The following is a 142,352-nucleotide window of genomic DNA, read 5'->3' on the forward strand; positions in this document are numbered from 1 at the left end:
AAAAAAAAAGAAATTTGTTCTGCCAGATACCCTAAATCATCTCTCTCAAATTCAAAGTTCCACAGATTCCTAGAGTAGGGGCAAAATGCCACCACTCTCTTTGCTGAAACATAGCAAGAGTGACCTTTACTCCAGTTCCCAATAAGTTCCTCACCTCCATGTAAAAATTCCTCAGCCTGGACTTCATTGTCCATATCACTTTCAGCATTTTGGTCACAGCCATTCCACAAGTTTCTAGGGAGTTTCAAACTTTTTCATATCTTCCTGTCTTCTGAGTCCTCCAAACTGTCCCAATCTCTGCCCATTACCCAGTTCCAAAGTTGCTTCCACATTTTCAGGTATCTTTACAGCAGTGCCCCACTGTCCTGGTAGCAATTTTCTGTATTACTCTGTTTTCACACTGCTATAAAGAACCACCTGAGACTGGTAATTTATAAAGAGAAGAAGTTTAATTGACTCACAATTTCACATTGCTGGGGAGGCCTCAGGAAACTTACAATCATGGTGGAAGATGAAGGAGAAGCAAGGCATGTCCTACATGGTAGCAGTAGAGAGTGAAAAATGAGGGGAGAACCCATCAGCCCTCATGAGAACTCACTCACTATCATGAGAACAGCATGGGGAAACCGTCCCCATGATCTACTCATTTCCCACCGGGCCCCACCAATTCAAGATGAGATTTCAGTGTGGACACAGAGTCAAGAGCCGAGCCATATCAGTAGCTGAGTCCATGGGTTGAGGCAAGAAAATTCATAAAGGCTCTGAAATCACCTGTTATCCTGATGAGCAGGGATTTTCAATCCAAATGTCAGGAACAACATAGAAAGGACAAAGGAACCAATCTACAGTGCCCACTGGCCACAATGTGGCCATCTGAATATCAAATATTTTCTTTTAGCAAGACTTTGAAAGATAGCACGTTTAATAATGAGCTTAAAAGAAAAAAAAGGTAACATTAACATATTTAAAGCCAACTTGGGCAAGGGGCGAATACAATTAAATATGTTTTATTTTTATTGATTTTATCAAGTAGGAAAATATGGTAGCCTGAATAACCCCCCAAACCTATCAGTTTCTAATCCCTGGAATTTGTGAATGGTACTTTATATGGCAAAGGCTTTACAGCATAATTAAGTCAAGAATTTTGTGTTGAGGAGATTATCCTGGATCATGTTGATGGAACCTAAATGCCATCACATGTATTCTTATAACACAGAACCAGGGGGGAGATTTGAAATAGACGATGAGGAGAAGGCAGTGTAATCACAGAGACCAAGATTAGACTGATGTGGCCACAAAGCAAGGAACACCAGCAACCACCAGAGGCTGGAAGAGGCAAGGGATAGATTCTTCCCAAGAGCATCCAGAGAAAGTGTGGCCCTGCTGACACCTGGATTTCAGTCCAGTGAAGCAGATTTCAGACTGCTGACCTCCAGAGCTGTGAGAGAATAAATGTATGTTGTTTCAAGCTACCAGTAGCTTGTATGGTAATTTATTATAGCAGCCACAGGAAGCTAATTCAGGAAGTATTAATACAAAATGGGTGTTTTGTTGCTACTACTGATGTCTGTTTTTAAAGTATGCAACTTTTTCTGTGTAAGTTAAAGGAAGGAGTAATAATATTAGGAGCTAATGCTAAATGTACCAAATAATAGCTGATAAAACAAGAATGTGGGGACAGGAAGAGTGGCTATTTTTGTAATCTCAGCACTTTGGGAGGCCAAGGCAGGAGGATCACTTGAGCCCAGACTGGGCAACATGGCGAGACCTCATCTATACAAAAAATAAAAATAATAATAAAATTAGCTAGGCATGGTGGCATGTGCCTGTAGCCCCAGCTACTGAGGAGGCTGAGGTGGGAGGATTGCTTGAGCCCAGGAAAACGAGGCTGTACTGAGCCATAATCACACCACTGAATTCCAGCCTGTGTGACAGAGTGAGACCTTGTTTTAATCTAAAAGAAAAAGAAAATAACAAGAAACACCAGAAAAAAAAAAATAGAATGTGAAGAGTACAAGGTTTAGGAGTATGTTGTTCAACAGGGATGAGTAAGCCAAGTCCTTACAAAGGAGAGCCTGCTAGCCAGACTCAATACTCCTGACAAAGATCCTCTCCCTCACCAAGCTAGCCAGGCTCTGCTGAGCTCTCTTCTCAACTAGACCTCAACCTTGACCTATAAAGACTTGAACAAAACAGTTACTTCATTTCTAAGAACTCAAGTCTACATCCCTAGGATAACCCGAGCCTTCCTCAAAGTCCGGTCTGAAAAAAACTAAGGTTGACAAAAGAATTTACTGTTTAAGTTGATGCCTGAAAATAGGGGCCCTGTCTCCCAGTCTCTGTGGAAGCTAGGAGCCTAACTTCAGTAAGCACCAGTTAACAAACCCAGGTGGGTTTCACATGGACCAACCCCTTCTTACTTCTTTTTGCAATTTTTAACTTCTCTACTCTATGGACCCCCTGCTCACTCCCCGTCCCTAGTCCTGTATTCTCCCTTTTAAATGGCCAGTCACCCTTGTACAAAGAGAAGTCATGTTCAGTTCATACTTTACTCGTTCCCTATTGCAATCATATGTTACTAATTAAAATGTGTGCTGACCCTTTTATAGCGATGTGAGCATATGGTCCCAGATACTCAGGGCGCTGAGGTGTGAAGATCACTTGAGTCTAAGAGTTCAATATGAAGCCAGGAAACATAACAATACACGCTTCCCATCCCCATCTCTATACTAAACAAACAAACAAATAAATAAATATGTTCTTACAACTTAACTAGTGTCCAGCTCTGTTTCTCTTTGAAACCCCCACCCCTCCTGGGAATCGGATCTTCCAAGGCCCCTACTGATTATTACAAAATACTCAGGAGAGTTCCAGGGCATTTAACACTGCTAACAGATCAGGTCTCCACATCATATTGATCAGGCTTTGAGCTACACCATGCTGACCTAGTGAGATGCCAAATTAGGGGGAAACAATGTGTTATAATAAACAACAACAAAAAACACTATGAAAAACTAAAATCTTATTTATGAAAAGGGAGCAAAGGGGTAGCTACAAACCACCTGGAACCACACACCTATGTCAGGGTCCAACATGAACTCAGTGCTCAGTCACCCAGACCCCAGGGCCATGGCTGGAGGGTGCTGTTTCTACTTTAAAAGATCTATAAGATTTACAGACTTATGAAGAGTAAAAAGAGTAAAATTCCTGAGACCTGATAGAGGCAAACCCTAAGAAAAAGCGGGGCTAACAGGAAGACGAGAAGTGTAAGGTAATGGATATGCTTTGGTCAAGGATAGGCCGAGGGAAACATCCAGAGTGACTCAGCGAGTTTGGAGTGCAGGTGTATAACTCCACTTGTTATCACAGCTATGTACCCATCACACAGGAAAGCCATCATCTGACTCTCAGCCACTATTGTCTGTCACAGGTATAATTGTCCTGCTGACACTGTACAAGCTCGCTTGCACTCGTGCCCCAAGAAAGAGAGAGTCAGAGCGGTTCATCTTTGCAAACGGACAGGCGGAGCCAGGGCACAGCTTAGTTCACTCCAGCCCAGAGAGAGAAAGAGTGAAGCTGCTGACCCTGAAGGGAGAGCTGGCCACGCAGCTGTGTGTGGGATCTGCCGGATTAAGCAGCCGAGACAGGGCGAACAGTGTGAGAGAGCTACTGTGAGTAAGCTGCTGATGTGAGAGCTGCTGAGTAAAACTACCTTTCACCTGCCTGTGGCCCCCGAGTGTTCTTGCGGCTATCTGCTCATCCACCCTCTCCCTTCGGACCTCAGCATGAGTGGAACCGGACCCCAAGCATAACATTTGACAGAGTCATGAACCTGACAAGGGACCATATGCTCGCACCACTGTGCCAGGGTCAGTACAAATTTTAATTGGTAACATATGATTGCAATAGAGAAGGAGTAAAGTGTGAACTGAACATGACTTCTCTTTGCACAAAGGTGACTGGCCAGTCTCAGCTGGTCTGGTTACAAAGGTAAATTTTCACTGCAAGCATCTTATTTCTTAAAGGTAAGCAGAGTTAGGGGAGCGTAGAAATTCAGCTATGACATGTAGGCATTCCACCAGGTAACATCAATGCAGGCTGGGCTTTGGAATCATGTAAAACTGTGTGTGTTGTCTCTGTGTGCAAAGGGGATTAAAGTATTTAACTAGAAACTAATACATTTGGCTTTGGATTCTAATTAAATTTTTAGAGGTGTGTATACATTTGGGGAATTGTAATTTGTTAAATTCACATGCAGATATTTAGAGGATCATTGATGGTTTACTAAGATCAGTGAAACGGCGATGAAATAGCACCTGGGAGATCTCAGGAATTACAAAATCATCACCAGTGATAAACTCCAGAGGCTGTAAGGTGTGACACACAGTTCTACTTCTTCCTTCTCAGAAGGAGAGAGAGGACAGGTGGAAGGGAGACTCCACAGTCCTGCGGGGAACAGATGGAGAGGGGAGGCTTGTCCATTCTCAGCACCACGCCAAGCAATGGCTCTTGTAGCTGGGTGGACAGAGACCCAGAACCAGAATCATTCTCTCCCCGGGGTAGGGCAGGAGGTGTGGAACACTGGTTTTATTTCTCTGTCTGGGCAAAGCCAGTGGGGAGAGAGTCACAGGTCCCAGGTGCTGTCCCTCCTTCTTGCCACTGACTTGAATCTCCACTTGGCAACTTCTCGAAGATGTGCTCTTCCCAGGGCAGGAAAAAGAAAAGCACCACATCAGTGTTCAAAGGTCAAGCAGTGGAGTGGAGACGGGGCCAGGGGTTCTGGGCAGCGCTGAGTGAGGGGCAGCAATGACACCAGAAAGCCTGCCTAACTCTATTGCCTGGTGGCAGTGAGCTCAGCCTCTGACAATGCCCCTTTCCAATGCCTGCAAGCAGAAGTGACTCCTGCCCACCCCCAGCCCTTTACTAAGAGCAATTAGGACAGTCCCGCATCTCTCTCACAAAGGGGTGGTCTAAGGAAGACCTGGCTGTTCCCCACCACGCCAAACTCCAGGCCCCACACCCTGGATGCCACTCGGTGGCTTGCTGTGAACCACTCTCTAGTAATTTACAGGCGCTCTGGAAAACCTGAAGAAAGGCATTGTCCCCGCAGGCTCAGGCTCTGCCTCACTATCCGGCCTTGGAACTGCCACTGGTCCACTCTGGACCTCAGACTCTTCATTTATACAATGAAGTCATGCTCCCAATTATCCCCACAACCTTTACATTTCTAGCTCCTCAGAGAGTAGGGGATACACCCATTCTGAGATGTCACTCCTCATTCAGAAGTCACATGGGGAGCCCCAGGAATAAGAATGCACAGCCCGCAACTTTAAAGGGCTGACAGTTTAACAAGGACGCAGAGACATAATGTATAGTAATAGATACAGATCCTTGTACATTTGTTCACACTCATAGAATGCACAGCGCCAGGCTGAAACTCAAGGTAGACGACGGACTTTGGGTGAAAATGATGATACAATGTAAGGAATGCATCATGACGCATGTGTGGGGGGCATATGGGAAACCTCTGTACCTTCCTCTCAAGTTTTCCATGAGCCTAAAACTGCTCTAAAAACAAATTAGTCCTTGTCCAGGCACAGTGGCATGTGCCTGTAGTTCCAGCTACTCAGGAGGCTGAAGAGGGAGGATCCCTTGAGCCCAGGAGTTTGCGGCCAGGCTGGGCAACAGAGTGAGGTCCGATCTCAAAAAAAAAAAAAAGTCTTTAATTTTAAATAAATTATCGTAATTCGGCCAGGCATGGTGGCTCATGCCTGTAATCCCAGCACTTTGGGAGGCCCAGGCGGGCAGATCACGAGGTCACAAGATCTAGACCATCCTGGCTAACACAGTTAAACTGCATCTCTACTAAAAATACAAAAAAAAAAAAAATAACTGGGCATGGTGGCAGGCGCCTGTAGTCCCAGCTACTCAGGAGACTCAGGCAGGAGAATGGTGTTAACTTGGGAGGCGGAGCTTGCAATGAGCAGAGACTGTGCACCACTGCACTCCAGCCTGGGCGACAGAGCGAGGCTCTGTCTCAAAAAAAAGAAAGAAAAGAAAACTGCTAAAAGAGTAGGTTTCCAGCGTTCTCACCACAAATAGTAAGTGTATGAGGTAATGGATATATTAATTAGCTTGATTTAGTCTTTCCACAGGGTCTACATATATCAATCTGTTGTACTCTGAGAGACTTTCTCAGGTTATGCTTCAGCTGTCACTGTGGACTTCCAATTTCAGGGTTTCCTGGGGGGATGGGCTGCCCTCTTCTACCTCCAGGTAAGACTGATCCAGGCCAGCATGTAGCAGTGCTCCATGAGGCGGACACACCAGAGACACACAGGGACCCTGGAAGCAGAGGGCGTCAGTTCTCAGCTCAGCCCCCTGACCACTGCCTGGGGCACACGCCTCACCGAGTCAGGCGACTGCATCTGCAGCTGCCTTATGCACCCTTTGCTGGCAGCTTGTTCCAAGTAAACAAGAGAGAAAAAAAAAGTTAATCCTGTCTGTACATACGTGATAGCTGCATTCTTGGAAAATTCAGTCCAAAAGCTATGTTGCCAAATGCCTTGCCTTTGTATGTAAAACTGGTTTAGATTCTAAGCCCCAATCATTATAACTTCTGTCCACCTAGACGTTCTACAGTCTATGAGAGATTGGGACAATCTTTTGTTGTTCAAGACCATCCCCAAAGTTACAGGAGGTCTAATGTCCCTATTTCCTGCCCATGAAATGGCACGAATCACCACTGCCACCAATAATAATTGTTATCATGCTAAAACACCCCCATAAATCAGCAAAACACTTCCCAGGGAATTGCACCTCCCTGTTGACAATGGCTACCTGATGTTAAAGGATTTCGTTAATGAAAAGGTTAGTATTGACAGAAATAAAAAAGAACGCATCCATCAGCTCTGATTGGTGGATGAGACGGGAGCTAATAGCCACAGATCTCCAAAAGAACATGTCAATAATTGTATAATCGTGTCTTGGTGTATCAGTCACATGGATTAGATTGTGTTGCAGTAGAAACCTTCACACCCTAAGTTCCAGTGGCCTAACAGTGTCTCCCCCACACACCATGCCTGATGGGCACTGACAGAAGCAGGCTGCTCATCCTTCCATCTCAGCACCTCTACCTGGTAGAGCTTTACCTTCCCATATGACTTCATTTTCACACTGCAGTAGAAAGAGGATGAGGTGAACCTCCTAAAGTGGCTTCTGAAGCTTTCCCTGAAACGTGACAAATGTCACTTCTTACCAAAGCGAGTGTCAAATTCATTTTGCGACACACAGAGGGTGGGGAAGTGCAATCCAACACACGTTCAGGAGGGAAAGAAATAAATATTTAGTGACTAGCTCCAATGACTGCTCTTATGGATTCGAACTCATTGCCCGCTTACTAACTGTGCAACATGCGTGTATTGCTTGGCCTTTCAAATCTGTTTCCTCATCAGTAATCACAGCAAAAATTATAGTAGCTGCTGCTTACCACTCCCTTATTGTGTGTACTAAACATTGGACATTTCACTGGATTGACAGAAAACTTACAGGGTAAATGAGGAAAAGAATATATTTTAATGGCAATGTCATGAAAACCAAACAAGATAATCTATGCAACAATAGCTGGTGCTTTAATAATTACAACCAAGTTCAGCTCTGTGAAAGGTACGGTAAGAGGTGGGGAAGAATAGGCCAGGAGGCTCAGGAGAAGATGTCAAGGACGTAGACATAACCTTCAAGAAGGATATGGGCATTTGGGAAGATAAGACATGAGTGCAGAAAACTGTAAGATATTCTTCTTGCTGTGGCAACTCTGAGGAAGAATAAAAACAGGTTTTGAGAAAGCAGAAAAGGAAGACTAGGGGACACCAAGCTAGGGTGAAGAATAAGCTGAGGTATAAAGACAGATTGAGATTCCAGGGTCCGGGGGAGGGACCCCTACGTCACATGCAGTGAGGGCCTGGAGAAGAGTTTCTGACAGTTCTCAGTTATGCTGTGCTATCTGGAGTTATCCTCCTAATGGATCTGGGTTTTCCACATACTTGTAATCAGCTCCAGCTGGCACCAACATTAACACTTGTCTAATCCAATCCCCTCTTTTTCAGATAAGAAATCTGAGGCTCAGCAAAGATACAAAATCTGGCTGAAACTGAATGACAATTGATCTGGATTTCCTAATTCTCTCTAATGCCTGTTGCCCTCACCTTCACCAACTGCCATCCATGACCACTGTCCCATCTCCCCAGTTCTGAGATGAATATCCAGGAGTGTGCTCTTCTATCCACGCAGGGTCCAGGAGAAGATATTAATATATCCAGAGAGTCACTGACCCTCCCTGGGGAACATTATACCCTCCTGCCTCATTGATGTCAGACTTGGTCAAATGGCTTGCTGCAATCAGTGCAACGTGAGCAGCAGTGGTGTGTGTTCCTCTGCAGCAGATGTGAGGAACAGTGCGTGGTTTGCCGTGCTCCCTTTTCATTCCGCATGACAACTAGTGATGCTTCATACTGAGTCTTCTCCATCAGCTGGGTCCCAGGTTAAGACGACACAGAGCAGAAATGCAGCTTACTCAGATAACATAAACAAGAAGTAAGTATTTAAGGTTTTAGCTTCTGCACCGTGGGTCACTTGTGATGGCACCGTTACCTAGCCTATCCCGACTGATAAATGTGACACAGCTGTTGTCTCTCACTTGCTATCGGCACTGTTGGCTAAAGACCGTGAAGGTTCTATGCCACCGCATGTACCTTACACATAAGTGAAAGGTATGTTTCTACTCTCTAAATCCTCAAGATGTGCAACACAGACCAGGAGTGCAAAAAGTTGAAACACAAAGGTGGAATACAACTGAGCAGGTGCATTCATCGACGTGGGGCACATTCAAATGGCCTAATCCTCTGGGCTGTTGATGGATAATTTTCTTCAGAAGGGTCTTTTGAGAAAGGTTAGAATAGTGAAGGGTGGCGCATCCAATTTTCTCTGTCTAAAGAAAATGGCAGGAAAGAAGAGAAGCCTGGGCAGGGGCAAAGCTGTTCCTTAATCACTGTCATCCCAGGCAAGAAGTTTTATTGCTACCCTACCCTTAATAATATATGGATAGACAGGGGTCAAAGAGATGAAGAGGTGAGGGTGTCAGTCATCCAGTCCCCAGCCTGGGATCACCCACCACTTTCACTACCCCTAGCAGCCAGCCACCCAGGATAACAGGGCCTCGTGGAGTGTCTGTGGGTTCGTGCTCATGTTGACCAGGGACAGATGGTGTTTGCATCTCTTTCAAGGACAGACCTGTGTTATGCAAAGGTGAAGGAGGAAATAAAGACTCTGCAAACATACTCAATCCTCACTTATGACACCCATTTTTATAGCTGGCAGCCGACCAGTTCATCAAAATTCTGCCCTTCCTGGACATGTAAAATGGGTGCAAAATAACAGGTCAAAGCTCAAGTGGCCAGGAAGCAACCTGGATGGGAGAGAATCAGGCTGAGTACAGAGCAGTGTCCATGGTAGAGCCCATGCTAGAAAATCATGGGCTGAGTATGGAGCGGTGTCCGTGGTAGAGCCCATCCTAGAGAATCAGGCTGAGCATGGAGCGGTGCCCGTGGTAGAGCCCCTCCTAGAGAATCAGGCTGAGCATGGAGCGGTGCCCGTGGTAGAGCCCATCCTAGAGAATCAGGCTGAGCATGGAGCGGTGTCCGTGGTAGAGCCCCTCCTAGAGAATCAGGCTGAGCATGGAGCGGTGCCCGTGGTAGAGCCCATCCTAGAGAATCAGGCTGAGCATGGAGCGGTGCCCGTGGTAGAGCCCATCCTAGAGAATCAGGCTGAGCATGGAGCGGTGCCTGTGGTAGAGCCCATCCTAGAGAATCAGGCTGAGCATGGAGCGGTGTCTGTGATAGAGCCCATTCTAGAGAAAGGCACCAGCTGCGCAGCTCCTCATCAGACTTCAGGTTCCTCATGGACCCATCAATATCTGCTATGCTCCTGGTAAGAACTTGTGCATAAGGAAAGTATGACGCTTAGAGTTTTCTTATGCAGATTCTAAAGCCAAAGTGCCTGAGCTCCAAGCAGCTGCAACAGGATGTGGCATGACAGGTTCTGAATAAGTTTCAGCTGCTGCTGCTACAATGCTCCTACCCATCACTTCCATGGAGCTTGTAGCCAGAAAGCACTGACCTGTTAGGGATAGTCCAAACCTGAGACTTGAAAAATGAGTGAAATTTAGATGGGGCTACAGCCTTCTGGTCTATGGAACTCCCACTTCCAGGAGCCCAGAGGGAAAAGAAAAAGGCAGATGTTGTGTGTGGAGAAGCCACCAGACCAAGCACGAGGATCTCAAACCTGAGTCCCAGCTTTTTTTTGGTTTGGCTCAAGAGGTAGGAACTGAACAGCCACAACTTGGAGGACCAGGGGTGAGGTGTCATCCTGAGGCCTATACTTGCTTAGCCAGAAATGAGGGAGTGTCAAAAATTACAACACATTAGTTTGAAGATCTCAACTGGCTATTAATTGCAATTCTAATTTTATTTCATTTTATTGAGACAGGGTCTCACTCTGTTGCCCAGGCTGGAATGCAGTGGTGCAATTATGGCTCACTGCAGCCTTGAATTCCGTGGGCTCAAGTAATTCTCCCACCTCAGTCTCCTGAGTAGCTGGGATTACAGGTGTGCACCACCACACCCGGCTAATATTGTTGTTGCTGTTGTACAGATAGGTTCTTGCTATGTTGCTCAGCTGGTCTCAAACTCCTGGCCTCAAGCAATCCTCCCACCACACCCTCCCAAAGTCCTAGAATTATAGGCATGAGCTGCTCCCCCAACGTATTTGCAATTCTAAAATAGGCAACACCTCATTCTATAAAATGGAATGAATGTTCCCATGACCTGAGCAGGGGAGATTGGCTTTGTTGATGAAAAGAGTTCAACTCTGTAAAATATTTGAAAAGATTTATTCTGAGCCAAATATAAGAAATATAACCCATGACACAGCCGCAGGGAGTCCTGAGAACATTTGCCCAAGGTGGTTGGGCTACAAGTCGACGTTATATGTTTTAGGAAGACGTACGACACCAATCGATACATGTAAGATGTACATTGGTTTAGTCTGGAAAGGTGGAAAACTCAAAGTGGGACAGGAGGTGGGGTTGGGGGAGAAGTGTGGGGGAAGGAGTAGGTCATAGGTGGATTCAAAGATTTCTGATTGGCAATTGGTTGAAAAGTTAAGTTGTTTAAAGAACTGGAATCAATAGGAAGGACTGTCTGGGTTAAGATATGGGGTTATGATCCCGGCATATGGCTCACGCTTATAATTCCAGCACTTTGAGAGGCTGAGGTAGCAGATCACAAGGTCAGGAGTTCAAGACCAGCTTGGCTAACATGGTGAAACCCCATCTCTACTAAAGATACAAAAAATTAGCCAGGCATGGTGGTACACACCTGTAATCCCAGCTACTTGGGAGGCTGAGGCAGGAGAATCACTTGAACCTGGGAGGTGGAGGCTGCAGTGAGCCAAGATCACACCACCGCACTCCAGCCTGGGGAACAAGGCAAGACACCATCTCAAAAAAAACAGAGACGAAAAGTTTTGGGGGGCGGAGCAAGATGGCCTAATAGGAACAGCTCCAGTCTCCAGCTCCCAGCGCAAGCAATACAGAAGACAGGTGATTTCTGCATTTTCAACAGAGGTACTGGGTTCATCTCAATAGGGAGTGCCGGACAATCGGTGCTGGTCGGCTGCTGCAGCCCGACCAGCGAGAGCTGAAGCAGAGCGAGGCATCGCCTCACCTGGAAAGCCCAAGGGGGAAGGGAATCTCTTTTCCTAGCCAGGGGAACTGAGACACACAACACCTGGAAAATCGGGTAACTCCCACCCCAATACTGCACTTTACCAAGGGTCTTAGCAAACGGGCACACCAGGAGATTATATCCCACACCTGGCCTGGAGGGTCCCATGCCCACGGAGCCTCCCTCATTGCTAACACAGCAGTCTGCGAGGCTGGGGGAGGGGCGCCCGCCATTGCTGAGGCTTAAGTAGGTAAACAAAGCCTCTGGGAAGCTCGAACTCAGTGGAGCTCACAGCAGCTCAAGGAGGCCTGCCTGTCTCTGTAGACTCCACCTCTGGGGACAGGGCACAGCTAAACAACAACAACAACAACAACAACAAAAAAGGAGCAGAAACCTCTGCAGATGCAAACGACTCTGTCTGACAGCTTTGAAGAGAGCAGTGGATCTCCCAACATGGAGGCTGAGATCTGAGAAAGGACAGACTGGAAACAGAGGACAGAAAGGAAAGGACAGAAAGGAAACAACAGGTGCTGGAGAGGATGTGGAGAAATAGGAACACTTTTACACTGTTAGTGGGATTGTAAACTAGTTTAACCATTATGGAAAATATTCCATAATGTTTGAGGATCCTTGAGGGGATTCCTCAAGGATCTAGAACTAGAAGTACCATATGACCCAGCCATCCCATTACTGGGTATTTACCCAAAGGATTATAAATCATGCTGCTATAAAGACACATGCACACGTATGTCTATTGCGGCACTATTCACAATAGCAAAGACCTGGAATCAACCCAAATGTCCATCAGTGACAGACTGGATTAAGAAAATGTGGCACATATACACCATGGAATACTATGCAGCCATAAAAAAGGATGAGTTTGTGTCCTTTGTAGGGACATGGATGCAGCTGGAAACCATCATTCTCAGCAAACTATCGCAAGAACAGAAAACCAAACACCGCATGTTTTCACTCATAGGTGGGAACTGAACAATGAGGTCACTTGGACTCGGGAAGGGGAACATCACACACCAGGGCCTATCATGGGGAGGGGGGAGGGATTAGGGATTGCATTGGGAGTTATACCTGATGTAAATGACGAGTTGATGGGTGCAGCACCTAACACGGCACAAGTATACATATGTAACAAACCTGCACGTTATGCACATGTACCCTAGAACTTAAAGTATAATAATTAAAAAAAAAAAAAAGAGACAAGGGGTTATGAAGACCAAGGTTTTTATCATGCAGATAAAATCTCCAGGTAGCAGATTCTCAACAGAATATAGATTTTCCGTACAAAATAGCTATACAGGGCCTTTTCAAAATATGTCAAAGATACATAAATAATTTGATGTCTTTCAGGGCCTGCTGTTACGTTGATATGTTATTGCTATAAAGAGCTACTATGTCAGTCTTCAGATCTCTGTTTAATGTTAATGCTGTTCAGTTATGCCTGAATTCCAAAGGGAGTATGTTATAGTGAGGCATGTCCAACCCCCGCCTCCCATGATGGCCTGAACTAGTTTTTCAGGTTAACTTCTGAATGCCCTTGTCCAAGAGGAGGGGTCTGTTCAGTAGACTGGGGGCTTAGAATTTTATTTTTGGCTTACAGCTTTATAAATGGAAAAGGGATCCGGAAAGCAGAAGAGAGAACTAAAAGAGCATTGGTCATTTCCAAGTTACTTCCCTTGTAAAAGTTAAAGCAAAGGGTACTCTTATCATGTTAGCTAAAATTGGCTGGTTTGAGGATCTATTATCTCTCTCTCTTGATTTCCTGGCAAGTCAGATCAACAGCTTAGTTTGAGGTTGGGATTGAGGACCTTTAGCATGAGTGACTCTACTTCGGTTTGGTCTTTTGGGCTCAGTGGCGGGGGCTTAGTCTAAACCAATGGCCTCCTATAAATTTTACTCAATGGGAGTTAAATAAAGGGAATGTGTGTTAAAGAGAACATGTGGTATGGCTCCAGTATCTCTGTCAACCCCAAGGCCTAGAGGGCAGCAGGGCCTCCCACTGGGCAAGGCGGGAGATCAATAAAGGGTACTCAGACTGGATGGGCCTCTTCTGGTTAAAGAATGCCCCACGGGCAACAGTTTGTGTTGGGTCCTGAAACCTGAAAGAGAGATTTAGATAGCCTTTTCTGAGCAATCTGCATGCCCTTTTATCTTAGTTCATTTATTGGTGCCATGTGTTTAGCAGAACAAATGGCTCCAAGACCTATCCTTCCTTAGTACAGCTGATTTACAGAGGAGTTATTGGGAATTAGCTGTCTAGAGCCATAGCTGTCGATATCAGCCATCACTATGAATTAAAATCATATGCGGATCTTTAAACATATATCCATGTCCAGTTTATCCTCACAGATTCTGATCTAAACTGCCAGGAGAGGAGCCTTAGCAACTTTATTATTTAAGTTGGGCCTGGAATGCTGAATGCATCGGTAAAATGGCAGATGTATAAGAAGTGCTTAGAAACGTGCCGAGCATTCTGTGGTCCAGCAGGGATCCCTGAAGGTGACTCTGCCCTTTCAGGACAGCCACCGTCCTTGCGACCTCCCGGGAAATGGCTCCTCAGGGGAACCAAGATCCATGCCCTGCACCTCGCCCAACTCAGCAAGATGGAAACTCTACTCTGGAGTAGACTGTTACAGCCAGGAACACAGGGCTTCCTCTCCCCAGTGCTCCCAGTCCAGGGGCAAATTTCTGTCAACCTACATTGACAAAGAGGGAGACTCTCTAACAAAAATGATGTTTATTTAGGAATAGAATTGCAATGGGAATATATGTGTCATAGAAAACTATATGTGTATTCAGGGAGGTAACAGAAGACAGTGGTTTTTAAAGGAAAAGTGAGGAGGATTACATAATTGTTTTGAGCTAACTGTCCTTGGCTACCAGAATCAAATAATAAAGGTGGTGCCAGTCTGAGGTTGGACAAGCAGTTGCTGGGCAGACGTCCACGCAGAATTATATTTTTGTGTAAGGTTGTGATGGCCTTTGTGCAAGGCTGTGGTTTTGCAGAGCCTTTTGTAATAGTTCTTGTCAGCCATTTTTGTATGAGAACCCTCTGTTCACAGCCTTTTCTGGTTCTTTTTGTCAGAGCTTTCCACACAAGGGACTTGTTTTGATTCTGATAACTTTCACACCTTCCGGAGTAGGAAGTTAGCATGTCTCACCCTACCCCCAGCTTCTTCCCACTGAGGATAATAAATTCCAGGTGAGTATGGCTGACAGGTGAAGACTCCCTTCTTCCTTGCCACTCCTAGTCATGGGATAGAGAGGCTCGACCTTGAGAATACTGCACATACTGCAAACACTGAGGCCCCAGTCACCATTACCCTAGTTCACTGGAAGCAGTCCCATGCCAATAAAAGCCAATCTGAGAAATTCTAGGGCTGCTGCACACTGTTCTACTAAGTGTTCAGCTCGTAAAGTAAAGGTGTCACTCAGGAGACACCTGGTCTCCAGAGCCATGGCTCAGAGATTTTTACCCAGGGGCAGAAGCAGGCTATAGAACAGAGAGCTCCAGCTTTGTTTCTTTGAGTAGAAAACTCAAGGAACAAATCTCACTTGTAACTGAGTGTGAAGTTCAAGTCTAAGAGTCCTCTAAATATAGGGGGAATAAGGCAGTGCAGGTTGTGGTGAAAGGCAATTGGGAAGCAGTTAGTAGATTCATTGACGATTGCTATGGACTGAATGCTTGTGTTCCCCCAAAATTGGTATGTTGAAATTATAACTCCCACCGTGATGATATTAGGAGATGGGGCCTTCAGGAGGTCATTAGATCCTGAGGGTGGAGCCCTCATGAATGGGATTAGTGACCTTATAAAAGGGCCTCAGAGAGCTCTCTCACCTTCTTTCCACCATGTGAAGATATAATGAGAAGTCAACAGTCTGCAACCTGAAGAGGGCCTTCACCAGAACCTGACCATGCTGGCATCCTGATCTTGGACTTTCAGTGTCCAGAACTGTGAAAAATAAATTTCTTTTGTCTATAAGCCACCTAGTTTATAATATTTTGTAATAGCACACCAAGCTGACTAAGACAGAAATATAGGCTGAACTGCAGGCCAGCTAGTTTGCCAGAGAGAAACAAGAGACAAGACAGCTACAAAGAGCCCTCCTGGAGTCAGAACATATTTCAGTTTCAGTAACTCTGGCAACTGTCCCTTCAAAGGAGCCTGAATTTGATTAGCTAAGCCTATAAGGCAATGTATGCCCAGAGCATTGTTAAAAACAGCTGAGTAATCAGCCTCCAATTAGGGAGCTTAACAGCTGAGTAAGGTCAGGAACAGAGAGTGAAAAAGCAATCTGCCAAAACCACTGTGGTCGCACAGTGACTGTGGGCATACCAAAGGTTGTGTGCTACAAGGGGCAACATTAGAGGCTTCCCACTGCAGGGGATGGGGAAGAATGAGGGTGGTGGTGGGAGAACAGGCTTCCTGAAAATAATCCAGCTAATCACTACACAAATAAGCAGGAAATAACCATAATAAGCCCACCAGAGGTGGCGGGCATACCCGGAGTTGCTTGAATACGTGATCCAAAATGTCCAGCTTCCAGCAAAAGTTATGAGACATGCAAAGAAACAGAAAATATGGCCCATAAACTAAAGAAAATCAGGAAACAGAAACTGCCTATATGAACAATATGTTAGTCAGGATTGTCCAGGGAAACAGAATCAACAGGATGTTTAGAGACAGAGAGAGAGAGAGAGAGGTTCATTTCAAAGGATTTCTTCATGCAGTTGTGGAGGCTTGGCAAGTTCAAATATGCAGGGTAGGCTGGCAGGGCTGAAAACCCAGGGAAGACTTGTAATTTGAGTCCAAAGCAGTCTTCTGGCAAAATTCTTCCTTCTTCCAAGGAGGTTAGTCTTTTTCTATAAAGGCTTTCAACTGATTTGAGGAGGCCCACCCATATCATAATGGGTCATCTGCTGTACTCAGTCTACAGATTTAAATATTAATCTCATCCAGTATATAACCTCACAGAAATTTCTAGAATAATATTTGACAAAATATTTGGATACTGTGTGGCCTAAGTTGACACATAAAATTCACCTTCACACGTGACCAGATGTCAGATTTAACAAAGTCTTCATGGCTCACACCTGTAATCCCAACACTTTGGGAGGCTGAGGAAGGCAGATCACATGTCGGGAGTTCGAGAACAGCCTGACCAATATGGAGAAACCCCATCTCTACTAAAAATACAAAATTTAGCCAGGCATGGTGGTGCATGCCTGTAATCCCACCTACTCAGGAGGCTGAGGCAGAAGAATCGCTTGAACCCAGGAGGCAGAGGTTGTGGTAGGCCGAGATCATGCCACTGTACTCCAGCTTGGGAAAAAAGAGTGAAACTTCGTCTCAAAAAAAGAAAAAAAAAATCTTCAAAGTAGTTCAAAGAACTAACGGAAATTTGATTAAACAACTAAAGGAAGGTATGATGATAATGTCACATTAGATTGAGAATATCAATAGATATAAATTATGTTTAAGTGTAAATTCTGGAGTTGAAAAGAACAATAGCTGAAATAAAAAATTTAGCAGAGGAGTTCAACAGTAGACTTGAATTTGCAGAAGAAAGAACAAACTTGAAGATTGATTGATAGAGATTTTACAATCTTAGTAACTGGCAGAATAAAGGATTAAAAAAATGAACAGAGCAACAGGGGGGAAGTACCAAAAAAAAAAAAAGAGAGAGAGATAGAGAAGGAAGAGAAAGAAGCAGCAACAACTATTCAAAGAAATAATGACTAAAAACTTCCCACATTTATTGAAAAACATTATATATAAAGGAAACTCTCTCAACAAACTGTCTCTTCCTTGGGTTTCCAGACTGCTGGTCTACCCTACACATGTTGGACTTTGGAATATCATTACACATTTTTTTTAAAATCAATAGTTTGGAGCTCTTTGCAGAACGTCTATGGTGGGTAGCCTGCAAAAACTTTGCCCTAAGATTTCCTCTAACCTTAATTGGTAGATGTTAGAAAATGTTACTTAAATACTATGAGAAGTTTTCTGCATCAGCAAACCTGAAACTTCTAAGTTCCTTGTTCTGTGACAGCTGCTATCATGGTTGCTTCAGCTGAAATGAGTAAAGAAACTCTCACCGAGTAGTCCCCTTCTCCTGTCAAGTCGGCACTGTTCAAGTTGGTGAGAGGACCTTTCTCACTGCCTTTTCCCAGAATTTCTCTGTAAGCTAATGACGAGGTATCTAAGCAGCAGTCTCGCTTGTAAAGCAATGGGCATAGAAGTTCACTACATGTGACTGGCTTTGAGGGCAGAGAGCTTGCTGGGGAAGATGAGACAAGGAGTCTTCTGTGGGGGGGGGGGCATATGTTAAGTTCTACATCGTACACCCCAGGAGTAGCCAAAGTATCAGAAGTTGCATGTCAGAGTCTGGAGTTTCACTGATGAGTGGCTCTGCTTTACTGATACCAGGGTGCCATTGCTTCTAAACCCTCTCAGCTTACTGATCAAGGAGATGTATGAGTGTGTATTAACACTATGTATACACATATTTATAAATATTTTTATATGTAAATCTCTATCCATATTAAGCTAAACATTAATTCATACCACTGTCTCCAATTTTAATCCATTAACATGTGAGTACTTCTAGCCTCCTCCCCTTCCTTATCTGTAACCTCCCACAGAGAAACCTGGCTTTCACTATCTGCCATCCATTTACTTAATTGTTGAATTCTAGCATACATGTATAGCAGTATCAGAATTGTTACCTCCATGGGAAACAACTTTATTTACCAGAGTTCAGTGCTTACGAACAATTTCTTTTGCCTTTTGTCTTACAGATTCTACTAATTTCCAAAGTTGCTTAGGGGTCAGGTGCAGTGACTCACGCCTGTAATCTCAGTACTCTGAGAGGCCAGGGCAGGAGGATCACTTGAGCCCAGGAATTTGAGACCAGCTTCAGCCACTTGGTGAAACCCCATCTCTACAAAAAAATACAAGAAAAATTAGCCAGACATGCTGGCACATGCCTGTTATCCCAGCCACTCAAAAGGCTGAGATGGGAGAATTTGTTGAGCCCGGCCGGATGCGGTAGCTCACACCTGTAATCTCAGCACTTTGGAAGGCCAAGGTGGGTGAATCATGAGGTCAAGAGATCGAGACCATCCTGGCCAACATGGTGAAACTCTACTAAAAATACAAAAATTATCTGGGCGTGGTGGTGGGCACCTGTAATCCCAGCTACTTGGGAGGCTGAGGCAGGAGAACTGCTTGAAGCCGGGATGCGGAGGTTGCAGTGAACCAAGATCGCACCACTGCACTCCAGCCTGGTGACAAAGCAAGACTTCATCTCAAAAAAAAAAGGAACTTGTTGAGCCCAGGAGGTTGAGGCTGCAGTGAGCTGAGATTGCACCACTGCACTCCAACGAGTGCAGACCCTTTCTCAAAAAAAGCAAAGAATGAGACCCTTCTCAAAAATGAGACCCTTTCTCAAAAAAAGCAAAACAAAAAATAGCTTAGATAGGTCCGCATCTTAATCCTCCAGCCCCTTGAGTGAGGTTACCTCATAAAACATTTAGATTACTTTGTCACAGTGTTCATTTCTTCTTGTGATTCTCCCCACCTCATAAATGATTTTTAAATTTAGCATACATTAAGGTAATTCTTTGTGCTCTAAAACTCTATAGAATTTGACAAATACTTAATGTTTTGTGTTCACCATTACATGACCACACAGAAGTTTCACTGCCCTATAAATTTTCCTGTGCCTCACCTATTTAACCTTCACTTCCTTCCCCAAAACCTCTGGCACCTACTAAAGTGTTTAAGGTCTTTTAAGTTTTGTCTTTCTCAGAATGTCATATAATTGGAAGCATATATTACACAGCTTTTTTCTGGCTAGCTTCTTTCACTTCATAATATGCATTTAAGATTCTTTTATTTTCATAATTTGATATCTCATTTCTTGGTATTGATAAGAAGCTATTTCATTGTATGGATGCAACAAAGTTTGTTTATCTGTTCACCTATTGAAAGATGTCTTCCTTGCTCCTAGTTGTGGGTGATTATGAATCAATCTGTTGCAAATATTCACATGCAGGTTTTTGAGTGGACATAAATTTTCACATCAGTTCGGTAAGTATTTAGGAGCGGGACTGCTGGATTACATGGTAAGATTATGTTTAGTTTTGCAAGAAAGTGTCAAATTATCTCCCAGAGTGGCTGTACCATTTTACATTCCCACTACCTATGAATGTGAGTTTATTTTGCTCTGCATACTTGCCACCAGTCAGTATTGTCAGTTATTTGCATTTTGAACATTCTAATAAGTGTATAGTGGTATCTCACTGCCATTTTAATTTTCAATTCCCTACTGACTTATCATGCTGAACACCTTTTCATATTTTTATTTTTCATCTGTGTATCTTTTTGTAAGGTGTCTGTTCAAATCTTTTGCCCATTTTTAAACTGGGTTGTTTTCTTGTTGAGTTGTAAGAGCTCTTTGTATATTTTAAATACAAGTTCTCTGTATATTTTGGTATTATCAGATATCTATTGTTCAAATTTTTCTCACAATCTGTGGTTTATCTTTCCTTCCTTTGAAGCATGTCTTTAGCAGATCAGAGGTTTTCAATTTTAGCAAGTCCAACTTGTTAATTTTTTATTCCACGGATAGTGCTATTGAAAAACACATCATCAAACCCAAAGTCATGTAGATTTTCTCCTGTTTTTTTTCAAGAAGCTTTATAGTTTGGCACTTTACGTGTATGGCTATTTTAAGTTAACATTTGTATAACGTGTAATGTCTCTGTCTAGGTTCATTTTTTTGCATATAGTTGTTCAATTTATCCAGCACTTTTTACTGAAGGCTATCTTCTCTCCATGAAATTGTCTTTGCCCCTTTATCAAAGTTCAGTTGACTATATTTATGTGGATCTATTTCTCTTCTCTATATTCTATTTCACTGATCTGTGTGACTATCTTCAATTAATAATATGCTGTCTTGATTACTATAGCTGTATCATAAGATTTGAAATTGGGTAGTGTCATTCCTCCAAATTTGTTCTTCTTTAATATTGCATTGGCTACTCTAGATCTTCTGCTTTTTCATGTAAAGTTTAGAATTAGTTTGTTGCTATCTACAATAACCTTCTGGGATTTTGATTGGGACTGCATTGAAAAAAGCCAGGGACGGCCGGGCGCGGTGGCTCAAGCCTGTAATCCCAGCACTTTGGGAGGCCGAGGCGGGCAGATCACGAGGTCAGGAGATCGAGACCATCCTGGCTAACACGGTGAAACCCCGTCTCTACTAAAAATACAAAAACTAGCCGGGCGACGTGGCGGGCGCCTGTAGTCCCAGCTACTCAGGAGGCTGAGGCAGGAGAATGGCGTAAACCCGGGAGGCGGAACTTGCAGTGCGCTGAGATCTGGCCACTGCACTCCAGCCTGGGCGACAGAGCGAGACTCCGCCTCAAAAAAAAAAAAAAAAAGAAAAAAGCCAGGGACAATCTGTGTTTCATTTTTAAAATTATTTTTAGTTATGGTAAAATACACATTACACCAAATTGACCATCTTAGCTATTTTTAAGTGTTCGGTAAGTGGTGTTAAATATATTTTCATTAGCATGCAACCAAACTACAGAACATTTTTATTTTGTGAAACTGAAATTTTATACCCACTAAACAAGACTTTCTCATTTCACCTTTTTTCCCTGGTAACCATCATTCTACTTTCTGCCTCTGTGAATTTGTCTTCTAGATATCTCATGTCAGTTGAATCATACAGTATTTGTCTTTTGTGACTGGCACATTTCACTTAGCATAATTTCTTCAAGTTAGTCATTGACTTCTTATGTTAGTCTTGTATCCCATGACCTTGCAATGCTAACTTACTTCCATAAATTGGTTTGCTTTGTTTGGTTTGTCAATTCTTTGAGATTTTCTACATAGAAAACTGTATCTTCTGCAAATAGTTTAATTTTTTCCTTTCTAATCTGTAACTTTTTTCTCATTCTTGTGTTATTGCACTAGCTAAGATTTCCAATAGAGTGTTGAATAGGAGTGGTAATAGAGGACAACCCTGCTTTGTTTCCAAGCTCAGAAGAGCATGCAGTTTTCATCATTCTGTGTAACGTTAGCTGTATGTTTTCTGCAGCAATTCTATGTTAAAGAAGTTTTACTAATTCATAATTTGCTGAGAATTTTTATCATAAAGGGGTGTTTGATTTTGTCAAACTTTTTTTCTGAATCAGTATAATCATACAGTTTTTCTTCTTTAGTCTGCTGACGTGCTAAATTATATTGCTCAATTTAGAAAGCTGAATCAGTCGGCCGGGCATGGTGGCTCACGCCTATAATCCCAGCACTTTGGGAGGCCGAGATGGGCAGATCACCTGAGGTCAGGAGTTCGAGGCCAGCTTCAACATGGAGAAACCCCGTCTCTACTAAAAATACAAAATTAGCCTGGCGTGGTGGTGCATGCCTGTAATCCCAGCTACTTGGGAGGCTGAGGCAGGAGAATTGCTTGAACCTGGGAGGCGGAGGTTGCGGTGAGCCGAGATCACGCCATTGCACTCTAGCCTGGGCAACAAGAGCGAAACTCTGTCTCAAAAAAAAAAAAAAAAAAAGAAGAAGAAAGAAAGTTGAATCAGTCTTATATACCTGAAATAAATTCCACTTGGTCATGGTGTAAAATATTTTTACATACTGTTTGCTTTGATTTGCTAATATTTTATTGATAATTTTTACATTTATGCTCATGAAAAATATTGGTCCATTGTTTTCCTTTCTTTGGTGCCTTTATCTGATTTTGGTTAGGATAATGCTGGCCTCATAGAACATGCTAGGAAGTGTTCCACTGCTTCCATGTTATGGAAGAAATTGTGGAAAACTAGTATCAGTTATTCCTTCAATGTTTGCTATAATTTACCAGTGAAACCACCTGGACCTGATGTTTTCTTTTTTGGAAGGTTAATAATTAATGATTTAATTTAATATATAGAACTGTTCAGCTGACCTATTTCTTCCTTGTGAATTTTGGCAATTTGTATTTTTCAAGGAATTAGTCCTTTCATCAAAATCATCCAATTTGTGAGCATGGATTTATTCATATTATCTTTTTATTATCATTCTAATGTCCAAGGCATGATGAACACTCTTTATTTATAAAATTGATAATTTGTCTCCTCTCCGTTTTTCTTGGTTAGACTGAATTATTAATTTTACCAGTCTTTTCAAAGAACCAGCTTTTGATTTTAATTTTTCTCTATTGTTTCTTGTCTTCAAATTCATTCATTTATGCTCTAATTTTTATTATCCCTTTTCTTCTGCTTCCTTTAGGCTCAATTTGTTTGTCTATCTCTAGTTTCCTGAGGTGGAACACTGGGTTATTGATTTTAGCTCATTTTCTTTTCTAATATATGCATGTTACTAAAAATTTCCCTCTATGCACTCTTGCTGCATCCCACACATTTTGACAAGCGGCATTTTCATTTTCATTTGTCCTAAATATTTAAAAATTTTTCTTCAGACTTCTTGATTCATTGTTTATTTAGAACAGTTTTTGTTTCATTTCTGAATATATTATAATTTTCCAGCTTTCTGTTATTGATTTCTGGTTTAATCCCATTATGGTCAGAAAACATACTTTGTATGATTTCTATTAATTTTGTCAAGATACTATTTTTATTATGGTAAAAAAAAAGTGGATAACATAAAATTTACTATCTTAAGCATTTTTAGGCATACCATTATGGGTTTTTTTGTTTTTTGGTTTGTTTTTGTTTTTGTTTCTGAGACAGGGTCTTGCTCTGTCACCCAAGCTGTAGGGCAGTGGCATGATCTCGGCTCACTGCAACCTCCACCTCCCAGGTTCAAGCGATTCTCCTGCCTCAGCCTCCCTCTATGGGTCCTGCCTAGAGCTTGAGCTGACTCACAGCATCTGGTTTCCTGTTGTTGGATATTAAACACTGTTGGAGCCAACAGAGGGTGGGACGTGTCTGAAACAAGACTCATAGTGAGCTTCCTGACATCAGAGTCATAAACCTCTGGCCGGCAGTCAGCTGAAGGATTCAGGTAGCACTGGGAATGGCCACTTCACCCAGGAACTTGGAGATAGGTCAAGATAAGGAAGGCTGTAAATCTAACTCGGGCTCAGTTAGAGTCCTGGCACGTATGAGTATCATTTGTGCTACCAGCTCGGTCACCTGCCGAGGCTTTCCTCTTATCTCTGATGTCCCTCCCTCCAGCATGAATTTTCACGCCTCTCTTCTCTGCTGCTTCACTTTTTTCACTTTCTCCAATTCTTTTGGGTTTGTCTAGCTGCAGTTTTCTCTCATTCTCATCATTTATGGTTCCAGGTCAATTTTCCTGTCATTCTTATTCTGCCTTTATCTCTGTCACATCCTCTCTGAATGTGTTGTTAAATATATATGTGTGTGTATATATATATATATATATTTTTTTTTTTTTTGGAGACGGAGTCTTGCTGTGTCGCCCAGGCTGGAGTGCAGTGGCGTGATCTCAGCTCACTGCAACCTCTGCCTCCCGGGTTCATGCCATTCTCCTCCCTCAGCCTCCTGAGTAACTGGGACTACAGGCGCCCACCACCATGCCCAGTTAATTTTTTGTATTTTAGTAGAGAAGGGGTTTCGCCGTGTTTTCCAGGCTGGTTGCCAACTCCTGAGCTCAGGCAATCCGCCCGCCTCAGCCTCCCAAAGTGCTGGGATTACAGGCGTGAGCCACTGCACCTGGCCCTAAATATATTTTTAACCAACTCAGAAAAAAATTAAAAAGTATATCACAGGTGGCAGGTGAACTAAATACTTGGTTCACTTTCTTTAACCTTGGGTTTTTTTTTGTTAGTGTTATGAAGACGTAGCTCCCCTCTGCCTAAGGGAGACCATCCTAAGGCCTCATGCCCTTTTCTGTTAACAGTCCCTTCCAGTGGGGCAGCCATGGTAGCTATTGCCAAATGCAACTGTTTGAAGGGAGAGGATTGTAACCTGAGGCTTCTGAAATTCTACCCAAAGTGAGAGTGGGGATCTGGTAAAGGGGTGAAGATCAGTTTGAGACAGGTCAGATGTGAGTACAGCAGGAACTGTTATATTCCCACCCTGGGCTGCAGAGGCAGGTGGGCTCCTGGCCACTCTTTGCAAGTTGACTGGGAGGCTGAAACCATAGCAACACTGAGGTTAGCACAGAAGGGACGTGACATTAAGCAACATCCTCGCCTTCTTCCCTAAACCGCAGCAGCCCCTGAGAACCTGTACAGCTCCATGAGCCTCCTCCAGCCTTCATTCCTGCCCCAGGCCCCCAGTCCCTTAAGACCTCCTGCTGGAAAAAAGCAGGCCCTGGCACAACTTAGATTTCCTTGTGTCGATGAGAAGAGGATCCAGCCCTTCTGCATGTTATTGCAGAAATCAAAAAGAGAGAGGAAACAGGACGGGGTGGCCTAGAAGGAGCATGTAAGATGAAGCAGCAGCTGAGGAAGAAGGCAGCCCTGCTCCTCCACTCTATCCTAGACCAAGAAGGTTCCTCTTTTCTAAATGCAGAAGAAACTCATTTTGACACTCCCTTTCTCCTATGTTTGAATAAATCAACAAGTTTATCTGCACTGTGCAGCAAAAGCCACCTGCCTGCCTGGAGAAGGAGAAACTACTGCCCAGCACTCTGAGCTCTTCGACCTCCGTGGATGATCATCATCTCACACCCAAGCAGAAACATCCAACAGCCTTCTGCTGCCTCCAGCCTGGGTCCTAACCAACTCTGGACTTGCTCAGGTTTCTCATGCTCCAACTCCTAACCCTCTCTGCAAACACATGCACCATTTCACATCATCCATCAAAACTCCTCGCATGGCCCAGCCTCCACTGCCCGCTGTATAATTTTAGTGCTTTAGATAGCCTTAGAGATTATCTACTGAGGCTGGCCACACTTTTGGCAGATTGGAACAGTGAGGCCCAGAGGAGGTGAGTGAACTTTCCCTGTGCACACAACCCCTTGTGGCAGGGGCAGGCCAAGGACAACCCTCTCTGAATAGTGTGGTCGATGTTTTTAACACCTAAGCTCTCAAATGAACTAATGTTTACTGAGTACCTAGAATGAGGGTGACCATATATCCTAGATCACCCAAGCCAGTCCCAGGTTACACTTGTCCCCTTTCACACTCAGCTGTCCCAGTTTAGACTATACATCACGTGCATATGTCTATTGTGTTATGTGTTGAGTGAGATGGAGTCAGGGATGATACTGACCCCTTCTTCTGAGGACTCAGGACCAACAAGAGACATGTCTACAACATCGAGCCCATTCTTCAGTAAGTCAAAAGAGCCATGGGGAACTTGAGAGTAATAAGGATTAACTAAGCTAAGACTGCGCTAGAGAGCTGCCTGTGGTTGAATCCCAGCTTATGTGGACTTTTGACCACATGATCTGGTCCTCAAACCACAGGCAGCAGTTTGACAGGTTGAGACTTGTGCCAAGGGTAGCACAAGCAGAAGTAAGTCAGTAGACAGCTGTTCAGTGAAAATTTCCACATTCCAGGTCCTGAGAACACCAAGATGGGTGAGACACAGGCCCTGGGAGTTCAAGACAGATTTGGGAAGAATGAGGACTGGAGCTAGGGGCCACCTCTCCAGTCTGAGACCAAGGGGTTGCTTCAGAGCTTCGGAGAGCAATGCCCGGCTGTAACCTCCCAGATTTCTCCTTGACTGCAGCCCTCATTAGTTATCTACTTATTTTTAGAAATAGGTTCTCCCTCTGTCACCCAGGCTGGAATAGTGGTGTGATCATAGCTCACTGCAGCCTCAAACTCCTGGGCTCAGGAGATCCTCCCACCAGCCTCAGGAGCAGCTAGGACTACAGGTGCACACTACCACGCCTGGCTAATTTTTTTACTTTTTGTAGAGTCGGGTTCTCACTATGATGTTGAGGCTGGCCTCAAACTTGGGCCTCAAGTGATCCTCCTACCTTGGCCTCCCAAAGCATTGGGATTACAGCTGTGAACCATCATTCCTGGCCTGGTTATCTATTTTTCACTGCCCTGCACCACCTGTGCACACTTGCATTCCTTACCTGGAAGACCCACCATAGCATTATAGTTTATAGTGTTCCCAACAAGACCTACCACAGTGTTTGTACACTGAAAGATCCTGGTGAACATTTCTTAGTAAACTACACATATCCATTTGCCAACCAGTGTATGGTCTCCTGGTTCCCTTATCCCAGGGCATGAGCAACGTGGTGCAGCCTGGGGCTCAAGAATGGTGAGCAGGCATGGGTGGAGAAATGTATAAAGAGGCTGTGGAAAGGGAGAGGGAAAAGACACTAGGGAGGCCAAGGAAGGAAGTGAGCTCGGAGGAGAACAGGGGGCATCTGCAAATATGGAACATCTTACCTCAAAAGACCAGCTGCGGCGGCAGACTCGAGCCAGCTCTCACACACAGTAGGCGAGTCCGAGGACACATGGGAACGCAAGAGGCCCCTGAGAAGTACACATGGGGCCCCATTCTGATGTATACACACCCCCACCCTTCTATGTGCAGGTTTTCAGGCCCTTCTGCAAAGTGCCCATGAGGCTGACCACGCAGGCTTGGAGGGTCAACACGCAGTGCGCGCCGAGAAATGCAGAGCAAGGCTCTGCGCACTTTCTGGCAGCTGCTGCCCCCTGCCGACATAGCAAGACCTTGACAGCCCAGGAAGGCCACCTGCCGCTCTTTCTGCCAGGCGGAGTAGGATCCTCTACAGGTGGGTTCATTCCACACCCCATAAACACGTGCAACTACAATATGTCAATTTTAAAAGATGTCTAAAGGCTGGGAGCATAACCAGGCATGGTGGCTCATGCCTGTAATCCCAGCAATGTGGGAGGCCGAGGTAGGTGGATGGTTTGAGCCCAGGAATTTAAGACCACCTGGGCAACACAGGGAAACCCCGCCTCCAAAAGAATACAAAAATTAGCTGGGCATGGTGAGAGGGACATACCTGCAGTCCCAGCTACTTGGTAGGCTGAGGTGGGAGGATCTCCTGAGCCAGGAAGGTCGGGGTTGCAGTGAGTCAAGATCACATCACTGCACTCCAGCCTGGGCTAGAACAAGTGTCACACACACACACACACACACACACAGGCAAAGAACAGGGGTTCACACCTCTAATCCCAGCACTTTAGGAGGTCAAGGTGGGAGGACTGCTTAAGTCCAAGAGCTCAAAACCATTTTGGGCAACATTGCAATACGTCTCTACAGAAAAAAAAAAAAAAATAAGTTAAAAATTAGCGGGGTATGGTGGTGTACATCTGTGGTCGTAGCTACTAGGGAAACTGAGGCAGAAAGATTGCTTGAGCCCAGGAGTTCCATGCCACAGTGAGTTATGATTGCACCACTGCACTCCAGTCTGAGCAACAGTGCAAAACCCTGTCTCATAATAAAATAAAAATTAAAAATTAAATTTTTAAAAAGGCAGTGGGGTTGTCATGCTTGTCAAAAATCACATCCAGACAAGGAGGGAAACACAACTCTTTTATAGAGGCAAGACGGGATGAAGCCTCCCTAAGTTAAGCGCCCTGAGGCTGTAAAGAGGTGCTGAGGAGAATCGCTGCACCTCAGATCCACTGATGCAGCACGTGCCACATGTGCCTCCGTGCTCCCATTTTATAGGCGATAAAATTGCAGGGTCACGAAATGTGAGAATTCCCACAGAGATGTGACCCTGGGATTGTACATCACCAGGTCCTGACCTCCTAACTGCTGTGCTGATTAACTCACCTGATACAGCTGTGGGCTAAGAGAAGGGGCAAGAAGCCAAAGCACGTTTCCTGAGCATCTGTTGGTGCAGGGCCTGTGTCAGGTATTGGATAGACTGAGGCCCCAGCCCCACACTTAAGGAAGATGAAGATCAGAACAATTCATTACCAACCAGCCAACATGACGTGTGACAAGACACTGTACAGGAATGGGGCATGAGGCCCTACGTCCCCCACACCTTGACCATCTCTTCCCCACCTTAAACAAACTTTCTCGACCCTCTTTGCTGGGAGAAGGAGCTAAGAAACAGTACTCCCACTTCTCAGCTCTTCTTCTCGGCAAAACTTCCTCGGAGATGACTACCTCCACTTCCCCACCTCCTGTTCCTGTGAGCTCAAGGGCTCAAGTGTTTGGACTCTAGAATCCAAGCGCCTAGAGCAGCTGCCTCTGTCACCTTCAGCAAGGCTGAGTACCGCACTATGCCTTATTTTCTCACTGTGGAAAGGAAATCATAGTGTTTATCTGTTCCATAACAGTGTTGTGGAGATTAACTAGGGGTGTTCCTGGTACGTGAAATGCACTGGGTGAGTACAAGCTACTATGACGAGGGTGGGAGGAAGGTGGCGCTGTGGCTTCTGTTTTCTTCTCCTTAGAGGTAGTACCATTGGCCGGGCACGGTGGCTCAAGCCTGTAATCCCAGTACTTTGGGAGGCCGAGACGGGCGGATCACGAGGTCAGGAGATCGAGGCCATCCTGGCTAATACAGTGAAACTCTGTCTCTACTTAAAAATACAAAAAACTAGCCGGGCGACCAGGCGGGCGCCTGTAGTCCCAGCTACTCGGGAGGCTGAGGCAGGAGAATGGCGTAAACCCGGGAGGCGGAGCTTGCAGTGAGCTGAGATCCGGCCACTGCACTCCAGCCTGGGTGGCAGAGCAAGACTCCGTCTCAAAAAAAAAAAAAAAAAAAAAAGAAGTAGTACCATTGGCTGTAACCTTCCTGGTCTCTCTTCCCGCCTGCCTTATCTTGTAGGTGATTTTGCAAGGAGAAACAGCATGTGCATGGCACAGCCCTTCTTTTCTGGGGCTCTTCTGCACCAGGAGCCTCACAGGTCCTGCCTGCCAGACTGGGTAGGGAAGTTCAGCACCGTGTGCCATCTCAGAAAGCCCCTCATTAGGACTATACATTATCACAGACTGAAAATTTGCTGAGAGTAGATTTTAGGTGGTTTTACAACAAAAAAGGGGGAAGGTAACTGTGCAAAATGATTGATGTGTCGACTCGATACCTATTTCATTACGTACATCAAAATACCATGGTGTACATCTCCTATACATACAATTAAAAAAATTTAAAGCCCACTCACCCAAAACCATACGCCATGCATTTTCCTAGCAGCTTCTCTAGTAATAAAATATTATGACACCCATCTGCCAAGTCAGGGAAGGCAGGCTCAAACTCTGGACAGCACTCATTCGAGGGCTCAGTGACTGCTCAGTACACGGTGGCCCAGATGGCCCCCTGGATGTCGTCCACGGCCACCAGGGTCACTGCTCTGATGGTGTGCCTCCAATTCTTGGCCTTCATCCTGCCCCCTGACCTCCATGGTTTCCGGTCTTCCTCCCTGCCAGCACCTTCTTCTTCCCTTGGCTGACCTCTTCTCAACAAAACTCCAAACACTGGTACACCCCAAGTGCAGCTCTGGCTAAACAAAGCCTTTTGCTCTTCTTGAAAGCTCCTGGAGTTCACATCCCTATCCGATCTCCCACCTGAGTTCAAGTGCCCTCAAACCCCTCCCACCCCCAGCCAGTCAAACCCTGACTTGGAAGTCACCTTTTATCTAGGTTTTAATTTCAGAGAAACAATGGATAATTCATAATGTCAGTGCATCCTAAACACTGCAGTGGACAAAAATACCACCTACTTGAAATTTAAGTGGATACACTGTATTGACAAATCTGGCATCACTACTTTTGTCCCTCCTCTGCCTTCATGCTCACATCCAGACATATCTAAGATCTCACCCCTCTGGCACTCTCATCTCTTAGCTCAGAGCCCACTCCACCCTGCAGGCCCCTTTCTACCAAACCCTATCCTGGCACCCTTCACCTCACACAGCATGGCCCCACAAGGCACCAACTCCTCCCTTGCTTGTCTACACTTGCCCTGTACATGACCACCCTGGCCATGGGGCCTCGCACGTCCCCAAGAGCATGCATAGCGCGGCTCACTCAATCTGGTCCTTCACCTCCCCTCCCCGACCACACCATCTAAAGAGCCCGCCGCCTCACCCTGCTCTTCCCTCCCCCAACCCTTGCCTCATCTTTGCACCTTTTCTCTTCCTCCAGCAAGGACAGTAGATGTTAACTGTTACATAAACTACTTTATTTAAATAAAACCAGTGAAGACCCTTTCCCCCTTACACACCAGCACATGCACGCACGCACACCCACACCCTCCCTCCCTTTCTGCTCTCTGCCCATGGCCACCTCAAACCCCGAGGTTCTCATCGTGACCAACCTCCCTTGACCTGTAGACCCCGTGTGGAGTCCAGATGCCCACTCATCCCGGCCGCTGGCAGAACATGGGCCTAGACAAGAGCTCTCCACTATCCTGGGGTGGGTCAAAAGGAAGGACCGGTTCTCCCGAGGCACCCAGATCTGGTGTGGCTTCCCCACAAACTGGGAGCACCGTCCCAGGCAGCTGGAGCTGCTCCCCGCCGAGGGCAGGACGTTTCACCCCAAGCCAACCCCTCCCTGTAACAAAGGAAGTTAAGAGGGTTGGCAGCCAAGCTTGAGTGTGCCCCGAGGGATCCTGCGGTAGGTACTGAGTTTGGGTAAGAGCAAGGGACAGCAATTGAGCACCAAATTCCCTAACCCCGCCCTGCAGGAGGGTGCTGAGTCAGTTCAGCATCCTCTATCCAGAAAAAGTAAACACAACTGTGCAGCAAGTGAGGGTGGGAACGACAGGGGCCTCCGCCTTCAGGACCTCATGACTTCACCCCCACCACGGGCCGTCTTAGGGACCCACTAGCACCTTGGCAATGTTAAGGACCCAGCCCAGCCAAACACCACACACCACAGGGGCCAGTCTGGAGTGCGTGATGTTCCCTGTGCTGACGGCAGGGTTGGCTTTCTCTCCCTGACACCAGCTTTCTGCAGGTCCTGTAAGTTCTGCTTTGGGGCACACATTGCAGAGCGCCTCGGGTCATGAAACGGAACGCTGAAGGGAAAGGCGGTGTCTTCCACAGGTGCACAGCACGTCTCACAGGTCACACACGCACGGGCTGGCACAGGACGGGGGTGCAGGGCTCAGCGGCATATTGACGGTGCCCTCCAGAGTCGCCTTGGGAAGGCGGTGGGGCCAGAAAACCAACGGGAGGGTGCCTGTCCATCCCCTCTGACCGGAGTGCGCAGGCCCAGCACCCATTTTCTCTGATGAGCTTCCCCGTGCCTTCCAGACCAAGTTCCCTGAGGGAAAAAGCCAAACAGATGGAAAGAGAGGGAGGAGAAAGGGAAAGCAAAGGGTCAGCGCCCTGCAGATCGTGATGAGCCAGCAGGAGGGGCAGGCAGAGCGCCGAGGGCAAGCCTTCCGCATGGGTAAGGCAAAGACAGCTGCCTGCTGAAGGGAAGGGGGAGGCTGTGAGAACGCCAGGGCAGGCACAGAGGACTCGAACACAGCTGGCCTCTCCAGGGAAGCACTGGAGAAGGGGACCTCCGGGAAGCCAAGGCCCCAGAGGAGAGGGCGTGAGAAGCCTGTGGGCCCCGACCGGCCCAGGATAGCAGATTCAAGCCAGGAACCCCGGTCCCTCGACTACAGGCTGACACTGCGCTGGTGCCGACCCCCACGAACTCCGCCGTCGCTGCCCCGGCGCCCTCCACTCCGGGTTCCCAGCTCTTGGCCGTCCAGACTGACGTGGTCCGAGAGGCCTCGCAAGTGCTCCACGGAGTCGCACTTCTGCAGGTCCGAAGCCACCGTGCGCAGGCTCAGCAGACTCAGGGTGTCGGTGTCGGCGGCGGGGCCGGGCCCCAGGCTGCTGCCCTCCTCTAGCCCCGCACCCTCGGCCCCCTCAATCCCGCTGTCTCCGTCCTCTATGTCCTCAGGTCCTGCTTCAGCGCCCACGGGGGAGGAGCGCCGAGGGCCCAGCGGGTGGGGAGGCAGACCCCCGCGGCGCCGCGCGTGAATCTGCTCGCTGATCTGCTCCAGGTTGCGAAGGGCCACTGAGTAGCGCGTCTTGGCCTGAGCTACCTGCTGCTCCAGTTCTGTTACCTTGGCCTTGTGCTCCTGCAGAGGGCAGAACTGAGTCAGGCGACCCGTGGCGCACCGCTCCACCTTACCCAGCACTCTGCACTGAGGTCTGAGGGCCTGCTCTCCCCGAGTACCTGGACAGCTGGCTCCGCACCCACCACAGACCCACAACACCCTTCCCAGCTCCACTGGCTCTCTGGGCTGTTCTTCCCAGCAATCCTGCTCCTGACCTGAGCCCCACCTTCCAGAGCCTTCCTCTCTGGCCTTCCTCTCCACCAGCTCCTGCTCCTCATCCTCTCCCCACTGTTCCCCTTCACCCCATGGCTGGTTCTTCTTCCCCATCCCTGGGTTTCCACCAGTTCTTTTCCTCGTCTACCTCCCTTCTTCCAACTACGTTCGCACCATCACCAGCCCCCATCCCTGCCTCCCACTCCTGCAAGGTCATCTGGAACATGTGTGCCTCCACCCTTCCCCACCACTGGCCGGAGGCCTCATCCTGGCCACCTCACCAAGATGGCCCAGAGAGGCCGACCAGCATCCCCTCCAGCGGCCCTCACTTTCCATGCCTGCCCCCGCCTGCACCCCCACCTAACCATTCCTCCTCCCCCTCACCCACTCAGCTACCTCCAGGATCTGGCTGAACTGGGCCTTGAGCTCAAAGTAGGGGCGGCTCTTGCCAATGGCCCTCCGGAGCGTCTTCTGCAGGGCTTGGACCCGAGCCTCCGCCTGTTGGCATAGCCGAGTCACTCGCTGGTGCTCCCGCTCACCTCGAAGCCGTTCTTCCTCAGCCTCGTTCACCTGGCCCAGAGGGACACACCACTGAGCCGGGACCCAGGCTTCAGTCTCTGGCATCTGCCCCAGGCTGCCAACCTGAACAATGCCCTGGGGGGAACCCAAACAGGAACATCCTCTGCAAACCCCCAACTGTGTACAGAGCCCGAGACACGCAGGGGAACAGAGCATCTGTGAGCCTCAAGAGAGCTTATTTCTGTGTCTCTTGGATCTGCTGCCTGACCATTGAGGACGACATCACAGTGCACGTGCCTCTGAGCCACCTCTTCCCATGTTCTTGCCTACTGTCACCTGCACCACTGGCTACTCAGCTTTGCTGCTGCCAGGAAAGGGACGCTGGCGCCCACTCAACCACTTGAACATCAAGGGAATGTGTCAGCACATCACACATCTGCAGCAGCCACTCTCTTCAGGGAGCCCTCAGTGCCAATGGTTAAGGATCTGGGAATGAGAAGAGCCCGTGTGGGGAGCCACAGCTGTACACTGGGTTCTCCAGGTTTCCACACCCTATGTGGGCACTGTCCAGGACACATGGGCCAAGGCTGGATGGGGCTCTGGGGTGCTTCTGCTCAGGGTGTTGGACAGTTGGCCCACTTGTCCTGGTAGACAAAGTAGCTGGAGCCCTCACCTGCTCCCTGTTCAGGGGTAGCTCCAGACTGTACACCATCCCCTAACCCCTCCTCCAGTGCTGCGTGCTCTCATTTGCATGAGCTCTAGAGTAGAAGTGAGGTGCCTGTTCTATGGGAGGGGCAGATGAAGAATCACAAGCCACAAACACGCCCTGAGGAGCTGACACCTGCCCTGTGCAAGCTGAAGGTGGCAGGCAGGGCCAATGGCAGAGACCCTTCCGCTCCCCAGTCTCCTTTCAGGAGCTTGGAAATGATACATAAATTATACTTCAAAACTCGAAGTGTACTGTCAGAGCTCAAAAGCAGGAAAGGGAGCAGATTCTGAAAACAGAAGCGAGGAGTCACACAGCTAAACATATCAAAATGTGAATGTTGAATCCAGAGTATCCACCAGGGATGAATTGTTTGGGTTAGTCCCACACCTGGAGGCAAACGTTCAAGAGCCCAGGATGACATTCTAAGTCAGAGGGAGATGGAATATGGGAAGCACTGGAGGCCAAACAGGACAGAAAACTAGGAACAGGTTTTGCCTGAAACAGAATCAAAGTTGAAAGAAGGTGAGAGTGGAGGAAAAAGTGAGGAGGTGAGGTGATAAAGACATAGCAAAGAATGGATGAGAACCAGCGAAGGGGCCCTGCCGGCACCGCCCACCTCACCTTGCAGGTGGCATGGTTCAGCATCTCCTGCCACGTGGGGTCCAGTCGGTTCTTGTCGGCCATGACGCCCTGCTCAGCCACAAACACCATCTCCCGAGCAGCATTGTGCATGCTGACGGCTCGCTCATACCGCAGCGCTGCCTTCTGTGTCTCCTGCTGAGCCTGGGGGGAGAGGGATATCAGGACGGGGAATCCCGAGGGACCCCAGCTGCCCATGGAGACCCATAATAGATGTGAGGATAAGAGAAGGAGGAAGGCCTACTAGCAATGTCGGCTTCATTCCCCAAACTGTGCTGAGGATAAATGCCAAGGAAACAACATTCTATAAAGAATATTTCATAAGGATATGGACTAGAAGAAATAAAAATTTTGCCAGTGGAGGGTAGGTGTGTGAAATCCAGCACTCCCAAAGGCTGCTAGCCTTTTGCCCTAGGGAAAACAAAGGAAAATACAAACCATTTTAGTGTAAGGTGGTTAGCAACATGGACAGAGTCTGACAGAAAAGATGACCTTGAGACCATCAATTCCATGTTCAGCAGGCAAGCGGAAGGAAATAATCGGACAAGTTCAGAGACAGTCATCACAGCCACACCAACCCAGCAAAAAACGAAACAAACCTAACTTTTCAGTTACAGGACATTGGTTAAATAAATAACAGTACATCTAATATAAGAAAATAAACTGGGCACAGTGGCTTCTGCCTGTGAGCCTGTCTACTTGTGAGGCTGAGGGAGGAGGATTATTGAGCCTAGGAGTTTAAGGTTACAGTGAGCTATGATCACACCACTGTACTCCAGTCTGGGCAACAGAGCAAGACCCCATCTCTTAAAAAAATAAAATATTGGCCGGGCGCGGTGGCTCAAGCCTGTAATCCCAGCACTCTGGGAGGCCGAGACGGGCGGATCACGAGGTCAGCAGATCGAGACCATCCTGGCTAACATGGTGAAACCCCGTCTCTACTAAAAAATACAAAAAAAACAGCCGGGCGAGATGGCGGGCGCCTATAGTCCCAGCTACTCGGGAGGCTGAGGCAGGAGAATGGCGTGAACCCGGGAGGCGGAGCTTGCAGTGAGCTGAGATCCGGCCACTGCACTCCAGCCTGGGTGATAGAGCAAGACTCCACCTCAAAAAAAAATAAAAATAAAAATAAATAAATAAATAAATAAATAAATAAAATAAAATATTAACTAATCAGTCCTTTAAAATGACAGCATGGATGTATAGTGATTGACCTGGAACCATGTGATAATGCTAGTAAAAGAACAAAACAGCACACACCATGTAATCCCATTTTGGCGGATATATATATACACACACACACACACAGACACAAGACATGAGCACATGGTTATCTGTGCTGTGTTAATCATACTTTTATTTTCTACACTTTACGATGCTTTGATGTCTGGGGGACCTTGCTGGCCAAGGAGAAACTGTCCCTTCCAGAGCTACTTCCTAGAGACAGTAAACTCCCCTGTAAGCGTGCCTTTCATATGCAAACCAACCAACCAATCCAAAGCCTGGATCCCCAACTAGCTCCTTTACCTACTTCTCACCCACCAAGCCAATATTTCTTCTCCCCTAAGTCATCCCAGGGCCAGGTACTAGACAATTAGAGGCCACCCCTATAGCCCAGGGCCTAGCAAAATTATTCCAACTATCCACTCCTAAGCTTATCCAAACTTGTCTACCCTGCCTCACCTACTCCTTTCCACAAAAATCACAATAAGGCTCCATGCTATGCTTTCTCCTTTACTTCTTCTGCCTCCTGAAGGACCCCAGTTGCTTCCCAGTGTGGCCCTGCATGGCATGGTATGTCCCCTCCTCTTGGGAACAAGCTCTTCTTCCAAGGCAGTTGTCTCTGTATCTGTCACCTCACCATGCAGGATGAAAACAAATCCCAGGAAACAAAATGCATGAAACGTGCATGGTAGGATTTTGGGTGGTTTTTGTTTCCTTCTTATTTTATTATGTTTTTCCAACGGTGAACACACACTATTTGTTAAAAATAATTTGTTACAGAAAAAAGGGGTGTGGGGTGGGGAAAAGAGTGAGGAGAAAGCAAAGAAAAGATTCAGAAGAGAGACATGAACCAAAGGGAAGAGGAAATGGCAGTAGGTGAAAACAGTAGGATGTTAGAACTGACATATCTGATATACCCTAAAGCCTGGTTCCTGATACGCAGAAGGCACTTAAATATTAGCAGGGCTGAACTAAATGTTCTCCCACACCCTCCCTGACCATTTTATAGACCATGAGTCCAGGGCCCACGGTGGTAAAGGAACCTCTAAGCCCACAGAGCTTGTTCCGACCAGCCAGGTCTAGCCCAGGGTTCTGCCCTCAGGTCTGGTGCTTTGTCTCTCACTTCACATAGAGACAGAAGAACCCAGGGACAGGCTCAGCATGTAGCCTTCCTCAAACATGGGTCAGCCAGCCATACCTCCTTAGCCAGCCGCCGAGCCTCATAGTAGGGCCGGGCCTTCTCGATGCAGCTTCCCAAGTGGGAACCCTGTGTATTCAGTTTCCTCGCCGACTCCTGCAGGATCCTCCGATAGGTGGTCCTGGCCTCCTGGAAAGGAACACGGCAAAGAAAAGGCACATGTTTGGGTCCCAGCTCCTCTTGTTTCTCAGACACACCCCTCCCACTGCCACTGCCTCAATCTGGGAAAGAGACAGATAGAGATGCTTCCAAGGACCAGCCCAAGCACACAAGGAAGAAAACACTCACATCCAGCTGAAGTTCCACCTGGTTGATCTCCTCGCTGGCCTGGTTCAGGTGCTCCAGCTCCTCCTGCCATAGAGAGGGGTGGCAAATTAGTGCGGTGGAAGGAAGTAGCCTTGAGTGAACCGTGCAAGGCAGGAGCAACAGTGAGAGAGAACGCCCCACTTGCCCAGGGAAAGGAGGTGAGGCACTCAGGAAGGGAAAGAAGACATGGAGATTGCCACATACTTTCTTGTCTATCTGGGAGCTGACATATACAATCTCACGTAATCCTCACAACCCTACCTTGTTTTGGGTAGTAAAACCCCAGTTTTCAGGATGAAGAAATTGAGGTTTGGAGAATGCACAGCGTGCAGTTGTGGTGAGTCCTCATGCTCTCCATCACATTGCGGCACTTCCTCAAATGGAGGGGTCTCCTTGGACCTGAGGGCTCTCTCTCTGCGAGAGGATGGCCACCTGGACCAGGGCAGGGCCACTCAGTCAGCACATGTCTACTGCACACTTACAACCTCTCGGGACCCTGACACCTGAGAATTCAGGACATAAGAGGTGGCAGCTTACAGCCTGTGAGGAAACCCCGCAAGTCAGCAGCAGGCCCTGGGCAGTATGCGCAGCCTTGTGAGGGGTGGGTGTGGGTGCCCTCCGGGCAGCAAGGTCACCTACCTGGGCAGCAGCAGGTCAGGGTAGGGTGCCTGGAACACTTGCTCCCCAGCTGGGAGGGCTTCATAGACACAAAAGTGCCAGTGGATGGCTGGGCGCGGTGGCTCACGCCTGTAACCCCAGCACTTTGGGAGGCCGAGGCAGGCAGATCACCTGAGGTCAGGAGTTCGAGACCAGCCTGAGCAACACGGTAAAACCCCGTCTCTACTAAAAATACAAAAATTAGCCGGGCGTGGCAGCATACACTTTTAGTCCCAGCTACTCAGGAGGCAGAGGCAGGAGAATCACTTGAACCTGGGAGGCAGAGGCTGCAGTGAGCTGAGATCACGCTACTGCACTCCAGCCTGGGCGACACGGCAAGACTGTCTCAAAAAATTAAGTGCCAGTGAAGAACAAAGGGCCAAGGAACCAAAGGGGAGCAGGTACCCTGGGCAGACAAGTTGGCAGGAGAAAAGGTCAGTAAGGCTACAGCACCATGGGAGGTAGTACCAGGCGTTTTTGCAATGGCAAAAGAGTCTCTCAGAGCCTGGTGCCAATGTAACAAAAGCCTAGGGGAGCCAGGGAGAAAAAAGTGGAGGCTGGGATGGGCGTGGTGGCTCACACCTGTAATCCCAGCACTTTGGGAGGCAGAGATGGGCAGATCACTGGAGGCCAGTAGTTCAAGACCGGCCTGGCCAAGAAGGTGAAGCCCTGTCTCTAGTAAAAATACAAAAATTAGCTGGGCGTGATGGCACACACCTATAATCCCAGCTACCTGGGAGGCTGAGGCACGAGAATCACTTGAACCTGGGGGGCAGGGGTTGCAGCAAGCCCAGATCGTGCCACCGCACTCCAGCCTAGGTGACACAGTGAGACTCCATCTCAAAAAAAAAAAAAAAAAGGCCGGGCGCGGTGGCTCAAGCCTGTAATCCCAGCACTTTGGGAGGCCGAGACGGGCGGATCACGAGGTCAGGAGATCGAGACCATCCTGGCTAACACGGTGAAACCCCGTCTCTACTAAAAATACAAAAAACTAGCCGGGCGAGGTGGCGGGCGCCTGTAGTCCCAGCTACTCGGGAGGCTGAGGCAGGAGAATGGCGTAAACCCGGGAGGCAGAGCTTGCAGTGAGCTGAGATCCGGCCACTGCACTCCAGCCTGGGCGACAGAGCGAGACTCCGTCTCAACAACAACAACAAAAAAAGGTGGAGGCTGTCTATAGTATTCCAGGTGGCAGAGGAGAGGGCAGATCCCAAGGAAACGCAGGACACAGAATCACAGGGGGTTGGTGGATGACTAAGGTCAAGATTGGGAAAGTGTATAGAGTCCAAGAAGCCTTTGGCCTGCCCGGGCAATGGGTGACCATGACTGCAGGTCCCTGCAGAGCAGATCCTGCGGGAGGGAGGGAGAGACCTGGGGAGAAGTCGCTGGACAAGCTGGTTTGAGTGTCTCCCTGGCCCCTTAGGACTGGAGAGAGAAGCAATAGAACCATCCAGGGCTTTCCATGAAATGGCAGAGAGCTGAAAGGGGTACTGGCCTCAAGTCATCCTCCCTTGCCCGAGAAAACACAAAAGTTTCCAGAGCCCCTGGTGAGCCAAGGACACTACGGAGGAGCAGTGCCGGTCTGTGCCAAGGGCCTTGTGCCAGGAAATACCTGGTGCTGAGCTATAGGATTTGCCTGCACCAGCCCCTGCTGTCTCTGGACAGGAGGCTAGACAGGCCAGAGGGACCCAGCCCAGCAAGTGCCTGCTGCCCAGACCCATGACCTGCACTTGGCAGCAATCCCACAATCACTTCCCATTCATATGGCCGTGATGTCGGCCCCCACTCACCTCGTTCAGGCCTTTCAGTAACCCAGTGCGGGAGTCAGGCTGACATGCACAATCTTCCTCTTAGTCCCTTCTATCCTCCCCCCATCCCCTGCCTTGATCCTGCAAAGATTTGGGTCAGCAGGTAAGAATACAGGAAACCAGTGTAACATGTTAATTACAGTAAAAGGAAGAACACAAAGGTAGAAACCCATCATGGAATGAGGATGAGGATATGAAATGCACACACCTACAACAGTGTAGAGCCTGCCTAAGGAGGGCCACAAATCTAGCTCTAAACTAGGGGTGTCCAATCTTTTTGCTTCCCTGGAACACACTGAAAGAGGAACTGTCCTGGGCCACACATAAAATACACTAACACTAGCTATAGCTGATGAACTAAAAAAAAAAACAAAAAACCGTGCAGGCGCAGTGGCTCACACCTGTAATCCTAGCACTTCAGGAGGCCGAGGTGCGCAGACTGCCTGAGCTCAGGAGTTTGAGACCAGCCTGGGCAACATGATGCAAAGCCCATCTCTACTAAAATACAAAAACAATAGCTGGGTGTGGCGGTGCACACCTGTAGTCCTAGCTACTGGGACGGCTGAGGCAGGAGAATCACTTGAATCTGGGAGGCGGAGGTTGCAGTGGTCCGAGATTGTGCCACTGCACTCCAGCCTGGGTGAGAGAGCAAGACACTGTCTCAAAAAAAAAAAAAATCGCAAAAAAAATCTCATCATGTTTTAAGAAAAGTTTACAAATTTGTATTGGGCTGTGTTCAAAGCCATCCTGGGCTGCATGTGACCCGCAGGCCACTGGTTGAACAAGCTTGCTCTCGACTCTCTTGAAGAGACCTACTCAACAGAAATGTAACAGGAGCTGCACACGGAATTTGTAATTCTAGAAGCCATGTTTTTTAAAAGTAAAAAATAAAAACAAAATGAGTGAAATTATAAAAATACATTTAACTCAATATATCCAAAATATCATTTCGACTTGCGATCAGCATAAAATAATATTATTATCCATATTTATACATTTTTAAACTAAGTCTTCAAAATCCATATGCATTTGACTCTTAGGACACATCTCAACCTAGACCGTGGCATGTGGCTCCTGTGTTGGATGGCGAAGGTCTAGAAGTTGTTGTATTTGGGTAGATGCATCTACAATGTCACACAACCCAGTGTCCATAAAATAACCATTCTGGAAGAACAGGCAGCCAGCACAGCTCAGGACCCCAGAGGAGGCATAGGGTCAGCACCAACACTACCAGACACACAGAACTCCAGGTTTCACAGTGCCTTCCTAACAGAGACATCACCATCAACTGACATGATCACCCTCACTGGCCCTAAAAAGGCAATGCCTGTCAAGGCGAAACGCAGCCTCTCTCCCTGGGGCCCCGTTTCCTGTGGCTGGACGTGGCCTACAGGGGCTTTAAGGCTATCTGGGAGATGAGCCACCAGTTCTTTCAGCACCTCCTCTGGAATATTCTCTCTCAGCTCCTTTGCATTTGATAGATGAGAAACAACCAGGCAGAAAATTAGTGACAGACTTGGGTCTGGATCCAGGACCAACCTTTGATCTCACTTTCCTTCCACTGTGACCACCCTCCTGGGACCGAGGACACCGTTGGAAGGACATCTCAGTACAGAAGGAAGTGCTGTCATCTAGGAAAACCACAGCCTGGGTAGGAAAAGGGCAGGGCTTGGAAATGCAGCAAACATTGACTGCGGGGGTTCAGTTGGTAAAGGCCACCCTGTAATGTTCATGTGGCAAATCAAAGTCCAAGACTGGACCCTCACTGGATTCCATGGCCTAAAATGCTCCCAGTCACCAACTTCCAGCTCCTGACAAGACAATCAACGCACCGGACGGCTCAGCATCGGCTGTGACTACTGGAAAAAGGACAGGAAGAGCTGTTGCTGTTGGCAAGTGGCAGGAGTGGGCATTATCTTTCCACACGGGAACTGGCATCCCACAGCACCTCCAACAATTTACAAAAAGCCATCTGCTGATGGGATCTGTCCCCTCAGAGTCATAAAGCTCTCTCTAACAGGACAAGAAGATGCCTGGGGAGCAAAGCAGCCTGGAGGGCAAGGTCAGCACGGGAGGGAGGGGGAGAGCCCACCTAGGGGATACCCAGGGAAAGGCTGAGCAGGAATCCACTGAGGACCTGGGACGGTTTTGGGCAGTCAGCAACACATTCCATTTGGCCTGCTTCACCAGGGACTCCTGGCACTCAGCTGAAATGGAATTCGAGGAGGACAAAGTCTAATCAGCATGCATCATCCATCAGTGAGCCAGCAGCCGGCAGGGAGGGTGACCTTCCCAGGGCACAGCAGTCAAATTCCCAGGATGCCAGGACACTGAATCAAAGGCATGGGGACTCAGGCTGCAGATGCTCCCACCCCACCTCGTCTTTTGTGCAGACCATCAAAAGACTCCAGCTAATGGTACCTGGGGTGATGACTGCCCTGTGAAAGCTAAATCCATACTTCTAGATGAGGTCACAGAGGTTGCAAAGTCACCCTAGAGAGTTTGAAAGGAGCAGGTAAACGAGCGCACTCACATCTGAGGAAAGAACGCAACCACTAAGAGGAGGCTCAAAAGTCACAGAGCAGACCCAGGTCCATCCTAGATCCACGCTCCTTTCCTCTTCCCTCCACTGGAGCCCTCTCGGAAGTCTGAGGATGAGCCTGGAGGACTCAAAAGAACTCCACTAAGATCGTGACATGCAGACACAGTCAGCAGCCTTCCCTGGAGGGACAGCACACTCCAGGTAGGCACCAGCTGACTTTCTTCCAACTTCCAGAGGAATTCCACCATAAATGGCCATGGAGTTGCCTGCCTGCGAAGGATCCCCAGCCCCAGGTCAGAGAGGGCCTCACCCTAAGGACAGCCTTTCTGGGAGGCTCAGAAAATATCGAAACAGGTGCCCTACCTTTGGGATATACCTGGCCCAGTGGATTTGGCTCTGACTGCAACATTAGAATCCCTTCTCACCCCACCCAGACTAAGAGAATCCATGTGTCTAGAAAGGCTCAGGTAAGAGTATTTTGGAAGCTCCCTGGTGACTTTTTATGGACTCTGGATGGAAACCCAGTAAACGCACTGAGAATCCAGAGAAATGAACACCCACTTAAAGCACTGAAACATGTGATCAAAGCAATGTGCACGGTCTGGTGAACTGTCAACACTAAAAAGGACCTCAAAAGACGAACACCCCAATCTCCTCCTCATCTTGAAAGCCCAACCACAGAAGGGCAAAATGCCACCAGCCTCCTCCAGGAAGGGCGCCCCTCCAGCCAGGCTACCCCTCTCCCACAGCAAGAAGACACTAACTCCCTGCCGAGGTCAGAGCACTGGCCTAGCCACACCTGTGTCATCAAATGAGGGAAGCTATTCCTAGACCTTCCCTCCCTATACAACCTACAACACTCCACAACGTGCTGTGCAGTTTAGCAAGAGAGACCAGGGTCTGGTTTACCCTCCTTGCACCAGTGACACCACAAGCTCACTGGAGGCAAAGTAAACCTTACGCCAGCTCAGTGTACTCCAACTCTGACAGAGCGCATCTGATACAAGAGTCAGTGACGACAGAATGTTCTATTTCTGCACTGTCAGTATAGCATTGAGGAACTGCTTTTTTTTTTTTTTTTTTTTTCCTGAGACGGAGTTTTGGTCTTGTCACCCAGGCTGGAGTGCAGTGGCACAATCTCAGCTCACTGCAACCTCTGCCTCCTGGGTTCAAGCGATTCTCCTGCCTCAACCTCCCAAGTAGCTGGGATGACAGGCACCCGCCACAACACCCAGCTAATTGTTTTTATTTTTAGTAGAGATGGGGTTTCACCATGTTGGCCAGGCTGGTCTCGAACTCCTGACCTCAAGTGATCCACCTGCCTCTGCCTCCCAAAGTGCTGGGATTACAGGTGTGAGCCACCATGTCTGGCCAAGGAACTGCATTTTTACATGTTAATTTTAATTGGTTGTGTTTAAGTAGCCACATGCAGCTAGTCCATCCTATTAAACAGCACAGTGCAAGTATGACTCTTCCTACTACTACCATTGCAGACACTGGAAAAATACACAGGAGTAGCAGAGGCCAAGTAAAGAGACCACAGTGGATTCTCCTCTGCAGAAACCTCCTCTGGAGCAGGGCAAGGAAGGCTGCAGGGAGGCATATAATGCACATCACACAGCCCTCCTCCACAAGCAGCAGAGAGAGCTCTTTCCCAAAGTGGTATCTACAAACTATCACCAAGGAACAAGCAAAAAGAGTTTGAGAAAGAACTGCAGACTTGTGTCAGAGCAGAGCAAGAATGAATTGTGCAAATCAGCTAGACAAACTGCTCACTTTACAGATGAAGAAACTGAGGTTCACAAATGTAAAGAAAATTCCATAAAAATCATAAATCACGGGGTTGGAGGTAGCATGAAACTCAGCCCAAGGCTTTTTTCACTACAACTGATTTCCTCAGAGGATGATAAATCTGTAGAATTAGCAAGAGAAACTGGCTGTTTTCAATGCAACGTCAGGCACAGCAGAAATAAATTACTGACTCATGCCAGAAACGAATGGCTCACCACTGCTCCATTATAAGCATGGACACAGCAGAAGAGGAACCCACACACACACACATATCCCAGGAACCCACACAGAGAGAGAAGGAAGAATGCCAGGGCTGGCTTTGATTTCTTCCCAACTCACTGGAGTAATCCAATAAAGGTTTGCTGACAGGTAAGCCTAGGAATTGGAGCCTTCGTATGTTCTTGCTCACCTATGGAAGAGTCACCTCCACAACATCAGAGTCTTGGAGATGTGACCGGACCAAATGGCAGACTCAAGCCCCAAACATGCAGAAGCATCCTGGTCATCACCTGCCCAAGAAGCTTCCTCAGGAAGTCCTTCTCAGTCAATCCCCTGAAACACTGCAACCCAGCTTTGACTGGCCAGGCATCTCTTCCACATGGAGTTGGTCTTCCTCACTTCCTCACCTTCCCCAGGTCTCCTACACAAAGATCTACCTGTCCTACTAACTAGACTGTAGACACTCCAAGGCAATAAACTGCTCTTCCATTCCTTTAGAAGACCCACCATCCTGGGGGCCAGGTGTGTACGTTACTAAGGATTGGCCACAACGAAAGTTACAAATCCTTGAACACATGGGGTTTCTTTATAGATCTCAAGTTGATGCTACCTTTTTAACACTGGAAAGGTCTGTTTACCAGAGTGAAACGCATTATCAGAGCAATGTGGGCTGCACATCCCTGAAAGGTACTGCTGAGAAGGTGAGAAAGGTTTGATTCTCTCACTCAGCCTCAAAACTGTCTCCCAATATCAAAGTCATCTCCTCTCACACAGCATCCCTAACTAAGGTGGCAGCCCCTCTGCTTCTCTGCAAAGTACAACACTCCTACCCTCCACTGACCTAAAGTGTGCCTCCTCCGTCTACTGCCAAGTGACACTTTGCTCCTTCAGTGAAGCTTTCCGCAATGCCTGCCAAGCACTCAGGCCAGGCCTTTCTCTGCACTCCCTCAGCCCTTCAGACACACAACTCTTTTGGAACTTGTCACATTACTCTGCAATGATTTGTTGACAAACTTGTTCTCCTTTCCTGCCCCAGCTGACTGAGGACAGAATAAGTCTAAGCCCTCATTCATCCGACACTCTTCAGGGAGGCTGGAATCAGGGCTCTCCTTCCCTCCCTGCTCTCAGTGTTCTCACCTGTATTCTAGGATCCAGTTCTTCCTCCTCTCTTGGGGACAATTTGGCCTCACTGCTGCTGCTTCCACCTCCTCCTGGCTCTTCTGCGACTGGGCTCCTAGGGACTGCATCCTCTGCCACTTCAGGCCGCAGCTCCCCCTGTGGGGTCTCCCGCCCTCCTGGAACCTGTCTGAGCTCAGCCATGCTGACAGGGAGAGGGCAGAGCCCTATGCACAAGAGAGGACTGACATGCTGGGACCAGGGCCCCAGCTTGAGGCTTCCTGGGTTCTAGACGGCCAGGAGAAGGGTTTCTCAGAAGGCAGAAAAGGTGGGCACAGGAAGAACCTCACACTAGGTTAGAGTTGACAGTCAAGTTGTCAGTGGGGTTCTTAGAGCTGAAGCCTCGTCTGTGCAAAAGGTCTTCCCTTCCCGCCACAGGGAGTCCGCTATGAGAAACCCGGAGCAACAGCTCCAAGGCTGGGGGCAAAGGGGGCTTGGATCCTGGGCCGAGGCCTGCTAGAAGGAGCACCATTCGGGAGGGTGGAGGCAGGCGCCTCCAGGCTGTGGTGGCAGCTGGAGAGAGAAGGTTGGGCCCGAACTGAGGCTGTAAGATGAGCGTCTCTGGCGAGCTGCAGAGATACAAAGGCCAGGTCATGTCAGCATCGAAACCGCGGCCACCAGCCCCTTTCAACTCTATATAGCCTCCCAAAAGCTACACTCTCACCACGCCCCCACCCATGTATTCCGACCAGTCCCTACCTCAACTTCTCTCCTTAGCCTTCAAGGACTTCAGATTCTACTCTTCCTCCATCCCAGCTCCTCTGGACCCAGCCCCTCCCCAGCCAGCGCCTTCGAAACTTTCCTCTGCACCCCTAGGCTCTCCCCCATCTCCTGTGGTCCCCGGCTCTTCCCACTCCACCCCCGCCCGGCTTTGCGATTCACCTTGTAACCCCGAGCCCCACCCCCACCTTTTCTGTCCAACCCCAGAGACAATCTAAGCCTCCTGTCTCCAATTCCACACTCTTCTGCAATCCCATGGACCCTACTCCCGGCCATTCTACCCAGCCATGCGCAAAAGCCCCCCTCACAGCCTTACCTCAGTTTACATTCCCGTCCGCGGAGCTTCTAGGCAGCAAACAATCTTCCCCCTCCCTCCCCGCAACAAGCCGATCCAACCAAAAACGACCAGGCAGACCAGAAGCGGAAATACGTCATCGGTGAACCACGCCCTCCCCGCCACGCTCTCTCTCAAGCCGGGCCTCCTCGGGAGGCCTCACACGCCCCCGCCCTGCCTTCAGTTTCCGTACAAAATGGTGCCCCACGCTGCTCAGGCTGGTCCTAGGTTGCCTCCAGACCATCCCCCACCAACGCTGAATGAAAGAAAAACATGAATGTGGTGCTGACGAAAATTAGGGCGCGGGATGGAAATCGAGAGTAACTGGTGAGACGAGGAATACTAGCTATAAAATGGAGATAATAGCCTCAGAGAGAAGTGCCATCTTGCTTTACGGAGCTGCGGCGGCGCTGTCCGGAAGCCACTTCCGGTCTGGTCCAGGAAGGCGGGCGCGACGCCGAAAGGGAGCTGGTCAAGTTCCGGTAGCGGCTCCTGGGGCGACTCCAGTCCGGACCCTGGCGGACTTCGCCGGCGAAGGCAAAGTCGATTTCCAAAAGTGACTTTCCTCCCTCCAGGGAAGTCGGCGGAACCCTTACTAACGGCGTGTGAGCGGACGGCTCCGATGGGTAAATCCCAGCCCTCGAGGCCTCTGGACCTCGCACTTGAACGACATTTTGGTGTGGTCACCAATTACTCCGTGAATACTAATCAGGAACGTAGTCAGCATTAACTCAGTTAATTCACTCGTGCACCCAGGGTCAGATGGCCTCGATGAGCAGGAGTTTGTTCCATGGCATTGTGTGTCGTTACCTGGGTCCATGAACGAGCGACCCGGTTGTCACCTCTACCTGTCGCTTGGTGAGGCGAGGGCCTAGGCCTAAAGGGAAAGGCTTCAGCGTGGCATGCTTTGTTTTTACAAAAGGCGTAACTTCCTCGAAGTCAACTCAAAGTTTGCCCTGCAGATGGAAAAGGCAAATGGGCTGAGTTCCCCTTCTTTTTGGATCCTGGCGAAGATAACCCAGCTAAACATTGAAGCAGTGAAAAAGACTTTATTCAGTAACCACTTACAGAAAGGGGAAGAACTGACCTCTGTTCCGATTTCTACAGAAGTGATTGGGCATGTCAAAGGGAGAATGAAGGAAGGAAGGTGATCAGGGCTCAATAGTGTCAGAGAAGTGAAAAGTTACAGAGTTGATTGGCATAGGTGCGATTAGGCCAGATGTGTCTGCTAGCTAGCAGTTGTAGAAGTTAGAATGCTACTCTTATTTATTTATTTATTTATTTATTTTGAGACGGAGTTTCACTCTTGTTGTCCAGGCTGGAGTGCGATGGCGCGATCTTGGCTCACTCCAACCCCCACCCCCCCCCAAGTACAAGAGATTCTCCTGCCTCAGCCTCCCGAGTAGCTGGGATTACAAGTGCATGGCAACACTTCTGGCTAATTTTTCTATTTTTAGTAGAGACAGGGTTTCCCCGCGTTGGCCAGGCTAGTCGCAAACTCCTGACCTCAGGTGATCCACCCGCCTGGGCATCCCAAAGTGCTAGGATTACAGGCGTGAGCCACAACGCCCAGCCTCGAGTGCTAATCTTGCACTGATATTGGGAGGTAGAGGCTCTGCCCTTCTTGACGATCCATTTCAGAGGAATGGCTCTCAGGTCCTTTAAAAGGACCTCTTGAGTTGTAGCAGATACATATAAAACACCTTAAAGAGAAGAAAGAAGGATTCATAATTGTAAGCCCTTAATAAACGCCCTGAGAAAGGGAGATCAGGAGCCTATCATCAGGTGTTGGCTAGAACAAACAGTAAATTCTCCTGTCTTAGCATTGAGCTTTCTCAGGCAGGCATTTTCATGGGGGAGCTGGGGTTATCCTAGGGACATGATCTTACACTGCTAGAAGGCATGCTAAAGTCTGTCTGTTAGTAACTCAGAGGTTTGGATGGAGTCATGTGCCAAGAGTTCTACAGTTCTCAGTCCCTTTCTTTTATCCCTTCATCCCATGAGTAATGATTTTTTTAATTGAGCAGAGCAAAATATATTCCTTTAAAAGAGGTGATTGAAAACAGAGATTTTCCATTAAATTGGAGGTTTTGTTTTTAAAATTACAAAAGTGATTTTTCTAATTTCAGTAAGTCAACAGGACCTTGAGTAACATTGTCTAAGTGGACAGCTTTGATGGATAATAATGCCTCAGTCTTCTACTACAGTCCTTTTTGTTATTAAAGTGCCATACAGAAACCATAAAAATTAAATATAAGGTGATAAACATGATTTATTTGTTCTCTACCAGTCACTTTAATTTTGTAGAACTAGAATTTCACTGTAATAACCTCATTTTACCCAAGATGTTCTGTTTACCCTAGCCTGAATTCTCCAACCTTTCTTATTCAGCACTGTTCCAGTACCTGTCGTTCTTATACCCCATCGCATAGCTCCTTTTCTCTGTGTAATGCTTAGCAATCACAAACTGCTGCCACTTGTCACAAATCTTTGGTAAGAAAACATTATGAATACATAGAATGCCCAGACCTCTAGATCACGTCCTGAGCTTTAGCATCCCCTTTAAAGTCTCCACTGGCCTCTTCCAAGGTTGACTCTCACCCACTGAGACCAGGTGTGAATCTATTATGTATAAATTGTAATATAATCCCACAAGAGTTTTTCTGCTGGGTTTGGATAATGTTTTAGGTAGGAAGAGATTGTGCGATGCTATGCATTGATTTAACCTAAACTTGTTTATTGAAGCCAGCCACAAACATGATGAATTAAAACTTTTGTCTAGAGCTGCACTGTCCGAAAGACCTTTCAGCAAAGAAGGAAATGTTAATCAGCTCTGCACAGTATGGTAGTCTCTAGATACATGTGGCCATTTAGAACTTGAAATGGAGCTAGTGTGATTAAGAAATTGTATTTTTTATTTTAATTTAAATAGCTATGTGTAGCTAGTGGCTTCTTTCCTGGGCAGCACGTTTTTAGAACCTGCCTTTTCTATATAATTTCTTCAGAATACATACTGAACTTTCACATCTTCAATACAAAACAGCCTCTCAGTCTCCACTCTGATTTGTCTTTTCTCCACTTCCTCTCCCTTCCCATTCACCTCTATAGTCTGGCTCTGGATGCTGCCAATTCATAGGAATTATAAAGATAAGGTGAACCATGCTCTCAATATTGTCACATCACTGACATCTGACACTGGGTTATTTCTCTCTTTTTTCTTATTATTTAACTTCTGAGTCACTCTTATACTGGGTTTCCTCTTCTCTGGCTTGTTGATTCATTCCTTTATGCAATATGTCTTTACTGAGTGCCTATTACTATGTGCCAGAATTTCAGACAGTGATGAGAGAAAGGGCACTATCTCAGTTCCCATGTAGCTGATAGTCTATGGGGCTTATTTTATTTTATTTTTATTATTTATTTATTTACTTATTTACTTATTTGTTTGAGATGGAGTCTCACTCTGTCGCCAGGATGGAGTGCAACAGAGCGATCTCAGTTCACTGCAACCTCCGCCTCCCAGGTTCAAGTGATCCTCCTGCCTTAGCCTCCTGAGCAGCTGAAACTACAGGCACATGCCACCACGCCCGGCTAATTTTTTTGTATTTTTAGTAGAGACAGGGTTTCACCATGTTGGTGAGGCTGGTCTCCAACTCCTGACCTCAAGTAATCCACCTGCCTCGGCCTCCTAAAGTGCTGGGATTACAAGTGTGAGCCACCATGCCCAGCCGATGGTGCTCATTTTATAAACTGGTGAGATTCAAACTAATTGGAAGACAACCTAGATACACGTTTTACCTTGCAACCCAGTATACATATATGTGTGTAAATATATTCATTAAAAAGGTACAAGAAAAGATCTTTACCCAAATTATATGTAAAGCACATTAATATTTTTATACTATTTTTAAATGCTGGTGGAGATCTCTTTTGTTGATTTCATTACCTATTCACAGTTTGAAAACCCTGTCCTAAATGTTTCTGTGCCCCAGGCCCTGATGTTAGCCTCTGACCGTCTCATGCTGCCTACTTTCCCTGAGTGCCCTTACCCTAGTGCATGGCTGTAGTCCTTACCCATGGCTACTGTTCCTTCCTTGGAGCTCTGTCTCCACAGACTTTGCACAGATCACATTCTGAGATCCGTCAGCCTTTGAGATACAGCTGGCCTGTCCCAGAGTGGCCTCTCCGTCAGTGGATCCAAATCTGATTTCATCCCCTTTCCCAGATTCTGCTCTTCTGACATTTAATGTTGGTAAATGGTTCTATAGCCCATCTCTTTACCCTAGGGAAGAACCTAGAAAGCACCCCCCACATTGCTTTTCATCACACTGAGTATCTCAGAGAGATGCCTTCTGTTCATCTCATTGCTGGAGCTTCAGCTTAGACTCTCCTCATTTCCGTCATAGGTCACAACCTCAGAAGTCTTCTAAATCAGTGCTTAAGGTCGCACTTAAGCAATGACGGAAGTTACTATATTTGCACTGTCCAACATGGTAGCTACTAGTCATGTGTAGCTCTTGACTGGGTTTAAATAGCCACATATGGATCCTGTCACAAGGATCCCTCCTAGTTCCTGGCACTAATAAACAAGCAACCCACCCCTGTAGCCTGACTTAGTGAGTGAAATGTAAAAATATGAAAGCCATATGAAGATGTTAGCAACACCGTCAATTACAATGTAATATCACAAATCAACTTTACTTCTTAGTTAAATAATCTTTTCATAAATTTTTACTTGCAACTTTTATTTCTAATTTTCTCACATAAGTACCCTAAATTGCCTCCATCATTAAAAATTACCTTTTTAAGGTTTTTTTGCCTACAAATATAAGCTATCTTTTTATAGTTCTTAACTTTTTTCCTACTGTCAGTTATATATTTAATAAATACCACCATTAATTGCTGATTAAACATATTAGCGTTGACAAATATATAGTAATAGCAGAACAGTGGTTGCATGGTGGGGAGGTGGCAGAGATTACAAAGTGGCATGAAGCAACCTGTGGGTACTGGATACGTTCTCCATCTTGATTGTAGTGAGGCTTTCTTGAGGGGATATATATATATATATATGTCAGAACTTTTCAAACTGTACATTTCAGTGTGTAATTTGTGTATCAATTATACCTCCCTAAAACTTTTTAAAAAATCCAGTTGAAGGCCGGGCGCAGTGGCTCACGCCTGTAATCCCAGCACTTTGGGAGGCCGAGATGGGTGGATCATGAGGTCAGGAGATCGAGACCATCCCGGCTAACACGGTGAAACCCCGTCTCTACTAAAAAATACAAAAAATTAGCCAGGCATGGTGGCGGGCACCTGTAGTCCCAGCTGCTCTGGAGGCTGAGGCAGGAGAATGGCGTAAACCCGGGAGGCGGAGCTTGCAGTGAGCTGAGATCCGGCCACTGCACTCCAGCCTGGGCGACAGAGCAAGACTCCGTCTCAAAAAAAAAAAAAAAATCCAGTTGAAAACTTGCTCCCAGAAATATATAATGTAAAATCTACTAATAAATGTTAATGAAAGGGACAGCCTGTATTACACTTGCTGGTTTATTTAACTTTTTAGAGACAGGGTCCTGTTTGGTCGCCCAAGTTGGAGTGCAGTGGCCTGATAATAGCACTCTGCAGCCGCCAACTCCGGGGCTCAGGCAGTCCTTTTGCCTCGGCCTCCCAAGCAGCGAAGACTACAGGCCTCCACCACCATGCCTGGATAATGTTTTGATTTTTGTTTTTGTAAAGATTGGGTCTTGCTATTTTGCTCAGGCTGGTTGTGAACTTCTGGGCTCAAATAGTCCTCCTGCCTCAACCTCCCAAACCATTAGAATTACAGACTTGAGCCCCCAGGCTTGCCCTGAACCTATACGACTAAAAATCTTTATTTTTACCCTTGTTAAATCTGCTGAGTTTTTCAGAGGTAAATTACTTCCCCGAGTTGCTCATTACATGTCATCATAAAAACAGGAAACACTTAGGCAGTATATGCCTTGCACCAGGCCCTGTTCTGGTTTATTCATTTGATCCTGACAAAAACCAACTACAGCACATTGTACCTTCATTTTACATTGAGGAAACTGACAGACAAGAAGATTAAATAACTTGTCCAAGGTCATACTGCTGCTAAGTGGTGGAACCAGTCTTTAAACACAGACAAAAGTATTTAAGATTTTTAAAAATAACTTATAGCGACACATCATATGTTACGTTTAAATGTATCTACTTACATTTTAAATGCTCTAATTTGTGAAAATAACCAAAATCAAAATACTTTCTAAAGATCCGACAGGTTTGCATGTGATACCATTATTATTTATACTACTATTCTTTTTTATTTATTTATTTATTTTTATATTTATTTATTTATTTATTTTGAGATGGAGTCTCACTCTGTCACCCAAGCTGGAGTGCAGTGGTGCTATCTTGGCTCACTGCAAGCTCCACCTCCTGGGTTCACGCCATTCACCTGCCTCAGCCTCCCAAGTAGCTGGGACTACAGGCACCCACCACCATGCCCGGCTAATTTTTTCTATTTTTTAGTAGAGACAGGGTTTCGCCGTGTTACCCAGGATGGTCTCGATCTCCTGACCTTGTGATCCGCCCGCCTCGGCCTCCCAAAGTGCTGGGGTTACAGGCGTGAGCCATGGTGCCCAGCCCCTATACTACTGTTCTTAACTTTTTACAGTAGTTTCAATTATAAAAACTGATTTTATCCTACCTTGCATTTTACTTTGAAACTGATTTTTCCCCTGAGAGTTCTGCTTTGTGATTTTAAGCTCATTTTCTGTATTTTATTTTGTGAACCACTGAGTCTAGATACGACTTTTGAACATAATTTTTATATAACATAACTCAAAAACATTGTCATTAAGAGCTAGGAAGCAATTTGTATTTTAAAGGAAGTTGATCTTCAAATATCCTCTCAACAAATATTCTACTTTTGTGCTATTCCAATTTTATCTAGTTTACTATAGCTCTTCACAATTAGTTTACCTGTACAAATGTAAAAATAAGTAAAGTAGCAATCTCTCCAATGGAATCAGTGTTTGAGTCCTTGAAGTTGACCACAGACTGTAAGCAGCAGAAACTCCAATAGTTTTCTATTAAGGTTACTGTTTAATTTAAAAGACATTAAATCCTCTGTGTCAACCCATTAAGATTAATATGTGTGTTATTGATTTAATTTATGTTTTCACTTATCTTCTTGTTTCCTGAAATCCATTTTGATATGGCTTTACAATATGTTTGCAACTTGAAATTAATACAAACCCTTATTCCTTAAACAACAAATAAAACCTTCATTTCAGGTTTTAATCAGTACAGTCTTTCCGGTTCTTATTATTCTAAATTGTTAGATTTCACTTTTCTGTGCTTGGTTCCTTCCTCTATTTGAAAACTGTGTCAGTTGACATCTGTGGAGTTATTCCGGGAAGAACTGGGAGCTACCGTCCTCTAGAAGCCAATATTTTTATTGTAACTGAAATTAGAATGTTTGAAGAATGGAAAACATTGTATTTAGCAATATAGGAACAAGATGAATGAAACTGAAACAGTCTTCTCAGTCCTTATACCACTAATAACATGGTAAGGCTTCAGCATCTGATTTTTGGCATTGTGAATATCCACTGGGCTCACACTTCAGACAGGGATTTGAAATAGTGGTGTATACCTTAGCCCTACTTACTTGCCTTTCAGTTGCCCCCAACTCACTCTCTCAGTCTGGATTGAGTGCATGCTCACTCCTTTCCTGTTCATCTAATCCCTCTGCCTGACCCAGTCCCATCACTTATATTGCAGAAATCTCCCAGTGGGGGTGTGTGTTAGCAGGTGAAAATCATTGTCACCTCCATCCACAGACCCCTATACAAAATCCTGGCTACATGCTGAGCCAATGAAGTTTACTGATGACCTACTGCAGAATTACCCTATTCTTCCTCTTGTGCCTTTACACCACTTGGTACTTTGCACATGATGGGATGGCAAGGTCTATGCGGGGGGGGGTCTGCCCTTCCTCAGCATGTCCTCAAAGGACTCAGTCTCCATTTCATCTCCAATACTTAGCCCATTTCTTTGCACATACCAGGTGTTCAGAAATGTGCACCCAGCCTCTGACTGACTCTGCCCTCAAGCTTATAATTTAGTAGGAAAAATAAAGTATGCACATTATTCTAAAGTACATGGTGGCCAGGCATGGTGGCTCTTGCCTGTAATCCTAGCACTTTTGGAGGCCGAAGACAGCAGATCACTTGAGGCCACGAGTTCAAGACCAGCCTGGGCAACATGGTGAAACCCTATGTCTACTAAAATTACAAAAATTAGCTGGGCATGTGGGTGCATGACTGTAGTCCCAGCTATTTGGGAGGCTGACACACGAGAATCACTTGAACCCGGGAAGCGGTTTCAGTGAGCCGACATCATGCCACTGCACTCCAGCCTGCGTGACAGAGCAAGACTCTATCTTAAAGTACATGGTAAAGGATGTAAATAACAGAGAAAGTGTCTTATGTGTCTTGTGGCTTGCAGATAATAAATACTTTTACAATTTCTGGATGAACAATACTAGTTGTCTTCAGAAAGAAGATACAGTTTTCACTTTGAGAGTGGGTTGGCATTTGAACAGAAGCCTGAAGGATAAGTAGGACTTTGGCAGACAAGAAAAAGTGGAGCAATAGGAGAAATGTATGCCAAGTTGAGAGAAATGTAGAAGGTAGGTGGAGTGATCCGGTTTAATGAAGAGTTTAAGATAACAGAATGGAAAGACAGGTTGGAATAGGTGAAAGAGGGTCTTGAATATTATACCAGAAGAGTAAACTTCATTTGGTGGTTGTACAGACTTTTTTGACTGTTACTGAGCAGGAGTGTGATGCAATCAGAACTTTAGGGAGATTCATCTAGTAGGTTCACAGCTGTTATCTCCAACATCTAGAATACTACCTGGCATATAGTAGACCTTCTATAAATATTTTGAATATTTACAGAACCACATTAAGAGTTGTCATTTATTGACGTAGATGTGTAGAGAAATAAAACTATTTGGATGTGATATTTTTAGTTGACAGATATACACATAACTTCATCCTTGACCTTTCTTTTACTACCTTTGGCATTCCTGTTACAATTATCATCCCCCATTGTGATGACTTCCATAACATAGGAAACCTAAATCCAGCTTCCTGTTCTTTCCCCCGCGTTATTCTTTCCCCTCCAAAGCTACACAGAAGAAAGTCATCTAATCCAGGCCTCTTTCACGTGAAAGTTTGTTACAATTTGTGTACAGTCATTATGTGCACAAAAAAAGATTTCTCTTTCTAGGTTAAATATCCCCAGCCCCTTTAATTGGGTGACCATCCTAGTCACCATCCTCTTCATGTCTCTGGGATTAGCCAAGTGTGTCAGTGCCCTTAAAAACATGACATCAATACTGAGCAATGAGTCCAGAAATGTCTAAATTAGTACATTTCTCTGGCTTAAAGACTCTGGAAATATCCTCAACTAATCATTCTCTATATAATACTACCTTATCTGTGTATGATTCTTTACAATAAAAATATATATACTTCAAGCGCATTTTCCATGTCTCAATGTTCTCGCTTCCTGGTTCAGGCCCTCATCACTCCAGACCTGCATCCTGTGTCTTGCTTTCCAGCTTTCTTGCCTGCTGCTACCAGATTTGTCTTCCTTAATCCGTGTTGTCATATGCAGGTCAGCAAACACTCATTGATCATCTGTGGTGTGCTGGCCCTGCGCTCATGCCTCAAGGGATCAATTGTTCATGAGTAGGACAAGGCCTCTCCCTTAAGCTATGGGGGAACAGTATTCATCTGACTACAACAACAGTAACAACATGCGGGAGGTTGCGCTGCAGCATGGATATATCCTCAGGACTGAGGACAGAGAGGGGTATTCTAGCATAGGTTTATGGAGATAGCATTTGACTAAGCTTTTACAAATTAAAACAGAAAAGAGGGTAAGAGTTATCCAGTCCAAGCATGGCAGGTCTAAGTGTACACTAATTTAGGGGACCCCCTGAGCAGAGCTCAGGATGTGTAACAGGAAGACTGGTACTAAGTGACCTGGAAAGGAAGATTAGAGCAGTAAAGAAGGACCTTGAGGGCCATCCCTGGGCGTCTGTTCTGATGACATAGGCACACTAAAAGATGGCCAGGCTTCCAAAATGCATTTCCGGAAAACAACACTGGTAGCATTTCCTAGTAGAAGACATTAGGGTCAACATTTGGACAGGCAGTTCAACCAGCAAGCTCATGGAGAGGCAGCTGGCAAGCCGACCAGGAGTAACCCCTATCCCTGCCATGGCGACTTTAGGCGTATCATTAACTTGTGGGGTCTTCACCTAAAATATAGGATAAATGCTCATATTTCCCCTGGCAGGGTTGTGGTGAGGTCTGAGAGATAATAGGTATCCAGTCCGGCCTCACTTATAAGAAGGCGCTAACTTAACTACGGGGATGGCTGCCGCGGCCCCGTCCGCGCCGGGCACTGGCTACCGCGCCGGCAGCACGGAAGGGTACACCTGTGTCCCGCCGGCGGCCGTGGGAGGTGCTACTAGACTAGACTGTGGGCCGCCCGGAACTACGCGGCTGGCGGCTGAGGCGCGCGCCGGGCTCGGCGCCCTTTGCTCTGATTGGGCGGGACGAGGCCCAGGGGTGGGCCGACAGACAAAGGGGCGGGGCAGGAATTGGTCAAGTCCGGAGAGAGGGCGGGGCCTTGGCGCGCGCGGGAGGCGGGAGTGGAGTCCCCCGGGCTTTCTCTCTTAGCCCCGCCTCCTTCCTGGCTCCAGCTAGGGCCGGCGAGGCTGAGTGGTCGCGACGCTGCTCGCTGGCCTCCCAGTCTTCCCAGCAACTGGTGACACTGCCCGCGCGAGACTGACCACTAGCCGGCGCGGGCGAGAGGGACAGGAGCGTGACCTCCCCATCCCGAGGAGCCGGACGCTCCGGCGCCTCCCCGCTCCCCCAAGTCGGAGGCCGCGCGCGCCGTTAGCCCCTTCCTCGCTCCCCCGCCCCAGTCCCGCAGTCCGGGAGGCGGGGGTCGGCAGCCGGCTGAGTGGGAACCGCGCGGTGTCTGAGGAGCCAGTCGGCGACCGGTGAGGGGACTGAAGGGCAGGGGAGGGCACGGGTGGCGCGGGGCAGCGGTCCTCAGCTGTGGCTATTCTCCTCCCATCCGCCTCGGGAGACTGTTGTCAGCGGCGGTCGGGAGCGCCGCCCGGGCTACGAGTGACGCGGAGATACTGCGGAGCGAGCGATTGGCCGGAGACGTCCGCGCGGCCTGCTCCTCCCAGGCCTTCCCCTCCGCCTGTCCTCACCGGTCCTCCCCGGGTGACCTTCGGGGCTGGCGTCACCATGCCGAACATCGCCAGGCTGAGCCGGCTTAAGGGGGCAACGGCCGGCACCGGGTTCTGGCAGCGTTAGACGCTCCGCACTACGTCTTTGGTGGTCGGTCTCGCCCTCCGAGTCGGCTGCCGCCACAGGCGAGGGGCTAGGGTAGGCTCGCGTTTGGGGAGGGGCTCGCCCGAAGAAAGTTTGCCCAGCAACTTGTGACGGGCGCCGCCTGAGGCGCCCCAGGATTGGCTGCGCTGCTGTGGGTCACGGAAAGCGACCTGTTCAGGTGCTGTGTTCCTCATCCGGCGAATAGTTGTGCCCCGCTCTTAAGTACCAGGCACCAAGTCCCAGATGAGTGGCCAGCTTCCCTTCTTTCATCTTGGGAGCGCCGAGTTCGCGCAAGTGGAGCTATGGAAGTCCCATGCTGTGCTGCTCTAATCTTGTGAGGGATTCTTAGGGGTTGAGCGGGGAAGGACTGAAAAGGGCTGCAGACCGTTTAGGATGCCTGAAGTGGAGATGGGAGTTAAGCCCCTTACTCAGAGTCCCTCTTAAGAACTGTCCAGGGCCGGGCACGGTGGCTCATGCCTGTAATCCTAGCACTTTGGGAGGCCAAAGTGAGAGGCTCTCTTGAGTTCAAGACCAGCCTGGGCAACATGGTGAGAACCCTCGTCTCTACCAAAAAAAAAAAATAATAATGATAATGATAATTAGCCAGGTGTGGTAGCACCTGCTCATAGTCCTAGCTCCGCAGGAGGCTGAGGCTGGAGGGTTGCTTGAGTCCAGGAGGGCGACGCTGCAGTGGGACAGTGATCAAATCACTGCATTCCAGCCTGGGTGACAGCAAGACCCTGTCTCAGAAAACAAACAAACAACAAGAAGGACTGTCCTAGGGAGAGTAAATCCTAAGCACCAGATATCTCAGTGTTAGCAATTTAGTTTTTTATTTTTTTTCTGAGACGGAGCCTTGCTCTGTCGTCCAGGCTGGAGTACAGTGGTGCAATCTCGGCTCCTTGCAACCTCCGCCTCCTGGGCTCAAGTGATCCTCCCACCTCAGCCTCCCCAGTAGCTGAGACTACAGACGGGTGCCACCACACCCGGCCGATTTTTGTATTTTTAGTAGAGACAGGGTTTCATTATGTTGGCCAGGCTGGTCTCAAGCTCCTGACCTCAAGTGATCCGCCCACCTTGGCCTCCCAAAGTGCTGGGATTACAGACGTGAGCCACCACGCCCCGCGAGACTTAGCAATATTTTGACCTTTCCATATGAAACACTATAATAATAGCTTTTCTTTTTTTTTTTTTTTTTGAGATGGAGTCTTACTCTGTCGCCCAGGCTGGAGTACAGTGGCATGATCTTGGCTCACTGCAACCTCTGCTTCTCAGGTTCAAGCGATTCTCCTGCCTCAGCCTCCCAAGTTAGCCGGTACTACAGGTGTGTGCCACCGTGCCCAGCTAATTTTTTTGTTTTTTTAGTAGAGACAGGGTTTCACCATGTTGGCCAGGCTGGTCTCGAACTCCTGACCTCAGGTGATCTGCCCACCTCGGCCTCCAAAAGTGCTAGGATTACAGGTGTGAGCCACCGCTCCTGGCCAACTGTCTTTACTAAAGGTTTCCCAGCCAGGAGGATCAGACACTCCAAGTCTGCTATCGTAAAATTAGACAGCTAGTAATGGGAAGAACCAGAATTTGGATGCCTGCCTCTGTGGTTCTGCTACACAGGTTGCAGGCTCAACTCAGTAAACCAAAGCAGAGTATTTGTATATGTAGTGGGTAGTGCTATGGAGGATATGACGACTGTAGTCAGGTCCTTTCCTCCAGGGACCTGACTGGGAATTTGGGAAAATTGGATTCCGGACTAATACATCACTTTTAAAAAGCACTGAGTACCTTCTGTGTGCCCAAGTCCTTGCTAGGCCCAGGGATGCTGCAAAAGACCATATAGTCCATTCTCTCTCATCGAGGATGCTCTGGCCACTCTGGGCTTCAGTGTTGCCTGTGTCTCAAAAGGACAGGACAAACTCCCACTATGTATGTTCTCTCCTTGTCTACATCTATACCTTCTCTATACTTACCAGATTTCACAGGAAAATCTTTGTGAAACCAAAACTTCCAAAAGAATGTATTTGGGCTGGGCATGGTGACTCACACCTGTAATGCCAGCACTTTGGCAGGCTGAAGCAGGAGGATCACGTGAGGCCAGGAGTTCGAGACAGAGCGAGACTCTGCCTCCAAAATAAAAAGAATGTGTTGGCTCATGATTGACTTGAGCACTTGGGCTGAGAGCGAACTGTCATTCCTGTTTCCACCAGCTCCTTAGACATAGACTGAATCTGAAGCTGGAAGGAGCAACTTCTTTTGAAGTATTGGATTTTGTTTCTTTATGGGGGAAGGAAGCAAGGAGTGGCAGTTCTGGTGCTCTGAATTCCATTCCCCATCCGCACCTCCTAGAATAGGACTTAAATCTTTCCGGAGTCGACAGGAATCTCTGTTTCCTGTTATATTCACTGATTAATATATGCTCCTTCCAGCTTCAGATTCAGTCTGACATGTCTAAGGAGCTGGTGGAGACAGGAATAACAAGTTCGCTCCTACCCCAAGTGCCTAAGTCTGATCATGATCCAAATACATTCTTTTGAAAGTTTTGGTTTCACAAAGATTTTCCTGTGAAATCTGGGGTGTATAGAGAAGATATGGATGTGAACAGGGAGAGAACATACATAGTGGGAGTTTATCCTGTCCCGTTGAGACATGGGCAATGCTGAAGCCCAGAGTGGTCACAGCACCCCAGATCAGGGAGAATAAAGCTCAGCAATGAGTAGGAGGGAGGTCTGGAGGCAGGGGGAGCCTCTGAGAAAGGGTAGAGAGTCCTGAATGACGGAGTGAGAGAGCTTTGCCAGTAGAAGGAACTGTAAGTGGCAAGGCCCCAAAATTGCCTCCTGAAAGCCAGGGAAACGTCTACTCCACACCCTATCTAGAGTGGGGAATGGATAGTTTGCTTCTATCTCATCCAGATTTCAGGGCAGTCTAGGGGTATCACAGAATCCTGGAGACAGCAGCATCACTCAGATCCTGAGGGGTAAGAATACAAAGAGAAGCCAGCAGAAGAATCACCGCTCCTGATGCAGCTACAACTCCCACCCTCCCACCGCCAGTTCCTGCCCCTCTTTTCATGGAGACCATTCCATTCCTGGGTCAGGGCCCCAAGATGAACACAGTGCACACAGAGCATTCCCTGGGGCCCCAAGTGCTGGTTCTTGGGGTTGGCATTTTACTCCCTTGTCCCCTGGCTGCCTGGTGCTTCCCTGTGAATTTCAAGCCAGGTCTTTCCCTGCTGCTCAGTGAGCTGCTGCAAGCCTCTTGGGGCCTATAGGAAGGGGTGGGGCTGCCCTAGGGAGAGTGAGAGATGGGCCATGTGGCCTGCTGACTTACTCCCGTCCCCAGACCCACCTGCGCACTTGTGCTGGATGACTGGACAAGCCTGTATAGGAAGCCCAGGTCACATGGGGGTTACTAGTAACACCCACCTCAAAGGACTACTGGGAAGACGAAAGGGAAACACATGTACAAACATGTGAGAGTTCTTGTGTGTTAATACTGGTAACAACTGGTATGGTTTCACCCTCTGAGAGTCGCAGTGAGAGAAGGTTTTGCGTAAGTCACAACCCCAAGTCCCTGCCAGGTCTAGATGTCCAGTTTCCAAAACAGCAGGTGGACTTTTCTGGAGAGGGTGGCTAGGAACTAGGGCCTTGGAAAATGAGAGGAACAGCTCTCCTCTATGCTTACTGAAGGTAAGGTCAGACAGGGTCAGTGACCTTTTCTCAACTAAAGCCCTCCAAGGACTGAGGTGGGCTAGCCTCCCTTCAAATGTTCCAGGATTTGGAAAGGCCATTTGGACAGGCACTATTCAATAAAAATAAAATATAAGCCACATTTATCATCTTAACTTTTCTTTAAAAATGGGTAAAATGTATTGTGATTTATTTCATTTAACCAAATATATCCAAAAATATTTCAACATATAATCAATGCTAAACATTATTAATGAGGCATTTTCATTCTTTTTAAATACTAAGTCTTTGAAATGAGGAGAGTATTTGGGTCTTACAAACCATCTCGGTTTGAACCAGCCATGTTTCAAGTGCTCAGTCACCACATGTGGCTCTGGGCTACTGTAGTAGACAGCATAGCATGGAACAGTTCCCCTCGGCTCTATTCCCTGCTGCCCAGACCAGGTTTACCAACGCTGACTTCAAGATGACCACTGGTTTCTTGTGAATCATGACTTTTTGAGGTCTTTTGTCCCACCCCAGAAATGCTGGCATGGCAGAACAGATAACCAGGGAAGAAACATCTTTATTCTGATTGAAAATAAAGATTTTCAATTATTATTCAATTATTCAGAAACAAAATGACATATGAAACTCAGAAGTTTATCTTGCCACTATTGTAAATAATAGTTTTTCCATTAGCTTATCTTCCTTCTTAGTACCTGTTTTGTTTTGTTTTTTTAGTTATATGTATAGTATTTGTATTAAATGCTTGAAAGGTACTTACATTATTCAAAAATGAGATTTTTCGCCAATTTGTACATATTTCCCCCTTCTCTCTTTCCGAACTTCCCTGTAGTTTTTTTCCAAAGTGAAAGAAATTTGGTGGTATAGCAACTTTAAAAGTCACATTCAATAAGGAGAGTGGGGAATACGATGATCTATAAGTCACTCTTTTTTTTTGGCACAGTAATAATTTTTCTTTCAGTTTTCGACTTTAAGCGTGATCCCTTTGCTTGTGGGATGAGCTCCAGCATGGGGTGAGGTACAGAAGAGAGACTCGAAGAGCCTGCCTTGGGACTTAAGCGCCAAACCTGCCCCCTAGCAAGTGTCTTACTCCACATCCGTAATGGAAGGAAATGGTACTGTTGTGTACATGCCGTTTAAGTGTTAAGTGTGCATGTTGGTATGTGTGCATTTGTCTTCCTTGGGCATGTGCCCTGGGAGGCAGTGGCCTGGGAGAGGGTGGGCTCCTAGAAACATGGTTTGAGAGGTGCCATGGTCTCCAGATACCCAAGGAGGAGGCAGAGCACTCAGTGGGGCATGAGTATTGCTTTCTTTGGCATTTGGGATCAGCCACTGATTCTCCAGGAAGTTTTTATTTTCAGGAGGGCAAACATTCCTCTGAACCAACATCTAACTAGAATCAGCAGCCAGTGTCTGGGTTGAAAGTCTCTCTGAAGGAACCAAGAATCTCTAAAGTCTACTCCAGCCTGGGTGTGATGGCTCACGCCTGTAATCCCAGCACTTTAGGAGGCCGAAGCGGGTGGATCACCTGAGGTCAGAAGTTCAAAACCAGCCTGGCCAACATGGTGAAACCCCGTCTCTACTAAAATACAAAACTTAGGCCGGGCGCGGTGGCTCAAGCCTGTAATCCCAGCACTTTGGGAGGCCGAGACGGGCGGATCACGAGGTCAGGAGATCGAGACCATCCTGGCTAACACGGTGAAACTCCGTCTCTACTAAAAATACAAAAACTAGCCGGGTGAGGTGGCGGGCGCCTGTAGTCCCAGCTACTGGGGAGGCTGAGACAGGAGAATGGCGTAAACCCGGGAGGCGGAGCTTGCAGTGAGCTGAGATCCGGCCACTGCACTCCAGTCCGGGTGACAGAGCGAGACTCCGCCTCAAAAAAAAAAAAAAAAAAAAAAAAAACTTAGCCAGATACAGTGTCATGCGCCTATAATCCCAGCTACTCGGGAGACTGAGGCAAGGAGAATCCTTGAATCCGGGAGGCAGAGGTTGCAGTGAGCTAAGATCGGGTGACTGCACTCTAGCCTCGGCGACAGGGCAAGACTGTCAAAAAGTCTGCTCCAGAGCTCCTGCTTGCATTTTTTGTTTAAAAATCATACTAATCATACTCTTTATATAAGATGTCTGGAATTTAAAATACTCTAGAGCTTCTCTCAACCAAAAAAAAAAAAAAGTGGAGTGGTGGTGTGGATGAAACAAGAATGGTAAAATGGTGAGTGATTTGTGTACTATTCAGTTTTTTGTATTTTAAAATGTCCATTAAATAAATACCCTCCTCCTGAAAATATTTCCCTCCCTTTCTTCCCCTGCTCAGTTGTAATTCACATTTTCCCTTTTACTTCATCTCTGCTGGGCACAGCACATCCTACTCCAGAGGCACAAGAGGAGGACATCCCATGCTGGCTACTCCTGCCCAGCGTGGGCGGGGAGCAGAAGCTCCAGAGCCCAGACTTGCAGGTTTGCTGTTTTCACTTTACCCCATTTGTATCCAAAACATAAGGACCCTGTCTATGGGGGTTTTAACCAAAGGTCTGAGTATTTTTGATGAACTTTCATCTGCTAAGAAGAAAGTGACAGCTGACCAATTTATTTTGCGTCCTCTCCCTGATCTGTTGAGCAACAAGGGGCTATACTGTACTAGCAACTAGACCTAATCTCCAGTAAGGCTGGAGACTGACCCGTGGGCCTTGAGAGAAGTAGTCAGTGCTGAGGCTAGCCAGGTGAAGAGGGCAGCCACATTGTGCTCTTGACTAGAGGGCAGGTGAGGTTCTGTGCACATACTACAAAGGCTGACCCTGCTCCCAGACAGCTGCCCGGAGCAACTTGTCAGAAGAATTCAGGGATATCATGTGAGACAAATAGGATAATAGAGCAGATTTGGTCTCCATAAAGGAGTTTTTCTGCTACTCCAGATTCTCAGATTCCTGTGGCTGGGACAGTGAGGAAATGCTGCAGAATGTTCATAAACAATATGTTTTTCTTGATCAGATTCATCATATTCAAACCTTCACAAACAACTCGGATATCCTAACAATTATTATAGAAAGGATGCCCCTTCCTTCTCTCCAGGCTTTCCTGAAAATGGGAAAAGTGTTTCTCAGATAATGCCACCAACTTCTAATAATGTTTTTTTGTGAATTATCTATGCTCCCGTTTTACCCCTTTCCTGGGTTCTGAGTTGCTTTCTCAACTTTGGGGCTATATACTGGCATGGGGTAGTGTGTTTATTAAGTGCTGTCCAAAGCCAAGGAACAATATTTTGGAGTTTCTCAAATACCTTCCCTTGGCCAGGCCCCAGCCCCTTCTGTAACTTCAGGGTCTGAACCCTTTGCTTAGGCTGTGACTGTTTGTGCTTCATCACATTACCCGCTTTGTTCTCCCAGCCCAAGCCTGGCTGGGTTCATGTCAGTGACTCAGGAAAGCTGGGTCTTGGAGGAAGGCGTTGGTATAGTCTGAACACAGGGGACTTCTCACTGCCCCATCCCGCCTTGGTCATTTCCTAATGTATCCCCAGACAGGGATCCCCATCTAAGGCCAGCAGACAGGCTTGGCGCTCCCTTCCCTCAGAGTCGTGTTGATGGTTCCCATGCTAATGCAAGCTCCCCTTTGAATCCATTCCTGTTTGTTCTCCAGGACACTTGTAGTTTCCCTCCTGCCCTTCCAAGTGGTTCAAGGACACCCCCTCCGTATTTCCGGGATGCCCATGGCTTTGCTTTGTCTTGGGGAAGGGAATCCTGGAGATGGACTACCTAAAGAAGTTATAACAAATAGGGAGTTCGTGTTCCCCTCTCCATTCCTTAGGAGCTGCTGCAGAGGCTCACAATGACCTTCTCCCCACAGGCTCAGGGTGCAGGGTGAACCTGGCCACAGCTCACCTCTGGAACAGCAGCAGTGTCCGTCCTTAGAGAAGAACCCTGAAATCAGACCAGTTTTTGTGGCCTCCCCTTTCCTCTCTGTTACAGTGCCCTTTCCAGGCCTTAAGAGAAGTAAAAGTTAGCCACAGCATCAGGAGGTGGACCCCCGAATGTGAGTGGCACGGTTCCCTGTGAACCCATCCTCACCATGTTTGCCACATCTGGAGCAGTGGCAGCGGAGAAGCCTTACGCGTGCAGCGAGTGTGGCAAGAGCTTCTGCTACAGCTCAGTGCTGCTGCGACATGAACGAGCTCACGGCGGTGACGGCCGCTTCCGTTGTCTAGAATGCGGTGAGCGCTGTGCACGGGCTGCCGACCTCCGAGCGCACAGGCGCACCCATGCTGGCCAGACCCTCTACATCTGCAGTGAGTGCGGACAAAGCTTTCGCCACAGCGGCCGCCTTGACCTACACTTGGGTGCACACCGGCAGCGATGCCGCACTTGCCCCTGCCGCACCTGCGGCCGCCGCTTCCCGCACCTCCCGGCGCTGCTGCTACACCGGCGCCGTCAGCATCTGCCAGAGCGGCCCTGCCGCTGCCCGTTGTGCGCCCGCACCTTCCGACAGAGCGCGCTGCGCTTCCACCAGGCGCGGGCGCACCCCCCGGGGACAACCTCTGACCCTGCCGCCCCACCCCACCGCTGCGCGCAGTGCCCGCGAGCCTTCCGGAGCGGCGCCGGGCTGCGGAGTCACGCGCGCATCCACGTGCCCCGGAGCCCCGTGCGACCCCGTGCCTCCGACGCCCACCAGTGTGGCGTGTGCGGCAAGTGCTTTGGCAAGAGGTCTACACTGACGCGACACCTGCAGACGCACTCCGGGGAGAAGCCCTTCAAGTGCCCGGAGTGCGGCAAGGGCTTCCTGGAGAGCGCCACGCTGGTGCGCCACCAACGCACACACACGGGCGAGAAGCCGTACGCATGTGGCGACTGCGGACGCTGCTTCAGCGAGAGTTCCACGCTGCTGCGCCACCAGCGCAGCCATCAGGGCGAGCGGCCACACGCGTGCGCCACTTGTGGCAAGGGTTTCGGGCAGCGCTCCGACCTGGTGGTGCACCAGCGCATCCACACGGGCGAGAAGCCCTTCGCGTGCCCCGAGTGCGGCCGCCGCTTCAGCGACCGCTCGGACCTCACCAAGCACCGGCGCACACACACAGGCGAGAAGCCCTACCGCTGCGAGCTGTGCGGCAAGCGGTTCACGTGCGTGTCCAATCTCAACGTGCATCGGCGCAACCATGCCGGCCACAAGCCACACAAATGCCCCGAGTGCAGCAAGGCCTTCAGCGTCGCTTCCAAGCTTGCACTACACCGCAAGACGCACCTGGGCGAACGGCCAGCGGAGTGCGCAGAGTGCGGCAAGTGCTTCAGCCACAGCCGCTCGCTGTCGCAGCATCAGCGGGCCCACACGCGCGCCCGCACCGCTGCCGCCGTTGCCATCCAGTCCGCAGTGGGCACTGCCCTCGTCTTTGAGGAGCCGACTGAACAGGAAAATCCAGGGTTCTTTGTGTCCTAGTTGAGGGAGGCTTGCTGAGGCTTCTCTAAAGGTGGTTGGGAAGCACCCATATAATACCACGGGGATAGCTGAGGCAACTCGTAGATGGAGGTTTGGGAAAAGACGATGTGGCCTCCTGCCTTTCCAGTTTCTGTTGGCAGCCCTTCACTTGGCCTCCTGCCTCGCCGCTACACCTACTCCCTGTCGGCCCTTTTGCCATCCTGTCCTCGCATAACTCGGATTCTGTCCTCAGGTGTAGGTGCAGGGAGTCCGAGAAACCTTGGACTCAGTCCTGAGTGCAAGAGCCCAGGTGTTGGTGTGTCCCTTTAACGCCACTGTGCTTTCTGGTGTTTCCGATTTTCCTGCCTTTGTTCTGTCTTCTTTTGTCCCATCTCCTTATTCCAGCCCGCATCTTCTCCTTTCCCGATTACTTTTGTCCTGCCTCTTCCGGTAGTGGTCACAGATTTGGCTGTAGTCAGGTTACCAGCCCTGTGGCTTCTTGACTCTTGGTTCCCTGTTAACTCTCTGCCTCTAAGAAATGTGGGTATGGAGGTGGGAAAGCTCACTTCCAGGCAGGATGCCTCCATGCTAGGAGCTGCCTGCACCCTGGCAGAGGTGGCCACTCACGTGAAGGTGGGCAGGGCCCTTAGCATGGCCACACGTCCCCCAGGCAGATCAAGGGGCCTCTCAAAACAATGTTCCCCAGCCAGGTGAGGAACATTTTCACTGGGACTCAGGCCAAAATCACATGGGTCCACAAAGCCAGGCACTGCCAAGTGGAACATGAGGTTATTTCCAAATCATGGGAGCCACCAGTAGGGAGAGGGCAGGATGGAAAATCCTCTGGAGCTGGTCAACAACTTTTGCTCATGGCTAGTGAAATAAAGTTGGTTGTTTGAGTTATAGATGCCAAGCGCCCCCTTTGTCAAGCCTAAGGCTGCTGACCAGAGTTTGGAAGTGATCCATTCAGTTCCAAGGTCTCCTGTACCTTCCCAAGGCACCTCAATCATCTTGTGTGGAGGACCACTGATTCCACACTAAAAGGTGAGACTTCAAGGCCTACACATCGGGTTTTCTCTGTTAATGGCAAGTACAAGATGGCTCAGAATCATGTCTTTCTGCTCCAGCCGGTCTGCCAGGAGTGACCCAGCACACTCCAGATTATCTCTGCCTGCTCTATTTGAGTGGGAGAGTGGGTGTCTTACTCCACAGGAAAGGGCTGCAAAGTGTCAAAGTGAGTCTGGAAAGGGTCAGCGGTGAGGGCCTGCACCTAAGCTGCATTCTGGTACATGGTTTCAAAGGGATCCAGGATTTCTGCACCTCAGGTGCCAAAACACTCGCTCTGCCCACACATGCCTGCATAAAATACTGTTTATTTTGTCCTTTAGGAAGACTAAAGTAGTCCAGCTCCCCTACAGCCCAGTCTTGTCCCCACCCTACACTCTCGCCTTAGTTCCTGGGGACCAAGCATCTGGTGTTTCTCAAGCAGACCCTCTCCTATTGCTCCTTTTCAGTCCCTGGAGTCTGGCTCCCCAAAGCCAAAGCTGGAGAGCTCATTGCTGAGGAAGCAGGATTGGAGCCTGAGGCGATGCAGAGGGCCTGGACTCCTCGCTGGATCCCAGAGGCCCAGGGACAGAGATGCTGGGACAGGGCTCTAGGGGACCACTGGGTGACTCTTGAGGGGCCAGGAGCAGGACTGGGTGACTTTTGCTACGGTGGGCTGCAACACTGTCTGGCTTCTCAAAGCGCTTGCCACAGAATTCGCAGGGGAAGCGCAAGGCAGCCACCGTCTCTGCATGCTTGCGCTGGTGCCAGTTCAGGGAGGCCTTCTGGCGGCAGGTAAACCCGCATATCTCACACCTGGAGTTAGGGACAGAGGAGGGAAGGAACAGACCTCAGGCCATCTTGACTTCCCTAGGGGGCTCCTCCTGCTCCCCAATGCCTAGGTGTCCTATATGCCTAGCTTCCAGACTCCACCTCCTCCCTTCTAGCCCCTGGCCCTCAGACCCCAATCCAGCACTCACTGCAGGGGTTTTTCTCCAGTGTGGATACGTCTGTGGATGACAAGGTTGCTGCTAGTGCGGAAAGACCGGGCGCAGAACTCACAGATGTAGTCCCGGGTGTCTGCAGGCATACAAGGAACACTCCAGCATCTGCCCCCACCCTGTGGCCCCTCCTTGGCCCACCCCACCCACTATCCCTCAGTGGAGTGCACCAGTATCGAAGGTCAGGAGGCTCAGGTTCTAATCAGTTGTTACCTGATCATGGAGCCCGTCTGGACCTCCCTTACCTGATGGGTCATGAGGTCCCTTGACCTGATGGGTCAAGTAAGACATGAACCCAGCTAAAAGACCTCATTATTGTCCATCCCACCCCCTGCCCGACAATCACACTCAAAGCAATGAACTCCCGATGGAGATGTACCACCCCACCTCAGCCTCTAGGCTGGTTCTTTCTCAAAGGAGACACATGGAATGGAGAGCTGGGTCCTTATGTATGAACTGAAGGCCCTGGGCGGCAGCCAAGCAGAAGCTTGGAGTCCACAATGGGAATTAGGATTGAAGCTCAATGCCCAAGGACAGACTCTGGCACCTGGAATCATCTACCACCTATTCAGGCTTGCATATCCCACCTGTCCCAGACCCTGTCAGTGCCGTGTGGAACTACCTGTCTGCAGGCAGCCAGTCCCCTCTCCTCTTTTTTTTTTCCTGAAACTGCACTCCCTGCTTGTTCCAATAGCACCTGCCTGTTGCCCATGGTCACAGTGTTGCCAGCAGCTCTCACAGGCTGCTGTGGCTTCTCTAACCCACCAAACCTCAGGGTCTACAGTAGAAAAGGCATCTCTGCTTCTCATGGTGCCCTTTAGACCACCTCTAACATCACCACCTCTCTGAAGACCCCACCATCAGACCACACAAACACACCTGCAGCCTCTTCCTTTGGCCCCATCACTCCCCATCCACATAACTCTAGGTTCAGCCCCTCTACTCCTATCAGCCACTACTCCTGCTGTTGGTCAGCACTCCAGCCCTCTGTTCCCTGACCCCACTGACCTCATCACCCACCCTCCTTAGTCACCAGTCTCAGGTCACACCCGTGCACTGCACCACTTCAGAAATTGCTATTTCTTCTAAGATACAGTGGGTTAGGGAGAGAAAAAAAGAAATTGTGATTTCAAACATCCTGGTTCCTGCCAAGGCCTCCTAGCCTGTCCTCTTGCTATGATAATCCCATGACTCCAGGCCAGTCCACTGGCCCCACCATCTTCCCTCTGAGCCCCTTCCCCGCTCACCTGCATTTCCACAGCCATCTTTGTTGCCTTCTTTCATTCACACTACCAATCTTCCTGTCCCTCTCTCCGTCCACTGTACTTGCTTGGTTAAAGCCCAACTTAGGATAAACATAACTTTTGGTCTGCTCCAAGCCTGCACGTGTGTACTGTAGGGGGCACAGTCTGCCTCTTGGCCACTCTCTTCATCTATAGTCACAAATCTTAAGGCCCCCTTCTTGCCCTACTGCATCTGAATTTCCCTCATCAGTTCACTTTTTCAACTTTCTAGAAATACAGAAGACATTTCACACCCCCTCCTTTTTCCACCAGCCTTATTCAGCAGGGCTCGTTTCTAAAGTCGCCAAGAAACTAGAACACCCACATCTTCTGCCCACCAAATTCACTATTCAACTTGCATCTGTGCCTATATAAACAACTACTGAAACTGTTCCCCCCGGCAGCCCTCCACTGTGCCCCTCAAGACTGACCCCTTCTCACTTGAGGTCCCCCACTCCACTCCAGCATCAGCAGCAAGCCTTTCTCTATGGAGTCATTCCCATTTCTGTGCCCTGAGCTCACAGCCTTCCAGCTAAGGCTCCATTTCTCTGCCCATCTTCACAGCAAAACACAAGAGTTGTCCATACTTGCTGTCTCCACTCTGCCTTGAACACACATCTGGTCACCTGTTTTCAGCTACATTTGGCCTGTCGCACTGGCAATCACCCCCACTTCCTCCCTGAAGCATTTTCTATACTCAGCTCCTCAGATACCACTCTCCATCTTCCTCACTACTCACCTGGCCTGCCCTCTGATGGCTGGAGTGCCATGACACTCACTTCCTCTATCTAGGGACACTCTGGCCTCATGGCTCTAAATACCACCCATATGCTCATGACCCACACATTTATATTTTTGTCGGACATCTTCCCTGATCTCCACATTCACATCTCCTGGATGTTTAATTAGCACGTTTCGAATCAAATTTTCCTTCCCAAGACCATTTCTCCCTTGTTTTCAGAAAAATCACATCACCTTCTGCACAGTTGCTGAGGCTGGAATCCTCCAAGTTACCCAACTCCTTCCTGCCCACTTGGCTGTAGCCAACCCATCCTTCCCACAGCAGCCCATTTGGCTCCATCTGCACACACACTGGCCTCCAGCCACTCCTCACTGACTCAGCTGCTACCAGCAAATCCAGGCACCACCTTGCCCTCTTGCACATCTCTGCAGTCATCTCACAGTTGAGTGCCTGGTTCTGCTCATCTGAGGTCCCCCTATTCACACAGCAGCCACAATGATCTTTTAAAAAGTTAGCCACATCCCTCTGCCATTCAAGACTGCGATGGCACCCATCTCACTTAAAGCAGATGCCACACTGTCCTGTGGATGGTCTCTGAGGCCTCCACCAACTATGTGACTTCTTTTCCTTTCTCAGTTCCTGGCCTTCCTATTCCTGGAACATGTCACCCAGATACCACCTAAGGGCCTTCCCACAGGCGCTGTCCATAGTCTATAAGATGCAGGTCTCCATTCCTCACGTAAGTCTTTGCTCAGAGCATCTTCTCTTTCTACAACAGCAACTCTTCCTTATGCTCTCCTCCTTTTCCTTCCTTCCACATTTCCTCATAGCCCTGTATCACTAAAGGGATATCTCAAGCGGGTTAGCGCTGCCTCCTCTGTTCATTGCTGTACCCAGTACCCAGAACAGTTTAAAACAAGCAGGTGTTCAACACACAGGGCCTGCAGGATGAGTGAGTCATCCCTCGGAGGGAGGTGAAGAAACCCACAGAGTGGGAGCTGACAGGACCCTGTAGAGGGGGAGGTGAAGAAGAAACCCACAGAGCCCGGGGTGACGGGGCCCACAGAGGAAGGTGGAGCTCCACCACTCACCACTGTGCAGCTTCATGTGCTCCTTCAGGTGTTTCTTAAAGTTGAAGGACTTCCCACAGGCTGGCTCTGGGCAGGAGAAAGACTTCTGGTGGATGTGCTGGTACTTTTTGTGGTGCTAGAGAAGGAAGTGGGTGGTAGGGACAGAAGAGGCAAAAGGATAGCCACCTTCCACAGGGAGATCAACTGAGCTGACCCAGCAGGCATGCTCCTCTGTCCCCTTCCTGGCCCCTGTGCCCCAGCAGTTCTCCCTGTCATGGCCTGCTCATTTCCTTGAGGCTCAGTCCTCACCTACACCATGAGCCCTACACCCATCCCATCCTGACCATTCAACTCTCCTGTCACCCTGTTTCGTGCTTGACTTCCATGATCTCACCTCCTTGTCACACTCTCACCCTGCAATGTTCCCTGTACAAAGTATCACTCTGGGTGACACCTCTGGTTCACCTAATCATGAATGCACTATCTGCTGCAGAGGAGAAAGCAGTTTGGGTAAGTGTGATTATCCTATTTGATGTCAATATTCACGTGCAACAGTATCTCCCCAACTGCCTGCTTTTTAATACTTCACCATGAATATTTATATAATATGATTTTCTTCTAAATCTGCTTTGGAAACACACACACACACACACACACACACATGCTCTCAACCTAGAACACTATTAAGGGTAACAGGCTCTTCAACCTTAACTCCTAAATATCAAAGTATTACTCTTTTCACTGGCCTAAGTTGGCATCCTCGCTCACTAAATTGCATGGGCTGTCCCCTTCTTTAGAATCCCGTTTTTCCACAGTTAAACTTCCAGGGGCTGCTTTGGTCTCCTCCATAACAGACTCCAGAAGGTCTGACATGCCCTGCTGAATGCTCTTCTCAGCCTAGAGCTTCCCTGTCATCCTGGTCCTTCTCCCTTTTCACTTGATTCCTCTGTCATCTTCTGTGGGCAGCACTCCCCGTCTTCTACCCTCACCTCACCATCCCAGTGTCTGTGGCCCTCCCCAGCCTTGGCACTGTTCCAAGTGCTCTGGCTGACTGTAGGGATTGGACCCTTCCCCCTCTGTGCCTCAAATTTCTCAGCCAGTGAGTGAGATTGGGGACAGGACCATCTCCTAGCCCGCTTCACTCGAGGAATATCCTCTCAAGCCAGGACATGAGGCAGCCCAGGCATGGACTCTGAAGCCAGGACACCAGGCTCAGAACCCTAGCACTAAGACATACTAGCTGAAGAGCCTTGAGCAACGCCTAACCTTTCTGTCTACAAAGTGGGAATAATATCAGCACCTAATCCATGGGGATATTGTGAGAACTAGAAGACTTCACACATGTCAAGTGCCCAGGACTGTCATTAGCACCTCCAGGGGAGCCTGATGCATGCCACTGTCATCTCTGTGTGGCCTCCATGGAACAAGCAGTAGAGGGCCATGGCTCTGTGTGCCTGAGGCATGGTTTCATCTACCAGATGTCTGATTCAATGATTACTAATTATAGGAAAGCTCTGCATGTCCATCCTAACCCTCTGCTTCCCAGTTCTGAATCCTCCCATGCCTTAAGATCCTTTTCCTCAGTTTCTCTTTTAGCCCTTTTCCCCCACCCCAGCAGCCACACAGGCCCCAACCTGTACCCCTCACATTCAAATACTGCCGGTTGGAGAAGATCCTTCCACAGCCAGGGAAGTCACAAGGCATCAGCTCTCTTTTGGCAGCTTTCCTGGGGAGAAGCATGGAGAGGAGCAGGATGACTCCTGCCTGCCCTTCTCTGCCGCCCTCCTGTCGGCCCTCCCCAGAACCCCATCTCCCCAAGTCCTACCTAATTCTCTTGGGGCCAATCTGTGCAGTGTCCTCATCCCAGGCCGGGGTTAGAGCAGACTGGGCCTGACTCCCAGTGCTATGGGCAGCAAAGAGGGAGCAGAGGTCCTCGAGGGAGGGCCACATCCCAGAACGCCCCTGCCCTTTCTGTCTCAGCCATCAGGTTACCTGGCCAGGGCCTCAGTCTGCTGGGCCGCTTGAGGGGTCCTGCTGAGCTCTGGCTGCACCCCGACTTCTGCAAGTGGAGGAGCTCTGGAACCCAGCGAGGATGCTGACAAGGATGGCACAGCAAGAGGAGTGGAGAGTGCTGCAGGGGCTGGTGGTGTCTCCCCCTCTTGAGGCGTGCAGGTGACAGGGGAAGGGAGTAGTCTGGGGGCATCGGGCTCACTACTGAAAGGAGAACAAAGAGGAAGATGGCATTAACTCTCTGAGCAGTCAGCCAGCCCCAGCCCGACCCTAGCCCCTAAACTGAAAAGACCTCAAACCTGAAACAACCGCCCCCACCCTAGGCTCCCCATTCACATCTGCTTTCAGCCCTCAGTCTCCCTGCGCCTGACTTCACCCCTTTCACCCACTCAGTTCAAAGTCTCTAGTTCCTTTTGCCTTCCCCAAAACCCACCCTTCCCTCCACACCAACAAGCCCTTCCCTCTAGTCTGCAAAGCTATGAACTGCCAGGCCAGCTGCCTCCCTCTCTTGCTCTGCTCAGCATTCTCCCTCAACCCCAACTTGCTCATCTGGGGAGGAGCTGTAGGTCCATAAGCTGGCATCACTGAGCATCTCCTCTTCATCCTCATCATCGTCCTCTTCTTCCTCACCCTCTTCCTCTCCTGGAGGTGGGAAGGTCTCTGGTGGGGGTCCCACCCTCCTGCAGGCCCAAAGAAGGCAAGTCTGAGGTCCTGCTCCCTCATCCTACCATCTATGCAATTCCGCCCTTTCCCTCCTACCCACATCCTCACCTAGGCAACCTGGCCTCTTGAGTCCTCTCATTATGCTCAGATTCCAAATCTGTGGGACAGGCAAAGTCAAAAGGGAAGGAACTCTGGACTCAAGGGATGAGAACATGTAAAGTTCTAAGGTCTGAAGTGATGGGAGACTCCTTTTTTTTTTTTTTTTTTTTTAAATAGAGACGGGGTCTCACTGTGTTGCCCAGGGTGATCTCAAGCAATCCTCTTGCCTCAGCCTCCCAGAGTGCTAGGACTATAGGTGTGAACCACTGCACCCAGGCAGAGACTCTTGAGGAAGAGGGAGCAGAGGCTATTGGAGTAGGAGGGGTTGTTCTATTTCAGAAATGATATTTACACAGTTCACAAAACTATACAGTCAAAAATCTCCTTTCCAATACTGTCCCCCATCGCCTACTTCTTCCCACAGGCAACCTGGTTTCCTATGTGCCTTCCAGAGATATGTTATACATTCACAAGTACTTATACACACACACACACACATACTCATTTTCCCCTTATTTGTATTTTTCACCAATGATAGCATACCATACACTGTATTTTGTTCTGCTTTTCGTGCCCAACAATGTATTTGATGATATATTTCTTTGTCAACATAGTTTTTCCATTGAAAAAGGATGATTTTTAAAGAACAGGGTTCTGAGCTACAGAAAATGGGAAACCTCTTTCCTCCCTTTTCTCCACAACTCTGCTTTTTCCCAGCCTACCTGCAAGCTCGTGCCCACTCGTGGCCTCAGAACACCAACTTCTCCGGGTAGTATGTGGAAGGGAGGCTGGCTTGGGTGCCTCTGAAGGTGTGGGGCTCAAAGAGGGTCCCCAGGAGAAGGTATGGCCTGCTGAGCACTCCCACACAAGCCCCCCATCTTGGCCGCCAGGCCCCCGAAGGCCGGGCACCAGGCTGCACTCTCGGCTGTGGGCATGAGACAAAAGTACCAGATACTGCAGACGTTTTGGAGGCAAAGGCTCAGGACCTGGAGGGATGGGGGAAGCAGTCAGGCTGAACTGGGAAGTCTCCTCCTCTCACCCTGGAGAGCCATACCCAGGGAGCCCTGTTCCCTCAAACCCCAGGGCAACCTCAGCCACAGTCCAATTTATCATTCTTCAGAACCTAGACACACTAGATCCTGAGACATTGCTCCCTTCCCCACCCAGAGGTTGCTCCCATCAAACTACCCCGTGCTCCCCAACTCACCCCACCCTTCCCAAACTCACTCAGGGCTCCCTTTGAAAGGAGGGTGTTTCTGGGTCACCCTGTGGCCCCTCTTCCCTCTGGCTCTCACCCCCTGCCATCCCCTACCTACCTGCACACAGGACACAGCCTGAAGAAGTGTACCTGCCAGCAGGAGAAGAGGCAGGTCAGGACTCAGGTGGCCAGCCACCCTCGGCCCTGGGCACTCACACATGTAAGGGGCCAGCCCTAAGGGCCGCTATTCACTGAGACCATGAGGAGGGGAGCAGGACCCTGGGAGGCCACAAGTCACACAGGCTGTCCTGGTAAAGTGAGAAACCTGAGGGTGGAAAAGAGCAGCAGGACAGGCCCTGGAGAGGAGGCTAGGGGCTGCTGCCTGGGTACCCTCCCCCAAGCCCCTCTCCCGGCCCCTAACCGGTCCAACAGGAACTTGGCGAGCTGCGAGTGCAGGGAGAAGCCCAGCCGCTCCTTGAGGAGGCACCACTGCTCCATGTGGCCGCCCAGGCGGATGCGGCACTTGCTGCGGCGCGCGTCCAGCTGCCGCCGCTTCTCCCGCCGCCTGCAGGACACGTCCACCGCCGGGGAGGAAGCCATGCGCACCAGAGGCTGGAGGGTGGAAGATGTCTTCAGCGCCCAGCCGATCTTGGGGGTCGACCCGGCTCCACCTGTCGTTGGGGCCTCAGTTTCCTCATCAGTGAGGAAGACTCACTGATCTATGCAATTCCGGGGCAAGACTAAACTATTTCAACAGCAGTGGCAGGTGTGGAGCCAAACCCCGTCCTTCCGTGATACAGGGTGTGGAAGCTCAGCGCTACCATGTGGGTGTCGTCGGGGGCCAGGCAGACACAAGCAGTCAGAACAAAGGCCTGCGCCCTCCAGTCCACTGAAGTGGAGCTGTGGGGAAGGGGCGAGAGACTTTCACGGGAAATTTCAACTGGGCTGTGGTGGGGCACACATTTCATCTTGAAGAGGGCAGCGGCCTTTACTGCTTTATAGGGGAAGGAAAGGTCGTGTCCTGGCGTGCAGCTGGGGGTGCTCTTCATAGTTGGGTCGAGTGACGGTGGGGCAGGGGTCAGAGGTCTGGAGGGCGCCCCCCACCCCGTCTTGGGCACCCCCACTTAATGCTGGCAGTGAGTTGAGCGGACCAATCCCAATGGCAGCTCCCAGGTTGCCCAGAACCCCGTCGCGACCCACCCCCACTCCGACCTTACCTGTGCGCCCCCACGCGCCCTCACCCCGACTGCGCCTGCGCCTCCCCGGCCAGGCGAGCAGGCCCGGAGCTGCTGGAAGATAGGGGCCCACCTCGCGCGCGCAGCGTTTCTCTTTTAAGAAGAAACGGTGCTTCTCGGCGTCGGCTGCGGTATCCCGGAACTGAGGCCCGCGCCCCAGAGGGAGGGAGGGGCGAGTCGGAGGCCGACGGCTTGCGCCTGCGCACTGGGTGCCCCGCGCAACGCCCGCCGGGAACCGTGGCTTCCCAATTCGAGTCCCCCCGCGCGTGTCACGGAGCCCCGCGGCAATTGTGGGTGCGTCGCTTCTGTGGTGAGCGTCTGCGCTTGGTGACCAAAAGTTTGAGGGAAAGTGGAAGAGACAGGGTCAGGCCTCCTGTGCTCCAGCCCCAGCCCATCTGGCCTGTCTGGGGACGTTGCCTCTTCACTTGTTCCCGTTTTGTATTCGCCTTCCATTTCCCCCTCACAGTTGCCACCCGCAAACGTGATGCAGAACCAGTCACTTTGAAAGCCAGCTAGAGCCCTCTGGACCGCAGAGTCCCACAGTCAGAGCCCACTTCTATTAGCATCAGAATTCCTCCTAAAAGTCGCCTACATTCTCTGTGGACTCTCACTTCCCATCCTCTTCTCTTCAAATGGCTCTGATGGAGCTTTCCTCCCCGCCCAGCCACTACAGTGGCGCCTCACAGGGTCACTTGCGACGGTCATCTTGCTACATAGCAGCTGTCAGTTCTGTTCGCCTCCCTGACCTAGAAAGAGCGCGACTGTGTAGCTCGCGTCTTCCTCATCCTTATGGCTCCCTCTACATTTTTTGGCCCCCGTTTTACTTCTGTGACTTCCTATGCTCCTGGTTTTCCACCCTCCTCACTGGCTCCCTCTTTCCTTTTTTTGGATCCATTCCCTCTGTTCTGCCAAAAGATGAAGTGTGCCCTGGCTCAGGCCTTGAACCAGATCTTCTCTCGTCTGCAGATGTTCTCTTGGGTGATCTAATTAGTTCCATGGATTTAAATACACGATGGCTCCTAGCCTAGCCTTCTTTCAACTCCAGTCATCTATCTTACTGCCCACTTGACTTCCCTGTGTTAACTGAGCTAACACATGTAAAGAATTTAGGACAGTGCCTGGCATGTAGAGAGCACTGACACATGATAGCTGATATTTTCTCCAACATAAATATGGCAAACATGTAACAATAACGCCTGTACCCTCCACCATGTCAGTAAACGATGTCATCATCCACCAACCCTTGCTCAGAAAAAAAAGGGAATCAGTCTTGCTTATTTGCCTTTTATGACACCTAAACTATATACATCAGCAAATCTTGTTCGTCCTGTCTCCAAAAATTTATCTTAAATCCAGTCACTTCCAACCCTCTCAATTGCTAAAACCCTGCTCCAAGCCACTGGTATTAATTTTCTGTAATTGTTGTGATAAACTGTGTTGTTTTCAGCCACAAACTTGCTCCCTTTAGGCAGATTTATTTTCTCATAGTTCTGGAGGCCAAAAATCCAGATCAAGGCATCAGTGGGGCCACAGACCATATAAGGGCTCTAGAGGAGAACCCTTTCCTTGCTTCTTCTGGCTTCTAATGGTGGCCAGCATTCTCTGACTTGTGGCCACATCACTCCAATCTCTGTCTCTGAGGTCACGTTGCCTCCTTCTGTGCCAAACCTCCCTCTGCTTCTCTCTTACAAGGATGCTTGTGAATGCATTTAGAGTCCATCCTTATAATCCAAATAATCACTTCATCTCAGTATCCTAAAGCAATTACTTCTGTAAAGTATTTGCCATATAAAGTAATTGGCTGTGCATGGTGGCTCACGACTGTAATCCCAGCACTTAGGGAGGCTGAGGCAGGTGGATCACTTGAGGTCAGGAGTTCGAGATGTGCCTGGCCAACATGGTGAAACCCTGTCTCTACTAAAAATACAAAAAAAAAAAAAAAAATTAGCTGGGCATGGTGGCATGGGCCTGTAATCCCAGCTACTCGGGAAGCTGAGGCAGGAGAATTGCTTGAACCCGGGAGGAGGAGGTTGCAGTGAACCGAAATTGTGCTACTGCACACCAGCATGAGTGACAGAGCAAGACTCCATCTAAAATAAAATAAAAGTAATCTCCACATGTTCTGGGGATTAGGACACATATCTTTTCCAGGACTATTTTTAAGCCTACAATACCACTATCATCTCACCTGGTCTATGGCTACGTCTTCCTAATGGATCTGCCTCCTACTTTAACTTGTTCCCTCACAAAGCAGGGATGATTTCCTCAAAGATCAAATCTTTGGCTTGAAATCTGTAAGTGGTCTCCAGTGCAATCCAAAACCCTTATCGTGGCCTCAAGGCCCAACTTAATCTGGCCCTTGGCTGCTTCTCTGGCAACATCCCCCAACTTTTCCCACTTTGCCCTCCCACCTTTTTGCTATTTCTTAAGTGTGCCAAGTATGCTGGAGGGAGTTATTTTGTCTCTGCAGCACTCATTTCTCCCCACAGCCCCTGCCCCGTCCCCCAGCCCACCACCCAACTCTTCATCTGTTTGCTCCCTTATTGTCATGTGAATCTCTATACAAGATCACCCACTCCGCTACGAAATCCCTCATTCAGAAAGCTCCCTTTCCTCAGGCATGCTCTGCTTCACTGTGCCCTATTGTATCTTCTTTGTGGCACTTACTTTCTGAAATCATCTCAGGGATTTGTCTGTGTGTTTGTTGTTGGTATACGATGATTGTTGACTAGCCCAGCCTTCTCCTCTGCAGCCTAAATATCTCAAATGACATGGTGTCCAAACATGAACACCTTTAGGATGAGCCCAGTGTGTCCTGTGCATATTCCTTTTGATTTGTGGTATCAGTGACTCAACCTACTTGTCTGACTAGTGTAAGGTAGGAAAGAAGATGTCCCAGCTACTCATTAATGAAAGTGTAACTTTTACATCAAAAGAGCAGGACTCCATCAAGAACAAACCTTATCCTTTCCTCAAGGTCCGTAAAAGATATCTATGCAAAATCCTTGTGATTTCATCAAAGGGAATGAAAGGTCTTATAACCCTTGGTTACTCTTAGAATGTTGGGTCTCACTTTGAGGTCCAAGAACATTCTTGGTTCTCTTGGTTTGATCTTGTTTAAAATAATAAAATGAAACTGCTGCCAATGCCCAGCTCTTCAATAACCCTCTCCAAATAAATCTCTCAGTCTCTCTTTAATTTCTTATATCATCTAGGTAAGGAATGAGCCAACTCTTTCAAAAACAGTCACCAGCCCCTCCTTTGTAAGTGCTGCAAAGGAGTGCTAACATTCTAAGGAGGGGTTCTCTGTAAACATTGGTTCTCTGCCTTTAGTGACCTCATTGCAGTCTGAGACCTTGAATTCCATCTTAGCATCCCATTACAAAGGCTAAGATTAAATGCAAGCTATTGGTAATGTTGTCACCGTTGAGCTATACAGTTTGCAGACTGCTGAAACTGCCAATTCTTTTATACACATCAAAGGCTCCATGTGGAGGACCCATTTATCTTCATAACATTTATTTTTCCTGGACTACGCATGGCACCATAGCGCTCTTCTTATCTCCTGTCTTGGCATAGCCAAATCTAATATTGCTGTACCCTCTGAACTTTTAGTATCTTCTCTCCAAAGAGAAAAACTACTTTCCATTCCCCGGGTCCAAGGAGGAATGAGCAAAATTGCTACAGAAGTTGAGTCAACCCACTGCCCTCAAATCCTGAGATGTATTCCCAGTGGGAAAAGGAACAGTCCTTCAGGACTTTGTGCCCCAAATTCCACGAGACCCACAGACACCCTCCGCCCAGCCCAGGCTCCAAGTATTTGCATGAATTCTCTCTTTCTCAGCTCTCAGTGACTGGTGTCTTCATCCTCCAACCAGTCATCATTGCGGGGCGTGCAATTCCGTTTCTCCTGAGCCCCTGACAACTGAAGGGTGATGCCTCTACCCTGAGTCTGATCACGCCCTAGTGCGGCGGACCTGGGCCCTCTGTGATGCCGTGTGGCCCAGGTAGGGCAGGGTGGTATATAAGAGATGCCCTTGCCCTTGCTCCTGGCTGGCCCAGCTGCCTGGGTTGGTGCTGTTAGCTTTGGCTCCGGGGCCGGAGGGCAGACGACATGAAGGAGGAAGCCAGCCGCCAAGAGACTGGCCCTGGGAAATTCGGCGTCTGCAGGGGTGCAAGACACCGGCCGCGGAGCGACACGTTGCTCCTGGTGCTGAAGCAGCAGCTGCGCCCCTCGCTGTGGTCCTGCTGATGGCAGTAGCAGCCCGTCTAGAGGGGCCACTGCGGTGATGCTGGCTGCGGTGGGGGAGGCGGCCCGCTCCAGGAAGCAAGTGGGAGCCAGGTACAGGCAGAAGCCCCGCCCGCTCCTGAGTTGACTGGGTGGGAGCTTGGCGCTCCTGGGTGCAGCTGCTGCCGCCCTGCTGTGGCTGCGGACCCAGGCCTCCCTGTGCTCTTGCGGGCCCAAAGCAGCCAGGAGCCCCGCCCTCCCAGGCAGAGCTACTGCGGCTCAAGCTGTGGCTGCAGACCCAGGCATCTCTTCACTCTCCAGGGGCGGCCCCTCTGCCCGCGCGGGCTCAGAAATGCCTGGTTGTGCTGCCTGGTCTCTCCCCGCTCCTGGTGCCTGCTCCACGGGCTCCGAAATTCTTGCTCCCACTGCCTGGCTGCTCCCCGCTCCCAGTGCCCAGTCTGATCTCAGAGCAAAGTGGAGGCCAAGGCCGGCGCTACTGCAACCCGGCCAGGTGTGCGCCCACTCGGGCAGCGCTGACATGCCAGCCCCCTGCTGCCTCGGCCCCCTCTGGACTTTGGGCGCCAATGAGCACAGGAGGGAGGCCGAGATGAGGGCTGAGGGCAAACCAGCATTGACCTGCAGGTGCCCCTCAGCACGAACAGCCTGGGTGCTCTAATGTTGTTCCTTCTGTTTTACTTCTAACTGCCCTTCCTCCTCCCCTCTGACTCTCTCATTGCATAATTTTGCCCCCTCTTTCTCTCCTTCGTCTTCTCCCCTTTTTCTTGCCTCATCTCATTTCCTCCCTCTGTACCTAAAACGTTTTGCATTTGGGCTAAAAAATGAACCCAACCATTTCTCTTCAGCCATCTTCCAGCATTAAGCTTCTAATACAGAAGAGTTTGTGAGCTACCAACAATTTGAAGACATTTCTTCTAGCTGTACTCCTGCTGCATTCCCTTCCTGTTTAGTCCACTCACCAGACTCTGTTTGGGTTGTTCCCTTGCTCTCTCTCCATGCTTCCACCCACCAGGACCTGGTAGATCTTACCCTCCTCACACTGCTCATTCAGCTGGTTAGAAATGAAGCCCTTCCCACCAGTGAGAACTGGGAAACATGGTTGGGACTAAAGAATTCTCTGTCTCCCCTTTCCTCATTGTTAGTCTTCAGTTCACTGTCTCCAGGAGCACCTAAAACAGCTCGTGACTAAACATCCCATTTGGAGCCCTGAGCAGAGACTGTGATCCACTAGATTAGGGCCTTGGGCTTCACGCCTATATTTATTTCAAGCCTTTGGACTATATTTAGACTTTCTGGGTACTCATGCAGAGGCTAACTACACCATGCTTCTTCCCCTAGGCCAGACCATAATGAAAGATGCTTTACCTTGAAAACTAAATGGACAGGACTTGATCACAAAGCATCACCTCTGCCCTGGACTCCAGAGGATTGTTCCTCACTGCTTACTTGACATATCTATTAGGTATCTCAAACTGGAAGGTCTGAAACTGAACTCTCTCTCCTCCATAATCTGCCTCCCCTTAGCCTTCCCTTTGTCAGTAACTGATGAGGTTTTTCCTTCTATTGCTCAGGCCAAAAAATCCTTTTTGTGGCTCATTTACTTCTTGCACATCAACAAATCCTATTAGCGCTACCTGCAAAATACACCCAGAATTCAAATCTTGCTCACCACCCGGCCTGCTTCCATCCAGTCCAGACCAACGTGGCTTGCAGCACCTCTCAACTGTTCTCTCTGCTTTACTCTTGTATTCTGTAGTCTACCCTCCACACAGCAGCCAGAGGACCCTTTTTGTTTTTCTTTCTTGAGACAGTATCTTGTTCCATCACTGAGGCTGGAATGCAGTGGCACAGTCACAGCTCACTGCATCCTTGAAGTCCTGGCTCAAGCAGTCCTCCCATCTCAACCTCCCAAGTAGCTGAGACTACAGGTATGTGCCAACATGCCCAGCAAATTCTTTAAATTTTTTGTAGAGATGGCCTCCCGCTATGTTGTCCAGGCTGGTCTCAAACTCCTGGCACAAGTGATCCTCCCTCCTTGGCCTCCGAAAGCTTTGGGATTACAGGCATGAGTCAGGATTACAGGCATGAACCACCATAACCAGCCCAGGGGATCCTTGAAAAGCTGGAAAGATCTTATCACACAGCTCAAAACCTTCCTTTTCGCTCATTGTCAATCCAAAGGCTAGCACCCTCTCACTCAGTTTCAGCATATTGTCTGTTTTGCATTCCTTGTTGGCATTTTCTTCTGCTCTTCTCTTTCCCTGGAGCCCTCTTCCCTCAGATATTTTATCTAGTCACTCCTTGACTCTTGAAATTTCTGCTCAAATGCCACATACTGAAAGACCTTCTGAACCACTTGCATCTCTCCCTAACCTCTTCCTGTGCGTTATTTTTCTCAACAGTACATATCACTACCACCAAATAATTATTTTATTTATTCTAGGTCTTTCTGCTGGAATCTGAGCATCTTGAGGACAGATAATTTGTTTTTTTCTCTGCAGCATCCCTGGTCCATGGGGCTCAGCTAGAGCACGGGAGTTTTCTGGGCAAGGCAAAAGGAACAAAGACAGATCAAGCACCTTTAGGAAAAGGCACCAAGCTTGCTGGGGCGTATGGGAGACAGAGAGGTGAGGTCAGGCTGGCCAGAAAGGTCTGAAGGCCAAATAGGCCACCAGAAGCATTAGGATATGAGGGTAATAATAGAAAACAACCCTCCTCCATTTTTCACTTTCTCCCTTCAGACAGGACTCCAAAGTGATAAAAAATTGACCACCTTAGGGATAGAACAAGATGACAGAAAAGGATTCTCCATTTCTTTCTTTCTTTGTTTTTTTTTTTTTTTTTTTTGAGACAGAGTCTTGCTCTGTCACCCAGGCTTGCATACAATGCTGCGATCTCGGCTCACTGCAACCTCCACCTCCCAGGTTCAAGCAATTCTCCTGACTCAGCCTCCCGAGTAGCTGGGATTACAGGCCCGTGCCATCATACCCAGCTAATTTTTTGTGTTTTTAATAAAGATAGGGTTTCACCATGTTGGTCAGGCTGGTCTCAAACTCCCGACCTCAGGTGATTCCCCCTGCCTCAGCCTCCCAAAGTGCTGGGATTACAGGCATAAGCCACCATGCCCGGTCCAGGATTCTCCATTTCCTATCCTCCTGTAGATACATCAATTTGAACTACTATTCACAGATGAAAATATTTTCACAAGAAGTAAGGAAACCATGGCCCTGCGTGGTGGCTCATGCCTGTAATCCCAGCAGTTTGGGAGGCCGAGGCAGGAGGAATCACCTGAGGTCGGGAGTTCGAGACCAGCCTGATCAACATGGAGAAATCCCGTCTCTACTAAAAATAAAAATTAGCCAGTGTAGGTGGCACATGCCTGTAATCCCAGCTACTTGGGAGGCTGAGGCAGGAGAATTGCTTGAACCCGGGAGGCGGAGGTTGCAGTGAGCCAAGATTGCACCATTGCACTCCAACCTGGGCAACAAGAGTAAAACTCTGCCTCAAAAAAAAAGAAGTAAGGAAACCAGACGAGAGACCACAGACCACAGCACCTGGGTATAGCAAAGAAATAAGAAGAGCGGCATTGGCCGCTCATGGTGGCTCATGCCTGTAATCTGAGCACTTTGGAAGGCTGAGGCAGGTGGATTGGTTGAGTTCAGGAGATCCCATGTCTACAAAAAATATACAAAAATTATCTAGGTGTGGTGGTGTACACCTGTAGTTCCAGCTACTCAAAGGGTTGAAGTGGGAGGATAGCTTGAGCCTGGGAGGCAAAGGTGTGGTGAGTCAAGATGCCAGGATTGCACCACTGTACTCCAGCCTCGGTGAAAGAGCCAGACACTGTCAAAACAAACAAACAACCAAAAAAACACAAAAAGAAAGAGGGGCATCGAAGATGGTAGGAAGGACAGTTTTACATTTGCCTACATCACCTGTTCTTCAACCTCAAGCAGCACAGCAGAGAGAGATACTTTCCACTTGGAGAAAGAAGAGAGAAGTGAGCACTAGACTTTGCCTTGGACCCTAACACTGGGCCCACCCAAGTCAAACCCAGCACCAGGAAGGCCCCCATATCCCCAGACTCTAGGCCAGTACATGAGGTCTGAGCCTTCAAGCATCCCTGGCCCCAGGCTGGATCCTGCATTCCCAGGTTCCAACCACGGACTCAGTCTCTGGCCTCTGGGCCCACTCCAGCACCAGGTCAGCACCAGTGGCACAGGCCTTCAAGCTCACCCAAGCAACAGGCCAGGCCCTACAGACTCAGTCTCCAGACATACCCCAGGGTCAGGCTGACCCTGGTAGCCCAAGGTCCTAGGCCTGCCTCTGCAGCTGCAGGCTTCAGGCCCACCCTAGAGGCAAGTTAGCACATCTAGCCTCAGGCACCAGGTCAACACCCTTAGACCTTAAAGACCTAGTCTCCAAAAGAGCACACACACACACACCCTTAGCCTTCAAGCCAACCTCTGTAGACCTAGGCTTCAGGCCAGCCCCGGGGCATCCAGGTACCTGGTAAGTACATATAATCCCAAGCTCCAGGCCACCCCAGGAGACCCTGGAGCCAGGCCAGCCTCCGTGGACAGAGGATCCAGTGATACTGCTGCAGATTCAGGCCTCCAAGCCAGCCTCTGTGAACTCAGGACATAGGTTTACTCCTGTGGACTTGGGCTCCAGAGGACACAAACTCCAGGCCCATCTCAGTATCTGGCTGGTCCCTGCAGACTCAGGCTCAAGGCCCACTCCAGTGGCAAGTCAGTCCTTGTAGACCTGGGATTCAGGTTTGCCACAAGGGACACAGGTTCCAGGTCCACCCCAGCAAATCCAATCAACAAGTCCACCCTAGTGGATCCAGGCTTCAGTCCTGCCCGCCCGTTCATCCAGTCACTAGACCAGCCAACCTGAGGACTTAAGCAGCAAGCTTACCCATTGGCCACAACAGGCAGCCTGCCCAGAATTTCTGGACAGGCTGACTGATAGATAAAGGGTGTTTTTAGATAATCAAGTCTTCAAAAACTGGAATAAGTAGCTACTTCTTCAAATATGCACACACCAATGCATGGAAGAATCAAGAACAATTAGAAATATGCATCACCGGCCAGGTGTGGTGGCTCACGCCTGTAATCCTAGCACTTTGGGAGGCCAAGGAGGGCGGATCACTTGAGGTTAGGAGTTCAAGATCAGCATGGCCAATATGGTGAAACCCCATCTCTACTAAAAAATACAAAAATTAGCCAGGTGTCGTGGTGCATGTCTGTAGTCCCAGCTGCTCGGGAGCCTGAAGCAGGAGAATTGCTTGAACTCAGGAGGCAGAGGTTGCAGTGAGCCGAGATCATATCACTGCACTGCAGCCTGGGTGAGAGACCGAGACTCCATCTCTAAAAAAAAAAATGTGCATCACCAAGGGGACAAAATAAAGCACCAGTGACTGACTCTAAAAAGATGGAGATGTATAAATTGCTTAAAAAGAATTCAAAATACTTTGAATATGACTGGATTAAATTTTCCAATTAAAAAACATAAAGTGGCTGAATAAATTAAAAAAAACAAAAAAGTCCCAACTGTATGTTGCCTACAAAGGACTCACTTCACCTACGAAGACACACATATACTGAAAGTAAAGGGATAGAAAAAGATACTCCAGGCAAATGGAAACCAAAAGAGAGCAAGAGCAGCTATACTTAGATAAAATAAACTTTAAAACCTTAAGTCAAAAACTGTAAAAAGAGACAAATAAGGTCACTACATAAAAATAAAGGGATCAATTCAGCAAAAAGATACAATTGTAAATATATATTCACCCAACATTGGGATACCTAAATATATAAAGCAATATTAATAGAGGTAAAAGGAGACACAGGTTGCAATATAATAAGAGTAGGGGAATTAAACACCCCACTTTCAGCAATGGACAGATAATCCAGACAGAAAATCAAATAGGAAATATCAGACATAAACTAAACTCTAGATCAAATGGACCTAACACATGTACACAGGACATTCCATCCAACAGCAGAAGAATACATTATCTTATATATAGAAAACCCTAAGGACTATATTGAAAAAGTCTGTTAGAACTAATAAATTAATTCAGTAAAGTTGGAGGATCAATATACACTATCAGTAGCATTTCTACACAGTAACAGTAAACTATCCCAAAAACAAATCAAGAAAACAATCTCATTTACAATAGCTAAAAAAAGATAAAATACTTAAGAATAAATTTAACCAATGAAGCGAAAGAGCTCTACACTAAAAACTATAAAAGTTTTTTTTTTTTTTTGAGACGGAGTCTCGCTCTGTTGCCCAGGCTGGAGTGCAGTGGCACGATCTTGGCTCACTGCAAGCTCCGCCTCCCAGGTTCACGCCATTCTCCTGCCTCAGCCTCCCCAGTAGCTGGGACTACAGGTGCCTGCCACCGCGCCCGGCTAATTTTTTGTATTTTTAGTAGAGACAGGGTTTCACTGTGGTCTCGATCACCTGACCTTGTGATCCGCCCGCCTCGGCCTCCCAAAGTGCTGGGATTACAGGCGTGAGCCACGGTGCCCGGCCAAAACTATAAAAGATTAATGAAAGAAATTGAAGAAGAAATGAGTAAATGGAAAGATATTTCATGTTAATGGATTGGAGGAATCAATGTTATTAAAATGTCCATGCTACCAGAGCAATCTACAGATTCAATGCAATCCCTATAAAAATTCCAATGACGGTTTTCACAGAAATAGAAAAAACAATCCTTAAATACCTTTGAGGAAGAAAAAACAATCCCAAAATTTGTACAGAATCAAAAAGAAACTGCTCAATGATAAGAAAACAAATAACCCACTTAAATAATAGGCAAAGAATCTGAATAGACATTTCTCTCTCTTTTGTTTTTTTTTCCAAAGAGACATCTGCACTACCATGTTTATTACAGCACTATCCACAATAGGCAAGACGTGGAAGTTACCTAAGTGTCCATCGACAAATGAATGGATACAGAAAATTCATCCATAAAAAAGAATGAGATCCTGTCATTTGCAAAAATATGGATTGAACTGGAGGTCATTATGTTAAGTGAAACAAGCCAGACATAGAAAGATAAACTTTGGATGTTCTCACTTATTTGTAGGAGCTAAAAATTAAAACAACTGAATTCATGGAGACAGAGCGCCTGAGAAAGGTACTGAATAGACATTTCTCTAGGGAAGACATGCAAATGGCCAACAGCTATATGCAAACATGCTTAATATCAGGAATCATCAGGGAAATGCAAATTAAAACCACAATGAGATATTACCTTCTGGCCAGGCGCTGTGGCTCACGCCCATAAATCCCAGCACTTTGAGAGGCCGAGGAACGTGGATCACCTGAGGTAGGAGTTCAAGACAAGCCGTTCCAACATGGTGAAACCATGTCTCTACTAAAAACAAAATTGTGCTGGGTGTGGTGGCCCATGCCCGTAATCCCAGCTACTCAGGAGGCAGAGGCAGGAGAATCGCTTGAACCCGGGGGGGTGGAGGTTGCAGTGAGCCTAGATTTTGCCACTGCACTCCAGCCTGGGTGACAAGAGCGAACCTCTGTTTCAAACAAAAAAAGAGATATTACCTTCCATCTGTTAGAATGGCTATTATCAAAAAGATGAAAGATAACTAGCATTGGTGAGGATGAGGAGAAAAGGGAAATCTTGCACACTGTTGGTGGGAATGTAAATTAGTACAGCTATTATAGACAACAATATGGAAGCCCCTCATAAAACTTAAACAAAATTACCATATGATCCAGCACTCCCACTACTGGGTATATATCCAAAGTAATTGAAATCATCGTGTTGAAGAGATGCCTCCACTCTCATGTTTATTGCAGCATTATTCACATGGGTAAGATATGGAAATAACCATAATAGCCATCAATCCCTTTGTGGGATTGTTTCCTTTGCTATGTGCACCTTTATTAGTTTTTATTGACTTGGCTATTTTGCAGCTTGGTAGGGAGGTAGAGGTTAACTTTCAGAAAACTAATAGTAAGGAAAATGGTTTCTGCCTGAGAGCAAGACCAAGGATAGCAATACAAATAAAATTTGTCAAGAGACACAACTGATTTATCTCTGGCAAAGAAAAGATAACCCTGAAGTAGAAATCCCAACTTCCAATATCACAGTTTATTACTCAGGATATTAACCCAACTTTTCTGTTAGCAACCTCTTTTCAGCCTTCATTTGGCTGAATTATTATTTTAAAAGTCTCTTGAAATTCTCCTTTTAATTAGTTGTAACATTGATAACGTTGTATAGGTCACTGACAAAGACCTTCCTTGACCAAATTTTAGTCAGGCTCCTCTGATTCCTCTTTTTGATTAGGCTTCCACCTTGGCCCCTATCCTGTCTTTGGCCTGTAAAGTCTAGTCTTAGCAAACAGTCCTTCTATTCAGTTTAGTGTGAATTCTGCCAGCCTTGATATTGATCAAGTTACTCATTTCTCACCTTTGAATTTCTCACCTTTGATGTCTAAGTCTTTGGCCTCCATTAAGTAAGAATCTTTTAAGGCCTGTTTATTATACAGCCCCTACTCCTATTAGTAGTTTTTCCTCCCTCCCTTCCTTCCTTCTTTCCTTCCCCCTACCCTTAATGTCTTCTATTAGTAATTTTCTTTCTTTGAAAGTGAGCTTGATCATAGCTCACTGAAGTCTCAAATTCCTGGGCAGAAGCGATCCTCCTGCCTAGGCCTCCCAACGTACTGGGATTACAGGCCCGAGCTGCCCCACTCGGCCCATTCTCTTAGTAATTTTCTGATACCCCACACTCTCTCCTTGGCTTTCAATTTCTAGCTGTCTGTTGATTTGGAGTTGAGCCCAATCTCTCACCCCTATGTAACAGTCTGAATAAAATTCTCCCTTGCTGTTTGAACGAGTATCAGAATAATTTATCTCTTTAAAATTATTATCTTTCATCATTAGTTAATGGAATAAAATCTTGACACATGTGGATTTTATATTTGCATGACATATATTTTAGTTTTTGAAAAATATTTTAGCAAAAGTTAGTTTAGTGAGGCCTTACTTAACTGCCCAGTCTAAAAATAGAACGTCTCCACCCCTTCATTGCTTTTGTTTTTTCCTCACTCTGTACCTGTGATTGTGCTGGTTATCTCCTTCACTAGCAAGTCAGCTCACCAAGTTGGGGCTTTGTCTATTTACCGTTGTGTTCGCAGTGGACACTCGGTGTTGATTCAAGGAACGAATGCCTGGATGAGTGGTATCCGGGCTCACAGGTAACCTCACAGCCAACCGGGAGGACCCTGCCAGAGCTGCTCTGCAGTGCGAGTCCCGGGCCTTCCCACTGGACTCTGAAGCCCTGTTCACTGCTGTGTAAACGCAGCCTGACTGCCCTCACCTCAGCCCAGGCCCGCCAGGCCCCTCCGACCTGGGACTTCCCGATCCCGCCGTTATCGCCAACCGTATCTGTGTGGTTTCCTGGAGGAAGCGCGGTGGACCTTGAGGGGAGGGTATGCGCAGGAACAGTCAAGCAGAAAGCCGCTATCATCATGATGATAATGAAGACAAACAAAAGCATCCATCTGTCACTTTGTGGCAACCGTTTTCCAACTACTTTCCAAGTAGTAACTACTTGTCAGACACTTTCCCCAGCGAGGGCTGGAATGTGAGGCGCAAGCTGGTGCTTTGCCTTTCTCAGGCATTATCCTGCATTTGCGGGGCCAGGCGCTTGCATACGGTCACTAACCCCCGGTCGTTAGATTCCCGGCCTGGGAGAGCGCTATGGGCCACACCGGGCCGCGTTGCAGTCGCGGCTTTCTCCAGAGCTCCGCCGCCAACAGGAAGCGCTGAAAAGTCGCGACCAGTCAGCAGGATTCCCGCCGCCGCAACACCGGTGTGACGCGACAGGCCGACACCAGTGAACGCAATTACGAGAGTAAGTGACAGGCACCTCGCTTCCGAGTGTCAGGATGGCCGAGTGGTCTAAGGCGCCAGACTCAAGGTAAACACCTTGCCTGCGGGCGTTCTGGTCTCCGGATGGAGGCGTGGGTTCGAATCCCACTTCTGACACATTCGTTTTAGTACTATTTTATTCCCTTGAAAAAACCCCAGAATATTCCCTGAGTCTGTTGGTATTTTATTGTCTTCTCCAGGACGAAGGTTACAACTCATCCTTGCTGCCTAGTTTTCCCTATCTGCCGCAGCGGAGTGGGGGATATTACCAAGGGTAGCAAAGCGCGGGCAGCATATTCCCAAATATCGCGAGAAAACCGCGTCCAATCCTATGTCGCTATAGGATACACGTCACAGGATATTTATTTAGTATAGAATGTTGCTAAGCCTTTTACTATGGCTTCCCTGGTGGTCTAGTGGTTAGGATTCGGCGCTCTCACCGCCGCGGCCCGGGTTCGATTCCCGGTCAGGGAAAGAAAGCTTTTTAAAATTGTTTCTGGTGGACCAGGGCTAACCCATTGGCAATGCTCCTAGAGTCAGCTGTGACGGCCCCTAAACAAAGGGCAAAATGCATCTGGTTTCCTCAATTTGCAGAGTAGTTACCTGAAATAGACTCTACTACGGTTTATGAGCGCAGTGTATGTTGTCAGTGTCTTTACTCATGCATATCTTAAGAAGGGAGAAAGAATGCCAGCAGCACAAAATGATCCAGAAAGATAGCTCTGGGGATGCCAAAAATGGCTGGTCTTAAAATTATGTCACAGGTTTCAAAAAGTCTCTCTAGGTGTCCAAAGGGGCGGGTCAGGGCCGGTCCTAGCTCCTTAACGACGCTTGGGTAATTGTCACTATGGAAAGAGATTAGGTGCTTCTCCCTAACCCCAGCATCTGTCTTTTCATTTTTTAAATAAGTAAAAATAATGGAAATAATGCCACAACCAACCCTGGTTTCTCTTTACCTGTTAATATTTTGTCACATTCTCTCTTCTCTCTCTCTTGCAAGGTAGATAGATAGATAGATATAGATAGATGATAGATAGATCGGTCGATAGATGAGAGAGAGCGAGAGCGAGCGAGAGAGAGAGAGCGCGCGCTTCCCTATTCCATTTGGAAGTTGAGATGTATATGGCTGGAGGCGGTGGCTCACGCCTGTAATCCCAGCACTTTGAGAGGCCGAGGCGGGCGGATCACGAGGTCAGGATGATCGAGACCATCCTGGCTGACAGGGTGAAACCCCGTCTCTACTAAAAATACAATTAGCCGGGCGTGGTGGTGGCGCCTGTAGTCCTAGCTACTCGGGAGGTTGAGGCAGGAGAATGGCGTGAACCCAGGAGGCGGAGCTTGCAGTGATCGGAGATCGCGCCACTGCTCTCCCAGCGACAGTGCGAGACTCCGTCTCAAAAAAAAAAAAGAAAGTTGAGATCTGTGAAACTTTCCCCCCAACTTGCAAGTCGCAGATATGACATTACTCCTTGTCACACCGAAGAAAATTGACATTAACATGCTATCATATGCTACTCTACATTCTAATTTTCCCCAATTGGTCTTAAAATGTATTTTATAGATGCTTTTAGTTCTTATTCTAAGTTTTTTATTGCCCATTTTTTAAAATTTGGGAAGCCTGTGAAAATTATTTTAATAATTAAAAACTCCTAAATCACATTTAAGTTCTATCTTCTTAACATTTTGTAATATTATGAGCCTATACTCCTAATTTGTTACTGTTTCCGAAGTTTTATTTCTCTCTGGGTACCTTTTTCAGATCTCCAGGCAAAGGCTGTGTTATCATACACTCTACACGATCAGACAGAACCAGGTCCATGCACGTTTGTGTTTTACACAGTGTTTAAAATCAAATAGGCCTGTTTTAACTTCCTGAATTTCTGCTTCTTGTACTGCTGAAATGACTAGTTTCAAATAGTTCAAATTGCTACAAATATTTATAGAAATTTTCTTAAATAATATTTATTTATCTAGTGGTGGTAAGTCTGGTAAAATGAGCTGTTTGTCACATCCTTGTTCCTAGAGCTGTATACATTGTGCTTGAGTATATGTGACTTTAAACTGTTCTTTTTTTTTTTTTTTCCTTTTCTTTGAGACGGACTTTCGCTCTTGTTGCCGAGGCTGGAGTGCAATGGCGTGATCTCGGCTCATGGCAACCTCTGCCTCCCTGGTTCAAGCGATTCTTCTGCTTCAGCCTCCGGAGTAGCTGGGATTACAGACATGCACCACCACGCCCGGCTAATTTTGTATTTTTAGTAGAGACGGGATTTCTCCATGTTGGTCAGGCTGAGTCTCGAACTCCCGACCTCAGGTGATCCGCCTGCCTCGGCCTCCCAAAGTGCTGGTATTACAGGCATGAGCCACCAAGCCGGGTCTAAACTGTTCTTTTATCAAAAATATTTTGACTCTCCTAGGTATTGATTTGTAAATTAATCTTAATAGATTAATTAGAATAGGTTCTAATACTTTAGTGGAGGGTTTGCAGTGTTGTGTTCTTTTTTTTTTTTTTTTTTTTTTTGAGACGAGTCTTGCTCTGTCGCCCGGTCTGGAGTGCAGTGGCCGGATCTCAGCTCACTGCAAGCTCCGCCTCCCGGGTTCACGCCATTCTCCTGCCTCAGCCTCCCGAGTAGCTGGACTACAGGCGCCCGCCACCTTGCCCGCTAGTTTTTTTTTTTTTTTTTGTAATTTTTAGTAGAGACGGGGTTTCACCGTGTTAGCCAGGATGGTCTCGATCTCCTGACCTCGTGATCCGCCCGTCTCGGCCTCCCAAAGTGCTGGGATTACAGGCTTGAGCCACCGCGCCCGGCCCAGTGTTGTGTTCTTAAGCAATGTGTCTTATTCTAGCATCCTGTCTTATTGAGACCATCCTGACCAGAATAAGAATAATGTCTTATTCCAGCATTATGCAAGGTTCAGGGTCCCATCGTTTAACCTTACATTTTGTAAAAGAGATGCCTCTAGCTATAAATATAGGTAAATGGATACTAGTCTTGTTATATTTTGTTGAATAGGGAGTTGAGCTGACCATGTAACCGTATTCCATGACCCACTGGATGGTTGAGTCATGGAGAAAAACTAATTTGACATACCTGGGTCTCTTCTTGTGACTTTATCCATATTTATTTTAGTTCCTAGTGTTTCCCACCAGTAAACTGATTTAAATTGTATGCTATCTCTACATCTTTGAAATAAAAGTTTGGATCATTCTGAATTTCCATTGGGCACGATGGAAAAACAACTTGATTTTGTACATATTTGGTTTTTCTGGTAAATTTGTCTAATATAGTCATATTTTTTGGTTCTTTTATGTAAATAATGTGCTGATAATCTCTGTCATTTTGTATGTGATTGTAAATGGTCCAAATACTGTGGTGAGTTAGACTGTAGCAGATTATAGGTCTCTAGTCTGTGAGTACATGTGAATATTAATTGTCCCCAAAAATCACATGTAATATTCACATGTACAAACAAAAGTTTGGTTGTAATTTATTAAAACAATACTTGTATCCAGCGGTGTCCAGGACCACCATGAGTTTCTGGAAGATGCTGACCCCCAGCAAACAATAAATTTAGTAGGAATTTTGTTGTTGTAGCTACTGTGATGATTAGGAATTGGTGTGGTTTTCATGGTTATGTCCAAAATAAGCCTGTTTTAGTTTCTGTTACACGCCATCATAGAGTGAAGTTTCCAGTTATGATGACATATCTATGTTTTCTATAAAGTCTTGGCCTAAATGTGGTTTGTATATATTGTAGCCAAGTTTCCCATGGCTCACTGCAGCCTCGACCTCTGAGGCTCAAGTGATCCTCACACCTCAGCCTCCCCAGCAGCTGGGACTACAAGCATGCACACAAATTTATTTAATATGTATCCACAGGAGCCTTCAGAATAAAGACGCAGCCTCCCAATGTCATACAGAAGCTTATATACCATCTTGAGGTTACAGAAATAATGGGAGCTTGGATCCTGATAAAACAGGTTATGGGAGTGGGAGAAGAAGGATTCTATTTAAGGGGCAATAAATGATTACTAGGGAGACTGATTGGATCAGGGAACAGAAATTAACTTGGAAATAGTTCTCTTTGGAATTTAAATAATCCTTGGATACAGTCATTATCTTGAGAAAGGGTGTGTTATTATGATGGCTAATAGAGGGTGAATGAGAAAGGTGATAGGACCAGTTGAGAAACTACACAAATTTCTAGGCATGTTGTCTCAAGTGAGTAAAGTATTTGATTATTCTGCTGATGGCTAGAAGTGATGTTGAAGTTAAAAATATGGGGTTAGTGGCAAGTAAAATTGAATTGAAGTACACTTTCCATTAATTTTATGGAGAATATTAATGCAATGAGTAAAACAGTGTAGCACCAATATTGCAGAAAGTGTGGTAACAAATCTAGGTCTAGTAGAATTTGGAGAAAGGTTGGAGAATGGGGAATTGTAACTTTCCTCTTTTTTCTCTGGTCCAGTAAGTATTTCTGCGTCCATTGGCCACGATGTCCTATTGGGAGATAGTACTGTCATTTAGTTTAGTGCTCACCTTATGAGTTATAATCTTTGTATCATTGTTTTCCGTATCTTTTTTTATTTTTATTTATATTTATTTATTTATTTATTTATTTTTGAGACAGAGTCTCGCTCTGTCACCCAGACTGGAGTGCAGTGGCAGGATCTCGGCTCTCTGCAACCTCCACCTCCCGAGTTCAAGCGAGTCTCCTGCCACAGCCTCCTGAGTAGCTGGGACTACGGGGCCTGCCACCACGTCTGGCTAATTTTTGTATTTTTAGTAGAGACGGGGGTTTCACTATAGTTGGCCAGGCTGATCTCGATCTCCTGACCTCCTGATCTGCCTGCCTTGGCCTCCCAAAGTGCTGGGATAACAGGCGTGAACCACCACGCCCGGCCTCTATATTCTTTGTGACCCTAAAGGCAGTTGCTTAAGGTAAGAGTGGGGGTTGCTCTTATAAAGTCTTTCTTTCTTATTAAAATTAAAACATCCCACGTTAAGAGCTTGTTGGAATGTGCTCACTTTGTCTAAGTTCTCTTTTCGGTAGTCCATTTAATCTCTCCTTATATTCTGCTGCACTGGGATTAAAAGGTACTTGGAAATTCCATTGTATAACCCATTTATCTGCTAATGCTTCTGCAGTCTTTGCTGTAAAATTAGTTTCCTGGTTACTTTCAATTATTTTGGAAGCTCCACAGTATACTGCCCAATTTTCTATGGCTAAGATGGTGTATTTGGCAAACGGGTGGCTCATCACTATTATTATGCCAGTCTCTGCATATGTATCCACTGTTGTTACTGCATATTTTTGTTGGTTGGGGTGATTTAATGGTCTTATAAAATCTATCTGTGGGCAGAAGTTAAAGGTGTTGGGTTTGTATGTATCTATGGTTTAGTGTATCCATATTTCTCCAGGTTAGTTTTACATTGCTCACAATTAGCTATATAGCCTTTTATATTTGATGTCTTGTCACCTTTTGATTTCTGTCTTAACAGCCACCTGTACAGTGAGTGTGTGCCTAAATGTCCTTTCTGCTTATGTAATTATATGAATGTTTGTAGAGTGTAAGCTGCTCACAGCATCTGTTTAATTTAAAATTCATCTTTCTGTTTTATTATAGTTCCCGGGGGTACTTGGGGTATCTCCCATTCATAGTCTGATTTTCTTCTGAGTTGTAGTGGTGGTAATGAATGTCTTCATGAGTTGTGTGGATTTCTGTGTATCTTTAATTTGGGTACGTTTTGTGTGTCAATTGTTATGTTCCTTGTTAATTCATCTAATTATCTATTAAATTGGTGGCCTTTGAATGATCTTTTTGTTTTTTGTTTTTTGAGATAGGATCTTCCTCTGTCACTCAGGCTTGAGTGCGGTAGCATGGTCTCAGCTCACCGCAGCCTCAACCTTCGGGGCTCAAACAATTCTCCTGCCTCAGCCTTACAAGTAGCTACGACTACAGGTGTGTGCCACCACGTATGGCTAATTTTTTTTCTTATCTTTTGTAGAGACAGGGGTCTTGCTGTGTTGCCCAGGCTGGTCTCCAAATCCTGTGCTTAAGCAATCTTCTCACTTCAGCCTCCTGAAGTGTTGGGATTACAGGCATGAGCCACTGTGCCCAGCCTAAGTTATCTTTTTGGTATGCTGATATGTGTCATAAATATCTTAATTCTGTTTGATGATTGATATGGTTCCTCTCAGTAAGATTTGGACCATATGTCATTGTCATTAATTTTAAAATTATTTTGTTTCCATTTGTGTGATTATGGGGCTATGCCATTGTGACTTCTCATGAATTTGTGAGTATATACACATGTATACATTCCTTCGATTTTCTGATACTGAGTGTCCAACTGCTGTAACAACTGCAATCAGTTCTGCATGCTGTGGAGAGAGTAATTCATTTGACTCCTTCAGGATTATATGGTCCTGGAGTCTGAGTGCTGCTGCTGTTCACTGGGTCTGGCCTTTTGGGTCATAGAAGCTGATCCTTCCGTCAACCAGGTGTTAGGCAAGACATTAAACCCGACCAGGACCCATTTTCCTATATTGTCACAGATTTTTCTTGTCTGCAGAATAAATTCTGGCAAGTCTATTTTGGTCTTGTGAATCTGCTCCCTGAGAAGAACTGGTTGACCCTCAAAGCCGGTGTCTCCACCCTGGATGTATCTGTTCCGTGTGAGCAGTTTTGGATCAATTTGGATACCTGTTGGTTTTCCAGGACTCAATTTTATCCAGTGAAGAAAAGGCATATGGCATTTTATTGTAATGTTGTTGCCAGTCAGATACTTAGTGTTTGTTAGGGCTTCATGTATAAGCCGTACGTATTTTTGAATGGGCTGTATTTGTTGTTCGAGTATGGGAATTTTGCTGTCTCAAATCCAACCAGTCGGAAGATTTAGCATCTGATTTCTATGTCCATAATGATCACGTTCTGTTTTCATCACTCATCAGGACTTTCAACCCAAGTTGTGAATCTGAAGATGGGTAATGCAGTCTTTGAAATGTGCTAATGTCGTCTTTGAGTGTTTTAGTTCTTGTCCCTATGTGAAGTCTTGGGATTTTCTAGGTATATTGGTTCCAAGATGATGTTTAAGTAAGGTGGACGCTGTCTCCAGTATCCAGATAAAACTGTTAGTCTTTGTGCTTCTTGTTTGTTTTTGGCAGCTTAAGGGCTTTTATTTTATCTGTTACTGTGGTTGAGATTTTTCTCCCTTCCGATAACCATCAGACTCCTAAAACTTTGCAGTTGCTCCCTGGGCTTGTGTTTTTATCTGTATTAATAGTCTATCCCAATAATCTTAAATGTGTTATTAATTGGGATTTTTTTCCTGTTTAATTTGTTCCTAGTCATTATTTACCATTATGATGTTATCTGTGTATAATATTATTAGTGACTTGTAGCATGATGTGTCCCCCACCGGGTTACTTAAGGGTGTGTGTCTGCTGCCTGAACCCTGAAGGCTGAGCAGTGAGCCAAAGCCAGGGTGCCCAGCCTAGGAGCAGGTGTCCCTGAGAGCCCAGACATCCCGTGGAGTATCTGAGAACCTTCCGAGAAAACAGTCTCATTGCTTAAACACAGTAGGCAAAGAGCCAGAAAATTAGCTTAAGCAGTTTAGAAATGAGGGGTGGTGTGGATCTCCAGAACGATCCTACCGCCATCCAGGAGTCCCTGTATGTAAGTCCTAATGCATTCATTTACTTCTCGAGCTGGACTTGTCCAAGTCATTCTTTGGTTTCTTGGTTTCTTTCCAGTTTGGGGGATGCCCGTCACAGTCCCAAGTTTTTCTTGTTATAGATGTGTATATATATATATATTATTTTTAATTAATTTATTTTTTTTTGAGACGGAGTCTCGCTCTGTCCTCCGGGCTGGAGTGCAGTGGCAGGATCTCAGCTCACTGCAAGCTCCGCCTCCCGGGTTCACACCATTCTCCCGCCTCAGCCTCCCGAGCAGCCGGGACCACAGGCGCCCGCCACCTCGCCCGGCTAGTTTTTTTTGTATTTTTTTAGTAGAGACGGGGTTCACCGTGTTAGCCAGGATGGTCTCGATCTCCCGACCTCGTGATCTGCCAGCCTCGGCCTCCCAAAGTGCTGGGATTACAGGCTTGAGCCACCGCGCCCGGCCAGATGTATATTTTGATTGGTCTATGTGTGATGATAACATGGAGTGAACTATTACTGAACTATTTAGATATCCCTGTGTTAATCTTTTGAATTGGTACTGTTTACCTTCCCATGTAAAATTGGTATATTCCTGGCTTTCTTTATTGGTGTGGCAAAGAACACATCTGAGGTGTCTATGATTGTATAGAATTTGTCACTATGATTAATGATCTTGTTAATGGGCTCTTCTACATCTGGTAATGCTCTTGGCATTTTAGTTGAGACTTTATTTAAATTTCTATAGTCAATAGTTAATCGATAGCTCCTGTTTGTTTTTAAGACAGGCCATACTGAACTATTAAAGTTATTTGAAATGACAATTGTAATAATGTCTTCCTTGAGTAGTTCTACAATCTTCGTTATTTCTTTAAGTCCTTTCTTTAATGAGTACTGTTTGGTGCATGTAGCCTGCTGTGGTGTAGGCAGTGTTACGGACTTCATTTTAATTTGTACTAGGTTAGAAAATTTTAGTTCATTTAGTTTCTTAATAGATCATTATAAGTTAAAAAGGTTTGGAATAAGATTCATTTCTGTAATGTCTTATAATTTGGACAAGCAGTAAAAAGTGCAGGGTATAGCTTTAGAGTCACAGAACAGGACAGAAGCAGAGGCAAGAAAGCCTCAAGTTTATTTACCTCTGAGTCCTTCTGTATGAATGTTTATGTCAGAATGTGGTGCATTGTATTTTAGAAAGCTTACTTCCGATCCAGAGCCTTAAAAAAATGGTATGTATGTATATATTTGTCAATTTGTATATAGCTAATTGTCCATATGGTCTGTTATTCCCAGGTTTGAGCATTATATCCTGCACCTGGAGGGTTTCTAGTTTTTAAAGAGTTTTGTTTGTCTGTTAGTTTGTTTGTTTTTTGAGACGGAGTTTCACTCTTGTTGCCCAGGCTAGAGTGCAATGGCAGGATCTCGGCTCACCGCGACCTGCGCCTCCTGGGTTCAAGTGATTCTCCTGCCTCAGTCTCTCCAGTAGCTGGGATTACAGGCATGCGCCACTACACCCGGCTAATTTTGTGTTTTTCGTAGAGATGGGGTTTCACCATGTTGCTCAGGCTGGTCTCGAACTCCCGACCTCAGGTGATCTGCCTGCCTCGGCCTCCCAAAGTGCTAAGATTACAGGCGTGAGCCACTGCACCCTGCCCTGTGCCCATTTTTAAATAGAGTTATTTGGTTTTTGCTTGTTGATTTGTTTCAGTTCCTTATAGATTCTGGATATTAGACCTTTTTCAGATGTATAGTAGTTTGTGAGTATTTTCTCCCAACCTGTCTGTGCACTCTGCTGATAGTTTCTTTCTTTCTTTTTTTTTTTTGAGACAGAATCTTGCTCCTGTCGCCCTGTCACCCAGGCTGGAGTGCAGTGGCACGATCTCAGCTCACTGCAATCTCAGCCTCCCGGGTTCAAGTGATTCTCCTGCCTCAACCTCCCGAGTAGCTGGGACTACAGGTGCCGCCACCACGCCCAGCTACTTTTTTTGTATTTTTAGTAGAGACGGGGTTTCACCGTGTTAGCCAGGATGGTCTCGATCTCCTGACCTCGTGATCCACCCGCCTCGGCCTCCCAAAGTGCTGGGATTACAGGCGTGAGCCACCACGCCCGGCCCTAGTTTCTTCTACTGTGCAGAAGCTCTTTAGTTTAACTAGGTCCCACCTGTAAATTTTTGTTTTTGTTGCAATTGCTTTTGAGCACTTAGTCATAAATTATTCGCTAAGGCTGATATCCAGAAGAGTATTTCCCAGGTTTTCTTCTAGGATTTTTATAGTTGGAAGTCTTATATTTAAATATTTAATCCGTCTTGAATTAATTTTTGCATATGGTAAAAGGTAGGGTCCAGCTTCATTGTTCTGCATATGGCTAGTAAGGCGCCAAATTTGTGTTAAACTGTGTTATGAAAAAACCAAACTCTGTAAAATATTTTAAAGTGGTTTATTCTGAGCCAATATAACTGATTTCAGCCCAAGGAAACACAGTCTCAAGGAGTCTTGGGAAAGTGCCCTTGAGGTGATCAGATTACAATTTTTTGTTTTTGTTTTTGTTTTAAGACAGAGTCTGGCTCTGTAGCCCAGGCTGGGGTGCAGTGGCACCATCTCGCCTCATTGCAACCTCCGCCTAACCTCCGCCTCCAGGGTCCCAGTTCAAGCAATTCTCCTGCCTTAGCCTTCTAAGTAGCTGAGATTACAGGCACGCACCACCATACCCAGCTAATTTTTGTATTTTTAGTAGAGACGGGGTTTCACCATTTTGGCCAGGCTGGTCTTGAACTGCTGACCTCGTGATCTAACCCCCTCATTGTAGTTTTTTTTTTTTTTTTTTTTTTTTGAGACGGAGTCTTGCTCTGTCGCCCAGACTGGAGTGCAGTGGCCTGATCTCGGCTCACTGCAAGCTCCGACTCCCGGGTTTACGCCATTCTCCTGCCTCAGCCTCCCGAGTAGCTGGGACTACAGGTGCCGCCACCTCGCCCGGCTAGTTTTTTTGCATTTTTTAGTAGAGACGGGGTTTCACCGTGTTAGCCAGGATGGTCTCGATCTCCTGACTTCGTGATCTGCCCGTCTCAGCCTCCCAAGTGCTGGGATTACAGGCGTGAGCCACCACGCCCGGCCCTAGTTTCTTCTACTGTGCAGAAGCTCTTTAGTTTAACTAGGTCCCACCTGTAAATTTTTGTTTTTGTTGCAATTGCTTTTGAGCACTTAGTCATAAATTATTCGCTAAGGCTGATATCCAGAAGAGTATTTCCCAGGTTTTCTTCTAGGATTTTTATAGTTGGAAGTCTTATATTTAAATATTTAATCCGTCTTGAATTAATTTTTGCATATGGTAAAAGGTAGGGTCCAGCTTCATTGTTCTGCATATGGCTAGTAAGGCGCCAAATTTGTGTTAAACTGTGTTATGAAAAAACCAAACTCTGTAAAATATTTTAAAGTGGTTTATTCTGAGCCAATATAACTGATTTCAGCCCAAGGAAACACAGTCTCAAGAGTCTTGGGAAAGTGCCCTTGAGGTGATCAGATTACAATTTTTTGTTTTTGTTTTTGTTTTAAGACAGAGTCTGGCTCTGTAGCCCAGGCTGGGGTGCAGTGGCACCATCTCGCCTCATTGCAACCTCCGCCTAACCTCCGCCTCCAGGGTCCCAGTTCAAGCAATTCTCCTGCCTTAGCCTTCTAAGTAGCTGAGATTACAGGCACGCACCACCATACCCAGCTAATTTTTGTATTTTTAGTAGAGACGGGGTTTCACCATTTTGGCCAGGCTGGTCTTGAACTGCTGACCTCGTGATCTAACCCCCTCATTGTAGTTTTTTTTTTTTTTTTTTTTTTTTTTGAGACGGAGTCTTGCTCTGTCGCCCAGACTGGAGTGCAGTGGCCTGATCTCGGCTCACTGCAAGCTCCGACTCCCGGGTTTACGCCATTCTCCTGCCTCAGCCTCCCGAGTAGCTGGGACTACAGGTGCCCGCCACCTCGCCCGGCTAGTTTTTTTGCATTTTTTAGTAGAGACGGGGTTTCACCGTGTTAGCCAGGATGGTCTCGATCTCCTGACTTCGTGATCTGCCCGTCTCAGCCTCCCAAAGTGCTGGGATTACAGGCTTGAGCCACCGCGCCCGGCTTGTAGCTTTTTAAAAACACATTTTCAGGAGGCAAGAGTTACAGGCAAAGATATAAATCAATACATGGAAGGTATACATTGGTTTGGCCTGAAAAGGTGGGCTATCTTGAAGCAGGGGCTTATAGGTTATAGATATATTCACAGATTCTTTAATTTCAATTGGATTAGTAAAACTCTGTCTAAAACTTGGAATCAGCAGAAAGAAATGTTTTAAGTTAGGATAATAATGCTATGTAACAAGATTGATGACCTGTAGGTGTGACTTAAATCATGCCTGGCATGGTCTTAGGTCTTGTTTATAATTTGGTATCTCATTACCACAATGAGTCTGTTTTGTCAATCTTATGATGTCTATTTTCAGATGAATCCTGGTCAGTTTTTGTGCCTTTAAAAGTAACAGGGTAAAATGAGGTGTGTCCTACCTCCCTCCTCATAGTGGCCAGAACTGTTTTTTAAGTGAGACTGCAGACTTTTTGCAGTCCCCTTGGCCACAAGGGGTCTCTTCTGTCAGTGGAGGGCTTAGGATTTTATTTTATTATCATTTTTTTTTAGAGACAGGATCTCACTCTTTTGCCCAGGGTGGAGTGCAGTGGCACAGTCATAGCTCACTGTAACCTTGAACTCCTGGCCTCAAGTGATTCTCCCACTTCAGTTTCTTGAGTAGCTAGGATTATAGGCATGAGCCACGATGTCTGGCTAATTTTTAATTTTTTTTGTAGAGATGTGGTTTTGCTGTTTCTCAGGCTGATCTTGAACTCCTAGCCTTAAGCTATCCTCTCACCTCAGCCTCCTGCATGGCTAGGACTACAGTGTGACCCCATATTCAGCTAAAATTTTTATTTTTAGTTTGCATTTGTTACATCAGGAATAGAAAATTAATACAGTACCCAACAGAATTACAATTATTTTAATTTCAAAACCCAGTCTTGGTTCAGAAGCCAGACCTCCTTCGAATTAGACATGGAACTAATGAATGCACCCTCCATCCAACTCTATCACACTTGAAGATGGTGAGGGTAGGGCCCCCAGGAGAAACAGTGCTTGACAAAGACAATATTACCAGTTCTATAACCCCTACACTCATCCTGTTCTTTATATATTTGAAGTTGACCATACGGGAGGAATCACGGACCAGTTCCCTGGCCATTTCCTTCCTAAATTTGCATTGAGAGATCTGTGGTATCTGATGTATCTAAATTGGCAATTCAAAGTAGAGCAGAGATGCATTTTAATAACCTGCTACATATGCAAATAGTAGTTGCTAAATAAACACATGCAGGCCTTGAGACTGAACTATGTGTCACATTTTCACATCTGCTATTAGAACATAATGTCTTCCTTCTACAAAGCAAACTTTCCTACCCTGTCAGTTTACTTCTCAATAATTTGTCTTAAGTTGTGACAAGGATACAAATCATGAATGAAAAAAAAAAAAACTTGTCTTATGATATTTTGTGCAAATAATGGTTGTCAAAGAAAGGCCTTGCTGATATTAACTCCAGTTTGCACCAACTTGCCCCATGTCCAAACTAGGAAAGTGACGAAGACAGATCTCTCAGTGGCTGCTACATGCTAGGTTTTTTCAGGAAGATTTACATTTTGTTACCATAAAGACAGAAAATAAAAACAGGCATGTATGAGTTATTATTATCAATATCACCAGTCTGATACTTGAGTGAAATATCATTATCTAAATCAATCTTAATGTGATCACCTAAATGAGTTCTCACCTCTGAGACTAATTGCTTTCTTGTGCTGAGAAGTGTGGATGACTGTTGATTTAGTACCAAGAGATTAACTACTTTCAGGGCTCCTTCAGAGATCATTTCTACTCCATCTGAAAGATTGATCTGTTTGAATTCAAATTATACCACTCAGATATTGAACAAAAAGCAGCTGAAGAGAAGAAAAATATCTTCCTAGGCATTGGGATAAAAGGTGGGGGTTGGGGACTCTGATTTTCATGTTGGAGAATTGCATTTATGGAGTTTAAACTGCCCAGCTCCCGTCAGACTCATCCTGGACTCTTGCCATTTGCTTCCTCTGCCTGGGGAGACAGTATTTTGTGAATGCATGCTCCAGCTGTGTGGCCCCAGCCTGGTCTTCTGGGAATGAGGAGTGTTGGCAGGAGGTGAGGAATCACCATAATAAGCTCTTATTAACTGATGTCTCTTGGGATTCTCCTTGGCGGGTTCAGAAGGAAACTTTAAAAACATTTACTTCCTCTGATAAAGCAGCCAACAGCAAACCTGTAGTGAAAGGATCACAGGTTTCCAGAGAGCAAGCTAATTAGAAAATCTCAAGGGGGTAAAACTCTGCAGCATGCCGGTGACTTGGTTGCCAATTATGATATATATTGTACTCAGGATTACAGGATATATAATATTTATATATGTTTTTATGCATCCATATGTATATGTGCATATGTTATACACACATAAGCTTACTATTTATTTTGAAAATATTTTAGACTTATAGAAAAGTTACAAAAATTATTTAAAAATAGGCTTCACTCAGCTTATCCTAAGGCTAACATTTTACCTGATCATAGTATTGTTTCCAAAACCAGAAAGTTATCATTGATACAACGCAATTGACTAAAATACAGGCCTTACCCAAATTTCCCCAGCTTTCTCACTCATGTCTAATCCAGGATCCCACATTGCATTTGATTGCCACCGCTTCTTAATCTCTTTCCATCTCTGATGGTTCCTCAGTCTTTCCTTGTCTTTTTAGACCTTGACACTTGTTAGGAGTCCTACTCAGTTGTCTTGTTGAATGGCCCTGCGTTTGAGTTTGTTGGCTGTTTGTTCATTATTAAATAGAGGACATGCGTTTGGCAAAAGTGCCACAGAAGTTATATTTTATGCTTCCTAGAGCATTATATCAGGAGGCATATAATACCAATCCATCTTGTTAGTAATGATGTTAATCTTAATTAGCAAAACTGAGTTTTCAGTTAGGAGATGATGGGGTCGAAACACACCAAACTGGTAGAATGCTCCAGCCTGGACAAGAAACTGGCTTGATGGAAGCCAATACCTTTGTAAAAAATTAAATTTTAATTTCAAATTCAGGGGAGGTACTTGTGCAGGTTTATTATTAGGCTGGTGCAAAAGTGATTATGATTTTTGCCATTATGTTCAATGGCAAAACCCACAAACACTTTTGCACTAACCTAATACAAGGGCAGATTGTGTGATGCTGAGGTGTGGGCTTCTGATGATCCCATTACCCAAAGAGTGAACACAGTACTCAATAGGAAGGTTTTCAGCCCTTGCTCCTCTCCCTCCCTCCCTCCTTTTGGAGTCCCCAGTGTCTGTTGTTCTAACTTTATGTCCATGTGTACCCAGAGTTTAGCCCCCACTAATAAGTGACAACACATGATAGTTGCTTTTCTGTTTCTGTGTTAATTCACTTAGGATAATGACCTCCAGCTGCATACGTGTTGCTGCAAAGGACATAATTCTATTCTTTTTTATGGCAGAACAGTACTCCATGATATATATGTACCACATTTTCTTAATGCAATCCATTGTTGGTAGTCATCTAGTTGACTCTATGTCCATGCTATTGTGAATAGTGCTGCAATAAACCTATGAGCTCAGGTGTCTTTTTGGCAGAACAATATATTTACCCTTGAATATGTACCAGTAATGGGATTCATGGGCTGCATGTAGTTCTGGGTTCCTTGAGAAATCCCCTGACTGCTTTCCAGAGGGCCGAACTAATTTACATTCCCACATAAGCACCCTTTTCTCCACAGCATCTGTTTCATTGTTCTCGTTACAACAAGAACAATTACATTGAAAATCTGTTATATTTTCTTGCCAGCATCTGTTACATTGTTACTTTTTAGTGATACTCATTCTGACTGGTGTGAGATGATATCTCATTGTGGTTTTGATTTGTATTTCTCTGATAGTGATGTTGAACGCTTTTTTACGTATTTGTTGGCTGTGTTCATGTCTTCTTTTGAAAATTGTCTATTCATGTCCTTTGCCCATTTTTTAATGGAGTTATTTGTTTCTTTGCTTGTTGATTTATTTCAGTTCCTTACAGATTCTGGATATTAGACCTTTGTCAGATGTATAGTTTGTGAATATTTTCTTCCATTCTGTAGGTTGTCTATTTATTCTGTTGATAGTTTCTTTTGCTGTGCAGAAGCTCTTTAGTTTGATTAGGCCCCACTTGTCAATTTTTGTTTTTGTTGCAATTGCTTTTGAGCACCTAGTCATAAATTATTTGCCAAGGCGTATGTCCAGAAGTGTATTTCCTAGGTTTTCTTCTAGGATTTTTTATAGTTTGAGGTCTTACATTTAAATCTTTAATTCATCTTATTTTTTGTATATGGTGAGAAGTAGGAGTCTAATTTCATTCTTCTGCATATGGTTAGCCAGTTTTCCCAGCACCATTTATTGAATAGGCAGTCCTTTTTCCATAAGCACTGGCTTTGATGTATTCTAAGTGTTTCTTACTTTTGACCATGACCGATAATAACAACAATAGCAAGAATGATAAAAATAAAAAAGAAAAGACATGGGCTGGGAACGATGGCTCACGCCTGTAATTGCAGCACTTTGGGAGGCCAAGGTGGGCAGATCATGAGGTCAGGAGTTCAAGACCAGCCTGGCCAACATGGTGAAACCCGTCTCTACCAAAAATACAAAAATTAGCTGGGTGTGGTGGTGCGCACCTGTAATCCTAGCTACTCAGGGGGCTGAGGCAGGAGAATCGCTTGAACCTGGGAGGCAGAGGTTGCAGCGAGCCAAGATCATGCCACTGCACTCCAGCCTGGGTGACGGAGCAAGACTTCTCCATCTCAAAAAGAAAATAAATAAGGCCGGGCGCGGTGGCTCAAGCCTGTAATCCCAGCACTTTGGGAGGCCGAGACGGCCGGATCACGAGGTCAGGAGATCAAGACCATCCTGGCTAACACAGTGAAACCCCGTCTCTACTAAAAAATACAAAAAACTAGCTGGGCGAGGTGGCGAGCGCCTGTAGTCCCAGCTACTCGGGAGGCTGAGGCAGGAGAATAGCGTGAACTCGGGAGGCGGAGCTTGCAGTGAGCTGAGATCCGGCCACTGCACTCCAGCCTGGGCGACAGAGCGAGACTCCGTCTCAAAAAATAAATAAATAACACTTACTGAGCCGGACACTGTACTAAATGTTTTCCATTTAATATTGTTTTCATTTAATTCTTACGACAAATTATGAGATACGTACTGAGAGAGCAGGAGCATCGTCATCTCAAACAAACACTGCCACTTTAAGTTCCAGCTCCCTTTCTAGCTTCATGCATTTCAAGGAAATCACTTCTAACTACAAGCAACCAGAAAAGAGCAGACAGTAACACACAGATAAGACAGCTCGGGGACAGAGCAAGGCGGGGAGGAAGTCTCTTAGGTAACTGCCAAACTTCACCCTCATACACTGGAGCCCCAGGAAAACAGCAGGCCTTAATAAGCTGCACATTCCTTTCCCTTCAGGTGCTCTAAGATAGGGAAGCTAAAGGCAGACTCGGGGATATGCCTGCAGCTGCAGAAAAATGTATGGGAACAGACACCCAACTCTCCCTCCCAGATAAGCAAAACAAAGAGTCACAGAAGCAATGCAAGCCTCTGATAAACTCTCCCACCCTGAATCCTTTTATTTCTTTTTTCTTTCTTTTTTTTTTTTTTTAGACGAGTTTCGCTCTTGTTGCCCAGGTTGGAGTGCAATGGCGTGATCTCAGCTCACCACAACCTCCACCTCCCAGGTTCAAGTGATTCTCCTGCCTCAGCCTCCCGAGTAGCTGGGATTACAGACATGTGCCACCATGCCCAGCTAACTTTGTATTTTTAGTAGAGATGGGTTTCTCCATGTTGGTCAGGCTGGTCTTGAACTCCTGACCTCAAGTGATCCACCTGACTCGGTCTCCCAAAGTGCTGGGATTACAGGCATGAGCCCCTGCGCCAGGCCTGAATCCTTAAAAACTCTTACTCTGTAAGAGAGTGCAGCTTCTGACCTAACTAGGTCAGAAGTCCTTCATGGGTTTGTTTTCTGAAATAAACCTGTCTACTGTCGAGCCACCCTTCGTCTTTCTCTTCTCTTTCTTTAATTCTTACAGGTACTATTATTGTGTTCACAGTTTTTATGTGAAGAAACATATGCAATGGGATTCGGAATCTTGCCCAAGGTCACAAAGTTCCTATAAGCCAGTGTCAAGATGCAAGTTTAGGCTGCCTGGCTCCTGACTATTCCACACAAATCATGTGACCCCTTAACAGCCCAAGGGCTCCCGGCTGGGCGCGGTGGCTCAAGCCTGTAATCCCAGCACTTTGGGAGGCCGAGACGGGCGAATCACCAGGTCAGGAGATCGAGACCATCCTGGCTAACACGGTGAAACCCCGTCTCTACTAAAAAATACAAGAAACTAGCCGGGCGAGGTGGCGGCGCCTGTAGTCCCAGCTACTCGGGAGGCTGAGGCAGGAGAATGGCGGGAACCCGGGAGACGGAGCTTGCAGTGAGCTGAGATCTCACGACTGCACTCCAGCCTGGGCGACAGAGCAAGACTCCGTCTCAAAAAAATAAAAATAAAAATAAAATAAAAAATAAAAAAACAGCCCAAGGGCTACAGAAGTAATCCATGTCATGAAAGGATCCAGCCCACCTACAATCACTCACCCCACACACTACGTGCACCACACACATACCACATGCATACACATTATACACACACCACACATACCACACATCACAGATACACACAGGCACCACACACACCACTCACCCCCACACACACCCACACCCAGCTACACTACAGACCACACACACTACACATCATACACTACACATCATACACTACACACACTCCCACACCACACATCACAGATACACACATGCACCACACACCACAACATACACCACACACACCACACACCTCCCCACACATCCACAGCCCCCCATCACACTGCAGATGCTATGCATCCCAGATACACAGATGCACCACACACCACACCTTCCCACACCCCCCACACACACCTCACAAACAGTACAACTCCCACACTCCACACACCAACACCTCTCTACACACCACAGACATCACACATCACAGATACACACATTCACCACCCACCACGCACCCACAGCACACACGCAGTCATGCACATACCACTCACAAATCACACTCACACACGGACGCATGCGCAGTAACACAGACATACTCTGAAGAAAAGTTATGCAAACAAAATTTGTCTCTGTCAGAAGTGATGCTCCAAGATTTTGTTTTGTCTTTCATTTTATTTTTTAGAATGCTGCACACTGCCCACTACATTAATGGTTCTCTCAAGGTGGGGCGACCCTACCCGTAGCCAACTAGACTGAGATAACAATATTAGCCTCTTCTCTATGTATCCAATTTGAGGCCAGACAACAGAGGGACCTGGGTGGGTGAGGACAGTGTAGACTTGCTGTGCTGTAGACATTTTTGAGAAAATTTGTGATTGTGAGTGGGGTATGTGGGTTATACTTTTTGGGTTTCATGATATAAATTTTGAGAATGCTTGATTCAATGATTTGTCATCTCTTTTGCTTAATAAGAGATATACACTTTGATGAAAAGCCACAAGAGAATGTCTAAAATACTTTTAAGAAATATTTTTGGGCCGGGCACAGTGGTGCACACCTGTAATCCCAGCCCTTTGGGAGGCTGAGGCAGGCGAATTGCATGAGCCCAGGAGTTCAAGACCAGCCTGGGCAACATGGCAAGAGCTCATCTCTACTAAAAATTTAAAAATCAGCCAGGCACAGATGCCCTGTATTTCTAGCTACTAGGGAGGCTGAAGCGGAAAGATGGCTTGAGCCCTGGAGGTCGAGGCTGCAGTGAGCCAAGATTGAGCCACTGTATTCCAGCCTGGGCAACAGAATGAGACCCTGTCTTTTTAAAAAACAAAAAAGAAAAAAGGGTTTTTGAAGAAAAGTCCAATCTCCTGTAAATAAAGTCTTTATAGCTAATTTATACTTTCTAGGTAATGACTAACACAAGGAAAACTAAGCTCTTTATGAGGTCTTTGCAGTAAAGGGTTGATTCAGCAAAAAAAAAAAGGCCTTGCTTGTGTCAACCCCAAATAACCAAAAGGATCAGAATTTAGTTTAAAGAGAGTTTATTCAAGCACAAAGTTGAGGATAGGCCTGCCTGGGAAGCACAGATTCCAAAGAATGGAAGTCACTGCTCCAAAGTGTAGAATTTGAGATTGCTTGTATAGACAAAGCGTGCGGAAGTGTAACAGACTTTCAACATCTTTCTATATAAGGGTTAATGCATAGTTATGACGATCTGAGTAGGTCAAGGTAGTCTTGTTCCTTCCTTCCCTCCTTCCTTCCTTCCTTCCTTCCTTCCTTCCTTTCCTTCCATCCTTCCTTCTTTCCTTTCTTCCTTTTACTTTCTTTTTTGGAAAGGCATATTTAGCATTCTACACTGAAGATGTAATGGTCATAGAGGGACTTGGGTGTCATCTGGTCTGAGTTAGGTACAGGACAATAAAGGAAGCAGTTAATCTAAACATCAGTGATTGGAAGGAGGGGTGAAGGTCTGGTTTCTGGTCTCCCAGTCATTTATAGAAGAAGAACAAAAATGAAGAGAGTTAAGCTGTAATCTAAGAAGCACAATTGTAAATATTCTATGTGATTCAATCTCCAGGACTTAACTTCTCCTTTGGCATAATACATTTACAGGGTCCTGAAATTTTATTTTCTTTCACACTTGGCTATTAAGAGGCTATGTCTAAGCCCTTGGAATATCCTGCCTGATAAAAGCGTCTTTATTTACTTGGGGTTTGGGCTACCACAGACAGTCTATGTGAACAATATGATTTATGGTGTGGGCCTTGGCTCATGCAGTACCAGCTTGGCCTTCGGATGGGTTGGAGACTCAGGTTAGCCACTCCAGTAGTCAATCATATCTATTTGACTCACCTCTGAGAGAAACTCTGGACACCCAGGCTTGAGTGTCCTTCCCTGGTTGACAATAGTCTATATGCATTGTCATACACTGTTGCTGGGAGAACTAAGCACTGTCTATACAATTGCACAGGGAAAAGACAACTGGAAGTCTGTTGTGGTCTTTTTTGGATACTATATATGTTTTACCTTTGGTCATTTAATTTATTTTTCCCAGCTTTATTGAGGTATAACTGGTATCCAGAAAATGGCACATAATTAATGTATACAATTTGGACATAGGTACATACTCATGTTACCATCACCTCAATAAAGGTAATGAACACATCCATCAATTTCAGAAGTTTCCTTTTATCCCTCTGTTGTTGTTTTTGATAAGAACATTTAACATGAGAAAAATCCTCTAAAATTTTTAAGTGCACAATACCTTATTGTTAACTTATGCACTATGTTGTACAGCAGTTCTTCAGAACTTATTTTATGTAACTGTAACTTTATTCCCATTGAATAACAACTCTCCATATCCCTCTCCCCATCTCCTGGTAACCAGGATTCTATTGTCTACTTTTATATGTTTGACTATTTTAAATATCTCACATGAGAGGAATCAGGCAGTATCTGTCCTACTGTAACTGACTTATTTCATTTAGTATCAGGTCTTTCAAGTCCATCTAAATGACTGCAAATGGTAGGATTTCCTTCTTTTTAAAAGGCTGAATAATAGTCTGTTGTTCATATGTTTGTGTATACATATGTGCATTTTCTTTACCCATTCATCTCTCAATGGACATTTGGGTTGTTTCTATATCTTGGCTATTGTGGATAATGCTACAATCAATGGGAGTGCAAATACCTCTTCAAGATTATAATTTTTATTCTTTTGGCTATATACCCACAAGTACTATTGCTGGATTATTTGGCAGTTCTATTTTAATTTTTTTTTTCAGGAAACTCCATTCCATTTTCCATAATAGCTGTATTAATTCACATCTCCACCAACAATGTATAAGGGTTCCCTTTTCATTACATCTTTGACAATACTCTTTTCTTTTTTGTTGATTGATTAAGGACATTCTAACAGGTATGAGATGATATTTCATTGTGGTTTTGATTCCTGTTTCTCTGATGGTTAGTGATGTTGAGCATCTTTTTATATACCTGCTGGCCATGGCCATTTGTAGGTCTTTGGAGAAACATGTGTACTCAGGTCCTTTGCTCATTTTTATATCAAGTTATTTTTGTTTTTGCTATTGAGTTATAGGAGTTCCTTATGTTGGAAATTAACCCATTATCAGACATGTTATTTGAAAATATTTTCTCTCATTCTTTGGGTTGTCTTTTTATTTCATAGATTGTTTCCTTTGTAATGCAGAAACTTTTTAGTTTGATATAGTCCCACTTGCCTATTTTTGCTTTTTTATTTTTGCCTGTCTTTTTGCTGTCAGATATATTAAATCATTGCCTGGACCTGGAAAACTCAAGGAGCTTTACCTCTATGATTTCTTCTAGGATTTTTAGGGTTATATTACTTATGTTTTAGTGGTTAATCCATTTTGAGTTAATTTTTGTGTATGGTGTAAGATAAGATTCCAATTACATGCTTTTGGATGTGGATATACAATTTTCCTTATTTATTGAAGAGACTATCATTTTCCTTTTGTGTATTCATGGCACTCTTGTTAAACATCAGCTGACGATGCAGCATGGGTAGCTTTGCTGATTTTAACCTCCAGTGTATGAGGGTGATTAAAACCGTTACCAGGTACTACAAAAACACACTGAAGTACACAGACCAAGAACACTATTAAGGAACTACATAAACAAATCTACAAAATAACCAGCTAGCATCATGATGACAGGAACAAATTCACAAATAACAACATCAACCTTAAATGTAAATGGGCGAAATGCCCCAATTAAAGGACACAAAATGGCAAGCTGGATAGAGTCAAGACCCATCAGTATGCTGTATTCAACAGACCCATCTCACATGCAGAGACACAAATAGGCTCAAAATAAAGGGATGGATGAAAATTTACCAAGCAAATGGAAAACAGAAAAAAGCAGGGGTTTTTTGTAGTTTCTGACAAAACAGACTTTAAACCAACAGAGATAAAAAACACAAAGAAGGGCATTATATAATGGTAAAGGGTTCAATTCAACAAGAGGAGTTAATGATCCTAAATGTATATGCACCCAATAATAGGGCACCCAGATTCTTAAAACAAGTTCTTAGAGACCTACAGAGAAACTTAGACTCCCATACAATAATAGTGGGAGACTTTAATACCCCGCTGACAATATTAGACAGATTATAGAGACAGAAAATTAACAAAAATATTCAGGACCTGAACTCAGATCTGAATCAAGTGGACCTTATAAATATCTACAAAACTCTCTACCCAAATTCAACAGAATATACATTCCTCTCATCACCACACAGAACTTACTATAGTTGAATATGTAATCTGAAGTAAAACACTCCTCAGCAAATGCAAAAAACTGAAATCATAACAGTTTCTCAGAACACAGTGCAATCAAATTAGAACTCAAGTTTAAGAAACTCACTCAAAACCACACCACTACATAGAAATTGAAAAACCTGATCCTGAATGACTCCTGGGTAAATAATAAGGCAGAAATCAAGAAGTTCTTTGAAGCCAATGAGAACAAAGAGACAACATACCAGAATCTCTGGAATGCAGCGAAAGCAGTGTTAAGAGGAAAATTTATAGTACTAAATGCCCACATCAAAAAGCTAGAAAGATCTCATGTCAACACGCTAACATCACAAATAAAAAACTATTCCCAAAGCTAGCAGAAGACAAGAAATAACCAAGATCAGAGGAGAAATAGATAGAGACATCAAAAACCCTTCAAAAAATCAGCAAATCCAGGAGCTGGTTTTTTTTTAAAAAAAAGTAAAATAGACTACTAGCTACACTAATAAAGAAAAAAAGGAGAAGAATCAAATAGATACAATTAGAAACAATAAAGGGGATATCACCACTGACACCATGGAAATATGAAAAACCATCAGAAAATACTATAAACACCTCTATGCAAATAAACTAGAAAATCCAGAATAAATGGATAAATTGCTGGATATATACACCCTCCCAAGACTGAACCAGGAAGAAGTTGAGTCCCCGAATAGACCAATAATGAGTTCTGAAATTGAGGCAGTAATAAATAGCCTACAAAAAAAAAAAAAAAAGACCAGGATCAGAAGGATTACAGCTTAATTCTACCAGAGGTATAAAGAGGAGCTGGTAACATTTCTTCTGAAACTATTTCAAACAATTGAAAAGGAGGGACTCCTTCCTAACTCATTTTATGAGGAAAAGCATCATCCTGATACCAAGACCTGGCAGAGATACTACAACAACAACAAAAAAAACGGAAATCAGGCCAGTATCCATGATGAACATCAATCCAAAGATACTCAATACAATACTGGCAAGCTGAATCCAGCATCACATCAAAAACTTATCCACCATGATCAAGTTGGCTTCATCCCCAGGATGCAAGGTTGGTTCAACATATACGAATCAATATATATAATTCATCACATAAACAGAACTAAAGACAAAAAATCCACTTGGTTGTCTCAATAGAAGCAGAAAAGATCTTTCATAAAATTCAACATTCCTTCATGTTAAAAACTCTCAATAAACTAGGTACTGAAGGAAAATACCTCAAAATAATAAGAGCCATAGATGACAAACCCACAGTCAGTATCATACTTAATGGTCAAAAGGTGGAAGGAATCCCTTTAAACACTGGCACAGGACAAGGACGTCCTCTCTCACCATTCCTATTCAACACAGTATTGGAAGTTTTGGCCAGGGCAATCAGACAAGAGAAACAAAGAAAGGTTATTTAAGTAGAAGAGAGGAAGTCAAATTATCTTTGTTTGCAGGTGACATGATCATATATCTAGAAAACCCCATTGGCTCAGCCCAAAAGCTTCTTAAGCTAATAAGGAACTTTAGCAGTCTCAGGATACAAAGTCAGTGTGCAAAAATCACAAGCATTCCTATATACCAAGAACAGACAAGCAGGAGCCAAATCATGAATGAACTCCCATTCACAATGCCCATAAAATAAAATACCTAGGAATAAAGCTAACAGGGGAAGTGAAGGACCTCTTCAAGGAGAGCTACAAACCACTGCTCAAGGAAATCGGAGAGGACACAAACAAATGGGAAAACATTCCATACTCATGCACAGCAAGAGTCAATATTGTGAACATGACCATACTGCCCAAACTAATTTATAGATTCAATGGTATTCCTATTAAATTGCTATTGATATTTTTCACAGAAATAAAAAATTATGTTAAATTTCATGCAGAACCAAAAAAGAGTACTAATAGCCAAGACAATCCTAAGCAACAAGAGCAAAGCTGGAGGCATCAGGCTACCTGACTTCAAACTATCCAAGAAGGCTATGGTAACCAAGACAGCATGGTACTGGTACAAAATGACACATAGAGCAATGGAACAGAATAGAGAATTCAGAAATTGACTGCTCACCTACAACTCTCTGATCTTTGACAAACCTGACAAAAACAAGCAATGAAGAAATAATTCTCTACTTAACAAATGGTACTGGGAAAACTGGCTAGCCATATGCAGGAAACTGAAACCGGTTCCTCTCCTTACACTTTATACAAAAAATAACTCAAGATGAAATAAAGGCTTAAATGTAAAATCCCAAACTATAAAAAAGCGGAAGAAAATCTAGGCAATACCATTCAGGACATAGACACGGGCAAAGATTTTATGACAAAAACGCCAAAAACCATGCAACAAAAGTGAAAATTGACAAATGGCATCTAATTAAACTAAAGAGCTTCTGCACAGAGGGAAAAAAAAGAAAAACCTATCATCAGAGCAAACAGATAACCTCCAGAATGGGAGAAAAATTTTGCAATCTATTCGTTTGACAAAGGTCTGATATCCAGAGTCTAAAAGGAATTAAAACAAATTTACAAGAACAAAAACAAACAGCCCCATTAAAAACATAATTGATCATTAGAGAAATGCAAATCAAAACTATAATGAAGGCTGGACGAAGTGGTTCATGCCTGTGATCCCAGCATTTTCGGAGGCCAAGGCAAGCGGATCACTTGAGACTAGGAGTTCAAGACCAGCCTGGCCAACATGGTGAAACTCCATCTCTACTAACAATAAAAAAAATAGCCAGGTATGGTGGCACACACCTGTAGTCCTAGCTTCTTGGGAGGCTGAGGCAGAAGAATTGCTTGAACCCAGGAGGCGAAGGTTGCAGTGAACTGAGATCATACCACTGCACCCCAGCCTGGACAACACAGCAAGACTCCATCTCAAAAAAAAAAAAAAAAAAACTATAAAGAGATACCATCTCATGCCAGTTAGAATGTCAATTATTCAAAAGTCGAGAAACAATAAATACTGGCAAGGTTGCAGAGAAATCGGAACGCTTTTACACTGTTGGTTCAAATGTAAATTAGTTCAACCATTGTGAAAGACAGTGTGGCGATTCCTCAAAGATCTAGAATCAGAAATACCAGTTGACTCAGCAACCCTATTACTGGGCATATGCCCACAGGAATATACATCATTCCATTATAAAGATACCATGCATGTGTATGTTCATTGCAGCGCTACTCACAACAGCTAAGACGTGGAATCAACCCAAATGCCCATCAATGATAGACTGGATAAAGAAAATGTGGTACATATACAACATGGAATACTATGCAGCAATAAAAAGATTGAGATCACATCTTTTTGCAGGGAGACGGATGGAGCTGGGAACCATTATCCTCAGCAAACTAATGTAGGAACAGAAAACCCAACACCACATGTTCTCACTTATAAGTGGGAGATGAGCTATGAGAACACACAGATGGGGCAGTGGTGGTGGGTGGTGGGGACAACACAGTGGGGCCTGTCAGGGACCTGTGGGGAGGGAGAGCATCAGGAAAAGTAGCTAATGCATGTTAAGCTTAATACCTAGGTGATGGGTTGATCTGTGCAGCAAAATCAGCATGGCACACATTTACCTATATAACAAACCTGCACACCCTTCACATGTACCCCTGAACTTAAAATAAAAGCTGAAGAAAAAACAAGTTTTTTTGTAGAGATGGGATCTTCCTATATTGCTCAGGCTGGTCTCGAACTCCTGTGCTCAAACGATCCTCCTGCTTTGGCCTCCCAAAGTGCTGGAATTTCAGGCATGAATCACTGCTCCTGACTCCCTATCAACTAATTCTTAACTTAAAATTTATTTTTATTTTTTGTTTTCTTTTAGAGACAGGGTCTCATTCTGTCACCTAGGTTGGAATGCAGTGGCATGATCATTGCTCACTGAGGCCTCAAGCTCCTGGGCTCAAGCAGTTTTCCTGTCTTAGCTTCCTGAGTATCTGAGGCTACAGGTGTGCACCATCACGCCTGGCCAACTTTAATATAGCAGCGTCTTACCACATTGCCCAGGCTGGTCTTGAACTCCTGGCCTCAGGCGATTCTCCCACCTCAGTCTTCCAAAGTGCTGGGATTACAGATGTGAGCCACCACTGCCCAGCCTCGTTCTTAACTTTATGCAGGACATCAAATCCTTAATCATACATAGTGCATCAAATCAATTCAATTGTCATCGGAATGCATGCCACCTCCATATCATTTCTTAACAAGGAAGCTTCAAGAAAGCAGCAATCTCTTCTTATCCTGGGCCCATTAATCATGGGGGCTTGGGAGTTCTAGCCTGAAATTATTTGGCATCTGGTACTTTCTTCAGGTCCAGCTCACCTGATATCTCTAGTAATTTCCTTAACTAAAATATCCTGATGGACTAATGAGTATCTTCTCATAATTCCATACAACTGTGATTTCATGCATGTGACATTCTTAATTGTTGGGTAGGTTGTGATACTGCTATGGCTGTCAAAAACTTTAATATAGTCAAGCAACTTGTAGCTGAGCTTTAATTGCTGCTATGTACTACCATCATTAACCACAAGGTGTTATTTAGTCAATGCTTCATGGACATGAGAATTTTTATATGTAAAATCTCACCCCATACATACACACAAAAACATGTACAGGTGAAATAACCTAAATGACATAAGTTAATAAATGTATGTTTAATTCCCCAAGTCCATTTTCTTCTTCTTTTGATATGTTTTTTCTTTTTTTAAATTTGTTAACTCCCTAAAGCAAGATAGTATCTATAAACAAACTAGGCTGCAAGGCTTTTTTGAAATTTATTCATAATACACATAATTTAAATATTTTCCCCCCAATTTTTTCCTTAAAGCTTATTTAGCCTATTTCTCAATTAAAGACAACTTCAAAATATATATTTTCCTCAAAGGATTCTAGCTTAACGGGCTAAGTTTTTTGTTTTGTTTTTTCCCAATTCCTATTATGCAGTTCTGCCATTCTACCCAAAATTTGACATTGCTTTCAAAGATTTGACTTTGTTTTTAAACATAGCTTTATTCAAAGCAATGCACTGAAAATGTCTAGATGGGCTCTTTGCAGCTCCATAAACACTTACACTTGGTCCTGATCTTTTTATTAACTTTACATATGCAAGTATCCAAATTGCAGTGACAATTCTCTCTAGATCATAAAGGTATGGAAAAAACAGCTAGCAAGCACACTATATACATATCTTATTACTCCTTGTTCAACTCACCCCCTCTTTGACCTCATTTCTTTGATTCTCTTGTTCTTTTGTCTCCAGCCATTCTCAAATGTGCTAGGCTTGCTTCGCCTCAGAGCATTTGCACATGCCATTCTCTCTGCTTCAAGTACTTTCCCCCTTGAATTCTGCATGGGGAATTTGCTCTTCATATTCTTTGGCTTTTCCCTCAAATACAACCTTCTCACTTACCAACCTTCCCTGACCAAATTATTTAAAACTGAGTTCACAACAGTCTTGTTGGTCTCCTTTGCTTCCTTTATTTTCTTCCTAGCACTTTCCACTTTGACACACCATATATTTTGTTTATTGTCTGGTTCTCCCGCTGAAATGTAAGCATCATGACAAGAGGGTTTTTCTCTTGTGCCTTTTATTTCTTTCACTGTTCTAACAGCACTGCCCAGAGGACTGACTGTCACAGAGAGGACACTCATTTAACACTTGAATGAATGAATGAATGAGACACGGGATCTGGGGAACAAAGCAACTTAGAAACACCACTCTACCTCACCTAGAGTAGCACTCCCATTTTCCCAGGGCTCATGATCTGTCTCCTCAAATTGCTCATATGTGGAATGAATGATGACAAACTTATACGTGCCCTTCGCTCCAGAATCCCACAAATGAGCATGATTTTTTTTTTCTTCTGATGCAGGTGTTTTGGAACACACTTTACAGTGACCAAATAACATTTGTGAAGTGTCAGGGTGGAGAAGCAAATACAAACTCTTCACCAAGTGGCCCTCTTCTTGAATGTTAACAGGGTCTGGTCCCAGGGATTCCTGTGTTCAAAGCCTTTCAGGGCAAGGCACTTTGCTGTGGAGTACACTGTCCTATATACCTAATGGGCTACTAGGTTTCAGCTGGACAAAGTCCTTATAGAGCCGTGATTCTCAAGGGGTAGACTAGAGTGGAGAGTGTCGTGTGCTACTGGCACTTAGTTGCTAGGGGTGCTCAATATCCTACAATTAGGGTTATTTTTACGAAGTGAAACTATAGGTAGGTAAGGTAGCCAGATGAAATACAGGGATTTCCAGTTAAATGTGAATCTTAGATGAACAACATTGTTACCTGAAACTCAAATTTAACTGTATTTTATCCGTGACCCTGCCTCCTGTAATGCACAGGACACCCTCCTTCCCTCTCAACAAAGAATTATCCAGGCCCAAAATGTCAAGAGTGGAGGCTGAGAAACCCTGCCATACAGCAGTGGTTCTCAAGCCCTAGTTTGTACCACAATTACCTTCAGGGTTGGTAAGGCCGATTACAGGGCACACCCTCAGAGTTTCTGATTCAGTAGGCCTGGAGTGGGGTCCCAAGAGTTGCATTTCCATCAATTTCCCAGGTGAAGCTGCTGTTAGATTGGGGCCACATTTGAGAACCACTACCCTAGAAAGTCCCCATGCTCTCCTGATTAGAAGCGAGGAAAGTTTCCAAGGGAGGACGGGGGTGGGAGGATAAGGGAGAGTGGCGGGAAGAGCCGGCCCGCTGGGGTGGGAGACGTTATTTCGGCCGTTCTGGCCTCGCAGGCGTTTTCGGGATCCCTCTAGGCGCCGCGGAGGTCCCGGAGTCTCGATGGTCGCTCGGGCCGGGGCGTGGCCTGGTTCGGGGGCGTGGCGTGGAAGGCGGGCCGAGGTGCGGCGAGCGCTCTCGTGCCGGACGTTGCGCGGCCGCGACGCCCGACGCCAACGCAGGCGCAGCGCTCCGGTTCGGCGCGGCTTACGGTCCAGTTCGGGCTCACGAGGCTCCGTCTGGGCCAGGGCAGGTAGGCATCATTGTGCGCCGCAGGCAGGGCTTAGCTTGAGTGCAGGAGCGGTTGGCCTTGATGTTGCGTTTTCTCAACGGCGTCCGAGGAGTTCGTCCCCACGGCTCCGCGTCCACGGTGGGATGGCGGGACCAGGACAGGAACAATGGGATTCCGAGGGCCGCAAGGGGGCGCTCCCTCTGCGGGTTGGGGTGCGAGGCCGGAGGCCGGGCCCTGCTGAGCGGGAGGCGGAGCAGGAGGCGGAGCGGGGTGGGTGGGGACCGGGGCGGGGTCGGGCTAAAGAGGGATGGATTAAGGGCACGGTGGGAGGGACCAGGTCAGGCTCGGGCGGGGTGGGCGGGACTAATGGGGCGGGCGGCCTGAGGCTGGCGGCCGAGCTGCGAATGCCGCGTCAGGTCCCGGGGCGGGGCGGCTCCGCGCCGGGGCGCGCTGGGGGCTGGTCGTTCTTAACTTTGCGTCCGCCTGGGAAGCCGCTGAGGTTTCTGAGGGTCTTTGTTTGCCCTTCTTTCTCTTTTGCTATTGAGATGAAGAGAAGGGAGGAAGTTCCTCTGTATCCCACAAAAGCCCTTCTGAGCTGTTAGGCTCCTGGCTCAGCTTTGGGGTGCTGATCTATAAAATGTCTTTTGAATAATGTTTATCTTGAATTAATTTCAGAATTTCAGAGTATTACAAAACAAACAAAAATTCCCATGTACGGTTCGCCCAGATTTCCTAGGGGTTAACATCTTATTTTACAGAACAGTCAACAAAACCAGGATATTAACACCTACAGGCCTTATTCAAATTTCTCTACTCTCACCTATTTCCGTTTTGTAATTTAGGCGCCAAGACAGCTTTGGGTTGTCCTGTCTTTCCTTGGAGAAATTTACATTTTAAACAGCAGCTCTCCCGCCCCTCAACTCCTAGGGCCCTTTAGAGTGGCCTGGGGAGCTCCACGTCTCACACCGAGGTGCTTTTTCTTGCCTCGTGCCTGGACCAGTTTAGTTGAGAATGCCCAGTTGGACGTCTGGGCAGCTCGTGACCACCTCCTCCTCCCAGTGCTGCTCGTTCCTCCTCCCAGTGCTGCTGGGCTTGGTGAGTGGCACCTCTGTGCACCAGCCATAGGGTGCCAAAATCTAGGAGGCTTCCCTGATCAGCTTTCTCCCCTGCCCTGCCCCCTCAACCAATTATCCAGACTTGATGGTTTCACATTTTGAGTCCTCCTTAGGTGTGTCCATTTCTCTCCATAGGCCTCACCCTTTTGCCGTAGCCTTTTTGTCCATCTTCCTTCATCAGCGTTGGGGCCTGCATACTCAGTTGTCCATACTGCAGCCAGAATAAGCTTGTTAACATACACACTTCATTCTGTTATGCTCTGCCTGTAACTTTTTTTTTTTTTTTTAAACTTCCCACTGCTCTGATAAAGACAGGCCTCCTTAACAGGGCCTTCAGGTTTCTGCAGGGCTGGTCCAGCCTCTTGTACCCTGTCTCCCGCAGATTCCCTACCCTGGCGGGACTGCTTTGCTTCTCCTGTGCTGTGCCTTTTGCCTGGGGTGCTATTCCCTGCCTGCTGCGGGAGTTGTTACTCTTTCTGCAGCTCTCCTTTAGGTTATCTTTTCCTCAGGGAGGTATTCTCTGACCTCCCTGACTAGGTCAGTTTCCGTTTTATGGGTTCTGATCAACAACACCTCCTTTCCTTCTTAGCCCTGTCATAATTACAATTTTATGCATACATGTCTGGCACCCAGTTTATACTTCAGATGTTTGCCAAACGAATGAAAAGGTGATAGTTGGCTGCCTAACAGCCTCTGTCTAGACATTATTCCCTTTGTGAGTTTGCTTGGTATGTGGGGGCACTGGCTGCTGATGTCCCCTTCCTCTGTTGGTCGTCTCAGGCAGGGCAAGAAAGATGTAGGAGCCACATGTGAGGGGATGGAGGGCCTGGGGAGCACAGTCTGCAGACTCCTGAAAGATAGAATTGGGGAGCACAGCCTGCAGACTCCTGAAAGGTAGAATTGGGGAGCACAGTCTGCAGACTCCTGAAAGGTAGGATGGGTTTTTGCTGAGCTTCTTACCTGTGTATCCGCCTCTGTCCTGGTTGAGTCCATTGTAATTATTAGACTCTTCACTGACATATTTCCTATGCATGGTTTCAGAGGCTCTTTTAGGAGTATATTTTAGTTAGGGTCAAGCATATATCAAGAGCTTCTGGTTCTTTTCTAAATAGTTGTCTCAAAGCCAGATAGTAAAGATGAAAATGAAAAGTCTGCAGCAGGTTGAGATGGATGGGGTGCCCTGGAATGTGGCCATGTGGCTCTGTGGCATGATTAGTTTGGTTCAGCGAGTATTTATTGAGGGCCTGCTGCATGCCAGATGCCATGTTGCCTTCTTGGGATACAGAGGTGGGGTTGACCTGAAGATGGATTATTAGTTTCAATCTATTGTGGTGAAAGCTGTGATAAGAGAAGACTTGATTGGAAGCCTGATGGATGAGAAGGACATTGCAGGGGATCCCACAGGCAGGGAATAGCACCCCAGGCAAAAGGCACAGCACAGAAGAAGAAAGCAGTCAGGCCAGAGTAGGAGCCTGAGGAAGACAGGATACAAGGAGAGACTGGACCAGCCCTCGGGAGTGGTCTGAACCTACAGGCGGAACTGGGTGAGGATAAGGCTAGGGACCGGGCTGTGAATGACTTTGATTTTATTTCAGAGCTTGGTTGGATTGTGACCCAGGGCAAGCTCTTGGTAAGCTGTGAAGATGGGCTCATGCCCTAATGGCTGGAGGCTGTAGCAAGTGGATGGGGCCAGCCTAAGGCACAGTGGAGGAAAAGGTGGTAAACTGCTGAGAGGTGGAGCAACTGTGAAATGGTAACACAAGTCAGGCTTCCTGACCCAAACCTGGCTGGACCTGGGGAAGAAGTCAGACTGTTTGAGTTTTATCAGTCATACTGATGCATCCCTTAATGAAACATAATTTCTGCAGCAAAATGTGTGGATATTTATAGTGACAGAATTAGACACTATGAAGAGCCTCAGGTCAGTCCAGGTTTTGCTGCCAAAGAGTTTGTTGCAAAGTTTTGAAAGAAAGTTCAGTTTTTAAAGCATATTTGGCTTTTGGAATTGCAGGTGAGGGGTTGTGGACCTGAAATTGTAGTTAACACTTGGGAAGCCAGGCCTGTTGTGTCTGCTTTACATACATTGACTCTTATCACTTTCACAATGCAATGAAGGTAGGTACCACGATGATCCCATTTTACAGGTGAAAGACGAGGGCACCAGGAAGTCTCTTTGGTAAGTGACTTTCCAAAATCACACAGCTCGTCAGTGGTGGCTCCATATTACATATTTTTCCTGGGCTACAGACTTGTGAAAGGGGGTCGGGAGAGATTGAGGGACTGAGGTCTTTCTTTGGCATCTGCCTGCAGCAAGCCTGCCTTAGTGCCAAGAAGGTCAGAGCAGAAGGGGATCTGGAGCCCCACAGACATCACAGTCACACACTTGGATTTACTGAAGTCCCATGGGGACTCATGTCCGTGATTACTGGAGCTTATGATCTAATCAGGTGATGAGCTTTTCTCACAAGCCATAGAGGAATTTAAGTGTGATGTCATGTGGACCAGAGATGGTCAGAGGCCCTGTGTATGGATAAGTTGGGATGTGGGCTGGCTGGGCTTTGAAGAAATTCAGGTAAACAATTTTATAAGGATTTTATAAAGAGATTCTTCATAAGGGACACAGACTGTTACATGGGGAGATGACCTAATTTTCTTCTAGCCATGCAAGATGTGTGTGTTCTGGAACATCACAGATGAACATCTTTTGCTTGCGACTCCCTCATCACTGCAGAGCAGCATTCCCATCAGGCACTAACTGGGTCAGCTGGAGAGTATTTCTTCAGGTGTTTCTTTGCAACACCATGCCTGTGTGTGTTTGTGTGAGTGTGTAAAATATACACACCAAAATATATAAAATGCACAGGAACAGTTTAAAGAATAATGAACAACTGTGAATATCCTACTCAGTTTAAGAAATTGAGGCCGGGCGCGGTGGCTCAAGCCTGTAATCCCAGCACTTTGGGAGGCCGAGACGGGCGGATCACGAGGTCAGGAGATCGAGACCATCCTGGCTAACACGGTGAAACCCCATCTCTACTAAAAAATACAAAAAACTAGCCGGGCGTGGTGGTGGGTGCCTGTAGTCCCAGCTACTTGGGAGGCTGAGGCAGGAGAATGGCGTGAACCCGGAAGGCGGAGCTTGCAGTGAGCTGAGATCCGGCCACTGCACTCCAGCCTGGGCGACAGAGCGAGACTCCGTCTCAAAAAAAAAAAAAAAAAAAAAAAGAAATTGAACCTTATGAAAATTTTATTTTTTATTTCCATAAGTTTTTGAGGAACAGGTGGTATTTGGTTACATGATTTTTTTTGTTTGTATGTTTGTTTGTTTGTTTTTTTGTTTTTTTTTTTTTTGAGACAGAGTCTGTCTCTCTTGCCCAGGCTGGAGTGCAATGGCACGATCTGGACTCACTGCAAGCTCCGCCTCCCGGGTTCACGTCATTCTCCTGCCTCAGCCTCCCAAGTAGCTGGGACTACAGGCGCCGCCAGCACACCGGGCTAATTTTTCATATTTTTAGTAGAGATCCATGTTAGCCAGGATGGTCTAGATCTGACCTCATGATCCGCCTGCCTCGACCTCCCCAAGTGCAGGATTACAGGCGTGAGCCACCGCGCCCGGCCATGAGTAAGTTTTTTTGTTGTGATTTGTGAGATTTTGGTGCACCCATCACCCAAGCGTTATATACTGAACCCAATTTATAGCCATGCCCTTCTCATCCTTTCCCCTGGAGTCACCAGCGTCCATTGTATCATTCTTTACCTTTGCATCCTCTTAGCTTAGCTCCCACTTATGAGTGAGAACATATGATGTTTGGTTTTCCATTCCTGAGTTACTTCACTTAGAATAATGGTTTTCATTTCCATCCAGGTTGCTGTGAATGCCATTAATTCATTCCTTTTTATGACTGAGTAGTATTCTGTCTTATGTATATACCACAGTTTCTTTATCCACTCATTGATTGATTGGCATTTGGGATGGTTCCATGTTTTTGAATTGTGCTCCTATAAACATGCGTGTGCGAGTATCTTTTCTCATATAATGACTTCTTTTCCTCTGAGTAGATACCCAGTAGTAGCATTGCCAGATCAAATGGTAGTTCTACTTTTCGTTCTTTAAGGAATCCCCACACTGTATTCCATAGTGGTTGTACTAGTTCACATCCCCACCAGCAGTGCAGAATGTTCCCTTTTCATTGCATCCTGGCCAACATCTGTTATTTTTTGATTTTTTTGATTATGGCCATTCTTGTGTGAGGAAGAGGGTATCGCATTGTGGTTTTGATTTGCATTTCCCTGATCATTAGTGATGTTGAGCATGTTTTTCATATGTTTGTTGGCCATTTGTGTAAATTCTTTTGAGAATTGTCCTTAACCCGCTTTTTGAGGGGATTTTTTTTTTTCTTGCTAATTTGTTTGAGTTCATTGTAGATTCTGGATGGTAGTCCTTTTTATTCTATATATTTTGAACTTATTAGATAAACACAATTTAAAAATTACTCTATTTTCCTGATTAGGCAAATCTTTTCTCACTGTAAAATGACCCTCTTTCTCTGAATTTTTTGTTTTTATTGTACTTCATTTTTATATTTTTAATTGTAAAAAACATACAGTTTACCATTTTAACCATTTAAGTGTACAGTTTAGTAGTACTAAGGATAATCATATTATTGTACAGCCAATCTCCAGGAACTTTTTTATCTTGCAAAGCTGAAACTATACCCATTAAACATTAACTCGCCGTTTCTCCTCCACAGCTTCTGTTAATCTGCATTCTACTTTGTTTCTCAGTTTTGACTACTTTAATTACCTCATGTAAGTGAAATTAAACACTGTTTCTCTTTTTGTAGTTGGCTTATTTCACTTAGTATAATGTCCTCAAGGTTTATTTATATTGTAGTCTGTAACAGGATTTCCTTCGTTTTTTTTTTTTTTTTTTTTTTTTTTTTTTTGAGGCGGAGTCTTGCTCTGTCGCCCGGGCTGGAGTGCAGTGGCCGGATCTCAGCTCACTGCAAGCTCCGCCTCCCGGGTTTCCGCCATTCTCCTGCCTCAGCCTCCCGAGTAGCTGGGACTACAGGCGCCCGCCGCCTCGCCCGGCTAGTTTTTGTATTTTTAGTAGAGACGGGGTTTCACTGTGTTAGCCAGGATGGTCTCGATCTCCTGACCTCGTGATCCGCCCGTCTCGGCCTCCCAAAGTGCTGGGATTACAGGCTTGAGCCACCGTGCCCGGCCGATTTCCTTCGTTTTAAGGCTGAATAATATTCCATTGCATCTATCAATTCCATTCATTCATCAGTTGACACTTGAGTTGCTTCTGTCTCTTGGCTATTGTGAATAGTGCTGCTTTGAAAATGCACTATAGGCCGGACGGACGCAGTGACTCAAGCCTGTAATCCCATCACTTTGGGAGGCCCAAGGTGGGCGGATCCTGAAATCAGGAGATTGAGACCATCCTGGCTAAAATGGTGAAACCCCGTCTCTACTAAAAATACAAAAAATTACCCGGGGATGCTGGCAAGCACCTGTAGTCCCAGCTACTCAGGAGGCTGAGGCAGGAGAATCACATGAACCCAGGAGGCGGAGGTTGCCGTGAGATGAGATCAGGGCACTGTACTCAAGCCTAGGCAACAGAGACTCCATCTCAAAAAAAAAAAAAAAAGCACTATAGACATAGATTTCCGAGTCCCTGCTTTCAGTTCATTTGTTCAACATAGTATTGGAAGTCTTAGAGCAATTACTGAGAAAAGTAAAAGCCATCCAAATTGGAAAGCAGTAATTACAACTATCTGTGTTTGCAGATGACATGATCTCATATGTAGGAAACTCTAAAGATTCCACAATTGCAGAATTGCAGCAATTTGTATTTGCAGCAAAATTAACAGCAAATTGTATTTGCTGAATACAGCACAGTTGCAGGATACAAAATAAACACACAAAAATCAGTTGCAGCCAGGCACAGTGCCTCACACCTACAATCCCAGCATTTTGGAAGGCCAAGGCAGGCAGATTACTTGAACCCAAGAGTTTGACACCAGCCTGGGCAACATGGAGAAACCCCATCTCTACAAAACATAGAAAAATTAGCTGGCATGGTGGCATGTACCTGTAGTTCTAGCTACTTAGGAGGCTGAGGTGGCAGGATCACCTGAGTCTGGAGAGGTTGAGGCTGCAGTGAGCCATGATTGTGAAGTGGGGTCACTTGTCTTGGGAAATACCCAAGGTTCGTTGTCTCACGCTAAGGAAAACAAGATGTAGACGCACAAGGTGTGCATTTAAGAGCGGAAAGTTTAATAGGCAAGATAAACAAGAGCAAAGCTCCCCCATATAGAGGGAGAGAGGTTCCAAATGGATCTCCCTGTTCACAGTGGGATGGGGCTTAAGGAGGTGGTGTCTAATTTACATAGGGCCTAGGGGATTGGTTGAACCAGGTGTGCCACTTACATAGCCCACAAAGAGGCTGGCCATCTTACCCTAATCTTTTATTATGCAGATGGCGTCTCTGCCTGGTCGGGGCTGTGACACCCACACATGTGACTTTGACAAAGAGAAGGGAGGAGAAAACTTCCAGGATATACCTGGCTTCTGGCACACCTGCAGGCATTCACCTATGCAAGCTTCCAGCTTTCTTATCTATGCAAGCTTCCAGCTTTCTTATCTATGCTTGAGGCTTGATTTTTCAGGCTGCTTTTTGTTAGAAAAGAAAGGATTTGGGGGCTGCTTTTTATTAAAAGAAAAACCCTACTGAGGACTTCTGTACCCTCACTAACTGCCTGAGTAATTTATTTTTAACTCCTAAATCAGTTGTCCCACTGTATTCCAGGCTGGTCAACAGAGTGAGACCCTGTCTTAAAAAAAAAAAAAAAAAAAAAAAGTGTGTTTTTTTTAAATATGAAAAAAGAAAAAAAATGTTTAAAAGAAAACGTAGAAATTACCACAGTTTTTCCATAGTGGGTGCATTATTTTTAAATGCTATCAACAGTGTACAAAGGTTCTAATTTTTTTTTTTGTTTTTTTGAGGCGGAGTCTCGCTCTGTCGCCCGGGCTAGAGTGCAGTGGCCGGATCTCAGCTCACTGCAAGCTCCGCCTCCCAGGTTCACGCCATTCTCTTGCCTCAGCCTCCTGAGTAGCTGGGACTACAGGCACCTGCCCACCATGTCTGGCTAATTGTTTGTATTTTTAGTAGAGACAGGGTTTCACTGTGTCAGCCAGGATGGTCTCGAGCTCCTGACCTCGTGATCCGCCCGCCTCAGCCTCCCAAAGTGCTGGGATTACAGGCGTGAGCCACCGCGCCCGGCCCAAAGGTTGTAATTTTTCTACATCCTTGGTGATACCATTTTCTGTTTTCTTGATAGTGTCCAGCGTAATGGGTATAATGTGGTATCTCATGGTTTTGATTTGTATTTTCCTTATGACTTTTAAAACTTTTCTTAGGTAGTTTAGTTTTTATTCTTATTTGTTGTATTTGGTTCTTTTTAAGTGTGCTTGACCTTTTTTTTTTTGTTTCAGATTTTATGTTTCTTGTTCATATTGTTTCTTACAATATATTAGACATATATATTTTGTATTCTATGATAATTATGACATTTATAGTCCGTGGGTCTGATTATGCTGTCCATTGTTTCTGCTGACTCCCATTCATGGTGCTTTATTTCCTTGTTTACTTTGTTATTTCCTTGTTTACTTTATGACTTTTTTTTTTTTTCATAATGTGAATTCATCTTTGGAACTGTTATCAGTGGAGCTCTTCAGTGTTTTTGTTGGGGATATATTCCTCCAGAGAAGTTTTATCTGTTTTCACTATTCCTGGGGAAGCACTGCTAATGAAGGGGACTTTGGGTTAACATTTTTACTTGAGGTTATTGAGCCCATTAAGCAGTATCAGTTGGCCTCATAAACCTTCATAGTTACAGATTCTTCGGAGACACTCCCTCCCTGACTTTTATCCAGTGGTATGGTTAACTCAAGCATGTTTATTTTCTGGTCTCTTCTTCAGAGTTGGGTTCGTTTTCATTTATCCTTGTCTCTTGGGTGCAGCCCTTTGGTAGGCCCTTTGTGCTGGCCTGCCTTTAGTTTCCTCTAGTTTTTATACTCCATATAGTTCAGAATAGGAGGATTAATGTCACCACAATTCATGAGAACTCCTCAGAGTGAAAGCTAACTGAAGACTCCCTTGCTCCTTAGGGCTCCCAGATTGATTTTGCTTTTTGACCCAGTGAGATTCCATATTTTCTTGTCAGGTCAGTGCAGCACTTAAAATTTTATCCAGCTCTTTTAAGTTTTCATCAGGAGAGTTTTTTTGGGATCTGTGGTCTGCCATACTTCTGTAAATGGAAGTTAGGCGTCTCATTTGATGAGTGTCTTTTCTGCTTCCCCTTACTCCTGAGAGCCACCTTGAGGCAAGAGCGAGGGGCCCAGAGGAGTGGAGGTCACTGATTGCAGGAGTTACATGTTCTCTTATCTTCTGTGTCTGCAGAACCCAGGCCAGGATCCACCCCCCAGGACATGCCAGCCACTGTTACTGCCTGACCACAAAAGCTTGAGAGTGAACCTACAGAGACTAGAAATTAGGTAGTTGGGGAGAGGAAGGTAGAATAACATCAGGAGGAAAAAATATTTGTCATCCTTTCTGGAGCGCTAAGGGGGCATAGGAGGTGTGTTGGGGCAAGACTGATTGTATGTATGTGCATGCGTAACTCTTAGAATTGGCTGCAAAGGGGCAGATGGAGTCAGAATTTGCTGAGTGTGGTTTGCTTTTATGGGTTCGTAGGTAGACAGTTCAGTGAGCTTCCTGGCAGGCTGGCAGGGTAGAAGTTCACTGGAGAGGCTGGGCTTAAAAGCTGCCTGAGATAGCATGGGGAGTCTGTGGGATTAGTCCTTTAGTAAGGGCTCTGGCCACACAACATTGAAGTTGTATTTTCAGGTGACCAGGACAACCAGTTGATGATGGGGTCATTTGGGCCATGGTTTGCGTGTAGGGTACTAAACAACTCCTAACACTCTTTTTCCTGGCCACATAGCATTTTCACTTTCTCACTGTCTATGTGCCTTGTGGTTCGGGAGCTGTTGGTTGGCCCCTGAGAACAGCCCACTGAGCTGGTGGATGGAGGAGAAAAGGCTCTGTCCCTATTATGGGAGGAAATGGACTCGTGGAGCTACTTTACTGAGTATTTTTGCATTCAAGGCCCTGGGCTCTGTAGTTGAGTCTTAAGGATATGAGCAAATGACCCTTTGGTGGTACCTGCCTGGAACGGTCTCAGCTAGGGGATAGCAGAGGGGGCAGAGACCTGGTATGTCTAATAGAGAAAATTAGGAAGCAGACCTGGGGAAGATTAGGAAGATGATGCTGAGGGTTTTATTTTATCCTTCAGGAGAGGCCTTTGGATTCTCATAGAAAAAAAAAATTCTCAAGGCCTCTCCTGAGGATACTGGCCCAGCTCTTGTGTCCACTGTAAGCAAGCACTGTGTGTATATATAATGTAGATCAGACCCAGCTACTATGTAAGTGTTGTATATACAGTTGTGATCAGGCTCAGCTTCCCTCTGAGTGTGCTTTGGATATACAGTGGAGATCAGACCCAGACTAGTGCAGATAGTATTCATGAAATGGTCTCACAAACAACAAAAGGAGTCTGGTTTGTGAAGGGCGTGCTCTGAGTAGCTGACAAAAGGAGCCTTGGCTCAGTTATCGAGAATTGGTCAGAAGCAGTGTGACTGAGCTGACCTCAGGGCCAGGTGGGGCTTCATTTGGTGGGGGTGAGGTAGGAATTAAAAAGAATTTTAGACAAGTAAGGCCACATTCACCTGAATAGTGCTGACACTTGTTCTTTGTATTTGGCATATTTATGGAAGGGTCACATATGCATATGTCAAGCCACCGTGAATGCGATACCTGCAGGTACAAAAGGACCTATGTGTGTTGCATTGATGATGACTTGTGTCACAAAGATTGATACTATTGGTGACATAATTCTTCAAAATGGTCAACAAGCGTTGGTAAAGTTCTGATAAAAAGATCTTCGTTTTCTCTACTATTAGTATGTTTACTATACTATATTAAAATTGTGCAAAAGGTGTTTTATATTTATGTAAATCTGAGTTTGGTTCTAAGCCCAAGTTAAATCATTGCACGTAGGTTTTGGCAGGACAGATGGAAGTTGTGAGGGTATGAGACAGGTGTGGTTGTGGGACCGACCCACACGTGTGGGATCGCTGTAACCCTTTCCACCCCTTCTGCCATTGTGACAACCAACCTTCTCACCCAACAACTTTTAAAGCACCTTCTGGGTGCTCTGCTTCCTCCCTTCACTAATTGCCGCTGTTCTGGGTGCTGCAGGGAGACCGAGAAGGATATGACGCCAGGCAGGAGAGCTGTTGGAGACGTACAAGAGCGGGCTTATTGGTCTGTTCTTGCTGTTGTAAAAGTGGCCCAGAGTGAGTTGTCCAGACACATTAAAATGCATGGAAAGGTTTACATCTTAAAATGAGAAGGTAACTTGAATCAGCTGTCCAGGTGGTTTGCCAGCAGTCACACCATTTTGAAAATATTGGCATGGGGTCCCTGTGGTGCTGAGATATTTCCATAGCTTGAATCTTTGTGGAACTCACATCATCATTGCGTGCAAATGCAAATCCCCTACTCCTGTAATTAATTTCTGTGAGCTCTGGATAAACAGGGATGCCTCCTGACTTCTGTTTGCATTTCCCCCCAGTATTACTGCATTTTATCAGTTTATTGACAGGGTCAGGGTGACTGGTTTTCCATTAAATTATTCAAGCGTGACTGTCTAATCTCCTGGAAAACTAAGTAGATGCCCTTGGACGCTAACACTTTCCAAATCTGTTGTGATTTTGTTCTGCATCGCTAGGCAAGTCACTTCTTTCCAGGCCTCAGTTTCCTCAATGGTTAAATGGGGGTTATTACAACCTCAAGAAGTTATGAAGGGGATTAAATGCATTGACATTGGTAAAAATGCTTAAAACAGTACTCCGCACTTAAATGCTCACTTGCTGAAAGGGTTTCTAATGTCTTTACTCCAAAATATTTCAAACATACAGAAAATACAGAGAAAAATATATCAATAGCCATGTCCCCACCTCCCAGATTTAACACATATTAACACATTTTGCCATATTTGATTCAGATTTTTTTTTTTAATATGGAACACTTACGAATTTGCATGTCATGTTTGTGGACAGGCTGTGCTAATCTTCTCAGTATTGGTCCAGTTTTAGTACATGTGCTGCCGAAGTGAGCACTCAGATTGTGTAAAAAGAACTAACAGATCTGGTTGGCCTTTCTCTCCCCACGACCCCATCTCATCTTCCACTTCCTCACTCCAGTTTCCCTCCCTCCCCTGTGGGTGCCCCCTTCTGTGAAGAGCTAGCGTGTAGCTTTCCAGTTCTGGTTTTATACTCCTATCCTGCACATAGTATCTGTTGACAACACAGGGAATTTCTTGTGGGTATTTGCAGTTACATAAGTGATGTTCTACACTTTCTCTCCGCAGCTTTGTTTCATTAAGTGTTGTTTTCAGGATCCTTATGCTTTCTTGGTAGTTCATTTGTTTAAACTTCTATATAATATAGTTATATTCATTTCCCAGGTGGTAGTCTTTTAGATTTTTCTGATGTTTAGCTGTTATGGACAGTGCAGCGGGATGTTCTACTGGCTTCTGTTAGTAGAAGCCAGGGATGCCATTAAACATCCTGGAATGCAGTGGAAGGCCCTCTGCCACCCCACAAGCAAAGACTCATGTAGCCCCAAATGTCATCTACTTTAGAATGTATTGTGGTGTGAATTGTGAGATGAAGGATTCGTTCTTTTTCCCTTCGAATAACCAGTCGACCCAGACACTGTTAAGGTAGTGAATTTTAAGTCAGAGGTATTTTTCCCTTAAATGGTAGAAAAGATCCTGTTGCCTTGCTTCTTAAGATACAATTTTTTTTAATTGACCTTTCTTGTCTTACAGGTTCTTAGACTCTGTGAGTAAAGACAGCTTCGTCTTCCCAGTTCATCATGGCTTCAACATCCAGGTAGGAGTGCCGTTTGATCAAATGTTTTATTGAAGAATTTATTCCCCTATGTTTTTGAAAGGCCAAGTCCATGACATTTTTAGCTCTTGGCCTCAGTATAACAGTTGGTGTCCAGGAAGTATAAAGGAAGAAGGGAGAGGAGATGGGAGAAGAATGGGAAAAATGGGAAAAGGCCGATGGTTGTGTGGTTTGGGTGTGGTCATGTAGCACTAATGTGTACACTCGACAGAAAACCATGACGTCACTTTCCTCATCTTTCAAGATAAAGACACCAGATGGTTACTCCTGGGGCCACCTCAGTCCCTGCAGGCTTTCTCATGCCTGGGGTTTGAACAGTCATGTGCAGAAGTTGTTTGAGGGTTTGGGGGTGAGGAGGAGCTTGGGCAGTCAAAACTGGTAGAGACCTTGAGCTTGCAGCCCTGGATCTACCCCTGTGAACTGAGTGAGACCAGGTCAGGAGAGTGTGAAGATGGCTGCTGTCCCCTGAGAATCTTACTCCAAGGCCCATGAGAAGGGCTTTGGATTTCCTTTCCCTTCAAACTGGTCTCTTGTCCTGGCCCATGCAGAGGGGGAGTGAGTGAATACCTCACCTCCCTGGAGGTCAGCATGGCGGCTGACAGTCAGTCTCCAGGCAGTGAGCTTAGAGTGAATTTGTAATGCAGCCTGAACTCCAGAGTCCATGGGCAGGTCTGCGCTGATATAGCCTCTGTGGTAAATCCTGTTGCCTTCCTTTGGGATGGAGGGTCCTCACGTAGAGGTTGGGGTCTGCAAAGGGGCACAGGGAAGCTGCAGGGACCTCTGTGCCTACCCTCCCTGCTAAGTCCATTCTCACAGCCAGGGTGATGTGTTTACAGCCTAGATGTGACTCCTCACTGCCCTGTTCCATGGTTTACCCCCACCCTTGGGGCTACCTGAACACTGGAAGTCCTGGCCAGGGCCTGTGGAGTCCTGTGGGGCCTGGTTCTCTCTGGCTCTGCTCTGCTGTCTTGTCCTCATTGCACCTGCAGCCTCGCTGACCTCCTTGCCATTCTGCAGATGTCGAATCCCTTCAGTGTCAGGGCCGTGTGCCTGTGGTTCTCTCTGTCTGCCTGGGACATCTTGTCTCCAGCTGTCTGCAGGGCTCATTCTCTCACCTCCTTCAGGCCTCCCACCCTGTGAGCCTTCTCTCACCATTCTGTCCAAAATAGCAGCCCTGGCTCTACCCCTTTGTTGCATTGTCCCTTATCTGGGACGGCATTCGTTGCTACCTGACACCGTCCTGCATAGCTACTTGTTTGTTGATCTGTTGTCTGACTCCTCCAGTTAGAACAAAAGTGCTGTGCAGGTTGGGAGTGGAGTTTACCCATTGCCAGCCCCTGGGCAGCACCTGCTCACTGTCTGTGCTCAAATGCAAGTACAGAGTCTCCCGTTTAGCATGGTTCAACTTAAGATGGTGTAAAAGCCAGATACATTCTGTAGGAACTGTACTTTGAGTATCCATACAGTCACTCTGTTTTTCACTTTCAGTCCAGTAGTCAATAAATTATATGAGCTATTTAATACTTAATTATAAAATAGGCTTTGTGTTAGATGACTTTTTTTCCCAACTATAGGGTAATGTAAATGTTCTGAGCATGTTTAAGGCAGGCTAGGCTAAGCTACGATGTTTGGTAGGTTAGGTGTATTAAATGCATTTTCGACGTATGACATTTTTAACTCATGAGGGGTTTATTGGGATGTAACCTGATTGTTAAGTCGTGGAGCACCTATATCACTCACCATCCATTTCGTTCCTATGTCCACAGGGCCAGAGAGTGTCAGGACTTTCCATGTTTTCCAAATTGATTTGGCTTCTGAATTGCAGTTAGCATACAGTAGGATAGCTGCAAGGGAGCTATCTGAAAATCCACATCTGCTCAGTTCTTGAATTTGGGTAGTGAGAGTTCAAGTAGGGAGAGTTTGAGAATTTGGGGAATGAGGGAAACTTCCATTTGTCAATAAGAGAGGAAAGGTATAGTAAGACAAATGTAATTCCAGAGCTCCTAGGGCTATTGAGTCTTAGGGGACAGGAGTGGGTGTCACTCCAGCTGACCAGGGCTCCCTGTTGCCAGTGTCTGTTATCTGGGGTGATGATATCAGCATCTGGATTCATCACTAAAGGGGAACCTCTGTTTTAGAACACATCATTTAGGAAGGAAAGGAAGTAGGTAAGACCTCTTTATTCTGTTTCCCATTGTCAAAATACTTCTGCACTTAAAAGCATCATCTGTGGGCCGGGTGCCATGGCTCACGCCTGTAATCCCAGCACTTTGGGAGACTGAGGTGGGCGGATCACGAGGTCAGGAGATCAAGACCATCCTGACTAACATGGTGAAACCCCATCTCTACTAAAAATAAAAAAAATTAGCGGGGCATGGTGGCATGCACCTGTAGTCCCAGGTACTCGGGAGGCTGAGGCAGGAGAATCGCTTGAACCTGGGAGGTGGAGGTTGCAGTGAGTTGAGGTCGCACCCCTGCACTCCAGCCTGGGTGACAGAGTATGACACCATTTCAAAAAAAAAATAATAAAAAGCAGAATCTGTGTTTAGCTGGAAAATTTACTTACTGAATGCTGTGCCTTGTGGTGCCAGATCTGTGAAGCCATTCAAATGAAAGTGTTTTATAGAGGGAGCATCCTCCTCTTTTCTGCTGAAGCATTGGCTTTCTGGAATGGCCTCTTCCTGATTCTGTTTCCTGTTATAACAGAGATGTCATTGCTGGGAGAGGTATCCACTCAAAGGTGAAATCTGCAAAGCTGCTCGAGGTTCTGAATGCTATGGAGGAGGAAGAGTCCAACAGCAACAGGGAAGAGATCTTCATTGCACCTCCCGACAATGCTGCGGGGGAATTCACTGATGAGGACTCAGGTGATGAAGACAGCCAGCGAGGTGCTCACCTGCCTGGCAGTGTGCTGCATGCTTCAGTCCTGTGTGAGGACTCCGGCACCGGCGAGGATAATGATGACCTGGAGCTGCAGCCGGCCAAGAAGAGGCAGAAAGCAGTTGTGAAACCTCAGCGCATTTGGACAAAAAGAGATATTCGTCCAGACTTTGGCAGTTGGACGGCATCAGATCCTCATATTGAGGATCTGAAAAGCCAAGAGCTGAGTCCTGTGGGCCTTTTTGAGTTGTTTTTTGATGAAGGAACAATTAATTTCATTGTTAATGAAACCAATCGTTATGCTTGGCAGAAAAATGTCAATCTGAGTCTTACGGCTCAGGAATTGAAGTGTGTTTTGGGCATTTTGATTTTAAGTGGGTACATCTCTTACCCAAGGAGAAGGATGTTCTGGGAGACCTCTCCCGACTCACATCATCATCTCGTGGCTGATGCAATTAGAAGGGACAGATTCGAACTAATCTTCTCATACTTACATTTTGCAGATAACAACGAACTTGATGCAGGTGATAGGTTTGCCAAGGTCAGACCTCTCATCATCCGGATGAACTGCAATTTCCAGAAGCACGCACCCTTGGAAGAGTTCTACAGCTTTGGCGAGTCTATGTGTGAGTACTTTGGGCACCGGGGGTCCAAGCAGCTGCACAGGGGGAAGCCTGTGCGACTTGGCTACAAGATTTGGTGTGGGACAACCAGCAGAGGCTACTTGGTGTGGTTCGAGCCCTCACAGGGCACACTTTTTACCAAGCCAGACAGGAGCCTGGATCTAGGAGGCAGTATGGTAATAAAATTTGTGGATGCGCTTCAGGAGCGTGGTTTTCTGCCATATCACATATTTTTTGACAAGGTTTTTACAAGTGTTAAACTGATGTCCATTTTGAGGAAAAAGGGGGTGAAGGCCACAGGAACTGTTCGTGAGTACAGGACTGAGCGATGTCCCCTAAAAGACCCCAAAGAACTGAGAAAAATGAAGAGGGGTTCATTTGATTACAAAGTCGATGAGAGTGAGGAGATCATCGTGTGCCGCTGGCACGATAGCAGCGTGGTCAACATCTGCTCCAATGCCGTGGGCATAGAGCCAGTGAGGCTGACCAGTCGTCACTCTGGAGCAACTAAAACGCGGACTCAGGTCCACCAGCCATCACTGGTGAAGCTGTATCAGGAGAAGGTGGGCGGTGTTGGTAGGATGGACCAGAATATCGCCAAGTACAAGGTGAAGATCCGAGGCATGAAGTGGTACTCAAGCTTTATTGGCTATGTCATTGATGCTGCCCTCAACAATGCATGGCAGCTGCACAGGATCTGCTGCCAAGATGCCCAGGTGGACCTCCTTGCCTTCCGGAGATACGTAGCCTGTGTGTACCTGGAGAGCAATGCTGACACAACCTCTCAAGGGAGGCGAAGCAGGCGGTTAGAGACTGAGAGCCGCTTTGATATGGTTGGACACTGGATTATCCACCAGGACAAGAGGACCCGATGTGCCCTCTGCCACTCGCAGACCAACACCCGGTGCGAGAAGTGCCAGAAGGGTGTCCATGCCAAGTGCTTCAGGGAGTACCACATCCGGTGACATCAGGAGACATGCTTGTTTGGTTTATAATGAGATGTTCGTAGTTAAATACAGATAGCAGTTGATCACTTCTGTTTTGTGTTGGAAAAAAGACCTGAATTTCTGATGACTTGGTTTTCTCTTTTCTCCCTACCCACAATCGTTATCTTTTTTATTGTGTTCTGTTATACCTACATGTGATATAAATTAATATTTATATTCATTTATATTTATATTTTTGAACTTAAATTTATTTAAAGTTATGGGACCACTTTTTATTCAGATAAAAGTTGTGCTTTGGGGTATATTTGAATCCTAGCAAGAAGAATCAAAGGAAAACTTGCAAGAACAGTAAGAAGAGTTGACCATTGCATGCTATGGTTTATAATCTAAGATAGGCAATAGTGTATAAATGTCATGTAAATGTGATGGATTTCTTAATCCTATTTATTTCATATTAATCCAAGGTTATCAAACTTCCCAGGGATCGATAATCTGCCTTGTATTTAGTCAGAGGGCTAGTTTCAGAGTTCCTATTTTCTTGATAAAAATATTTTCCTAATACACATATATCAATGTGGGATTCATTTTATAAAAAATTATTTTTTTAATTTTTGTGGGTACATAGTAGGTGTGTATTTGTATGGGTTACGTGAGCTATTGTGATACAGACATGCGGTGTGGAAAGCCACATCGGGGTAATGGGCTATCCATCCTGCCGAACGTTGTCCTTTGTGTTACAAACCAGTTATACTGCTAGTTATTTTACAATGTACAATTCAATTATTTTTAACTATATTCACCCTGTTGTGCTAGCAAATACTAGGTCTTACTCATTCTTTCTATGTTTTCACACCCATTAACTATTGCCACTCTCCCCCACCCCCTAACCACCCTTGCCAAGCTCTGGTAACCTTCTTGCTACTCTGTATGTCCATGAATTCAATTGTTTTCGTTTTTAGCTCCCACAAATAAGTGAGAACATCTGAAGTTTGCCTTTCTTTGCTTGGCTTATTTCACTTAACATTATGACTTCCACTCCCATTCATGTTGTTGCAAATGACTGAATATCATTTTTTTTTGTGGCTAAATATTAATAATACTTCATTGTGTATATGTACATTTTCTTTATCCATTATTCTGTTGATGGACACTTAGGTTGCTCCCAAATCATGACTGTTGTGAATAGTGCAGAAGATAAACCATTGGAGTTCTGATCTTTCTTCAGTATACTGATTTTTTTTCTTTTGGGTGTGTACTTAGGAATGGGATTCCTGAATAATATGGTAGCTCTATTTTAGTTTTTGAGGAACTTTCAAACTGTTCTCCATAGAGGTTGTACTAATTTACATTCCCACCAACAGTGCTCAAGGGTTCCCTTTTCTCCACATCCTTGCCAGCATTTGTTATTGTCTGTCTTTTGGATTAAAGCCATTTTTACCAGGATGAGATATCTCAATGTAGTTTTGACTTGCATTTTTCTGTTGATCAGTGATGTTGAGTACCTTTTTGTATACCTGTTTGCCATATGTACTTTTTGTTTTTGTTTTGAGATGGAGTTACCTTGTCATCCAGGCTGGAGTGCAGTGGTGCGTGATCTCGGCTCACTGCATCCTCTGTCTCCTGAACTCAAGTGATTCTTCTGCCTCAGCCTCCCAAGTAGCTGGGATTATAAGCACCCACCACCACATCCGGCTAATTTTTCTATTTTTAGTAGAGATGATGTTTCACCATGTTGGTCAGGCTGGTCTTGAACTCTTGAGCTCAAGTGATTTGTCCACCTCAGCCTCCCAACGTACATCTTTTTTTCTTTTTTTATATTATACTTTTAAGTTCTGGGGTACATGTGCAGAATGTGCAGTTTTTGTTACATAGGTATACACATGCCATGGTGGCTTGTTGCACCCATCAACCTGTCACCTACATTAGGTATTTCTCCTACTGTTATCCCTCCTAGCCTCCCACCCCCCGACAGGCCCTGGTGTGAGTTTCCCCTCCGTATGTCCATGTGTTCTTATTCAACTCCCACTTATGAGTGAGAACATGCGGTGTTCAGTTTTCCGTTCTTGTGACAGTTTGTTGAGAATGATGGTTTCCAGCTTCATGTATGTCCCTGCAAAGGATGTGAACTCATCCTTTTTTATGGCTGCATAGTATTCCATGCTGTATATGTGCCACATTTGCTTTATCTAGTCTATTACTGATGGACATTTGGGTTGGTTCCAAGTCTTTGCTATTGTGAATAGTGCTGCAGTAAACATACATGTGCATGTGTCTTTGTAGTAGAATGATTTATAATCCTTTGGGTGTATACCCAGTAATGGGATTGCTGGGTCAAATGGTATTTCTAGTTCTAGATTCTTAAGGAATCGCCACACTGTCTTCCACAATGGTTGAACTAATTTACACTCCCAACAGTGTAAAGGCGTCCCTATTTCTCCACATCCTCTCCAGCATCTATTGTTTCCTGACTTTTTAATGATCGCCATTCTAACTGGCGTAAGATGGTATCTCATTGTGGTTTTGATTTGCGTTTCTCTAATGACCAGTGATGATGAACATTTTTTCATATGTCTATTGGCTGCATAAATGTCTTCTTTTGAGAAGTGCCTGTTCATATCCTTTGCCTACTTTTTGATGGGGTTTTTTCTTGTAAATTTGTTTAAGTTCTTTGTAGATTGTGGATATTAGCCCTTTGTCAGATGGATAGATTGCAAAAATTGTCTCCCATTCTGTAGGTTGCC

General features: G+C 46.2%; 4 protein-coding genes and 3 non-coding genes across 18 annotated transcripts; 4 read left to right on the forward strand and 3 right to left on the reverse strand.

Moving 5' to 3' along the window:
• Nucleotides 1-30,858: 30,858 nt before the first annotated feature.
• SH3BP5L (SH3 binding domain protein 5 like) lies at nucleotides 30,859-47,721 on the reverse strand. Of its 3 annotated transcripts, none has more exons than XM_033198138.1 (7): nucleotides 46,793-47,721; nucleotides 45,718-46,325; nucleotides 37,549-37,611; nucleotides 37,261-37,389; nucleotides 34,821-34,982; nucleotides 33,368-33,541; nucleotides 30,859-32,779 (listed from the first exon to the last, which is right to left on the reverse strand). In XM_033198138.1, exons 2-7 carry the CDS (start codon nucleotides 45,898-45,900, stop codon nucleotides 32,309-32,311), a joined length of 1,182 nt encoding a protein of 393 aa, XP_033054029.1. In that variant the 5' UTR covers nucleotides 45,901-46,325; nucleotides 46,793-47,721; the 3' UTR covers nucleotides 30,859-32,308. The 3 variants fall into 3 exon arrangements, with proteins under 3 accessions (XP_033054029.1, XP_033054028.1, XP_033054030.1); XM_033198137.1 differs by having other exon boundaries at nucleotides 33,368-33,625; XM_033198139.1 differs by lacking the exon at nucleotides 46,793-47,721 and adding an exon at nucleotides 37,828-37,998 and having other exon boundaries at nucleotides 33,368-33,625; nucleotides 45,718-45,831.
• A 9,619-nt stretch (nucleotides 47,722-57,340) lies between these two features.
• On the forward strand, nucleotides 57,341-68,247 carry ZNF672 (zinc finger protein 672). 4 transcript variants are annotated; one of them, XM_033198148.1, is made up of 5 exons: nucleotides 57,341-57,902; nucleotides 62,893-63,046; nucleotides 64,055-64,146; nucleotides 64,294-64,391; nucleotides 65,775-68,247. In XM_033198148.1, the coding sequence occupies exon 5, from the start codon at nucleotides 65,997-65,999 to the stop codon at nucleotides 67,353-67,355; it is 1,359 nt and encodes a 452-aa protein (XP_033054039.1). In that variant the 5' UTR covers nucleotides 57,341-57,902; nucleotides 62,893-63,046; nucleotides 64,055-64,146; nucleotides 64,294-64,391; nucleotides 65,775-65,996; the 3' UTR covers nucleotides 67,356-68,247. The 4 variants fall into 4 exon arrangements, with proteins under 4 accessions (XP_033054039.1, XP_033054040.1, XP_033054037.1 ...); XM_033198149.1 differs by having other exon boundaries at nucleotides 64,080-64,146; XM_033198146.1 differs by lacking the exon at nucleotides 64,055-64,146 and having other exon boundaries at nucleotides 65,775-68,242.
• Nucleotides 68,248-68,687: 440 nt separating this feature from the next.
• On the reverse strand, nucleotides 68,688-77,855 carry ZNF692 (zinc finger protein 692). Of its 5 annotated transcripts, none has more exons than XM_033198144.1 (12): nucleotides 77,662-77,855; nucleotides 76,866-77,115; nucleotides 76,563-76,594; nucleotides 75,969-76,232; nucleotides 75,256-75,304; nucleotides 75,030-75,164; nucleotides 74,467-74,688; nucleotides 74,300-74,377; nucleotides 74,122-74,200; nucleotides 72,496-72,610; nucleotides 69,359-69,458; nucleotides 68,688-69,194 (listed from the first exon to the last, which is right to left on the reverse strand). In XM_033198144.1, the coding sequence occupies exons 2-12, from the start codon at nucleotides 77,042-77,044 to the stop codon at nucleotides 68,888-68,890; spliced, it is 1,560 nt and encodes a 519-aa protein (XP_033054035.1). In that variant the 5' UTR covers nucleotides 77,045-77,115; nucleotides 77,662-77,855; the 3' UTR covers nucleotides 68,688-68,887. The 5 variants fall into 5 exon arrangements, with proteins under 5 accessions (XP_033054035.1, XP_033054036.1, XP_033054033.1 ...); XM_033198145.1 differs by having other exon boundaries at nucleotides 75,969-76,171; nucleotides 76,866-77,056; nucleotides 77,662-77,852; XM_033198142.1 differs by having other exon boundaries at nucleotides 74,467-74,685; nucleotides 76,866-77,056; nucleotides 77,662-77,841.
• A 14,002-nt stretch (nucleotides 77,856-91,857) lies between these two features.
• On the forward strand, nucleotides 91,858-91,963 carry TRNAL-CAA. Its single transcript has 2 exons — nucleotides 91,858-91,895; nucleotides 91,918-91,963. It is a non-coding gene; the product is annotated as a tRNA-Leu (tRNA).
• A 285-nt stretch (nucleotides 91,964-92,248) lies between these two features.
• On the forward strand, nucleotides 92,249-92,320 carry TRNAE-CUC. The gene has a single exon. It is a non-coding gene; the product is annotated as a tRNA-Glu (tRNA).
• A 28,891-nt stretch (nucleotides 92,321-121,211) lies between these two features.
• Nucleotides 121,212-140,406, forward strand: PGBD2 (piggyBac transposable element derived 2). 3 transcript variants are annotated; one of them, XM_033196874.1, is made up of 4 exons: nucleotides 121,212-122,022; nucleotides 125,261-125,292; nucleotides 135,080-135,143; nucleotides 137,868-140,406. In XM_033196874.1, exons 3-4 carry the CDS (start codon nucleotides 135,127-135,129, stop codon nucleotides 139,627-139,629), a joined length of 1,779 nt encoding a protein of 592 aa, XP_033052765.1. In that variant the 5' UTR covers nucleotides 121,212-122,022; nucleotides 125,261-125,292; nucleotides 135,080-135,126; the 3' UTR covers nucleotides 139,630-140,406. The 3 variants fall into 3 exon arrangements, with proteins under 3 accessions (XP_033052765.1, XP_033052763.1, XP_033052764.1); XM_033196872.1 differs by lacking the exon at nucleotides 125,261-125,292; XM_033196873.1 differs by lacking the exons at nucleotides 121,212-122,022; nucleotides 125,261-125,292 and adding an exon at nucleotides 130,683-133,598.
• LOC117077001 lies at nucleotides 134,261-134,366 on the reverse strand. Its single transcript, XR_004434603.1, has one exon. It is a non-coding gene; the product is annotated as a U6 spliceosomal RNA (small nuclear RNA).
• Nucleotides 140,407-142,352: the final 1,946 nt, after the last annotated feature.

This window comes from Trachypithecus francoisi, unplaced genomic scaffold (assembly GCF_009764315.1).
Source record: "Trachypithecus francoisi isolate TF-2019V2 unplaced genomic scaffold, Tfra_2.0 Lachesis_group5, whole genome shotgun sequence".
NCBI classification, from domain to species: domain Eukaryota; kingdom Metazoa; phylum Chordata; class Mammalia; order Primates; family Cercopithecidae; genus Trachypithecus; species Trachypithecus francoisi.

Bases quoted from the DNA above. Each gene is read 5' to 3' on its own strand.
- SH3BP5L (XM_033198137.1), bottom strand. From the start codon at position 45,900: ATGGCTGAGCTCAGACAGGTTCCAGGAGGGCGGGAGACCCCACAGGGG. The intron at 37,612-45,717 runs GTGAGAACACTG...TCTCTATGGCAG, and splicing joins AACTGGATCCTAGAATACAG to GAGGAGCTGGAGCACCTGAA. The intron at 37,390-37,548 runs GTGAGTGTTTTC...GTTCCTTTCCAG, and splicing joins AGGTGGAACTTCAGCTGGAT to GAGGCCAGGACCACCTATCG.
- ZNF672 (XM_033198148.1), top strand. From the start codon at position 65,997: ATGTTTGCCACATCTGGAGCAGTGGCAGCGGAGAAGCCTTACGCGTGC.
- ZNF692 (XM_033198144.1), bottom strand. From the start codon at position 77,044: ATGGCTTCCTCCCCGGCGGTGGACGTGTCCTGCAGGCGGCGGGAGAAG. The intron at 74,689-75,029 runs GCAAGTTGGGGT...TTCTCCTTTCAG, and splicing joins TACAGCTCCTCCCCAGATGA to TAGTGAGCCCGATGCCCCCA. The intron at 69,195-69,358 runs GTGAGTGCTGGA...CCCTAACTCCAG, and splicing joins ACTGGAGAAAAACCCCTGCA to GTGTGAGATATGCGGGTTTA.